Raw genomic sequence first — 131,811 nt, forward strand, 5'->3', positions numbered from 1 at the left:
ATCTACCACGGGTGGGGGAAACAGCTTATACTTTAAAAAAAAAGGAACGTGAATATTGTTGAGAGATTTGGTTATTTATTTCCATAACATTCACCAGTAAACTGACTTCTAGATGTTGATGCCCTAGACTCCTAGAGGAAAGCCTCAGTAGTTCTGCCCTCGTTAAGGCCCTGTTCCTTCATTTAATGAATCATATCAGCAGACAGGAAGCAAATGAGGAGAGCATCTTCTCGGGAAAACCTTTAATTGCTGTCACTAGTGGTTTCTATGACATTTAATTGAGACACGTTGACTTAATCTGCAATTAGAAAAGCGAGCCAAAGGTGAGTTTTGTCCACTTAGAATAAAAGCGGGGGCGCTCAAAACCCCAAACAGCTTCCGCAATCGGATAGACGCTCCTTACCTGTCCAGTGGAGAACAGATTGTGAAGGAAGGGTAGATATTTTAGCCACCATGAGGCTATACGAGTGGCTGCTCTAACATGGGAAAAGGGCACAGAGGAAGTGGGAGATCCTCTTTAATAATACAACTCCTGTGAAAACCGGAGCTTTCTACTAATGGAAAGCAAGCCCTTAGGTTGAAAGAGAGATCCAAAGTTAAGAGGGAGAGCTTGGGACCTTAAGCCCCCGTTGTGTCTCCTTGGCTTGATAATCCACCGGTTCCCTTCCAGTTCTGCAGTTCTAAAACCTCATGTGGCATGTGCGTACACACACATACAGTGGACCCTCGGCTTACAGACGGCTTGATTTACAGACTTTTCGAGTTACAGACTTCTCTGGCCGCAAAATTTAGGTTCGACTTGCAGCCGGAGAATCAACCGACAGACCAGAAAAAAACCGAAATGGAACAAAAATGGCTGTTTACGGAATTAATTGGTTTTCAATGCATTGTAGGTCAATGGAGACTCGACCTACAGACTTTCGACCCGCAGCCACCGTTCCAATACGGATTAATTCCGTAAGCAGAGGGTCCACTGTACACAGATCATCAAAAAGGTAGATGCAAAGAGTCCTGGATCGGGTATTTGGGAGTGGGCGCAAATTTGCTATCATTGTTGCTGCTGCTGTCGTTATTGTATTTATTCAGAGCTTCTTCGGCTACAAACACACGCCTTCCTGATAATGCGGAAAAAGATAAAATTATTCCTTAAGCCATGAGAACTTTCGCACTTTTAAAAGATGGGTGCGCCACTCTAAAAAAACCAGGTGTAAAAGAACTTTTGACGTAACACAGCCATACAAAATGATATCAGCTGGGCTGCCGGCCAGAATCTTCTTAGGGGATGAGCCAACTTGACAGCTCTTAGGAAGGAGCTGCAGAACGGAGGCGCTGCCACAGAGCCAGCCCTGCCACCTGGATTGACCCACCTCACCTGACACGGCAGTGGGACAAGCCGTAGGACGTCTGTTGCTGACCAGGTGCATAGGATGGGAAGTAGCTGGTGAGGCACTTCAGCGTAACTAGGGCTGGGTGACAGGGGCTTTAACCAGGGTGTTGAAATTTAGAGGACTGAAAAATTGCAACTGGAAGGATGCAAGTATCCAAACAGGTACACCACCCTCCACTTTCTCCTCCCTGGGCCGAAAGACACACAAAACAGGTGAGCTCAGCCTGGAATAAATGTAGCCATTGCACCGCTAAATCCAGGAAGTCCTCCATTCTTCCCCTTGTAATGAGTGACAGCTCTGGGCTTCACGGACCCAAACCAGCCCCTTGAATTGAGAGCAGAAGCAAATGGAAAGTTACTGCAACAGACTCCAGATAGGCACAATGGGAATGGTACCGTCAATATGGGTAGATTCTTCCTTCCTTCCTTCCTTCCTTCCTTCCTTCCTTCCTTCCTTCCTTCCTTCCTTCCTTCCTTCCTTCCTTCCTTCCTTCCTTCCTTCCTTCCTTCCTTCCTTCCATCCATCCATCCATCCATCCATCCATCCAGAGCAGAAGACAGCAATGATAAAAATTGGTATTTTATACCTTCTGAGAAGCACACACCAGACAATGGAGGCAAAGAAGGTTTTATTTGAAGGGGACTACTAAGTGGGAAAAGGGGACGTGGGTGGCGCTGCGGGTTAAACCACAGAAGCCTCTGGGCTGCAAGGTCAGAAGACCAGCCGTCGTAAGATCAAATCCATGCGACGGAGGGAGCTCCCGTCGCTTGTCCCAGCTCCTGCCAACCTAGCAGTTCAAAAGAATGGAAAAATGCAAGGAGATAAATAGGTACCACCTCAGTGGGAAGGTCATGGCGTTCCGTGTCTAGTCGCGCTGGCCATGTGACCACGGAAACTGTCTACGGACAAACACTGGCTCTACGGCTTGGAGACAGGGATGAGCACAGCGCCCTAGAGTCGGACACGACTGGACTAAATGTCAAGGGGAACCTTTACCTTACTAAGTGGGAAAATATAGTTTCCAGTTCTGTTCAGTAAATTTTGAGCAAATCTGTGTTTATAGTATTAATAATTATCCATCCATCCATCTTCAATCTAAAGCAATGTTTCCCAACCTGGGAGTTGTGACCAATCTTTACAGGAACGTATCATGGCTGAACCAGTTCAAACCAGTCTTTATGTCATGGGATCGGTCAAACATGCTTTGAATTCACTCATTTTATAAGCAGGCAAACCTCATCGCCTCTGACACAGAGTCAGAGTCCAGCCCCTCCAGATGGGCATCAACTGCTGGTTCGGCAGGGTTTGCTTCCTGGTCAGAGACACAGCTGATCTGCGGTTCCTCATCCCTCCCTGCTCCATCAGGTACCCGCTAAGCGGGCAACACCTGGAGGAGGCGGGGCAGGGCACTACCGCCAAGCGGGTACCTCCTGAGCTGGGCGACGATGGTCAAGAGATTCTTGACCATCTCTACCCGTCGCCCACTTTTTAGTCTGAATCTGCCTTATCCTTGACGCTGGATCACTGCCCCGCAGACAGAGGAGATGCTGGGCTCTTGGATCGCTCCGGCCCTTTCACCAGCTCCGAAAAGGGCATTCTGGGATAAAAACAGGGCCTTCTGGGAAGCAAGGCTCTTGCGGGGTGGGTGTTCTATTCTGGAGAGACTTGGCGTCCCTCTGGAAGGCTATAATAAGGCGTCTTTGGGAAGCGCAGCAGTTGCTATATAAGGCCCGGAGTCGGCCCGGGAAGGTCAGGCTGCCGGGGAGCGCGCCCTCCCTTCGCCTTTTGTTCTGGGCCAAGGGCTATTGTGTACGTCAGTGGCAGATCGGGTGACCGAAGCGGGGCGGATGGCGGGCGACGTGGAGAGGCTGGGAGCTGACCTTTGGGGGCCCGGGGAATGCCACAGGGGAACCGACGTGGGCTAGGGAAGGAAGGAGGAGTGGGGACTGCAAAAATAAAATAAAATAAAAATGAGAGAGAGAGAGAGAATTGGATAAGCCAAGTCTGCATGAGGAAGACTACGGTTTGGGAAGAAAGCATGCCTCGACAAGAGAGAAAGAGGCAGAGAGAGAAACTGAGGAAGACAAAGGCCGTTGCTGGAAGTCTGGTCTGGATGGGTTAACAGCCCTGAAAGTGCCAGCCCCTGGCACAGTGCCCTGCCTTGGATTATGGGCCTGGTTTAGCATCCCCTGACACCTGCTCCATGCCTCTTTGTCTCTCTCTCTCTCTCTCTCTCTCTTCCCCCCCCCCGCCATCCCGCTCACCCCCTCCCCGCATGTGGCCATTGTCTATCCAAATGCCATGAGCAAATATAGCTCTTTGTACCAAGAAAAGAAACCCCCACCACAAGCCCCCCCCGGACTCCCTCCTTCCCCATTCGGGCATTCGGACACACACATGCGGCTTCCCTTCTAGGATCAGAAAGATGATTCTGGGGAGGGTTGGTAAAAAAAAAACTCTCAAAAACACCCCCTCGCCCTTTTCGCCCGAGTGTCCCAAAAGGAAGCGTCTTTCCAAGCCCTTTAGGGTGGGGAGAGGGGAAAAAAAGATTTGAGAGGAAGAATTACATCTGGAGGAGGATGGAAGGAACGAAGTAAGATGGAAGGAAAAAAAAAACACCCACAGGAGTCTGTTTTATGTATTTCGTTTCCTGAGGAAGAAGTGTAATAAGAATGGAGGAGGGCTGCTTTTTCTTGCTGTATCTACTCATCCACACTGCCCGGTCGTTTTTGCCTCTTCGGCTTTATGCCTAACAGACTATCTTTGCTCTTGAAAGACCCACTTGATCTCTCGGTGGTTTGTGCCTCTGGCTGCGGAGTCCAATTCCCGCCACTGTGCCTCCTTGACAAAGGGCTGGATTTGATCATCTATCAGATCCCTTCCAGCTCTCGTGCTAAGATTATTATTATTAACCGATCGCTCTCCGAAACCTGGGCCACAATGCAGAATCCCGCAATCACTGCCAACTTTGCCTTGCTCTAACCATTAGGCCTGCTGCCCAATCTCTTCTCATGAACTCATTGGCCTTTGGCCCTGCTAGGAAGCTCGGGATCCTCCGGCTCGTCTGACCAGCATCCTCGCTTCTAGAATCCAGGCGTTCTGGGTTTTGATATTCCCTCCACTAGGCATCGCATCCTCTGCAAATCTGAATGTCGAACTCGGTGCCGCCTGGCAGCCTCCCTCCCTCCCTGGAGCCAATTATCTGGCATCCCCAAACCAGCCGTTTCCTGGTGGGCGCTGATGACTTTACAGTGCCAGAATTCCAGCTGTGAGGATAATAGGAAGGTAGTCCAGGAAATCCAGCTGGGAATGTAATTGGCACAGAAACCATAAAAGAGGAGAAAGAAGGAGAGAGAGAGAGAGAGCGCTCAAGGGAGTCCCCCAGCCTAAGCGAGGGGGGTTAAATTCTGGCTGCCCCCCCCTTTCAAAACAATAGGCAGGTGGGAAGGGAAGGCTTCAGAACGGAAGCTGGACTGCTGGGCTGGAGATCATGGGATGCCACACGGTCCTTGGCTTCCCCCATCAGTATGTGCCTGGCTATTGTTCCAGAATCATAGCAGGTGGAGATCGGAGGCTGGCCATGGAGGGCCCTTTCCAACCCAACACGGCCATCAAGCCAGGTGGACCGCTGGCCTTATAACAGGGGCAATCGAAAGGCATCCCGTCCCGGGCTTATTGTTTCGCTCCGAAACCCCAGGACTGACACACCCATGGAAGCTCCCCTCGATCGCAAAACGAGAAGGGGGGTGTGGGCTTCTTGAGAGTTCCAGGACCAGCGGGTTTTGCATTGAAGGGTATAACTGTCCTAGTCCGAAACCAAAAGGGATTTCTAGTCCCTTCTGGTTTTGTCCGTCCCTTAATTTTGGGGTTTCCTGAGGGTGGTAGTAGAGCGGATAGTGATGGACTAAGATTCAGAAAGGTAAAAAGTTTCCTCTTGATATTTAGTCCAGTCGTGTCCGACCCTAGGGCGCGGTGCTCATCCCCATCTCCAAGTCGTAGAGCCAGTGTTTGTCTGAAGACAGTTTCCGTGGTCACGTGGCCAGCGCGACTAGACACGGAACGCCGTGACCTTCCCTCTAAGGTAGTATCTATTTATCTACTCGCATTTTTACATGCTTTCGAACTGCTAGGTTGGCAGGAACTGGGACAGGCGATGGGAGCTCCCTCCGTCATGTGGATTCAATCTTACGACGGCTGGTCTTCTGACCTTGCAGCCCAGAGGCTTCTGCGGTTTAACCCACAGCGCCACCACATCAAGATTCCGGAAGCCTGTGTTGAAATCTCTGCTCGGCCACGGAAACTCTGTACCCGGGTTGGAGCTGGTCAAACGATTCCTTCAATATCTCACTTACCTTGAAAGCCCCATTAAGGTCGCTGTAAGTCAGGTCTGGTTCAATGGCACAAAACATACACCTACCATTTGCGGTGGAATTTCTGCCTCTCCCATGGAGTTAAAATCCCAGTCACTGAGAAGCACCCGTTCCCCCCCACCCCCTGCAAACAGATCATGGGACCAAGCCAAGCCAGGAGCAAAGCAACATGGAGTTTGTGCCAAATCCCGGCACAGAGTACAGTACTTGCCACAAATAAAAGCCACAGGATGGCCCTCAAATCTGAATTAGGGCAACCCCACGAATGAGTGACCTAGCAACATTCATTAACGTTGTTTTCACAGATGAGTCGCTCACAGTGGATCAAAGATTCCCATGATATATCAAAAGGACAAAACAGTTGCAAATTAATCCTTGCTATAAAACCCGATTCTCTGTGCATTTTCCCTCCCTAAGGGTTGTGTGGTTGTTCGTGTTACATAACCTATTAAAATTTCACCCCTCCGCAGGGATGTTGGCAGGTCTTTGGGCCTGAGTCCCGAGTTCAAGTCTGAAAGCAAGGGATAAATAAATAAATAAATAAATAAATAAATAAATAAATAAATAAATAAATAAATAAATAAATAAATAAATAAATAAATAAATAAATACCCCTTGATTTGTATTCCTGCCTTGAGCGGGGGGGGGTTGGACTTGATGGCTATTATAGGCCCCTTCCAACTTTATGATTCTATGATTCCATGACTTAACACGTGGAAACTGCAGAAGGGTGAAGAGTGAACAAATGGAGCCACAGACCCGTTTGAACCTCGGGGAGAGGAACTGGGAAAGCGAGTGGGGCCACTGGCACAGAGTGGGTGGGAAGTTCAGCTAGCAAGGTTGGGAGGCTAGAAATACAGGGCGCGCCTGGAACAATGGCCCTATCCAGATTCCTGGGAAAGGGGAGGTAAGAGGGAAGGCATGGCTGGAATCCCATTCTCTCTCACTCTCCCTTGCCTTTTTACGAGGTTCCATTCTGGAAGGTGACCTCACTTGTCCATTGTTTCAAAGCAGATGGTGCCAGATCCTGGGGACTCCCCCACCCCACCCAAAAGGGAATCCCGGCCCGGCATACATTCCCAGCTGGGCTCTTGGGTTCTTACCTGCTCATTGTTCTCCCTGCTGGACTCCCTACCCAGAGATTTGGCCTTGCTCTGCTTAACGCAACGGGTTTAAAAATAACATTCTTTTCCTGCTTTTTTCAAGGCAGCCTAAAGGAAGTCCTTCTGTTTTCCTCTGGTCCTCACCCAGACTGAAACAGGAGAGAAGAAAAAGTGGCAAGAGGGTGAAATACAGGAGGAGCTGACAAGCAAATACAAGAGGAAGAAAATTTCTCCATAAGTTAAGACTAGGGTCTTGGCCACACAAAAGTTTGTCCTGGGTTGATGCTAACTTCCTTTATATTGCTCCCTTGTATTCAAACTGCTGTTGCAGTGCATCCAGAAATAATTATTCCAGGAAGGCCCTTTTCATGGTTCCAGTGCTTTGAACATCTCCTGCTTGCTTTACTTTTCCTTTGCCATTAACACCACCTTCTTACTAACGGGCATTCAAATCCCTTCACTTAAAAAAAAAAAAAGTTGAGCAAGTGAAATAGCGCTGCATTGACAAGGCATGGAATTCATATTGTTTTGGTTTAGCGCTATAATGCTAAACGGGGAGAAGATATATTTTTAAATTTACAAATTGCATTTCAGTGGATAGCCTTTGCCAGCAAGCGCAGTAAGCAGGCAAAAAGGGGGTCAGATTCACTCCCACACCATGCTCTACTCTGTGCATCCTCCATGATGAAATCTGGACATGCTTATCAGCTGCCCTAAACAGGACCGATATTTGTGATTGCACAGGAGAAAAGCATGGCAAACGAATGCATGTAAAAATAAATAAACAAAAATCCCTGCCAGACGAACAAAATATACTCCATACTCATGCTAAAAGATCAGGTCTACTCATGATGTATGCTAACATCTCACAGTGGACGGAATAAAGATCAAGAGGAACAGTGAGAAACACAGCACAGATAACAGGAAAAATACCCCTCTAGTGGCTTGAAAGGGTAAACCTTAGACGTCAGCAGAAACAGGGTAAAAGAGGGCAGGGATTTACAGAAAATTCTACACATCGTTTTATATGTACCAATGCAAAACTGGAAATTAATTACAGTACAACCGGGTGGGAGAAACTGCCACCCAAAAATTTTACCCGCATGCATCTTGTTGTATCTGCAGCCCAAGAGCTGCTAATTCTGGGCTTTGAGGTCCCTGATATTATGATTCTTTAGCTTTCAATCAGAACTGAATCGGACCGTCCTTCAAACAGTGGACACCTTTGGAAAGAGGGGTGTCCTCTGTTGGTTCTCCAAGCGATGGACGGTCCTCTATAGAGGAGGATAATGTGGCCACCCAAAGCAAGTCCTTTGGCTTAGAAGAGAGGAAATGCCAGTGTGGGAACAGGAGCTGAAATGGACAGAGTGAAGAGAGGTGGAAGGAAGAGAGAGAGGAAAGAAGAAATCCTTTTGGGAGTGGCCTGCCAGCAGACTTGTGGCTCCATTCATCCTCTCTGCTGGTATGCGGCCCCACAGATTACCGTATTTTCCGTGTATAAGAAATCCCCATATATAAGACACCCCCCTTTTCTAATCCAAAATTAAGAAATATAAGTGGGCCTTAGGAAGTGTAGGGGGAAATGGATCAAAGTGCTGCAGGATCGCTTTGATCCCTGCTTTTCCCTCCACTTGTTTTTATTCTCTCCTCAGCTCACTTCCGTGTATAAGACGACCCTCAATTTTAAGTCTAAAGATTTTAGACAAAAGTATAGTCTTATACACAGAAAAATGCAGTACCTGCAAGGGAATGTAACCAACCTAAAGGTGGGACCCACCACCCCTGTTCAAGATGATCAAGCCTAATAAGTCAAAGAGGAGCCTGACCAGATGCTATTTTGAAAGCCTTCCAAATTGTCACTCAAGCCAGAAATAGACATTAGAAATAGCTGGTAACTGGAAGAGAGAAATCCTTAACTAACATGAGCCTCTGGGTGTCACATCACCAGGTTCTCTCACTTCCGGGATTGGTAATATTTGCTTTTTTGGTTTAGCGATTCGTCTTTCCACTTAAGCACGTGACTCCTTTGACATCTAATTTTTGCAGGCAATCATGACCCCAGTTTCTCTCTGCAGTTTTAATGCGGCTTCAGGTCCGTTCACGACCTACCTCTCACACCAATTTCTGCCCTCAAAACGAAACTTGATGTTGTTGGATCTGTAAGCCTACCTCCCAGAGGGATTGTGAAGACAACCGGACTGTGTTTTCTGCCTTGAGTGATTCAAAAAGAGGTGCGGGATTAAAAGCGTGATCAGTCATTTGCCCCACCTGTATGTGCACAAGCTTACAGCCGCAGATTGATAAATCTACAGATTAAAAAAAAGCTTTAAAAGAGTTCATCATTCATATATAAACTAGAAACTAGAGAGTGGTCCCTCGGGAATATTCAAACAATGCACCAGGAAAGAGCCACTGCTGCTTTGCATATGAAAAGACTAGCAGTACTGTAGCTGGATTAAACCCCTGTAACAGCCACAAAGCACCTGCCATCATCAATGCATCTTATCTTTAAGATGCCAAAGATTCTTCTCTTGGGCTCAATGCACAGACTTGTTCAGTGCTCCACTGGGATTTATCCTCATGTTATCATCGAGAGAATCTTTTTTCTTAAAAAAAAACAAATAACAAATAACCGTACTCAGATGGAAGAGTGGCATGATAATCTTTGCAGCCCCCATGATCGATTCAGTGGCATCTGCTGATAAAAGAAAGGATCAAACTACTTCTTTTAAGTGACACATAGAAAGTCAAGTGCAACATTATTGATCACTCGTTTGTCAACAGTAAATTCAAAGGCCGACTAGCTCCAATCAAGCCTGGCTATTCCAAAGTGGTCTACAGTAGCTCGCGCCTGGCTGCTCATGTAGCTGCACTTTCAGCTCTCTTGAGTTAAAGGGCATGGGGCAGGATTGACCCCATAGAAGAGGGCATAGCTGGCTTAAATGAATAGGAACACCAAATGCCTGCCATGGGCAGACACTAAACTGATTCTCATAGTGGCTCCTTCTCTATATGAACCCCAAACAGAATCATCGGTGTCTAAAAGGGGGTAGGATGAGGTTTGAAGAAACCCTGAGGTCTGTAGAAGGACCAACAGGGAAAAACAGTTTTAAACTTTTCAAAAAAGGCATTTAAAAACATACACACAGCGCCCTCAAATGCCTTAAAAGAAAAGTGTTTGCCTGCTGGCGGAACAAGAAAGTTAGCCTGGCCTCCAGTGGGAGGGAGTTCCAAAGTCTGGGAGTGGCCACAGAGAAGGCCCTTTCCCATGTTTCCCCCAAATTTGTGAGAGTAAGGGGGACGGAGAGGAAGCCCTCCTGATGCTTTTCAAACCCAGGCATGCTCATGTAGAGAAATGCAGGTTTTGTGATTGTTTACACTCGTATAGGGCTTTATGAATTGTGCCCAGAAATAGCTCAGCGGCCAGAGGAGCTTTTTTAACAGGGAAGTTCCCAGATCATTGTAGCCAGCTGCCATTAACCATCTGGAAGCAGCATTTTGGACCTGCTGAAGTTTCCCAGCACTTTCCAAAGGCAGCCCCACACAAAGTGTGTAACAATCATTCAAGCAGGATCTAACTAAGGCAAGTGCCCTTGTCGCCAGGTCAGACCTCACCAGGAACAAGCACAGCCGGTGTACTAGTTTCAACCGTGCAAATGCACTACAGGGCCAGTGCAAAAGATCTGGACATCCAGGCTGGGCCTTGTTATCCTCCAGAGGAACGGCCGCTCATTCCTCTCTAACTCCCCGGCTGGTTTTTTTACCTAAAATTTTGAATCACAGCCGCTTCCTAAGATTTCCCCACCCTTTGCGCTGAACCAGATACTCCATAGGAGTTACACATACAGGAGGACTGCAGGAGCTGTGGGGGATTCAGTTCTAACCTCCACTCAAAAATGCATAATTATGGAACAGGATCCATATAAAGCAGGCTTGTCCAACTTTGGCCCTCCAGATGTTCTTAGACTACAGCTCCCAGAAGCCTTCAGCACCACCTCTGCTGGCCAGGATTTCTGGGAGTTGAAGTCCAAGAACATCTGGAGGGCCAAGGTTGGACGCCAGAGACTATGCAATGTACAGCTTTCCATAGTCTCTGGTTCCCTCTAGTCACCAGTTCTGGTAAAAAATAGTCTGGAAACACACATAAATCCATATTTCTGGGTTTTTACTGTATTTAGTATTTTCAGGCAGTGGATAATTCAAACAGTGTATACAGATCCCGCTGATAGAGCCATCCTACTGTTTATTAGTACAGTATATGTATTTGAAAATCATGATTAAATAATAATAGTAATAAAAATCTACAATCAGAAGGTCTCCCATGCAGATTAAGCATGTTGTCCACTGTAATGTTTAAATGGAGGCAACCCACTTTCCATCTCATTAAACTGGGTGTCCTACAGATCCATTCAACTACAATTCCCATCCTCCCCAACCAGCCAGATGCCAGGTGCGGGAAGGCTAACAAGCTCAGCACAGAGACTCAGTAACGCTCCAGAGGAAGGATGCAACGTCTTATATACGGCATAGGAAAGTTGCTTTCTCTGATTTTTGTTTTGGAACCAAAACCCCCAGAATTTCACAGGGGAGGCCAACTGCAGCCAGAAAAAAGCAACTTTTCTAAGCCATGTGGCTTCTTATCCATACAGCTGACCAGCTAAAGCTTCCACCCTATATAGGCCCTTCCTAATCAGGTTGAAACGAGGACCAAATCTTTCTCTCTAGCAAAGTTTTCCAAAGACTTCCAAGTGGGTGCTGATTCGGCCAAACCTTTCCCACACGTGGCCAGTATTGAGCTCCCATTGAATGGCAGGGAGGGGAGGAGCATTCCTTTTCTCACACCTGTGAGGTGTCAGGGTTATACAGTATCTGGGAGCGATCCTAATGAAGGTCAGTAAAGTTTATTTATTTTATTTATTTATTTAATATATATGCCGTCCACTCTACCCAGAGGTCTCTGGGCGGCTTACAATAATTAAAATTCAATACAATAAAAATAAAATGATTAAAATACAATTAAAATACACCCCCTAATTTCCACGGCCGAGACTAGGATTCGAACCCAGGGCTCCTAAATCCAAGCCCTTCAGCCTATCCCCTGCCACACTGGGTAGCCACACGACCCCCCCCCGAAGCCTTTTCCTCTTTCTGATTGGCCAACGTTCGGACTAGGCGACCTTCTCATTGGCCAAACGTGCTCTGCAGGAGGCGGGCTCTTAGGCTCTATTGGTTAAGGCTCTTGGGCTTTTAAAGAGGCGGAAGCCGACTTAGCACCTCCTCCCCCTCTTCCTCTTTTAGCCCCGGCTTAAAAACAGTTCCCGGCCACGCCGTCGCGTGATTGGCTGAAGCGCTTCCGCCAAGCGGAAGTCTTTCAACCATTGGCCCGAAGCTGGCGCCAGCGTGGCGGAAGTTTGACGTTGATTGGCCAAATCTCTTCAGGAAGGCGGGCTCTCGCTCTGTCCGGTGGCCCAAGGCAAGGTTCCTCCCCACGTGGGGAAAAAAGGAGCGATGGCCGTGGCGGAAGGTCAATCCCAGCCAGCCGGAGCGCTGGCGTTGGAGGTGAGCCAAAGGCAGGCTGGGGGAGCATGTGCAGAGTGTTTTAAAAAAAAATCCCTGCAAGCAGCACCAGAAATTGGGCTGGGGGGGTATTATTAGTTTAATCATTGATTTTTTTAAAAAAAACATTGATTTTTATCTACTCTGTTTGGAATCCCTTTTTTCCTTGAGATTTGAATGATGCTTCGATGCATCCCAGAGTTTATTCAGCGCCTCGAAGCATCACTCCCTAGCCAGGGTTGTCTGATCTGCTCGCTCAGAATTTTTATTTAGATTTTGCAGGATTGCCCTTTTTCGTTTTCGTTTTGCATTGGTGAAGGATTTGGAACTGAAAGGACCAGGTTGAAAGCAGGAGATCCTAAATAGGGGTGAAGATCATGCTTGAAGCTGACTTGGTTGGTGGGTGACTAAATAATGCCATTCCAAAGTCATAAAATATAAAACTTTCAAGAATTAAGCTGCGTTCGTCTTAGATTGGTATAGATTTTTGTTAAAAGCCTCAAATTTATTGGGGCTTACTTTCAGGGAGGTATGTAGGATTTCACAGCCTGAGGTTGGAACAGCGTCAGGAGAAGGAGAGAGAAATCTGGGTTTGTATTGGAGGTGGAGGTAGAATCGGAAAGGAGTAGGAGAATTTATAGGAAGGGCAAGTGATGAAGAAAGAAGAAGTGTAGAGGGGAATAGAGAGGGGTAATGGGTAGGGGATGATTGGATAGTAGGGCAGTCCTAGCTGATAGAGGTCTGCAGATTCATGCTTTTGGACAAAATACACATCTGGATATGTCTATAATACCTATCCAATGGTGGGCTATTGTGGGAACTTCAGTTGTAATAACATCCAGAGCACGATATGTTTCCTACACCTACTTTAAGAGCTTGAGCGATTTAATCCCAAGAAAGTGAGGAGGAATTAAAGAACCTCTTAATGAGGGTGAAAGAGATGGTCTGAAGCTCAACATCAAAAAAACTAAGATCGTGGCCACTGGTCCCATCACCTCCTGGCAAAGAGAACAGGAAGATATGGAGGCAGTGACAGATTTTACATTCTTGGGCTCCATGATCACTGCAGATGGTGACAGCAGCCACGAAGTTAAAAGATGCCTGCTTCTTGGGAGGAAAGCGATGAGAAACCTAGACAGCATCTTAAAAAGCAGAGACATCACCTTGCCGACAAAAGTCCACTTAGTCAAAGCTATGGTTTTTCCAGTAGCAATGTGTGGGAGTTAGAGCTGGACCATAAAGAAGGCTGACCGCCGAAGAATTGATGCTTTTGAATTGTGGTGCTGGAGGAGGCTCTTGAGAGTCCCCTGGGCTGCAAGGAGAACAAACCTATCCGTTTTGAAGGAAATCAACCCTGAGTGCTCACTGGAAGGACAGATCCTGAAGCTGAGGCTCCAATCCTTTGGCCATCTCATGAGAAGACGCCCTGGAAAAGACCCTGATGTTGGGACAGTGTGGAGGCAGGAGGAGAAGGGGACGACAGAGGATGAGATGGTTGGACAGTGTCATCCAAGCGACCAACATGAATCTGACCCAACTCCGGGAGGCCGTGGAAGGCAGGAGGGCGTGGCATGCTCTGGTCCATGAGGTCACAAAAAGTCAGACATGACTTAACGACTAAACAACAAGAGAAGTCTGACTCTCTTCCCCTGTTTTTCTCCCCTGCTCCAGGAGAGGGTGGAAGCAGACCTGCCGGCTGCATTAAGCCTGTTGAAATCACTCCAAGAGCAGGTGAGAGAGATGCTCGTTGCTCCTATGTTACTGTTGTTGTTTTGTTTCTTTACTGTCATCTTGTCTGCATGATGGCAGCCTCCTTCTCCATTCCCTATTTAAGCAGGAACGTTCTCCTTTTCTCTCCTTGCTGGCATGCAGGCTGTTGCCGTGACCCGACATGTCCAGGGCTTGGCACAGAAAGTGCGGGCAGGCGTCTACCCCACAGAAAAGGTAAGGGGTTCCTGAATGAACAATAGAGGTGAGGGACAGGGGGAGAGAAGACAAAGAGGTTTAATTTGAATCAAGTTTTAATCAAGCCTCACAGTGATATCACAAAATAATGAAAAGATATGTGTCCTTCTGGGCATGTACAGAGTGCCCTGACTGTGGGGCTCGGCTTCAGTTTGTCCTCAGGCCTCAACTTGAGAAGCATCCTATTCATAGAATCATAGAATAATTGAGTTGGACGGGGCCACTAAGATCATTGATTTGATTGACGGCCTGCTTTTCTTCTGAAAATAGGACTCATTATGGCTTAGAATTAAGCAGATAAATGCTACCCAGTTCTTGCCCTTTCTTGTCTCTTTCTACCTGTTTTCTGCATCATCCCTTTGCTGGAGAGCTGTATGAGCTTCCAGATGTGGTTGATTGGCATCTCCCATCATCCTTCGCATTGCCTGTGCTGGCTGAGGCTGCTGGGAATTGGAGTCCGTCCACTTTGGGATAGCGACGTGGTGCCTTAAGCTGCTTTATAGCTTTGCAGATTTTCATCTTTTTAGAACTCAGACTCTCCCTTAGCTCCAACTCTGCGATGTGGATCTTAAAACCTGGCTTAACCTGTTGCCTGCTCTTAACCTGGGAAAAAGTGGGAGATGTTGATTTAAATGCCAGAATCCTTCCCTCTTTCTGATATAGTACTCAGTTTTCCACTGATTTGAACTTTCTGCTGAGTTTGTTCTGCCTCTTATGAGGAGCTCTCAAACATGCTCTTTTTTCTCTTTCCCTGTCTTCCTGTGTTCTACTTGTGAGTAGGCTTTTATTGCTGGTTCCTGGAGTAGTTGGTTTTCCTTTGGGCCACCCTGCCACGATTGTCTTGTCCTTCTCCTGGGTCATCTGTCAGAAAGAGAGAGCCGCCTCCTTTCTCGATGGCCAATCTGGTTATAGAATCATAAAACTGTAGATTTCGAAGCAATCTAACATGGTCCCAGCGTGAGAAATCCCAGGCTTGAGAATACCCGATAGTCATCCTAATGTTTACTCAGAACCTCCTTTCCTGTAATTTCAGCTGAACATTAAGATGGATTTTCTTATAGCTTTTCCTTTGGCAGCTGATCCGAATCAGCCTCCTTCCCCTCTGATCTCTTGGCTAGATGTGGGTTTAGTTCTTGTTCCCGCCCTGTTGCAGGTCTGAGATTCAGCCACCCCAGAGCCTGGATAAGTTACTTTTTCAGAGTACAGTGCCACAAATCAGCAGGCTATGGGATTCTGGGAATTCTCATCCATAGAAATAACATCAGGTTTACTGTTTCTGGGTATAAATTGCATCTCCTAGTCCAGTGGTTCTAAGCCTTGCATCTCCAGATGTTCTTGGACTGCAACTCCCAGAAACCTTCACCACTAGCTGTGCTGGCCAGGATTTCTGGCAGTTGTAGTCCAAGAACATCTTGGGGACCCAAGGTTGGGAACCTCTGGCCTAGTCCATTTTTTTCTGTCTGTCTCTTGGCTTTCACTGCTGGTGTCTCTTCACCCATCTTTATTTTCCTATCCTCAGGGCCTCAGTTTCCTGGAAGTGAAGGACCACCTTCTGCTTCTCTACCTCCAAGACCTCTCGCACCTGATTCTGGAGAAGATCTCCGGCCACTCCATGGCCAACCACCCTGCATTGCTGCGCTTGGTGGAAACTCGAACGGTATGAGGTTGGGTGGGAGGACTCACCGGCAGGACTTTGACCGTGGGAGGGCAAGGACAGGCAGGGCCACAAAGGCCAGCTCCGTAGGTCCATCTCAGAGCCTGCGGTTTGTGTGTACAAGGAACAGAAGATCAACCGCTGGCATCTCCAGGGGAAAGATTTTGAGTAACAGAGCCGGACGTAGGATGTTGGGTTTGGGTTTGAGGATGTTACTTCTGTAAGACGAGTCCTAGACTTCCCCAGCAAGCATGGCCGGGTTGGCTAAGACATTCTGAGACCGTGGTCCAAAAGGAGGAGGAGAATCTACAGTAATTGTCTGCCCTCTGCATCTTCACAGGTGTTGGAAAAGATGCGCCCCATCGACCAGAAGCTGAAGTACCAGGTGGACAAATTGGTGAAGGCTGCTGTGACCGGAGCCCTGAGTGAGTCATGCCACGGAACAGATTCTGGGTGGCGGGCAGCAGGGAGCAGTTTGGAAGGTGCCACCTAACCAGACTTTGTGGGTCGGTGCTCTGTTCCTAGGTGAAAACGACCCGCTGAGGTTCAAGCCGAATCCTAACAACCTGATGAGCAAGGTATGTACGTATGCGTGCATTTTTGTGCCATCCCTTCCACACTGAAAGCAAATACAAACTGTCCTCTGTCCAGTTCCCTGATTTTGCTGGTTTTGTGACTGCCTCTTTGCCTCAACCTGCTGGACAAGGGTCTCTTCAAATTGGGAGAGGCCATGATGCACCGCCTGCCTCCAGGCTGAACGCTCAGATGTCAGGGTTTCCCATCTGTTGAGATCCATTCCTAAGGCCTTCAGATCCCGCTTGCAGATCTCCTTGCATCGCAGCTGTGGTCTCCCTCTGGGGCAATTTCCCTGCACTCATTCTCCATACAGGAGATCTTTTGGAATCCGACCGTCAGCCATTCTCACGACATGCCCAAGCCAACGTAGACGTCGCTGTTTCAGTAATGTATACATGCTAAAAGTTTGGAGCTTTGTCCTGCCAGGTGATACCAAGAATGTGTCGGAGGCAATGCATAAGGAATGTGTTCAGCTTTCTGTCCTGCCGTGCATGAAGGGTCCAGGACTCACTGCAGGACAGGAGTGTGCTCAGGACACAGGCTCTATAGACCAGGATCTTGGTCTATGCCGTCAGCTTCTTATTGAGCCATACTCTCTTTGTGAGTCTAGAGAACATGGTAGCTACTTTGCCAATGCGTTTATGCAGCTCGACATCTAGGGAGAGAGTGTCAGAGATCGTTGAGCCAAGGTACACAAAGTCATGAACAACCTCCGATTCTTGCATGGAGATGATAATAGAGGAAGATGAGTCCAAGCCCTGGTCCATGACGTGTTTTCTTCTTTCAAGCAAACAGTGAATTACAGCACAAATACCATGTTTCCCCAAATATAAGACCCAACCTGAAAATAAGCCCTAGTATTTTTCAGGATGCTTGTAACATAGGCCCCACCCCCAAAATAAGCCCCAGTGAAGTGAAACCCCACACCTTAGAAGGGATTTTGAATGGCACTCACGTTTTCCCAGTAAAGCAGAGCGGATGCAAGATATTCAACCAAGATGGGAGTGAAAGACCTCCCTGAGAAAGAAATATTTGCAATTGCCTTCTGAATGAGTGTAGGGAGGGAACCAGCTCCTCCGGAAGCTGGTTCCAGAGCATTGGGGCCACCACCGAGAAGGCCATGTGTCTACTTGAAAAAAAGTGTGGCTCTGGTACTGGAGCAAGAGTACTTAGATCTCACCAAACTGGGGCAGGCGGGGAAGAAGTCTGTGAAACCAGCCTTCCCCAGTAGTTGCTGAGCATCATGGGACTTGTAGTCCAAGGCCTTGAGAGAGGCGGGATATAAATCTGAGGAAAGCAGATCTGTTTTGGGTTTAACCACAGTGCCATTTTCAAATCTCAACCTATGCTTTTGTACCATTGTCGTCCCATTAATGCGGAGTTAACGAGGAAAGTTATAAATCCAATTTCCTGATCAATCCCAAAAACCCATTTATTTATTGGCACACTTCCTGGCAGGTCCTTAACAAGTTCTAAAAGAAAGTCGGGGAGAATGAAGGAGCCATCTTTTATCGTGAAACCTTCATCTCTCGGTGGGTCAGGTCAGGATGCAGAATAATTCTCTTGGATTTGACGGTTTCAGCCAAAGTAGCCTCACCGCAGTTTTTTGAGGCTTTTCAAGAAGAGAGACACCTAGTCTTGAGGCAGGATAGATAAAAATCGATTGTTTTTTTAAAAAATCAGTTTGATTTAAATCACAATTTAAATTAGGACTTTATTTTTTTTTAAAAAAATTATTTTTATATTTAATGCATCAAAAAAAATCTGATTTTTAAAAATTCAAATAATGATTTAAATCAATTTGATTTAAATCAAATCCACCCTGCCTTGAGAACGGGCCCATTGGTAAGGCTCAAAGAGCATTTTGAAGGACAAATTTGTGTGTGCAAAGCAGCCTGTATATTTGAAAACGTGAACATGGCTAAATGTGAAAATGTATGCAATTGTAAAAAAACAACACTCTCGTCAGCGCGGAAATATACATATATTAAGAACAATGCATTAAAATGCATATATTTGCACAGTAGTAACAAAATGAGGGCAGAAATTGTAAGTGGAATTTCGGGAAATGAATTAAAGCTGACATTGGGTTGTTCATATGCTTAGATTGTGACCGTACACCTATTGTTACCATTGCGTGTCAGCAGTTTCTTTTGTTGAAATCTTCACCTAATGGCAGTAGTTCCCAACCATCTGCCCCCAGATGTTCTAGACTACAACTTCCAGAAATCCTGGCCAGCACAGCTAGTGGTGAAGGCTTCTGGGAGTTGTAGTCCAAGAACATCTGGAGACCCAAGATTGGGAACCATTGCTATACAGTGAAGATTTCAACAGAAGTGCAAACAGCACAAGTTTGCCGTGGAATGTCTGTTGGTGTGATCCTGACTCAAGAAAGCTTGGTTACTGTTGTTTCTTCCCTTCTCCAGCTTAGTGACTCGGAGGAAGAAGATGGAGAAGTTGATGTCGTGAAGAATTCTGGGAAAGGAACATCAAAAGGAGGAAGCAAGAAATACATCCCGCCTCGTCTGGTGCCTGTACATTACAGTACGCGAGATCCTTGATGGCTGAGTGGGAAGGGAAAGCACAGGCTGGCTGTATTGTTCGGAGTTAGAACAGCCAGCTGTCTAAAAAGCATTCCTGCAATCACCTGGATTATTGTTCTCAGTATTGTCTGCCAAATCGTCTTGGGCAGGGACTCCAGAAATACAGTAGGGCCCCCTTATGCGTGGTACCAATATCCGCAGTTTCACTTATCTACAGTCTAAAAATATTAAAAGAAAAAACTAGAAATACAGTGGTGCCCCGCATAGCGATGTTAATCCGTTCCAGGATTAACGTCGCTATCCGGATTCGTCGCTATGCGGGGGGGGGACCCCATAGGAACGCATTCAACTCCGTTTAATGTGTTCCTATTGGGGAAAAACTCACCGCTATGCAGGGAATCATCCATCCGGCCGCCATTTTCACCTCCTGGTAAGCGAGGGCAGGGTGCGAAAACGCTGTGGGCAGCCATTTTGTTGACCCGGTGGCCATTTTGGAACCGATCAGCTGTTCCCAAAACATCGCAATGCGAAGATTGGTAAGTGAAACGCTTACTGATCATCGCAATGCAATGTTTTGCCTATTAAAACATCATAATGCGATCGCATTAGCAAGGCGTCGCTATGCGGATTCGTTGTTAAACGGTGCGCTTGTTAAGCGAGGCACCACTGTACATATTTTTACGATGTATTTACCAGAACAGGTCACTAGAGGGAAGAATACATAGCGTGGTCTTTGACTCTCTGTTGGCCAATTCTGGTAATATATGGAGAAACTTCTGTGTATAGTGTTCACTATTATCTGCTGTTTTCAGCATCTGCGGGGGGGGGGTTGGAACCAATCCTCTGTGGCTATGGGGGCCTTACTGTATTTCTGGAGTCCTTGCCTAACACGGCCTTTCTGTTGCTTCTCTGTCCCAGACGAAACGGAGACCGAGAGGGACAAGAAGATGCTGGAGCAGGCCAAGAAGCGTGCTCTGAGCAGCTCTATCATCCGTGAGCTGAAAGAGCAGTACTCCGAGGCCCCGGAGGAGGTGCGCGAAGGACGCTACGTGCACGCCACCAGACAAAGCCAAGAAGATGAACACAGGTTTGTGTTTGTGTGTATGTATGAGAGCAGAGGTGTGAAGACTGAAAAGTATTTCTGGTAAGCAGAGGGATGCTGGAGGGGATAGGACCCCCGCATCCACTGATTCACTTATCCACTAGCTAAAAATAATTTTTTAAAACCCTAGAAATACCTATTTATATGTATTTCCAGCATCTATGCGCCAGGACTAGCCAGTGTAGGGAACCTGAAACCATGTAATATATAGCGTTCCACACTTCCACCTTTTCAGCATCTGCAAAAGTTCTTGGAACCACTACTCCCGCAGTCGTACTGTATATGGAGCAGAAAATTCTGGGAGATTAATGTGGGAAGGTGGGGGTTTTCGAGCTGGTTTCGAGACTCTGAACTAGAAAATGGCTGAATGCGGGGGTCGGGGGATGCGCAGCACGGCAGATGGTTATGCGCCCCATCCCCTAATGCAGCTAAGCAGTTGCATTGCAGATAAACGTAACTGCTTTACATTTTATTGTGTTTTGATATCACAATTTGCTGGCGTTTTTACCTGTACCTTTTACACATTCATGTGAGCTGCCCCAAGTACCCCGTTTACGATCTAGCTCGGAGGAGAGACACGTGTCGTTCGCATGTCAACAAGCTGCTTCCGCCCCCACCCTGATTTCCTTCTCTAGGACCAACTATGAGGAAAGCATGATGGTCCGTCTCAACCTGACCCGGAAGGAGAAGGCGCGCCGGAGGAGAGAGGGCGTCCTGAGTTCCCAGCTGAATTCGCTCACCCACTTTGGGGACATCAGTGCGTTGACGGGAGCTCCAGCCGCGTTGGGAGAGGTGAGTCTTATGCAGAGGCAGTTAATTCGGTCCGTAGCCAAGATGAGTTGCTAGGTCTAACCACAGAGAGTTAAACAGGAAACTGGAGACGGGATGTAAGCAGGTAGTTTTCACAACAAAGGAAAGTTGGTCATATTGAGCCCACAACTGTTTTTCTCATCATTTTCTTTAAAAAACAACAACACCAAATCTGAGCCAGACTCCTGTTCTCAGTTCCAGCTGCTGACAAAACTCAGATTGGATAGGATAGCACTTTTCAGATACTTGAAAGGTAGTCCTATAGAGGAGGAGCAGGATCTGTTCTCCATCATCCCAGAATGCAGGACACTTCATCATGGGCTCAAGCTGCAGGAAGCCAGATATATCATGCTGTATATCTGGAAAAACTTCTTAACTGTTAGAGCAGTACGGCAATGGAACCAGTGGCTTTAAGGGGAGGTGGTGAGCACTCCCAACACTGGAGGCATTCCAGAGAAAATTGGAGAACCGTCCGTCGGATCTGCTTTGATGTACATTCTTGCCTTCAGCAGGACGTTGGACTTGATGCCCTTACAGAAACCCTTCCAACTCCATTGTTCTATGACCTTGTAAATCCTCACAGCCATTTGTAACATGCCAGCGGAGACGTTTGCCCTTTGCACAGGGTGGTGTGGATTGGCTATTTCCTTTCCAGCTGTTTGTCACCAAGATTTGTGCCAATCACCTTACACTGGAGCAAACGTCATAGAACTCTGCCTGGAAATGTGTTGAAAACAAGGTGGGGAAAAACTGTGGGAGATGACAGGTTATGGGGTGATGGCGCCAGTCTTGAAACAGCAGAACAGGTCACGAAGCCAGATTTGTCAAGTGAACCCCAAGTGCTCTGGGCTGACGAAAACATGTCGCCCAACGAGTTCATTGAGTAGGGTGGCGGAATCCCCACGATGAGAGCTGTAGCATGTGGTAGTTACCTTTTGGAGAGACTGTGCTTCGGCTCTACTCCATGGAGAGTTGTGGGCTCAGACTTGTTTAATTCAGAGTTGAGCTGCCGGAGGGATTTTCCCAGAAGATGCTGAGGCGGCCGTTCAAGGAAACGGGAGAAGTGGCTGGCCTGATCCGACCAGATGCTGGGGAGGTGTTGTTGTTGTTTTTTGTCATTTTGAACTGAGGGCTGGCAGGAACCCCAAGGTTTTCTGCAAGTCAACCGGGACAAGAGGAGCTTTCTGTATCCCACATCACCTTAAGCACCACATGTCTTGGGGGGGAGGGGGGAGTCCTGTAATGTGTGTCGTGAAGTGACACCTAAGTGTGCGTCCATGGGTCTGACCCTTTGTGAAGGAGGCCCAACTCTGAGGTTGTGGGAGGGATGCTTTGATTCAACAGGGGACCAGTGGGTCTTCCTTCTTGGTTGCTTGATGTATTCGATTGGAGTTGTGTAGAACCCATTTCTATGCTGTTTCATGCCTCCAGCTTTAGTGGGAGCCACACACATAGAAGGAAATCACCGGTACCATATTCCTAAATTGACAAACCTGTTCTGAGAGTAGCTTATAGGGTGATAAGTGGCTTAACCTAACCGGAGAGTATGCCTGTGTTTGGTCTTCCATTCCTTCCTGCCAGTTTCAACACAGGGAAGACATAAAAACCCTCTGGGTTACTCAAGTTGTGGTACTTCCTCTACCTAGGGAGGGAAAGCCAGCTGTCTGGGGGCACTGAGCCTCAAACATCCATGCCTGCATGGACTCAGTAGGGCTCCATCGCATCTGAGGGCATCCCCAGGTTTCCTTTTGCTGCATTATATCCCTGTGCGTCCCTGTCACCCATCTGTACAATAAAAGCAAAGCGTGCTGCTTCTATACCACCACATAACACTTAAAGCACTCATTGGGCATTTTACAAATTAATTATGTAGGCCACATGTCCCCCCCCCAGTGTGCTGGGTACTTAATTTACCGACCTTAGAAGGATGGAAGGCTGAGTGAACCTTGAGCTGGCTATCTGGGGTTGAACCCGGGTTGTGAGCAGAGTTTGGGCTGCAGTACTGCAGTTTAACCTCTGCTTCATGAGGCTGACCTTCTAAATAAACCTTCTAAGGCACCACTTGTGGTGCTGGAGGAGGCTCTTGAGAGTCCACTGGACTGCGAGGAGATCAAACCTATCCATTCTGAAGGAAATCAACCCTGAGTGCTCACTGGAAGGACAGATCCTGAAGCTGAGGCTCCAATACTTTGGCCTTCTCATGAGAAGAGAAGACTCCCTGGAAAAGAGCCTGATGTTGGGAAAGAGTGAAGGCAGGAGGAGAAGGGGACGACAGAGGACGAGATGGCTGGACAGGGTCACTGAAGCCACCAACAAGACTTTGACCCAACTCTGGGAGACAGGAAGGCCTGGCGTGCTCTGGTCCATGGGGGTCACGAAGAGTCGGACACTCTGGTCCATGGGGGTCACGAAGAGTTGGACTAAACAACAACAACAATAAAGCACCAGTGGCTTCATCAGGACTTGAAGAATGGAAGTTCATTAGTGCGCCCAGCTGCCGTTTTATGGATTGTCTGCCACAGGAGGAAGGAGATCAACACACATGCAAAAATCTAGGGTTCACTTTTTGTCTGCTTTGGATATGCAAGGTGATTGCAACAATCAATTTAAAGGCCCGCCGCTCATTTGGAAAGCTAGCCAACAGCCTTCAGACAATCTGTTTCTAGAACGCATGTCCTGTGTAGGCCAGACGCTTTGTAGTTTTGTTGAGGAGCTCTGTGTTAGTCGACCAAGGAGCCAGCTGTTCCTGATCTGGGAAGGAATGAATAAAATATCTGAGCGTCTATGTTCTTCTGATGCAAGGCGTTCCTAAGGAGAGGTAGTGTCCCCATAACCAAGGATCCTGTGGCCCAGGCAGCTGCCCCATGGAATCATATGCTTGTGCTAGGCCATCGTCCCACATGGCCTTATAAGTGCTGGATAGCTCAGTGATTTAGGCATCTGGCTGCAGAGCCAGAGGTTGGGAGTTTGATTCCCCCCCCATGGTGCCTCCCTGATGGGGTCAGACTGGATGATCCTTAAGAGTCCCTTCCAGCTCTGCAGCTCTAAAATGATTGTACTTGTTGCAAAATCCCTCATCCGTTGCAAAGCTTCTGGGTCACAGTCCGGAATCTGTATATATATAAAAAAATCACACAGAGCACCAGACCGGTGTCAGCTTTGCCCGATAAACTCAATGTTACTGCCGTTGTGTGGAGACGTCGGGAGGGAGAACAAGCCGGCTTTTGGGAAAGGGGGCTTCTGTTTATAGTGTTTTCACCCAGTTCACTCTGATGTCCCTGAATATCAGTCTCCTACTGGATCCAAGAGGCTCCCATTTTGATTTTGTGATGTTCCACCGTATGAAAACATCTTGTTCCATTGGGCTGTAGATTTATTTATTTATTTTGTATAGCGCCTATGTGGTCTTACGACCACTCTAGGCGGCTTCCAAGCACAGACATAAAATGACATATAAAAATTATTAGCACTAGGAATTCATTACATCAGATAAAAGATTTTTCAAGAAGGGAAAAAGAAAAGAGAAGAAAAAAAGAAATAAAAATCAAATATTAGCTGGAGGGAAGGCCTGCGTGAACATCCATGTTTTTAATTGGTTTTTAAAGATACCCAGCGAAGGGGCCACACGAATCTCCGGAGGGAGATTGTTCCAGAGGTGAGGAGCCACCGCCGAGAAGGCCCGGTTTCTTGTTTTCTCCTTCTGGGCCTCCCTCGGCGTCAAGCTCCTCAGCTTCACCTCCTGACTCACTCGGGTGAGATCTGTCGATTGTTATTTCCCGTTTCCAAAGGAAGGCCAGTTTAGCCTGGCTTTCTTCCCAGTCCGTTGAGATCCTTTTCGAAAGGTCTTGGGTTAAAAAAATAATATAAGTTAAGAAAATGCTTAATTTAGTTCTGTGTCCTACCTTGAATTCTTGACACGCCTCTCTTATGCTCTTCCCACATTCAGGACGCAAATCCCCAAAATAAGAAGAGAAAGAAGATTGGCCCAAAGCGAGGAAAGAAGAAAAAAGGTAAGAACTGTTTGTTTGTTTTTAAAGTGTCTATATTCTTGACAAGTCTTAACACCTCGGCTCATCCTAGGCCCTACAAAATGCCAGTGGAATAGTAAAAATGGTTCTGAGACATGCCACAAAAGTTTATATATAGGAAAAGCCATTGTGATTTCTTCTTGTGCTTCAAAATCTCATAGTTGAGTACTTAGAAGGGGCGGGGGGCTCCCTAGGCATTCAAAACAAATACAGTGGTGCCTTGCTTAACGAGCGCCTCGCTGAGCGATGAAATCGCTTAACGAGGCGCTCTGGGCCATTGCTGGAGCATTCGCTCAGCGATGGCCCCTATGGCAATTTTTCGCTTTGTGATATTCGCTAAGCGATTCGCTTAGCGAATATCGCATAATGAAGCGGGGGAGAACAGCTGATCGGCGGTTCCAAAATGGCCGCCGGAAGGTCCGCGCCGCATTTTCGCGCCCTGCCCTCACTTACCGAGGGCACGAAAATGGCGGCGCTATGGCAGAACCTCGCTTAACGGTGAGTTTTCAAGCCATAGGAACGCATTGAACAAAGTTCAATGCGTTTCTATGGCTTTTTTCTATTCCGTTTAGCGATGTTTCGCTATAGCGAAGGTTAATCCGGAACGGATTAACCTCGCTATGCGAGGCACCACTGTATGGGTGGGTAACATCTCGGGTAGAATTGTTCTTCCTGAGCCTATTTTGAGTCACCTCCTATCCTTCTAATGTGAGCAGGGCTTCACTGTAATGACCCTGTCCACCCATTTGAAAGAAATGTTCACAGGATCCCCTCCTATTGCACCTGACAGCACTTCTCTACCCTTGGTTAGTGACACTTCCTCCAAGAGGTCTAGCAGCTTGAGAAAAAAAATGAATAATGTACTTCTTCTAATCCTATCCTGTCTTCCTCATTCATTCATTCATTCTCTTTTTCTCTCCTTCCTCCCTCTCTCCTCCATCTTTCTAGGTTTCCACAAGAGGTGATAAACTCCCTTACACTCGTTGGGGACTGATCTATACCTCGGATTTGTTTTGTTTTTTAACATGCCCTGTATGAGGGGAAGGGAGAAAGAGTGTTGTGGACAATAAAACGTGGTTTGCCTCTTTTCCTGTCAAGAGTGTATCAAGTTTCTTTTTCTTGCTTCCTGGTCAGTTTTGAAGGGGGGGGGGACCTTTGATGCTTTTTAAAAATCCCCTTGGATGGCAGTAAAGGGCACAGCCGTAACCAGGGTGGGGTGAGAGGGGTTTTCACAGGTACAAAAAAATTGCGGTTCGGAGAAGTACAAACACACTGTTGATATTTGCTGCTTGGAAGGGTGCAAATCCAGCCTTCCTAAGAAGCTCAAAACAGACCGGTGCATGGTGGAAACCCTACGGCGTCATCCATTTAAACCCAGTCTGTCTTCCCAGTTTCTGCCTTCTTCTCCCTGATTCTGCCTGTCCCACATCACCCAACCCTAACCCACAGTGGGCACCAAAATTACTAGCTCCAGTTCTGATCAAGAGAAGACGCAGAGATCCTGTCTTCTTCGAAGTCAACCTAATCATATATTTTATTTATTTATTTATTTATTTAATTCGATTTTTACCCCGCCCCTCTAGACAACGTCTACTCGCGGCGGCTTACATCAGTTAAAACAAGTTAAAAAACATACAAAATGCATTTATACTAATTAGTTCTAAACAAAAGGTTTCCAAGATGGTGGTATACAAAAGAAAGAAAGAAAGAAAGAAAGAAAGAAAGAAAGAAAGAAAAGGAAAATTACTTAATTGACTGGGGGGTAGGCCTGTTTAAACAACCAAGTTTTTAATTGGCTTTTAATTGGCTGTGGATATCTCGGTCAGGTATCTGAACCTGGGAGTTCAGTTCTCCAGGGTACCTCCTGGGAGTACAGCCAGCCTGTGTTGCCCTGGGCAAGCTGCCCGGTCCCAGGGCGCTCCCAGAAGAAGTGGGAAACACTCCTGAATAGTCTTCACCCAAATGACCTGGAAAACGGTCACTGAAAGTCAGTTTAGACTTGAGGGCACATTATTATTATTATTATTATTATTATTATTATTATTATTATTATTATTATTATTATTATTATTATTATTATTATTATTATTATTATTTTTATTTTTATTTTTATTTTTATTTTTATTTTTATTTTTATTTTTATTTTTATTTTTATTTTTATTTTTAATTTTTTTATTATTATTTTTATTATTATTTTTATTTTTATTTTTATTATTTTTATTTTTATTTTTATTTTTATTTTTATTTTTATTTTTATTTATTTATTTATTTATTAAACTGACTGGAAAGGTCAGGGGTTTAGGTTGGGAGTCCAATTCCCCCCACGGGGTCCCCTGGGAGAAAGACCCAGCCCGTGTAACCTTGGGCAAGCTGCACCGTCGTCCCAGGGCGCCCCTAGAGGAAGGGAAAGATAAAGCACTTCTAAATCTTCTCTGCTGGGAAAACCCTGAAAAAGGGTTGCCGGTTAAGTCAGAGTTGACGGCCCATGATGATGATTAAGGTTCTTCAAGTACCAGGTTGATAAGATGGGGTTCAGTCTCTCCCTTCGTATATATTTCCAGCGTCCTCCTTCCCTCCGTCATGACTCTTAATCCCCTTTGGGCTTTCTCCGAAAGAGGCTTTTAAAGTTTGCATTCACTTGTTTTTCTTTCTTTCTCTTTTTTTTTTTTCCGAGCAAGGGAACCTCTTTCAATATGGGAATCCCCACGCTTCTCTCTCTTGCGCTCCCTCCCCCCCCCCGCGCGCTCTCTCTCTCTCAGCCTCCCTTCACCTTGTCTGTTTGAGAGCTACTGGCAGAATCAATGCCATCGACCTGGTTTTCGGGGGGCCGGGAGCAGAGAAGGGAATCCTCGGCTGCGTTCAACCCTGATCGGGCTAAGTGGAATCCGATAAACATGAGGAGGAAATCAATTGCCCGACACGCTTGAGAAGTGGGGAGGGGGGGGAGAGAGGAAGAAGGGAGGGCCGGTCTTGCCATTGAACCGGAGGGGGATTCCACCGAATTAAGAGAGCAGCTGTGGTTTCCAGAGGTGTGGGGGGGGCACAGAGGGACAGGTCTATCCCCTGCCCTGTATTGCTTTGGGCGAAATGGCCCCCTCCTCTTAAGCTTACAGCCCAGCTCACCATATCTGGAATATCCCCCCCACACACACACATATATATATACACACACACATCTTCACCAGCCCCCTCGGGGGACTATGGTTCCCTGAGTCAGCAGTCCCTGCTCCGACCTTTAACAGAGTGCAAAGGAGAAATAGATTAATTCATTAGCACGTTTAGATTGAGGGGGATGAAGGTTCAGAGACAAACGGCGGGGGGGGGGAGGAAAAGGTAGTGTATGTTGGGGAGGTGACAGGAATGGTGGGTTTTTTTGCACCAAAAGCAGCTTCAGGAATGAACACGAAGGCATCGGAGGGGGGGGAGCGGTTTGGCAGCCAGCTTGAGACCTCAAAGGAACGGGGTTTAAATCTTGGCCGCTCGTGGGTAGAATGGGGGGGTTGGACGGACTGGATCGGGGTGACCCCCGGATGGGGCGGGCAGGGTGGGTTGGGTTGGAGGCCGGCGGAGAAGAGCAGGCCTTTGGGAGACATGGGTCAGAGAGGACCCCCTTGCAGGATGGATCTTTCATTTGGGGGGGGGGAGACAAGAATCAGAGACTTGGCAGTTCCTTGCCCGTCGCATGAGATGAAGCCAGGGGTTCCCATCCGATGAACTTGGTAGTGCTTTTTCTGCAACATGCACACATGAGTAGACCTATGTCTAGAAGGACGGGATAAAAATCAAATCAATCAATAAATTAAATGGTCACCCTTCTTTGGAGTGGCTGCTTTTCCTTCCCCAGGGTATCCATCCTCTGTCCTTCCTCTCCCCCCCACTCCAAATTTCTGCCTTATGTTGGGCTTTGCCTCCAGGTGGCGCTGTGGCAGGGCTCCCCCCCCCCCCCGGCCCACCTCCCCTGCCAGCTCATTCTCATTCCTTCCACGCAGCCGCCCGCTCCCGTCCTCAAATTAATTTGGTGCCGCGTATTCTTGCGGTGTCTTTTTTTTTTATTCCCGCCTCCCCCTCCCCGCCTTCTTCTTGCGATGCCTTTCTGCCTGCCTGCTTCTTTCTTTCCCTTTTTCCCCGTGCAAACATCTCCCTTCCCTAGATTTCGTCCCCCTATTGAAGGTTTTGCCCCCCCTGGATTCTCTGGGCTTCGGGGTCTGTGCTTAAAAATCCTCCCCCCCCAAAGGGAAGATGCCTTTACAAAACAGGGAGCATTGGCGGGGTGGGGTGGGGAGAGGAGAGGGTGGATGTCAAAGCGGTTGGGGGGAGGATAGTCAAAAGCCAACGTGACAAAGCCATTTTATAATTTATCAACAGGGCCGCTGTGAGGCGACGCGTGGTACATTAAATACATAAGGAGTTTCTGTTTAAAACACAACGGTCTTTACATCCTCCCAGCCCCCCCAAAAAATAAATCAGTTTTCACCCCCTTCGAATGCTCCCCATTGTTCTTCGGGAATTTAACCTGATTTTTGCACAGATGTGTTTTTATTTCTTTAAAGAAAACGATACTGCACATTTCACTTGGTAGCAATTCCTTTTCAACTCGACGGGGCAGGCTTTTGGAACGGAGGTGTCGGATGGCGCTATAAGATCATCATCCGATAACTGCAGAGCTGGAAGAGACCCTACAAATCATCAAGTCCAGCCCCGTCAAGGAGGCACAGGAGGGGAATTGAACTCTCAACCTCTGGCAACACTACTGGGTACCTAAACCATTGAGCTATGCTGTTCTTTAAAATCCTGCCCTGCTGGCAGAGTTATCTGCCCTTCCCTCTCTTTTCATCCTCTTTTCATCTCTCACAATGACCCTGTAAGGTAGTTCTAAGACAGACAGACAGACACACACACACACACACACGTGTGTGTGCATAGTGCAACTTACCAAGTGAACCTCATGACTGTGGATTTTTGAAACAGGATTTCCCAAAAATTAGTGTGGCTCTTAAGTTAGGGGCCGAAAACTTCATGGCTCTCCAGAACCGGTGATGGCAACTATGGCCTCAAGGAGATGTTTTCTTCCTAACGAGCATGCCACTCCGTGGTGAGCAATAATGGAGGCCTACAATATCAAAAAGACCACCGTGACTCGTCCTTGTTGTAAGACGACGTTAAGACTCCAGCTCCTATCATCCTTGATCCTTAGCTAATGGCCGTTTTGGGAATCGTGACATAGGGCAGACCACAGACCAAGCCAGCTCTAGATTCACTAGAGAAGGCGGGATGGAAAGATTTTAAATACACTTATATTTGAGGCTGTAGTTACAGGCCAAATGTGAATTTTGCAGCTTCACAGCAGAGAAAGTGGTTTGCAACAGAACAGATTTCTCTTAGGCCTGTGTAAACGTGGATTTAGTGTCCTGAAGCGCTTGGCTTGTCCTGTTGACCTTTCTCAGGAATGGCCTTATATTAGACTAAGCTGGAAGAGGCTTCAAGTCAAGGACTGTCCTCCTTAGAAGAGGGTACAAAGACACCCTATTCCAGACCTATCTTCCGGGGTGGAATGGGAGTGGGGGGGTAGCCAGAAAACCTGTGTGGGATGGATAAAGTGAACTGGCAAACATCACTGCTTTCAGCAACGTACGTCAACAGACTAAAGAGAGGGGAAAGAGACACAGAGGAGAGAGGCGGGTCTCTCTTTGGTTCAGAGGTGGGGAAGGAATGATTGGTTAGTTTTGGACAGATGGATAGTCAGCCCAGCCCAGAAAGGGCCCTCCCAGCCAAACCTACTAAAGGCAGCATGCAAGGTTGCAAAGACTCCTGACATAAATAGTGTTGGAAATTGCTTTGCGGCCGTCCTCAGAGAGCGCAGCTTGGGGAGAATATATCGGCCCCGTGGTCCCTCAGTTGTGGGGTTCCGCAGGGTTCGATCATCTCCCCAATGCTGTTTTATCATTTATATGAGGCTGTGGGGTGGTCATCCGGGGATGTGGAGCTTCGTGTCACCAATACGCTGATGACACCCAGCTCGACATCTCCTTTTTCCTGTCTGCGGTGGATGTCGTTCTGTTTCTTGGGTGCTGCCTGGAGGCCGTTCTGCAAAGGATGCAGTCGAATGGAGTAAAGTTGAACCCAGACAAGACGGAGGTCCTGTGGGTGGGGCCCCCCAATGTCAGTGGTTTGGGGAACTCTCTTTTGGGGGGGATGACTCTCACCACAAAGAATTCAGTTCACAATCTAGGGGTCCATCTTGACCCGGTGCTCACCATGGAGACCCAGGTAGTGTCTGTGATTCTGTCTGCCCACTTACATCTTTAGTGGATCGCCCAGTGGCGTCCCTATCTCGACATGAGGGCACTCACCATGCTGGTCCATGCGCTTGTAGTCTCAAGAATAGACTACTGTAATGCCCTCTGCGTGGGGCCTCCTTTGAGACGGATGCAGAAGCTTCAGAGGGTCCAGAACACGGCAGCCAGGCTCTTAACAGGGGTGAAAAGATTTCACCCTATTTCCTCCACCTTGGCCGCCTTACACTGGCTACCTATCCACTTCTGCATTGATTTCAAGGTGCTAATCATTACATATAAAGCCCTTAATTGTTTAGGACCTCGATACCTGGCAGAGCGCCGCCTTCCGCCCAATTCTACCTGTATTACCTGCTCCAGGCAGGCTGGGCAACTGAGGTGCCCAACACCAAGAAAGGTCTAAAGGGAAAAAACTAGGAGCCGGGCCTTCTCGGCAGTGGCCCCTCGCCTCTGGAACAACTTCCCTGTAGAGAGCCGCCTGGCCCCCTCGCTGAGAGCCTTCAAGACCCAATTGAAGATATGGCTATATAGGCAGGCCTTCCCTACAGCCATCAGCCTGTCTCCCCTTTTTCTTTTTCTTTTCTCTCCTTCTTCCTCTTCTTCCCCCCCCCCTTTTTTCCTTTCCCATCTTGGATTAATCTGGATTTTAGTTTATTTTTTGATATGATATGTAAACCGCCCAGAGTAGACCCATTCTAGATGGGCGGTATATAAGCCGAATAAAATAAATAAATAGGTTCATCCCATCCGCTGTTAAGAAGAGCAAAAGTCCCCAGTGGAAAAGGAAGGTTTTTGTCATTTCGGCTGCCTGCCATCGGTTTAACTGGAGTCGGCGGTGGCGAAGCCGGACCTTGCCCATCCAAGACATGAGCTCCCGTCTTTGCCAGGGGCTTCTGAACCATCCCTTCTAACGCTGGGGTTCACGGGCAGCCAAGCTTGGCAAGCTGGCTCTCGTGGGCTGCGATGCGCGGGAGCAGGATGTGCCCTTAGGTGTAAACTAATCACACCATAAGCCCACCCGGAGGCCATACCCATTAGCTCACCCGCCCGTATTAACTCAGCCGCAGGCGCTCGGCCATGATCTGCGCTCTCCCTGACTGTCAGCAGAAGTGTTACGATTTTTCCCCCCTCCCCGTTCTTCTGCCTCATCACACCAGGCTGTGTGTTGTTGTATTTTCCGTGGGCTCAAAATCAAACAGAAGTTGAAATTTGGAGTGATGTGACCTCTGGGGAATTCGGGGTGGGAGGAAAGCCTAGCTTTCCCGTAGTTGCATGTGATTTTTTTTTTTTTAACGGCTATTGTGTCGCACGGCGAGTCCTGCTAATTAGAAAAGGTGGAGTCCGGAGCCCCAGTGGCTGGGCATCTGACCTAGTTCAGCAGCTGCTCTGGGTTGGACCGGCCTGAGGATTACAGGGACCCTCGGGCAAAAACGACCATGGTGAGCCAGATCAGGCAAATTGTACTAAGATCTGGATAGGTTTGCGCATTGGGCTGAAAACAACAGGATGAAATTTAACAGGGATAACTGCACCTGGGGGGGGGAGCGAATGCACAGTTAGAAGACGCCGGATACTTGGCTCAGTAATATTATAAGTGAGAAGGATCTTGAAAATGTTATAGATCCGAAGCTAAATATGAGCCAACCGTGCGATGGGGCTGCAAAAAAGGCAAATACTATTTTAGGATGCATTAACAGACAGTGTCTATATCCCATGAGCTACTAGTCCCCCACCATTCAGCACTGGTTAGGCTTCGTCTAGCACTGTATCCAGTTCTGGACACTGCACATCAAGAAGGATGCTGACCATTCTAGAGCAAGTCCAGAGGAGGGCAACAAGGATGATCAGGGGGCTGGAAACCAAGCCGTAGGAGGAAAGACGGAAAGAACTGGGCAGGTATAGCCAGGAGAAAAGAAGGTTGAGGAGAGAAAGGATAGTACAGTACCTTCCAAAAACTGGAAAGGTAGTCCTACAGAGGCGGATCTGTGGAGCACACAAAAATGGGCTCAAGTGACAATAAACCAGATTTAGTCCGAATATCGCGAAAAACTTCCTAACTATTAGAGTAGTATGACAATGGGACCCATGATTCTGGGAGGTGGTGAGCACCGCTCCAGTGCTGGAGGCCTTCAAGAGAAAAATTTGGTCAACCCTCTTTCCGATCCACTTTGATCTGGATCCTTGCATTGTGCACGAGGTTTGGACTCCATGGCCTTGTAGGCCCCCTTCCGACTCAATAATTCTATGATTTTAAGCACTATTCCCTTTGCCCTCTTCGTGTTCCTCCATGGCCAGGTATAACCAGAGCTTATTTTTAAAAAATGACATTTGGAGGTTCTCCTCCCCTGGCCAACATATGGATCCTGAGATTTGGTAGTCCAAAAAAAAATGTCTTTTTTTCCCAGCTCGGCAGTGTTGTGAACTGCAGCAGAAGAATTTTTCCTAGTGCCTGCCCTTCCTGCTATTTTGGACTACACTTCCCTTTATCCTCAACCAGCACATCTTAGGAGAAGTATTAAACTTTACCATATGTACAAGCATGGCAGCAACACAAATATTGACTCCAAAGAGTATATAAACGATAGTCCTGGTGTACCCAATTTTCTAACTGGAACTGCGCTCCGTGTCCCTCATAGTTTACTGTTTCTCCTACTCGGAAGTAAAACTAGGGAAATCCGTGCTTCCCGTCTGTATGATATTTTCTGAGGCTGCTAGCTTTTTGGAGGAAATCGTTTTTGGATCAAGCCAAAGCGACATCCGATCGGAAGCTTGGAAAAATGACTTAGGGTTAGCTAGGGAATCGTGGGAATTGTACGTACTGTGGGGGGAAAAGTAGTTTTAGTCGTTACAGCCGCTAACTAATGACTTAGTATGTTGGGAGGACCGATGACTTAGTATGTGGAAGAATTAAAAATTAAATAGGAGGAGGCTGGTTTAAAATTAAATAAAAATAATATCTAAGTGGACGCGCGCCAGAGGAGGTGGAGCTTTGAAGCACCGGAAAACCTGTTCCGCCAATAAATGAACCAACACGAACGGCCGACCTGGGAGTTTATGCCCATCTCTGGCGGGGAAGGAGCACTTCACACTGCAACATTTTGTTGCTTTACCTGCTATGCTGGATATCAAGATGGCAACATGGACTCCTCCAACCTCATGGTTTTAGAACCAAAACATAACGCCATCACCTCCTCACCTTTATACGTAAAACTTTTTTTGAAAAAGATAGTGTGGGCAGCATATAAATTAAATAAATAATAATAATAATAATATCAACTGGGGGGGGTATGTGATCAGGCACCACGTACACAGATGCCAACAGGATCCTGCCCAAATATGTTAGTCATATGTATGTGTGTGTGTGTGTGTGTGAGAGAGAGAGAGAGCGAGAGAGAGAGAGAGAGAAAGGGGTCTTTTTCAGTTTAAAAAGCAATTTTGCATGAAAAATATTTTAGGGTGGCCTTTGCTTGAGTGGACACCGCCCTCTTTAACATCCAGGGGCAGGTTTGTGGGACTCCTGGACTTCTTGAAGTTATTCCCCTGTTATATATGAAAATATGCTTTAAAACGCGTGCGCGCCACACACACACACCCTTCAGCCCGTTAAAGATTATATTATAACGTGAGACAAAAGTTAAATGTTGGTTGGGGAATTAAAACAGTGGAAGAAGACCAGGTATTAAGAAAGCTCCCCGTTTTCCCAGATTGTGCGATCTTGTTTTGTTGATCTGAGCAAAGTTAAATTTTTTTGTGAGCTGCCAAAATGCAGGAACAGGTCCTCCTTTCTTTTTTTTTTTTTTTTTTTTTTTTGCCTTTCTTTGGAAACGAGTCTGATTCCTTGTGTTGCCTCAGGGTGACGGGTTTCAGGGTGAAGACATAATAAGTGAGACGTTCACTCGTTGTTTTAGGGTTGTTTTTATTCTTAGGCTTGGATCAATCACAGGAAAGCTTTCATTCCCAAATTGGAGTTCATGAGACTGCAAGGGGAAAAAAAATATTTTTTTTGGTTTCAATCCACTTCAACAAGTTCCTGTAACAGGTATCATTGTTAGAACGTAGAGTTGCTTAAGACACCCTGTTTGTGCTCATTTAAAAATAATAATTTCAATGACATTTTTTGCATTTGTTTCGAATCCTAAATTATGCAGTGCTACAGGGGGGGGTTGGTACGTGAGTTGCATAATGGTGCAGAAGAGATGGGAGACGTGAAGGTTTTTCAGAAAACAAGGAAGGGTACGATGGAGAAAAGTGCTAAGGGATGGAGTAAGCCTGCACGAGTTTTTATTGCTGCAAAGTACAGTAATTATTTATTTCTCCTAGCCAATATGTACTGGTTTTCTGTCTGAAGGTGCACCGAGGGATTAGGACTGTCAAATGCAAAACAAGCAAACAATGGAGTACATCAATATGGCTAAGCAGTGGAATCGTAAGACCAGCCCCCCCCCCCCCCCAAATGAGTTCAAACAGAAGGAACCCAACAAAATATGCCACCCTTGAGTAAGGAAGTTTTCAAAAGGCACTGAAAAAAATCAGCCACCAAGATTTTCTCAGGTTTCCTGGGATTCCATAACTCAGACACAGGTGGAGAGCTTATAAAAGTGACTCTTTCGAACTCCTCCGTCTCCACATCCCTCAAGAAGCATGACTAGTGACTATACTGGCTGGGGGATTTTGAGATCTCTTGTCTAGGAAAGCAGCTAGTCAACGCTGTGGCGCAGTGCTTCTCCACCAAGGGTCACCAGATGTTCTTGGACTGCAACTCCCAGAAACCCTGGCTGGCACAGCTGGGGGTGAAGGCTTCTGGGAGTTTTAGTCCAAGAGCATCGGAGGAGTCAAGGTTGGGAATCACGTCCTGACATATATACATCAAAAAGGTTTTTCTGTTTACAAACAAGCCCCTGAGAGGATCTGGGTAGGATAGAGAGTCGGCTTCAGAAATTTAGAAATATAGACTATACCAAGCTGCAGCTTTTTTAATCTCTCTCCCACAAATTTGGGACAAGCATCTTTGAGCTTTTTTTGTTGTTGTTTAGTCATTTAGTTGTGTCCGACTCTTCGTGACCCCATGGACCAGAGCACACCTGGCCCTCCTGTCTTCCACTACCTCCCAGAGTTGGGTAAATTTCATGTTGGTTGCTTCGATGACCCTGTCCAACCATTTCGTCCTCTGTCGTCCCCTTTTCCTCTTGCCTTCACTCTTTCTCAACATCAGGGGCTTTTCCAGGGAGTCTTCCAGGGAGTCTTCTCTTCTCATGAGATGGCCAAAGTATTGGAGCCTCAGCTTCAGGATCTGTCCTTCCAGTGAGCACTCAAGGTTCATTTCCTTCAGAACGGATAGGTTTGTTCTCCTTGCAGTCCGGGGGACTCTCAAGAGCCTCCTCCAGCACCACAATCCAAAAGCATCCATTCTTCGGCAGTCAGCCTTCTTTATGGTCCAGCTCTCACTTCCATACATCGCTACTGGAAAAACCATAGCTTTGACTATGCCAACTTTTGTCGGCAAGATGATGTCTCTGCTAAAAGAATGCAAAGAATGGATACAGGTTTCTAGTCCTTCTTAAAGTTGAGCTTCTCACCACAACCAAACCCTAAATAGCAAAGGTACTATAGTCTTCCCGCTTCCGCTGTGTGGCATTAGTTTTCCTGTAGAATTTAATTTTAGAATAAAACTTTAGAATTTTAGAACTTCAGAATTTTATTTCTGTTTTTCAATTAGACCTTAAGTGGTTGATTCCAGAAGGTAGCCAGAGAAGTTAGATCCCATCTACCCGCTTTTTTAAATTTTTGTTTTACGTTGAGTCCCACCTGCCCTTCAAAAAGTGTTATATGAAACAGGTGTTTTTTCATTCCATCTCAGAGCACCTCCCAAAAACGCATGCCTCTCCATCGTCCAAGATAGGAAGGCTGGCTAAGTGGAGACACCCCGACACCCAAAATCCACCCCCCAAAAATTTAAGCTTTGTAAAAGGTTGCAAGCAGACTTACAGTTTGTTCTTGTTGTCTCTGGCTTAGGACTGGGCATCCTTGTGAGATGTTGTGTTCCTGCAACTTTGAAGCCCAAAGATTTTGCTCCCCTGTCAGGGCTGGGGATAAAACCAGATCTGCCCGCCTGCCACCCGCCATCCAAACACAGACGCTTCCTGTGCCCACTTTTTCTCTCTTTCTCTCAATGCCCAGTGGAGACCCTCTATGCTTTGCCTCTCTTTCCCCCCCTCGCCTTAGCATTGCACAGACAGAATGTTAATTAGCATCCACGATTTAATTAATTCAGCTGCCAATTAGTGCTATAGAGAGGGGGAGGGGCCCGAGCTACCGACGGGGGGGGGGCACAGATGGTTCTTTATGGGCTGGCACCGTGCCACTTTCAACAGCGGATTGTAGGGTGGCGAGAGGAGAAGCGAAGGACTCCAGTTTTTGTGTGTGTGTATGTGCGTGCGTGCGTGCTTCTATACGGATTGAGGTGGGCGGGTGGGTGTTTCTTTGCCGGTAGGGACACCAAGCTTGCCCCCCCCCATGCACTCATCACCCACCCTGGGTTTTCCCCCATGGCCACGCCACCGCGCAGCTGTAGTTGGCATAAAAGAAGTGGGCACCTGCTATAAAGGAGATAGATGGACTGGGTGCTAGAAGGAGGTTGGCGCAAGAAACCGAGAGATAGAGGAAGAGAGAAGAGGGAAAGGATAGGATGATAGGAAAAGACCAAAAAAAAGAGAGGAGAGAGTAGAAGGATAACATTGCCCAGAGGTATGAGAAGAGCAAGAGAGCAGGAACGGGGGGACGGGGGGGGGGGAGAGAGAAAGTCAGAGGATGGATAGAAGGGGAAAGCCAGTGCTAAAAAGAAAGAATGGAGGGAAAGGTTTGGGGAGAGGGGAGAGAAAATAAAGGAGGTGGCATATGCCAGTCCGATACCCGGAGCGATTCTGCACAGGGGGAGGGGCGATGACAGCTGGCACGGAGCAGCAGCCCGCCCTACCACCCTCCCTTCCCTCTGCGGCATTCGCTTCGCTCGCCAGCTCTAATGCCAACTGGGGAGGGGGGGGGTGAGAGGCAGAGTGTGCGATGCCAGGTTGGTGCATGAGAACAGCCAAGTGGTGGTGGGGGTGAGTGGGGAGACCAGGAAGGGGGAACGAAGGCAGCAGCTGGCAGAGCTGTGCCCGCAGGGAGGCGAAAGCACGCGGAGGGCCAGGGCCACTGATTGGCACCAGGGTGGAGGCTGGTGCGGCATTGATTCGCGGCTGTGCTTTCGAGGGCTGGCACGGTGCCCCATGGCCCAGCCACGTTGTTTGGCACGCCAGCCGGCATCGGGAGGCAGGGAGGGAGAGACGAAAGGAGCCAAAAACGGAAGGCGAGAGGCGTCGGTGTGCTTTGATGGCAACGGGCACCCAAGACTGGAGCCAGGCACAGCGTTATGGGCACTTCGGATGAGAGACGGAGGATGGCGCCAGGATGGGATTCGCCAGAGACGATGGGCAGAAAGATGGGTGCCCAGAAAGATGGGTTTGAAGGACATGGGTAGAGCACCGCTAAAATCTGCTGGTTAGGTGCCTCTTGGGTTTTCTTGGGGGGGGGGACAGCTGCATAACTGAGCCACCCAGACGCAGAGATCGGCACCCCAACCCGCTCTGCATTAAATAGCTCTTTCTCTTCTTCCCCCATCCCTCCGCCATTGCTTTTTGTCCCCCTGGCACACCTGTGCCCATCTGACGTTGGCACCGTGTCAAAGCCAGTTGGGGCTGGCATCACCTACGCGGGCACGTGAACAGAGTTGCTGATCTTGGCGCTGCGGCAAACGGTGAGAAAGAAGAAGGAGAGGGAAATGATAAGTCGTTGCCACGAATGCCATCCGGGCACACACAGCCTTGTAGTAACAGCGGATGTCCCAGCGGGCATGGGAGAATGGTCAATCCGGGATGGGGTGGACCTCTTTCTCCTCTCTCTGTCTGTCTGTCTTCTTCCTCCTTTTCAGTAGCATCTGCCTGCCCCATTTTAAAACACCGGATCCTTCTCCTCCTCTGCGGGTCAAGACACTGGAAAGGTCTGGGAATCATCTGCCAAGATCCTCCATGAACCTCAGAGGTGAGACTTCAAAAAAAAATATATTTTCCCCCCTAGACTTCTAAGAATAGGAACTCTGGATTCTTGGACAGCAGTTTGGCTGGGGGCATCATCGAGGGGGGAGAAGATTTGTGGCCGCATGAAAAATGTATATATGTTGGGAATATCATGGGATGGGTGTGGTGGATGCTTCGGGCTATGACAATGCTTTGTGCTGATTGGTGGAATGGCAGCCAGAGGAAAAGTCACTGATGATAACTACTCCATGTTGGGTTTTGTTATATTTGTGGTCGTTGGGCGGCTACAGGTGTCCCTTTTAGTTCACTAGAAACAATGGGAAAATATTATTATACAGAATTAGAATTCCATGGTCAGAATATGAGGACAGTAGTTAGCTTCCACCTCCAGTTTTCTCTCTCACACACTCGCTCTTCTTTCTAAGATTTCTGGATTTTTCAGGGTGCTTCAGCTTAGTTTTCCTCTCCTTTACTAGTAAATAATTGGAAAAAGCAAGTTTTCACTTAACCTTCCTTCTCCCTTCCTATTTGTTCAAAAAAAAAAAAAGATTCCAGATTTTTCAGGATCCTTCAGTTTAAATCTTCCCTCCTTTTACTAGTGAGGAATTTCCAGTTTTCACTTTATAAATTACTGCGTATAGGACTGCAGCCACACTGTCTAAAGCGGGGGGGGGGGGGGGGAAGTGTGTAGTGAAAACTACATTTTTTTGATGAAAATGATGGTTCATGACATATGGAATAACTATTTCAAAGGCATGATTCGGCATTCAGTTCAATAATTCCTTCTTTATTCAGCCAGAATCTTCAAGCAGAGAATTGGCTTGTTAATTCAAATTAAAATATAAAATTCACCTCAGCAACCTCCTGGTTCTTTTATGTTTCCATTCTTATTTTCTAATCTTAAACGTTTCTTCACCTTCCAAGATTGCTGCCTATTTCATATCTTCGCATTATCCAACAGGTTCTGTTCCCTTGAATGTTTTCATAATCCTCAGATTGTCTTAATATTTATGTGAGGTTAAAATTCCAGCCAAATTCAACCATCTCCTCTTCCTTCACGAAGAGCCAAGCTTTGCTCCTTAAGAACTTGGAATACTTGTGAGCATTCCGTGTTGTCACAGAAAGCTTAGCCAATCCGTCTTTGCTGCTTCACCATTACATGCACAATGCAATATAGCTAAGTTTTAAGGCGAGGAAGTGCATAAATCGCATTCCCCGAGATACACGTAGGTGGGTTAATCCGTGCTGCAAACACAGCACGGATTAAAATCTGATTAATTCCCCGCATTTTAATCTGTGATTAATAAATCACTTGATTAATCATATCGAGTCTTCAGCCTAATAAACTCTAATAGACGATTTTCATCAAAAGGAATTATTTTCCATTTCCAAAAGCTTTAAAGTAAAATGTTGGTGTCATCAGCAAGCAGAATTTTGGAGTCTGAACATGGATTCTTCGATGGACTGTTTCTGAGAAATTTTACGCTCTTGCCAATTTTACTTCCTCGACATCGTTATTACACCGTTTGCCAGAGAATCTGTTTGACACATGGAAAATGCCTCTCCTCACCTCAATTATTCCTAGAGAGAGTTTGGAAATCCATCCTCTGACACATTTTCCCACCTCAAAAAGAAGCCCTCAGCCTGCCATACTTGAATGTATACTTGAAGAATAGACTTCGGTCTAGATGGGCAGGGTATAAATCGAAGAAATAAATAAATATATTTTTCTTCCATGAGAACAATATGCTATTCTGATTCATAGAAAAGATTTATCGGGCAATAATAACGACTACATTTATTATTGAATTCTTCCTTGTGTTTCCACAGGGTCTTACAGAACTTGTTGTCTTTTGACTTATAAGGACCTTAATTATTTATCCCAAGGCAAAGTTTGAGAAAGGCGTTTGGACTAACAAGTTCCCGAATTCCTTAGTCATTCGTGTTAGTGGCTATATTTACCAAGCAATTTACCAAGTTATGGGGTAGAGGAGACGTAACCTACCCAAGCTCACCTTCTTCTCTCCAATATTCAATCCAATCCTTTGAGATTGGAGTAAATTCTTTTTCAGCTTGAGGGCCGTATTCCAATTGGGGAAAATTCTTTAGATTCTTGCATTCCTGTGCATGCCAAATAAATGGAGTCCATCAAGGTGCATGGACTAGCTATAATTCTTAACAATCTGGACATTTTTCAAACAATGCATACAAAAAAAATTAAATAAAATTTTAGCTCTGTGTATGTCTACTCAGGTGTAAGCCCCAGTGCAAATAGCTTACGGGGATAAAGAGCGTAGCTCAGTGCTCCTCCAAAAGAAAACACTCAGCTCTTTAAATACACTTCAAGAGCAAGGTACATAATTTTCCAAAGCTTTTAGATCACCGCTCTTATGTCCTGCCCCTGATTAGAGATAAGAGCCGTAAGTTGCTACATCATGCTGGAGACAGGCTGTCTTCCTTCAAAGCTCTGCATGGACACCCTTGCACTTTGCATCCATGATTTGCTTTAAGATCAATCCATTAATTCCCTCTTGAATGTAGTATTTCCATATCTTGTGTCAACCATCACGCACATACAGTATAGCTTATATGAGCCTGCTCAAGTGCTAAGGTCATCTGAGGAGGCTTTTCTCTGGGTCTCAGCACCTTCACAGACGTGTTTGATGGGGACACAGGAGAGGGCCTTTTCTTTCGCTGCTCCAAGACTCTGGAACTCCCTCCCACTGGAGGCCAGCCTGGCCCCATCTTTGCTGTCCTCCCCCAAACAGGCAAAGACCTTTCTCTTAATGACTGGCTGCCTGAGTGGGTTTTTTTAAAACGGGGTTGTTATGCCTTATTGCTGTGAACGTGTGTTGGCGTTGTTTATGTTTTCTAGTCTGGATTTGATCCTTTTGAGTATTTGCATTCTCACTGTCGTTAGCTTTCAATATTGTGTTTTAATGATGTAAGCCGCCTTGCATGAGGTAAAATCAATACTTTAAGGAGAACGGTGAGGTTAAAAAAAATGACTTTAAATAAAAATAAATATCTACGAAGATGAGATAGCACCCTGACATTGGAATACCCTTCCCAAAGAAGTACATCTGGTACAGACAGTACAATATTTTCAGTGTCAAGTTATGATTGTTTTTAATTTGACAGTACATTGGGAATTTAAGTAATGTTCAGGTAATGTTGCCTGTTGTTATTTTTTAGGCAAGTTTTTCCTGTTTTCCCCCTCTTTACGGTATTGTATTTAAATTGGTATTATCGTGGTTTTTTGCATTCTTTTGTATACCATCCTGGAATCCATTTGGATTCAGGTGGTTTGGAAGTATTTTAAATAATTAAAAGTAACATAGAATGATTTTTTTTTTCTGATTGAGTCACAAAGAGGCGATGGAAGTTCAGTGGCGTTTACCGTCCGACACATCTGCTGAGTATCTCAGCTTTATAAATCCCTTAAAATCTGGCCACGGATGTCTTTCAGAAGTGCCTTTAAGTCGACATTGGCTCCGGCGAACACCATGCTTAGCTATGGTTTCTTCCTCTTAACTATGGTTAGGATTTCCTGAGATAGAGAAGGTGAAGCCCATGCTTCTCTGTCCCAGAATGCAAGATGTAATCTGATTCCTGGAACATTTACCAATTTATTCTGTTCAGCGCAAACCTCCATTTTGAGACTAAGTCCAAACTGCAGACGATACTGACTTAATTTCTGGATTCTTCAGTTTCATTTTTCCATCACCTCCTTTTTGTATCATTTAGTTTGGTGAAGAGTTCTATAGAACTTAGAAGCTTTCACATTTCTGTGGTATTTTGGTTGGTCCTTATAAAGGCATCATTTGACTGTGAGTTTGGGGTGTTTGCCCTTGTATGGAACAGCACAGTTATTTTTGATGTTTTGTTATACAAACCATATTCAAGATTACTTCTCTTTGTGCACTGAAACAATCACCTATATTTTGCCTCTATATTTGAAATCATAACCAGGGGTAAAGGAGACAAACCATGATTAGCACTGATCATAGTTAAGTGTTGTGTTTTTTTCTCAGCCTTATGTATGGGGGGGGCTTTAGTTCAGTTGCCAGGGTGAAATATTGTGTTGTGTTTAAAGAAGGCACTGTTGGTGGGTTCACACATAATGTGTATATGAATTCATCACCATACAAGGACGTACAGAGTTTCCTGGGTGTCTGTGGAGATGTAGAGAACATGTGAATGTAAATTAGCCTCTTGTTTTCATGGGATTTTTTTTGTTTCTTTAGCTGTAATTAGCCTTCCAAAATATTTGGGAGGGGAGGGGTAGAAGTAAATCTGCCCCACTGAACCAATTATAGTCTCGGCCAATGATTATATTCTGCTTCTTATTCAGCTTTTGGAATGAATGTGGGTCCCAGTATGTTGTCAGAACCATAACTCTTATCTTCCGGCACTGTTGATCATCTTGGCAAAAGGCTGATGGGAGCTGTAGGCCGGAAAGCCACCCCTTAACTCTCCTTATTTCTTCTCTTCCTTTAGAAAATCATAAATACATTGCAGCAATTTTTAACGTAAATTATTTGCAAATCATAGGAACAGCCATGCTTTAGGGAAGCAAGGTTGCGTAGACCTAATTACAGTCTATTGCGTGCCCTCCCTAGAGCATAATTGGAGGGCAGATATCACTTTACTTCTACAATTCTTCCCGCACCTGTTGGAACGAAATCAATGTTTTATTGCTTTTGCTGTTGAATAAATGACACACTGGCTGCTAAGACTACAGGACGTTATAAATAAACAGTGGTTCAGGCAACGTGGCAGGCTAATAGCTTAGCATGAATAATTTTAAGAGTGCTGTAGCCATGAGTGTCTACGTTACAGATGTTGGACCTCTTTCAAACCTCCGTAATGGTTGTAGGTAGCAATGAAAAGTTCACGAGAGGAGTTAGAAAATAATGCTCTGCACCTTTCATGAGTCTTGTCTCTCCAGACTCCTTTGAATAAATGCTGCCAGGTGGGTGGATTTTGAAATGATCTGGATCTGCAGAGCAGATATACACAGAACGTATGCGCGGAAAAGAGTGCTAATAAGCTGGTTGATTTGGCGGTAGCGAACGGGGGAGGTTTTAATCAGTCCAAAGTCAGCGGCAAAATATTGTGCTAATCATGGCTGATAATGATTTTGCAATATCCACATGACGATAATGAAATGCTTGTAGGAAAGGAGATTTTGTGAGGACCCTGTCAGAAGTTCATTGTACCTCCTGGCATTCGCCTGCATTAAGGGTCTTGTCCACAGAGAGAAGGCATAGCTTTTTTTCCTCCTTCGTCTTCGGATAGCATTGGAGGAATTAAAAATAACTACATCATTGCTGTGGAGCACGACTTGGTTTGAGCCAGAGTTTACGACTGCTTAGCCCCAGAACTTGTTTTCTGAGGCAGGGGGCTAATCCATCAGGAATATGTAGAAACCAACAGCAATGCCAACGCCACCAGACAAAAGGATTAGAAACATATATTTTTTAAAAAAGAAGAGACCCAGATTGGTCTTCACTCTAAATCAGCAATCATCTTTCCTTAACTGGCCATCCTCCACAATTTTTATTTTTATGTCAGCCTTTGCTTTGGTACGTGCAGATTTCTGTTAATCTCGGTTAGAACGGAATACATGATTTGTGTGCGAGAAGAAATGGGAAGCATTGTGCGAGGGTTTGTGGACGTTGGGAGCATAGATCAAACTGAGCAAACCCTCTAAGTCCTATCCTGTCCCCCTCACCCACAGAAATTATACGCTGCTGGAACGTTGGATAGATATGGTCTGGGACTTTCATATATGGAGGCTGTAAGACTGATAGGTTGTAGGCTCCTTCATGGATTGCTGCCTTGTCGTGGCGAAGGAGCTTGAGTCATTCAGAGAAGCTATGGGCTATGCTGTGCAGGGATACCCAAGACGGACAGGCCATAGTGGAGAGTTCAGACTAAACACGATCCACCAGGAGTAGGGACGGGCAAGTCACTCCAGTATCTTTGCCAAGAGAACTCCATGAACAGAAACAAAAGGCTAAAAGATATGATGCTGGAAGATGAGCCCCTCAGGTCAGAAGGTGTCCAACATGCTACTGAGGAAGAGCGGAGGACAAGTACAAGTGGCTCCAGAGCTAATGAAGTGGTTGGGCCAAAGCCGAAAGGACGTTCAGCTGTGGACGTGCCTGGGAGTGAAAGGAAAGTCCGATGCGGCAAAGAAAAATACTGCATAGGAACCTGGAATATAAGATCTATGAACCTCGTTAAGCTGGATGTGGTTAAACAAGAGATGGCAAGAATAAACACTGACATCCTGGGTGTCAGTGAACTACAATGGATGGGAATGGGCAAATTCAATTCAGACGATTACCATATCTACTATTGTGGGCAAGAATCCCGTAGAAGGAATGGAATAGCCCTCATAGTCAACAAAAGAGTTGGAAAGGGTGTACTGGGATACAATCTCAAAAATGATAGAATGCTTTCAGTACAAATCCAAGACAGACCTTTCATCACAGTAATTCAGGTTTATGCACCAACCACCAATGCTGAAGAGGCTGAAATTGACCAAGTCTATGAAGACTTACAACACCTTCTAGAACTGACACCAAATAAAGATGTTTTTCTCATTATAGGGGACTAGAATGCTAAAGTAGGGAGTCAAGAGATAAAAGGAACAACAGGTAAGATTGGCCTTGGAGTTCAAAACAAAGCAGGGCAAGGACTAATAGAGTTTTGTCAAGAGAACAAGCTGGTCATCACAAACACTCTTTTCCAACAACACAAGAGGTGACTCTACACATGGAAATCACCAAATGGGCAAGACCAAAATCAGATTGGTTATATTCTCTGCAGCCAAAGATGGAGAAGCTCTATACAGTCAGCAAAAACAAGACCTGGAGCTGATTGTGGCTCTGATCATGAGCTTCTCATAGCAAAACTCAAGATTAAACTGAAGAAAGTAGGAAAACCCACTGGGCTAGTCAGGTAGAATCTAAACCAAATCCCTTATGAATACACAGTGGAAGTGAAGAAGAGACTTAAGAAACTAGATTTGGTGGACTGAGTGCCTGAAGAACTTTGGATAGAGGCTCGTAACATTGTACAGGAAGCAGCAACACACACCATGACAAAGAAAAGGAAATGCAAGAAAGCAAAGTGGCTGTCCAACGAGGCCTTACAAATAGCAGAGAAGAGAAGGGAAACCAAATGCAAGGGAGATAGGGAAAGTTACAGAAAACTGAATGCAGACTTCCAAAGAACAGCAAGGAGAGACAAGAGGGTGTTCTTAAATGAACAGTGCAAAGAAATAGAGGAAAAGAATAGAAAGGGAAAACCAGAGTTCTGTTCAAGAAAATTGGAACTATTAAAGGAACATTTTGTGCAAAGATGGACATGATAAAGGACAAAAATGGTAGGGACCTAATAAAAGCAGAAGACATCAAGAAGAGGTGGCAGGAATACACAGAGGAATTATACCAGAAAGATCTGGATGTCCCGGACAACCCAGATAGTGTGGTTGCTGACCTTGAGCCAGACATCCTGGAGAGTGAAGTCAAGTGGGCCTTAGAAAGCCTGGCTAACAACAAGGCCAGTGGAGGTGATGGCATTCCAGTTTAACTATTTAAAATCTTAAAAAATGATGCTATTAAGGTGCTACACTCAATATGCCTTTACGTTTGGAAAACTCAGCAGTGGCCAGAGGACAAGGCTGTATATTGTCTCCCTGCTTATTTAACTTATATGCAGAATACATTATGCAAAAGACTGGAGTGGATGAATCCGAAGCTGGCATCAAGATTGCCGGAAGAAATATCAAGAACCTCGGATATGCAGATGATACGACTCTGATGGCAGAAAGTGAGGAGGAATTAAAGAACCTCTTAATGGGGATGAAAGAGGAGAGCACAAAAATGGTCTGAAGCTCAACATCAAAAAAAAACTAAGATCATGGCCACTGGTCCCATCACCTCCTGGCAAATAAAAGGGGAAGATATGGAGGCAGTGACAGATTTTATTTTCTTGGGCTCCATGATCACTGCAGATGGTGACAGCAGTCACGAAATTAAAAGACACCTGCTTCTTGGGAGGAAAGCTATGACAAACCTAGATAGCATCTTAAAAAGCAGAGACATCACCTTGCCAACAAGTCTGCATAATCAAAGCTATGGTTTTTCCAGTAGCGACATATAGAAGTGAGAGCTGGACCATAAGGAAGGCTGACCACCGAAGAATTGATACTTTTGAATTGTGGTGCTGGAGGAGGCTCTTGAGAGTCCCCTGGACAGCAAGGAGAACAAACCTATCCATTCTGAAGGAAATCAACCCTGAGTGCTCCCTGGAAGGACAGATCCTGAGGCTGAGGCTCCAATACTTTGGCCATCTTATGAGAAGATAAGACTCCATGGAAAAGCCCCGATGTTGGGAAAATGTGAGGGCAAGAGGAGAAGGAGACCACAGAGGATGAGATGATTCGACCGTATCACCGAACCAACCAACACGAATTTGACGAAACTCCGGGAGGCAGTGGAAGGGCCTGGCGTGCTCTGGTCCATGGGGTCACGAAGCGTCGGACATGACTAAACGACTAAGCAAGAACAGGACTGATAGGAGCTGGTCTGATCAGCTCCTATCGGGAAAGCAGAAAAGGTGTAGACCAGCGATATGTTTTCTAGGCTACAGCTGTGGAGGTCAAGAAAGGCCAAGGGTGGGCCAGATTTCACAAGCTCATTGGGTACCAAAGTAAAAGCCGGTTCCTGCTCAGAGGCTGGAAAAAGTTGCTATGTTAGCTCGAGAATTCTAGGAGTTTTACTGCAAAAGGAGAAAAAAATATCCTAACTTCCATTCTTTGTCCTTGCAGAATTATAGCCAAAGCCAAGGAGTGCCTTCAGATTCCTCAGTATCAATGCTAATGTTAACTCAGGGTAGTGTTACCTGAGGATATATGCCTGTAGCAGCTGACTAGTTTGCCAGAATTTATGTTGAGTGCTGTATGTAATTTAACTGCCAGGATCTCTGTCCCTCCTTCTTTAAAAAAAAAACAAAAAAAAACTCCAGTGATATTTTTCCTCCTGGTTTTATATTTCCAGCAACCCTGTCAGATAGGCTAGCGTGCAAGAATATGAATTGTCCATGGTCACCAAATGCCAAATGACCTTGCTGGCTAAGGAGGAATTAATCGAAGCCTCCTCTCTTGGGCCATTATACTGTTTTGGCTCTGCATGGCTCCAAAGGGGCTCTGGGTCCTATGGATGACGGAGCCTGAGGTAGTAGACCCGATTCTGCAAAGCCTAGAGAAATGCTAGGTGGCATGACGTGAATAGCAGCTCCGTGTTTCATATCAATATGTCCCAGGGCTCCCCAAACGGCGCCTGTTTCCATAGCAACAAAAGGAGTCAGGCCCAAGATTCCCCAGCTGGAGATGTACCATCATAGAGCAAAGAATATTCCCAAAGATTAATCATTTTATGGCTCCCTGCCAGAGGATGGTGATGGCTTCAACACAGTGGGGTGGACCATCTCTAGAAACATGGCTACGTGGAGGAAAGTCCTTCTAGGGGGCCAACTCTCCTCCCTATATATTAGTGCTCCCCCACACAATTCTTTTATTATGATATTTTTTCCTTTTACAGAGGAACTTGTGCAGGCCTCAGTCCCCTCTCTGAGCTCTGAAACAAGGCCTTTAAGACTGCCGTGTTGTCTGCCCTTGCTTCGTAATTAGCGGTGTTCACATTCACAGGAAGAACCTCGTTAAGTTGCACCATGCGTAAACCATGCCAGAGAGTAATAAACAGGATGCGTAATAGATGTAAATAAAAGCAAAAACATCTAGGGATAGTGCGTCTAAACGCCAAAGGCCTCTGGATCTTGAGGGGCATGGTGAGATGAGGGGGGGTCTGAATTTGACCCAACTCCTGTTTGACCTCATCCATCAGGTGTCATGTTGGTTCTTGTTTGTATATTTTCCTTCTAATTTTTCATGCTCCGGCATGTCAGAATATAGCACTCAAAAGCTAGGATTTTTTTTTTCTGATGGATGAGACCTCAAGCCCATTTTAATGTATATTATTTTGGAAGTGTTCTTTCAAATTCACTTTCCTGTCAAGAACTCAAAATGGAACCCCAACCACTAACGACACGGAAATGTAATACGTACACAGAATACGACATAAGCCAAGAATGGCATGCCTCATTTAAGCCAGTAGCCATTTGGGATTATCTTATTGCTGGCTTTTCTTTCCACATCAGTCTTGCGAGTCCGAAAATATTTGGATTGTTCGCCTTGAAACTGATGCTAATAGAAAAACAATATTGTATTTTTGTTTCCATGACAGTCATTTCCGGGTACGCTAAGCAAAAGTTTTCTATAATGTCACAGGATTTGAGAAAACACAGAAGTCTGGATTGGTTTGTTTTGATGGAAATTGGCAATAGAAGGTTCTGTTTATCTCCGAATTTTGCCTTGGGTTTTATAGCAACAGGGTGTAAAATCTTTGGGACTATGGCTTCCTGTCTATTGGGAACAGCACCTGATTCTTGCTAGGTTAGATATGTGAGCAGAATGATGCCCAGAAGACAGGATTATGGGCACACAGAGAAATGTAGAGCTAAACTAATGCAGGATGAATAGTTAAAATGGGTGCATTTAAAATCACGTACAGCAGCAAACAGAAAAGGAGCCAGATATAAGATCAGTATTTGTTTAGTTCTTCAAGCCCCCTCCCACAAAATATTTGAAACCCACCCACCAGGTTTCTCCAAAATCACATTTGGATATTTTTTTTCATCATCTCTTTAATATAATTTTTATTTCTTTTTCTTTTATTTTTTTTTAACGTTCCCCATCCCCCCCTTTAAATACACAACAGAAAGACATTCCCCCCGCTGCCCCATTCTGGGGTGTAGAGTTTGGGGAGAAGGGGGCTTTGAGGAAAACAGGGTGGCTTGGAGGGTGGGCTGCTGTATAGACCCATCCCTCCTTAACACTCCATATGTCGTTTGGTTATTTGTGCGGGGCTGCGTTTATTTTTTTTTAAATATCCCCTTCTCTACCGCACAGGTTTCTTCTTAAAAGTCACATCCATCTTTGTGGCTTAGGAGGGTGTTAAAAACATTTAGCAGGAGGGAATGAAAAAAACAAACAAACCAGGAAAAGAACAAACCCCCCTAAAAAATAAACCAGACACAAAGAGGAAGGGGGAAATGTGAGGGGGTTAACTTTTTCTTCTTCTTCACCTTATGTCTCTTTTTTTAAAAAAAAAAATTATTTCCAGTTTGCTTTTTATTATTTCTTTTTGTTGGTGGGTTTTCTCTCTCTCGCTGTTGGTTTTCTCTTTTTTCTTTTTGGTTATTGTATAGAAGTTTTTAAGAGCTTTGGATTCATAAAGAGGGTTTTTGTGTTCTTTTTTTTTCTTTTCTTTTTTCTCTTTTTTTTTCGTTTTGCAAGGACGTCGGCACACGGCACGTGGCGAGTAGCTGCGCGTAGGATGTGAGGGTCCTTCTGGGTTTTCACCTTTTCTTTAAAGCCATTGGAGTAGGTTTGGTGTCGTTTCCCGCACAGAGACGGAAGTCACGTCTATCCGGAGGAAAAAGACAGTGAGGTTGTTGGTTTTATTTGGTTCCCCCGACGCAGGGTAGAGACCCAAGCTGGGGAGGAGGAGGAGGAGAAGAGAGAGAGAAAGAGAGAGAGAGAAGGAAAAAAATTGGTGGGAAAGAAGAGAAAAGCTCTCTTCTTTCCCCGTTTGGTTGCTGTTCAAGTCGTTCAAATCCATCAACAGTTCGGGCGTCTGTCCATTCATTCTTGACGGCAATTATTATACACAATGGGCTGAGCATGCTCTGGGGTGGAGGGCGGGAGAACTCAGTTTCTCATCTTTACCCCCCTCCCCCCGTAAGTTTTGTCTCCTTGGGATAATAATTTTCTTTTCCTTTTTCTGTCCATTCTTTTTGTTTGTTTTGCTTTCTTTTCTCTCTTTTTTTTTGGCCTTTTTTCAGTCTGTTAGCACAGTAAAAGGATGGCAGGTGAGTGTGAGAGAGGGTTCTCTGACAGGGTTGTGTGTGTGTGTGTGTAAGTAAGTGTGTGAGAGAAGAGAGAGAGAGAGAGAGGAGGCTCAGGTACAGGATGGGTATCAAAAGTGTGCCAGCATCTGTCACAAGTGGGGTGAGGGTGGTATGGGGAGGTTCCTAACCACACACGGGGCAAGGTGAGGGCTTTGGGCTCCGTGTATGGCAAATATTCGAAAGAGACAAGGGCGTGAGGAGAGACGATGCAGCTTTTACATACAAAGAGAGCAGGGTGAGGAAACCTGACCTCTAAGGAATGTCCCAAGCCAATAATGGCAGCAATCGTCTTGAGATCTTATGAAGAGATTTCTGGAAATGCACGGTGGGGAGAGAACCATGAGGGAGTCCTGCAAGTAGACACTGGGGGAGAACAAGAACCTTCTCCTGCCTCTTTGACATATGAGGTACACGGGTATGTCACAGGAGATGGAAGACTCTGGAATACACGAGTGGAAGGGAACGGGCATCCCTTAACAACTAAAGCTGTCTAGATGGGATCTAATTATGGACCATGGAGAGGAAAGGAGGGAATCGGGATCAAATGATAACACAGGGTAGTGAATGAGAGCGTTGAGCAGTTTGGTTGATAGTTGATGGGGCAAAAGGAAGGTCAACACGATTGGCTTGGTAAGACCCGACAAGGGTGTGCATTTCCTTCCCCCAAGCCAGCCCTAGGGGCTGCGGTTGTAAAAATGAACTTTGTCGAGGCCAGGGGATCAAGTGGATGGGCTGCCTTCCTGAATCCCACCTCAACGGAAGCAGTCTTCCTTCAAGATACAATTCCACAGGATGGGTAAAAACGGGGTCACAACGACCGAGTGGGTGGCCGGGATCAACCTGGGCGGATGGCGCCCTCTTGTATTCAACCCTTGCTGGCAATAAGAAAAGGTAGAGGCTGGATCGGGCGGGGCGCTGAACGATGGTTATTCGTTACAGGTAAGAGGTGGCACCCAAGCAGGTGACCCCCCTCCCTCCTGGGGCTAGTTCATTAGTCATTCTCTCTCACTGGTGGCAGTGTAGCATCCATCTCTATAAAGCTAGTAGTGTCGTAGAGGTAGCGTTATTTTTTGGGTTGGAGTCCGAGTGAGGTAATTTGGATTCCTCTTTGGCAAACACCGATGCGGTTGCTGCGTTGGAGCCGGCCTTGCGCCGGTGAGCGCTGGAGCGCAGGTGGGCCCCCAGGGCCTCGCGCCCGCTCACAAGCACCTCGCAGGCCAGGCAGTGGTAGGTGCACACGGGCACGCGGAGCGGGGCTGGGGCTGCCGGGGGCTGGCGCCCAAAGTAGCAGAAAGCGGCTTGGTGAGCGGCGGCCGCCCCCTCGCTCTCGAAGGCGGCCTTGCACTGGCGGCAAAGGTACTGGTGAGTCACGTCAACCGTAGAGATGCCAGGGGCGTCGGACACCTCCACCGACGGCTCGGGCGCGGGCGTCGGGAGCAGGGGGCTGGGCAGCAGCCCCATAAGTGTCTGAGGTATGACAGGGTTCATGGGAAACAGCCCCTTCTTCATGCCATACAGCTGCTGGAAGTAAGCTCCGGGCAGCTGGGCTCCAAAGAGCGAAGGGGCAGCCGCGGTGGCCGTTGGCAATGGGAAGGGCAGGAACTGGCCACCCAGCAGGGCGGGCACGGTGGCCTTCAACGTCTTGAGGTTCTTCAGTGTGGCAGTGGAGGACAAGGAGGGTTCCTGGGCTGAGTTTGAAGCCGGTTCTGCCTGGCTGTCGCACGGGGAGGTCTCCGGAGCGGGAGCTGGAGTGGGCTCTGCGGAAGGACCAAGCTGAGCCGGTTCCGGAGTGAGGTGAGGAGGTAAAGGGGGACCGGGCTGGGTGGAGGCCAAAGGGGAGCTCAGGGTCCCAGAGGAAGAAGAGGAAGGGCCTGTTGGGAGAGGAGGAAAAAAAGAGGGGTGAGTCGGTTGTCCTGCCTCGCGTCAGTTCCACCAACCTTCTCGAGGGCGGTCTGTCTTCCCCTCCCACCCCACTTCCATCCGTTTGTTCTTGCATAGTCTCTAAGGCCAGCTCCGTCACAAGTTGGCCACTCTCCATCAACAAGCATGTGCTTCCGCCCGTTGGGTAAACAAAGGTTTTCTTTACAGCAGTGGATTCTATCCACAGCCCCTGGCAAGCCGCTGCACGTCTGGAAGGAAGAGCATGAGATTCCGGCATTATTCCCACCCTAACGGCCTCCCTCTTCTCGCTGCATGCAACAGAAACCGTAAGGATGGGGAAAGACAGAAGAAAGGACACTCCAGTCGGACGGCGAAGGTTCGGCCAGGACCAATTTGCTGAAGAGGAACTATGACTGAGTACAAAAAGGGAGCGACCAAGTTGCCTCTGCAGCCATTTCAGAAGCTTCAGTCAGACCAATGAGACGAAGAGATGCTACATGGGAAAATGGTGGTATCTCTGTTGCACTCCTATGCTGGCAAGACCAGAGGTGGGAAGCCGCCACACAGCTTTATCTTGAAGACCCCCGTCTCGGATAGAACATACCTTACCTTTTTTTACCGCTCACTCACCTGACACAAATGGGGCGATGCTCCCAAGGGCAGATGGCATGGTAGTGGGAGGCAACGAAGCTCCCAGCCGGGTTGGTGAGGGTGTCCCTTTGTCCGGCACAAGCTCATAGCACCTGCTTTCACTCTTGAGCTGGGCCTTGATGGCCTCCTTGAGTCGGGCTAGGTGGCCCCGAGAGAAGAGGTGGCCGCGGCAGGAAACATAGAAATCGTACTTGACTTCACAGTAGGGGCACTCGGACTGCGTGGGAGCACTGGGGGGACCCTCGTCGGCGCCACTGTTCCCACCGGTGGCCGACTTGGCTTTCTTCTCCTTGGCCCTGGCATTCTGGAACCACACCTGAATCACCCTCTTGGGCAGCCCAATCTCCTCGCCCAGCACCTCGCACTCCTGCATGGTGGGCGTTCGGTAGGCTTCGTAGCAAGCCTTCATGATCTTCAGCTGGAGGCTGGACATCTGCGTGCGATACCGGCGTTGGCCCAAAGAGTCGTGCGCCCCTCCAAGCCCACCCTCCGTCGCTCGACTCCGCCGGCCACTGGAAAAATCGATATCGGCCAGCGAAGAGGACGAGGACGACGAGTCGCTCAGCTCCCCTCCCGACAGGCTCCGGTCTTCGTTCTCCTTGGGCAGTTCTTCTTCCACAGTTTCCTCCTGTGTTTGCACTTCGGCAAGAACTTCTGGCTTAACGGGTGGTGGCTGTAAGTTAACTGCAGGGAGGCTTGGGGTGAAGGAAACGGCGTAATGGACAGGTGGGTCTCGAGGTGGAGGGTTGAACTTTGGGAATGCGGTAGGGAGGGCTTGTGAAGGCTTGCTGGTTGGGTTGGCGGTGCTGGTGTTGCACCGAAACTGGCCTTTTCTCTCGCGGGCTCTTGTGTTCTGGAACCACACTTGGACCACCCTCTTTTTGAGTCCGACTTCTTCCGAGATACAATCGAGCATCTTCCGGGTGGGATTAGAATCCTGCATGTACCAGCGGTACAGGATCTCCAGCTGCTCCGGCAGAATCGTGGTGCGCAGGCGTTTGTCTCGAGGGGGCTCACTGTCCCCGCCTGCGACGCTGGCGCACTCACTCCCAGTGGGCGATAAGCTCCCATCCTCATGTTTCCGTTTCTGGGCACGGGACGAATCCGAGTGAGGGATGCGTTCGCCAAATACCAAAGGGGTCAAGTCTACAGATGTTTGGGAGCCAGTGGTGGGTAAGGGGGGAGCTGTTGCTGACACATGATTAACACGATGGATACTCAAGAGGTCAGAACTTGAGAACCTGGCGGTGCACTGATCACAGGGGTGGCTGGCGCAGTCGTCTGGTTGGGCCGCTGGTGCTGGCGGCTCCTCTTCCAAGGGTTTGTCTCCAGCATCATCTGTCTTAACGTCACCTTCTGTCCTTGATGGCTCCTGCTGTTCCTCTTCCTCCTCCTCCTCTTGTTCCTCCTCGTCAGCACCTTCGTTCTCCTCCTCTGCACCTTCTCCATCCCCTTCCTCCGGCTGATCATTGTAACACTTTTTGAGGTGGCGCACCAGCTCGAAAATGCAACGGAAGGATGACCGGCACTTCTTGCAGGACGGCTGCGCCACGGCGTGCCCACCTCCCACCCCAGCCTCGCTCCCGCCACTCTTGCGGGCCTTCTGGCGCGCATTTTGGAACCAGACGACGATGACCCGGTTCGGCAGGCTTAAGAGGGAGGACAGGCGCTCCACTTCGCCGTCTTTGGGGTAAGCACTGGACTCAAAGAAAGACTGCAGAGCCTGAGATTGGAACTCGGTGAATTTGGTCCGGGAGAAGCGCCGGGTGGTGGGGAAGGCCCCCCGGGAAGCATCGAGGGCTCCAGAGGCGCCGCTGCCTTCCTCATCCTCCGCCCGAAACCAGAGAGATTTCAAGTGCTCGGGAGACAAGCGGGGAGCCTCACCTTCGACCGGAGGCAGAATGGGCATCGGTTGCATTAAAAAAGGTGGGCAGAGGGAGGGGATTTCCAAGGGGATGGAAGCAGGTGCAATGGTGACGGCAGTGGTTTCCATTGTGGCTGCCACGGTCGTGGTGGTGGTGGCGGCAGCAGCAATGGCCGTAACTGCCGTGGTGGCAGGAGTCTCCGTGGGGAGCGGTGGGGGCGGGGGCGGATACATGCTGTCGTAGCTCTTCCGGAACTGTGCCGCGTAGCGGTTGAGCGCCTCGAATGGCAGGAACCGCCGGTGCACGTGCTCCTCGTGGGTTTTCAAGATCAGCATGTTGGAGAACTGCTTCCCGCAGGTGCCGCACTGCAGCTTGCCCGCTGGGGGGCGAGGAGGGATCGCCGGCGCTGGCGCCACCGGCTGCTTGCCCTCATTGTACTGGATGACGAGCTCAAAGCCGAAGTTCTCCAGGAGGGCCTTGGCCGCAGTGCGGGAGGCCTCGCTGCCGGGCTGGCTCCCCTCGGCCTCCTCCGCTTCGGCCTCTTCCGCCGGCTCGGATTTAGGGTTGCTGGGGGCCGCGGGGGCTTGCTCTTCCTTGTTTGGCAGAGGCGGGAGCAGCACGGGTGGTGTGGCGGAGAGGGTCAGTGCCGGGGCGGCTAAAGCCAACTTGGGGGCCACCTTCAGGTCGTGCAAGTAGAAAGGAAGCAGCAGTTGCTGCTGCTGCTGCTGTTGCAGTTTCAGGAGGGACTCGGGTACCAGCGGGAAGGGGGGCAGCAAAGGGGGTGTAAACAGGGGTGTAGGGAAGCGCTGTAACTCCGTTGCGGAGGGTGCCAGAAAAGGGAGCGCCGGCACCTGCACACAGCTCGGAGCCTCTGTTTCCAACGGCGCCTCGTTCGAGTGCTCCGGCTCGACCGCCGGCACCTCTGCTTTGCCGGCCGCTTCCATCTTGGCGACGCGGGAACGAGTCTGGTGCAGGACGGAGCGCATGTGGATCTCCAAGGTGGAGCTCTGGTTGTAGGAAACCCGGCAGGTGGTGCACTTGTAGGGCTTGTCGGATGAGGGCTGGAGACCCCCCGGGGTGCCCGCCTCGCCCCGGGAGGGCGCCGAAGGGTCAGCGGAGGCCTTCTTCATCTTGTGCAGGTGAGAGACCGAGTTGTAGTGGACCAGGAGGATGTTCTTCTGAGTGAAGGATTCCTTGCAGACGGTGCATTTGTACGGACGGGCCGGATCGAGGAATTTGTCCAAGGCGAAATTGGTTGCCTTGCGGTAGGACAGGGGATGCCGCGGATCTTGGTTGGGCGCGGCAAGGAGGGAGACCTCAGGCGGTTCAGCTGGGACGTGGGATGGCAGCAGCTGCTCCTCTGCTGATGCATTTGGGCGAGGAGGATCTTCCTCTTCAGACTCAGGTAGAGCAACAGGAGGAAGAGGAGGAGCAGGAGGTGGTGGCAGCGGCGGGATTGTTGGTGGCGGTGCTGGTGGCGGTGGCGGTGGCGAAGAAGCAGAAGGCGGCTTTTCTGGAGGGTCAGCCGGTAAAGCTGGGGAGGCAGGAGGAGGAGGGGGAGGAGGCGATCCTGGACAAAGCTTAGGGGCTGGAGGGTTTTTTTCCCCTGTCGTCGGTGCTGATGAAGGCAGAGGTCAGAGAAATAGTGGGAGAGAGAGAGAGAGAGAGCAGGATTGTCATGTACACTGAAAAACGTGTGTAGAGATAGCAAGGGTAATCTGTTAAAGCACAAGTAACAACTTTGAGTCTGTCTATACCAGTGGTTCCCAACCTTGGTTTAATCCAGGTGTCCTTGGACTGCAACCCCCAGAGAGCCCCCAGCCAGCACAGCTAGTGGTTGAAGGCTTCTGGGAATTGCTGTCCAGGAACACCTGGGTTACCCAAGCATGGGAACCACCAGTCTATACAAAACCATTAAAGCAGTCAGAAGCCATTTTAGTTCTCATGGCTCCATGCTATGTAATTCTTGGCTCTGTGGCTTGACGTGGTAAACTAGAGCTCTCTAGCTGAAAATACTACGTTATCTCACCAGATCCCAGGATTCCATGGGATCAGCCCATGGTAGTTAATATGGTATCAAACGGTTTCAACTGCAGACAAAGCTGAGGAATGTGGTGGCCCCTGAAAAGCGAGTGGGGTTTCATTTGACCCAAGCTTCTGCGGTGTGGGCTGCAGTCCAGAAAAATCTTATGCCAAATAAAACTTGCTAGTCTTAAATGTGTCCTCATACTCCGTGTTATATTTACATACATTCTGTTTTCTCCCCACCCCACCCACCCCTTAGCCTAAGGTGAAATTTGTCATTCTTGAACATGGAAGGACTGTATAGCAATACACGTATGTGGATGGAGGAGCTAATTTTCAGCCGTGTAGAAGCTTAGGTAAGAGTGCTATTTTAAAAAAAAACACCTTGCAAATGTAGACTCATGTAATTTAGCTGGTGTAGGAGGCTGGGGTTCAGGATAAATAGATCTGTAATGTTTATTTGTTTATTTCTTAACTCCATTCACAGCTTACGACTTCCACAAGGGCTAAACATTTATTTTAAAAATAGTAAACAAAGTGCTCATTCTCAGGACTCCAGACAGAAAAATTTAGGACTGTGAAGGAATTCCCAAAACAAGGTGTTCCTCAGTTGGTTGACAGCTGCTTTCCCTACTTAGATTCCTAGAATCATGGAGTTGGAAGGGGCCTCTGAGGCCATCCTGCTCAAGGAAGGTGTCCAAATCAAAGCAGATCTGACAGAAGGTGGTCTAATTTTCTCTTGAACTTCCTTTCCTCAATGATGTTGGGAGACAGCCCAGAGCTGAAATATCCTGAATGTAAATGTGAGCCTGTGGGGCAGAAATTTACATCCTTCCAACACTTTCCTTCACAGAACAGAACATGGCTTACCAACGAGGGGGCTCTGGGGTTCATTTCCAGCCCCTTGCTCTGAGTTGGGTGTCCCGCCTGGCTTGGGTGGGTCAGGAGGAAGGCTGGGGTCATGGACAACTTTGGTGGCAAAGGTCATTTCTACAGTGGTAGCCTAGATAGGAATGAGAAGGAAAGCGACACGGAGCGGCATTAGAGAGGCACTCCCTCCCTCGCAAATGATGAGCGACCATTCAGAATGTTCTCAGCTCTACAAAATGCTGCTGCGACTGTTTCATGGATGACAGAATCCCGGCTGAAAAGGCTATCAATCCGTTGAGCCGCAAGAATCTCCCTGGCAAAGTCCCACCAACAATAACCACCTCCATGATTCTCCAGGTGTCCAGCTGGCTTCAGCACTAGGTGCTCAGGGCTCCCCCCGCCTCCCTCCGCAATACCTGTATTTGTTTGTCAGGATTAGGGTCAGCAGGACAGACACAGTTGCAACAGGTCATCCCCCTTCTTCCACCGGGGATTTTTTTAAAAAAGCTTATCTTGTTGAATGACTTTGCTAGGCAATCTGCTGAAGCAGGGGATGGGGAGTTTGTGTCCTACCAGGTGTGTCATTGTACTGCAACTCTCTCCATCCCTGATCCCTGGGGATGAACTGGGATTGTAGTCCAACCAAATCTGGAGGGCCACATTCACTCCTCACATTAACTCTCTGTGTTAAGAGACGCAGACGCTCAGTCTGCACATTATTTCATTCCGTTCCAACCATCTATATTTTGCTCTCCTATTAAAAGCCAGAGGGGTTGGGTTTGGGGGAATGGGATAAAGACACTTCCTGCGCTGACACTCACCACAAGCAGCAACTTCTCCACACATTCGGGCACCACGTTGTGAACGTGGCTGAGGTGGAAGTGGAGGTTGGTCCGGCCCACCAGCTGTTCCTGGCACAGTGGGCAACGGTACTTGGGCTGCACCGCATGCTGGGAGACGGTGTGCGCCCGGACGGCTTCAACGGAGGGGTCGACATAATTGCAGAATGGACAGCAGAACACCTGGATTGTAGGAGCGGATGAAAGGGAGAGAGCAAAGAAAGGGTGATTTCTCTGGAGAAACCGGTGCCTTGCTTCCTAGCCTGGGTACCATACATTGCTTCATGATCCAGGCCATTTCTCCTTGCAAGCATCGTGAGGCGGGCAGGGTAAGACCAGGGGAGAGAGAGAGAGAGAGTACTCCTTGGAGCATTAAAATGAGAAAAGGTAAGTCGTTGTTGTAAAAAAATAATCCTACGTTACTTCTTAGTCATTGCTTAACAAGGGGAAATCAGTAACGTGTGTCCTTTTTGTGATTTTTAATTACAGTGGTGCCTCGCTTAACGAGCGCACCGTTTAATGAAGAATCCGCATAGCGACCCATTTTTGGGGGTCACTAATGCGATCGCATTGTGATGTTTAGATAGGCTAAACATCGCATTGCTATCATTTCTGCACCCGGCGGCCATTTTGGGAACAGCTGATCGGCGGTTCCAAAATTGCCGCCGGGTGCAGAAAATGGCTGCCCGCACCATTTTCGCGCCCTGCCCTCGCTTAACGAGGGCACGAAAATGGCGGCGCTATGGAGAAACCTCGCAGAATGGTGAGTTTAAGAGCCATAGGAACTCATTAAACTAAGTTTAATGCGTTTCTATGGCATTTTCCGTTCCATATAGCGATGTTTCCCCATAGCTACGGTTAATCCGGAATGGATTAACCTCGTTATGCGGGGCACCACTGTAATTTACAATGCTCAAGAGCAGGCAAAGCAATCCCTCTAGCAACGTTTTAGAAGTAATAAGTAAATATTTGTTACCTTTTTTTAAAAGGGGCTACTATGAGTCATACCTTCATTACTCCCTTGTAATCTATTACAGGTAGTGCCACTACATCAGGGGTGGGGAATTAATTTCTATAGGGGGGGGCACATGAAAAATCTGTACTGTGTTCAGAGGCCGAACCAACTTTACTTAAAAATAAAAGATAAGCAACTGATCAACTTTTAGACAAAAAGCTATAAACGGTTTTGATGTTTAACTTGTTCAGTGAGAGTAATCCAATCTGTCTTGGGCTTGAACAAGTGTTTGAACTGCAGCGACGACCGGCAGACCGGACAGGAGCGGCTCGCGGGCCGTATGTGGCCCTTGGGCCACACTTTGCCCAGGCCTGCACTGCATTCAAGGTACTTCTGCCAACCTTGGAGAGGGGAGAACAGAAAACATTTTGGAAGGAAGCAAACTGGCTAAGAGGATAAAAGCCGCAGCCTGGCAGCTGGATGATTAGGGAGTAGAGGAAAGCAAGACTTCTCTAAATCTCAAAGTTTGGCTTCTGTAATTTACTTTTCTGCCCCGTGATGTTCAAAATGTAGGGTTGAATTTAGTAAATAAGTTGCAGTTCTGGTGTATTTTCTAACTCTAGATCAGAAGTCGTCAACCCCCAGTCTGTGGCCCGGTGCTTGTCCATGGCATGAGCCGGACTGGGCCGCGGAGACAGACCTCCTGCTCCACCCTCGCACGCACTCCCCTCTCAACAGCTGCTTTGCGCACACATGCACATGGCAGTGTCGGCGTGACCGCTCCCCCACCCCTTCACACATGTGCCTGAGCGACTGCCGATGGGGTGGGCATGCAGGGGCTATTGTGCATGCGTGAAGGGGCGGGGGAGCACTCATGCAGGCGCTGGTGGGCATGCACATGCTCCCCCACTGCTTCGCACATGCACCCAAGAGAGAGAGCGCATGCGCCCAAATGCAGGGGGGTGCCCCACCTTCCTCAGAGGCTCAGACGGTCCACAGTCCCAAAAACTTTTGAGGATCACTGCTCTAGATCACTAGCTTTGAACCAGGCTTACTGTTTTACTCGGCAAGTTCATCAAACAAACAGTTGTACCAACTACTCTAAAAGCGATATTCTATATGCATAGCCCCGCTGAAGGGGTTTTATCATGATTTTCAAGGCAATAATACTGGAAAATATGAAGCGCCAGTTGCATTTATTCTCCAGTGGCAGAAAAGGAGTGCTCCAGAATCCTGAACAGAATTTTCATTGGAGTACCATCATCCTTTCGCTTCCATGCGATTCCTGCACCGCCACCCCACCCCGCCATCCCGGTGAAAAGCCCCACTCACCGTAGTGTCGCTCACACCACCAGCTTTCGTTTCGGCCTCGTCAGAAGCTGCAAAAAGACAGGAAAAAAGAAAGAAAGATATCCTGCATCTTCTTTGGGTCTATTTCAAAAGGTAGCTGAGGAAGTTTAATATTAGAAGGGAGGTCTGTTGGTGTAAAGTGGGGATGTTGGAAGAAACGAAACCATTATCCAGGCATCTGCCCTGGATCTTGGCCACAGTGCCACAGCACTCTGGAAAGGAACAGCACCACCACGGACGAAGAGCAACCGGAAATTCACGGAAATGAAGGGGGGAAAGTCCCTGGGACCAGCCCACTCGAGTCGAGCCTCTTTTTGGCAATCTTGCAGGCATCCTCGGAAATGAGTCCGAACCACATTTCTGGGCAACACTGGCTGGCACCAGAAGTTGGGATCCTGACTTCTCTTGATTAGGGGAGCTAAATAGGGTTGCCTCTGGTTGGTGTTTGGGTGGGCCACCCTCCAGAAATACCGGATCTCCACCTAGGGCTAGGAAAGAATCTCTCCCAAAATCTACAAGACCCATCTCTTGCTCACAGTTTGGCAGCAATTGGGCCAGGTGGACGGAGGATCTCTGGCAGCAGGAGGAAGTTCCCTTTGCTCTTAAGAAGACCCAGGCCAGAGTGGGCGCCGGCTCTCTTCCCCAAGAGCTGTGTTTTCATGAGGGTCTTTTGGATGGCACAGGAGAGAGAGGACAGGCGGGGGGGGGCAACCCTGTGGCCAGGCAGGAGTCCCTGAGCTGTGCCAAAGATACAGGGCAGGAGCCGAGAGCGTGGCCAACAGTGGAATGGTACCCCTGGAGATGTGTGTGGCTCATGCGAGAGAGAAAGAATTACTCACTGGGCGTCCGGGCTTTATTCTGCGTTTCCTTTTCAGGGGAAGAGACCTCTGGTACAGTTTCCTTCCCTGGAAGCGGGCAGGGAACCAAAGGAGAGAGGAAAAGGGGAAGAGGTAAAACAGTTGCAAGCACTCCCGTTTCTAGAGACAATTTGCTTTTTTTTAAAAAATACATATCAATATATTTTTTTCCTCAGCTGCATTTCATCTCTTGCCCCCCCCTTTCCTTCAGGGGGTTGGGAACGCCGAACACCCGAGAAGCCCAAAGGTTGGAAGAAGAAGAAAAAAACTAGATGGAAAGGGGGAGAAAACGGAGGGAATTCCACCGCTGACGTTGCAAGAGCCGGAATGACGCATGATCCAGGACTTTATCCTCGTCAGAGACTAATTAAACTCTCAACCCAAGTGGGATCGTTAATATCGAACGGGCTTGCCTCCCCGCCCGGTAGGAGCAACCTCACTGCCATTGGCAACTCAATTAACACTCTTCAATACACCCGCCAAGATGCTAAGACCTCCATTTCTCACTATACCGAGTGTTTTTCTCCCCTCACCAACCCGCTCTTCCTCCGGCACGCTCTCGCGCGCGCACCCACATCTTTTCCACGGTGGTTCCCGATCCTTCCAAACTTTGCCACGCACTCCAGTGGCACCCCTTTCCTCACAAAAACTTCCCACGGCCTCCATTTTTCACTGTTCCACCACGCTCTCCTCTCAACCCTGCCTGGACCCCCGCTTTGGGGTGGCGGTGAGTTCCCACGAGCCCACCTCCCAAGATCTCATTCCTCCATCGCTGCCTCTTGAGGGCCCGCAATCCTGACCCACAGCTTTCCTCGGCACCCCCCCCACGCCGGGCGCACTCCTTCCCTCCCCCTCTTTGCCTCGTTAAAAATATGGGGAGCCTTGTTGACGTTTGCACACAGGTAGGGACGGAGGGTGGATGATGTTTTTGAAACATAACCTGAAGCTGGTATCAGGGCCAATTGGCCTCGCTTGAATTGAATAGGGTCCCTCCCCCCCCCCATACCCCCAAGAATGAAAGACATGGGGTGGGGAGGCAGCTACGGATTGAGGGAAGAGAAAGCAAGACGGAGAAAAATGTTTCTTTTTTCTCCCCTTACTTCTCTTTCCTCCACCAGCCCCCAACGGCCTGTGGTCCCTCCATCCCTCTTTCTCATTTCTCTTCTCCTTCATCCTTCCTCCATGTTGCTAGGCAACCACCCCAGTATCTGTCATAATCCATTATGAAGCGGGGAGGGGGGGAGGGAGAGGTTGACGGTGGCTGTGGAGGAGGAGGAGGAGGGAACAAACCTTCAGCTGCGCTTCACTATCCACAGACACAGGGGTGTGTGAAACACAGCACAAGGGGAGACCGGGGCGGGCGGTGAGATGGGAGCAATGGCAGGGCATTTGCTTCCCTCTTGTCAACTGGCTTTTCTTGTCCCCTGATGCCCAAATCTACGTTTTTGCAGGTCTAAGATAATTAGCAAGGCTATTGCACATGCATACACAAACACAAACACACCCATGGGCCTCGAGGGCTGAGCGAAGGGACCATTACCAGCGGGGTTAGCAGGAGCAAAGCAGATGTATCTCTCAAGACCTGGAGTGCCCTCCCCATTCTGGAGCAGTTGGAGCCGCCACTGGCCGTGAGCATCGCGGTGCTGGGGGGACCGGAGGTGCTGGACCATCACCAGGCGGTTTGGGGTGTCCGTGTGGCACAGGAGGCAACGGAACTGGGCAGGTTCGGGACCCACGGTTGGCAGGGCTGATGTTGCTTCCATTTCCAGGAGGAACTAAGGAGAGAGAGAAAGAGAACTGCAGCCCACCAAAAGGAAAGAAGAAAACAGCGTTTACTCCATGGCCACCCTTTCCTTGCTCATGGTTTCATCCAGCCTCTTATCTAATGTCTCACACTTCTCCAAAGGCACCTCCATTCCCGGGCTCCACCCGTCCTCTGGTTTAACTTCACCCACCTGGATCCATTTCTGTAGCAAGCACCTTCTCAGTCAGGTGACTGGCTCTGGTCACCTTAAGCCCCACCCACTTCCCTGGGCCCACCCCTAAGGGTGGTACCTTGTAACCCTGCAGCGCCTCCTGATGGCCAGCGCCTGCCACATGCAGCCGCATCTTCTCCTTGCTGTTGGTCTCGTATTCGCAGAGGTTGCAGTGCAGGTGAAGGGGCGGGCCAAGTGGAAGCTCTGCCCCCACATGGGCTCCGAGGCTGCCCCCTTCGCGCAGGTGGGCCGCCAGCTGGTACTTCAAGGCATGCTTGTCGGTCTTGAGGTGCAGCTGGAAGTTGGCCTTCAGCTGGGTGCCGTAGGCGCAGAGCCTACACCGGTGCAAGTCCCCGGACACCTCCTTCCACTCGGCCTCAGGCAGCGAGCGTGGTGCCGAGGCGTGCCTGAGGAGGGCCTCCAGGCTATCCGTGCCAAACACCTGGCATACCAGGCAGCCAAACAACCTCTGTGGTGCTGCTGGGTCGGATCCGGAATGGGGTGGCAACGGAGAAGGTGGAGCAGGCTCCGGAGAGAGCGATGCAGGGGCTACGGAAGGCAGAGGAGGAAGGAGAAACGGAGTCAACAAAGAATATAAAATCACGTGCAGATAAATAACAGAGAGACAAAATGGGTAAATGAAAGAACGGAGCAAAGCAACGGAGAGATGTAGGTTCTGCAGCTGTCTGGAGGTCTGAGGATTTATTTTAATTCCTTTGCTTTCCCCTGAATACCACTTGAAATTTCTTCCCCTCATTTCATATTAGACTGCAAGACAACAAGGAAGATCAGGGGACTGGAAGCCAAGCCCTAGGAGGAAATACTGAAAGCTCTGGGCATCTTTAGCTTTGAGGGAAACATCTGAGGAGAGAGATGATAGCACTCTTTATATACTTGAAAGCTCGTTGTACAGAAGAGGAGCAAGATCTGTTCTCAATCATTCCAGAGTGCAAGACACGTAAAAATGGGCTCAAGTTACAGGAAGCCAGATTTCTGCTGAATATCAGGAAAAAGTTCTTAACTGTTAGAGCAGTAAGACGATGGAGCCCACGACCTTGGGAAGCAGTGAGTGTTCCAACTCTGGAGGCATTCAAGAGAAAATTGGTCAACCTTTTGTCAGATCTGCTTTGATTTGGATTCCTACATTCAGCAGGAGGGTTGACTCCATGGCCTTGCAAGCCCTTTCCAACACCGTTATTCTATGATTTGTGGGTTTTGTGTATTTTTTTTCCACATGGAAGGTTCTGCAAGCTTTACATGACTCGTTGGTACATAGTCATTTGTGCATTTTAAGCACTTCGCTCTGTGCCCACTTTATAGGCCCCCTAAGTCTTGGAAATGTGCAGCTTCTCAAGGAGGAAAGGCATTTCCTCTCTCCATGAAGCACAGAGAGTTACTTTCAACCGAGCTGTGAAAACTAACCCATTTCTCAGTCATCCCAGTTTTTACACTGAGGGGGGAAAATAAGAGAAATGAAGGCAGGGCTTGTTTGCCGTGTTTCAACAAAAAGAAAAGAAAGGAACAAAGGAATGAGAGAACTGAGGAGGAAAATAAAGAAGTTATTTTTTTTGTTGTTGTGGGTTTTTCGGGCTCTTTGGCCATGTTCTGAAGGTTGTTCTTCCTACTCAGCTCTCCAACAAACAGCAACAGAGCATGGGCAGAGTTCCGACTCCAGTCCTCTGAAGATGCCGGCCACAGAGACTGGCGAAACGGCAGGAAGAACAACCTTCAGAACACGGCCAAAGAGCCCGAAAAACCCACAACAGCCATCAGATCCTGGCCGTGAAAGCCTTCGAGAATACAAGTGTATTTTTTATTTGGATAAGCCCCTTGGAGATAAAAAAAACCAAAGAGGAAATGGAGGCCATGGGGGGAAAGGATGTTTAGTCACCAGAGGTGGAATTATCTGCTTAGTATCAATAGACAAGTGTGGTGTGTGTTCAATCCTTACGTCTCGTCTATGCTGGAGCAGCAGAGTTATGGAAGGGACTAAAGGAGTGGATAAAAGCAGTTCTCCTCTTACCTGACCCCAAGGTACACATCTTTCTGCCTGTGGCACCGAGGTGTGGGAAGCCTCCGTTGAGTAAGAGTTGAGTTTGCTCCAAAGCCTTCTCTCCCCGCAGGGCTGGGCTTCCCCCGGAATGAGGGTGGTGGGGATGCGGGTGGTGGGAATGGCCGAGGGTTTGAGCCCCATAGAACTGGAAGAGTTCTGGCTGCATTTTGCCTCCCGGGGGGGCTTGAGATTGCCCCAGCAGTCCCGGTAACGCCAAGGGCAACCCTTGATGGAGCAAAAGGATGTTCTGCATGTGCTTCTCGGACGTCATGTGGATCCGCAGGTTGCGGGAGATGTTGGTCTCGTAACTGCACACCTTGCACTGCCAGGAGGATTTGCCTTTCGGCTCCTTCTCTTCGGGAGAGGACGGGGAGGGGGCCACGGGAGGGGCCACCACCGAAGAGGCCCCGCCTGCCCCCGTGGCCTGATAGCCTTGGAGGTTCGCCAAGTGCTTGTCGGACTGCATGTGGATGCTGAGGTTACCTTTGGTGGTGGTGGAGTAGTTGCAGGCCTCGCAGCGGTAGGGTTTGTAGCCGCAGTTGTAACTCTCGCCCCTGGCCAGGCGCGGATGGGGGCCGCCTGTGCTGCAATACGCACAGTGGCTGTTGTTTTCCGGATGCTTCTCCTTCATGTGCACATCGAGGGTTTGCTGATACTTGTAATGCCAGTTGCACTTTGGGCATTTAAGAGTCTTGCAGGAGTTCCGAGAATGGAGCAGCGACATGTGACCAGATAGGGTTAACCCAGAGTAAGCCATGGCGGTGTAATCTTCCCCGAAAGCAAGCGCAGACCCTCCGTTGTGATTACTGTTGCTTATTCCATTGTTGACTTCGAACCCCACATTAGTCATGTCGTTCGCCATCCCGACGTTCCCGAGGGGGTGGGCCAGGTCGGTGGCGCCAATGTCATGGGACAACCCAACGCTTGGGGCTTCGGTGTCGTTGGCTAGGCTGTCGTTATTAACTTTGGTGGCTAACCCGATGATTTCGGTGGGTAGTTCTGTAGGAGCGATCTCATGAGCCGGTCCTGCGTGGCTGGCTCTGTTGGCCAACCCAACCGCGCCGTTGGCCGACTCCAGGTGGACGTCTTCCTTGGGCAGCCCAACGTTAACTATGGTGTCAGTGCTGTTGGCCTTCCTCAGCGGTGTCTCTGAGAGGGGGGTGTTAGCACCCATGGGTGGGCTTTGGCCATCTGAGCTTTGGTCTGGAAGAAGCCTTCCCTCCTCTTTCTTGTTTTCAACCACTACTTCCTCCTCCTCCTCCTCCTTTCCTTCTTCTGGTTTGTCCTCCATGCCCCCCTTTGCCCAGTGCGTGCCTCCGACCCTTGAATCTTTGGCATTGGGTGGCTCGCGTTGTCCTTCTGGGCTCCCGTTTTCCTCCTCCTCCTCCTCCTCTTTCTTTTCTCCTGTTACATTCACCCATCTGCTACACATTCTGGCATTGAGGTCTGCCTTGGTGGTGGGAATATTTGGTTCTAGGAAGCCAAGTGTGGTACCCTGGAACACGGCAGAAGCCCCTCTGGACAGGGTCTGGCATTCGTTGGTGTTCAGCTGCACCCCGTGAGCTGCGCGGGTGTGCGTGGCCAAGGAGCGGCCCCGGCCGAAAGAGAGGCGACAGACCAGGCAAAGCCAGATGGGCGCCTCCGGGAGCTCCTCTTCTTGGCCAACGTTGGCTTCCCCTTTGAGGGTTTCCTCATCCTCCACATGGGTGGTGGGAGCATCTTTGGGTTCGGTGGGAGCGTTTTTGGCAGATGTGGTTCGAGCAGGGAGCCCGGCCAGTCGGTAACTGTAGAAGGCGCCGTGAGGGGTCCACTCGCCTGGCGCTGAGGTATTCTGGGACATTTGGTCAGTAGACATAAAGCCTTGGTTAGGGCCTCCACTGCGCTGGACGTGGAGGATGGAGACTGGGGGAACTGTGGTGCTAGGGGAGCCCTTTGGTAAGAGAACATGGCCGCCACCGAGGAGATAGGTTGAGCCGTCGGCAGAGAAGAACAGCTGGGCTTCGCGCCCACCGTCCTCTTCCTCTTCTCCGCCTTCTTCTGCTGCTCGCTTACTCCCATCTTCGGCAGGGGACGTTGCTTGAGGGAAGGGTGATGGGTTTGGCGTTGCTCGGCCGCAGTCTGCTTGGAGTTGCGGCGCGGAGCAGGGCCTCATGGTTTCATCAAGAGCGGGCGAGGCATCCGAGGAGGAAGGGTCCGAGAGGGGGGTTTCTTTGGTGGCTGGAGAGGCAGGGGAGCCCTGAGCGGGCCGAACCACGGCCTTGTCATCCTGCCCGTTGGCCGAGGGGAGAGAGACGGAGGAGTTGGAGGAGGCAGAGTTAGAGGGGCTTTCCATGGCGGTGCAGGCGCGAGGGGTGCGGGGGGGTCATCTCAGCACAGGAGCCGAGACTCTGGAGGAGAAAACAGAGAATGCAAAGGCGGGTGAATCTTTGTCTTGTCGTGTTCCTGTTTACGAGACAAGAAAAGAAACTCTCACTTTATTTACGGTGCCCTTCGGATTCTGGGCGGCCTCGTTAGAAGGCGCCGTGATCAGGGAACTATCTGAAAATTGGGGTTTCAGTTCAGATTTTTTTTTAAAGTCCCTACAAAACTTTGCACACATTTTTGTGTGGGGGGGAAATCCTCTAATGTAAACATTTCGACACACCCTAACAGACGTATTTTTACAAGCCGCTTCCTTTAGTCAAATAGGTTTCTCCTATCTTATTTTTTTTTACCGATAGACATATATTTGTATGTGCTGTTCCCTGACACAGTACTTTTTCCACACTGTATTTCATGAGGGAAGTGCCTCGCGAGGTTTTGAAAAATACAGCTAGTGCCTCTTGTTCTGCTGCCTCTGAAGAAATGTGAATTAGGTAAAGTTTGCATTAAAAATATGAATCAGATGATGTCCTTGGTCCCTATTCCAAATTCCTGCCTCACTTCATCCTAGAAAATTCTCCAGAGAAGTGTCCTAGACATGATTCACCACACAACGCTGTGTCTCACAACTGTGAAGAAGCCATTGCAGGTAGAATGCAATGGGAAAGATGATGGTTCGGTGGCAGGGCACCTGTTTGGCATAGGATACTGGTTCCCAACCTTGGGTCCCTCAGGTGTTTTTGCTTGGACTACAACTTCCATAAGTCTTCATCATTAGCTGTGCTGGTCAGGATTACTGGGAGTTGTACATAGTCCACAAACATCTGGGGACCCAACGTTGGCGTAGAAGGAGGCCTGAGGTTCCATCTTTAGCATCCCCATTCAACAGGACCATGGAATAGTGTGAGGAACACCACCATATTTTGTGGAACTTACATGTAGCACACATCCACATTTGAAAATCCAGCTAGACCAAACCAAAAACCCATCTTATCCATGGTTGCCCACAGGAAGCCCATCAGAAGGACATGACAGCAGGCTTCAACCTCCATCTTATGTTCTCTGGCAACATCTGGATCTGGCAGATGTAATGACAACTCTGGTGAATGTACCTAATCCCCTTTCAGCTCTGTCCAGATGGACCGCCGTCACTGCATCCTGTGGCAGTGAATTCCACAGTTTAACCACGGGCTGTGTGAATAAGCCCTCCTTCCTTATCCCTCCCAAATTCCCTGCCGTTCACTTCCACAGGTAATCCTAATTTCTCTCATTATGACCATGTCAATGAATCCCAGCCGTGGGGAAAGGTGAGCAGCGAAAGAGCTGTGGGGTGTAACCCCCTTGATGGCAAAAGAGAAGCAATGTGTGTGTGAGAGAGAGATCTCAGCGATAGAGCATCTCCAGGAACTGACCCTAGGAATGAATCCTGCCTCATAGGATGGACAGCCAGTCAGGGTGGACAACTCTGTGCTACACAGACCAAGGAGTCTATTTAGAATAGCTGCCGGCGTTCCTAATACCGCCTGCCTCTCTCCAGGCCTGCGCTTCTGAACACAGCAAAAGCCACCACCTCATCTCCATCCCAGGTCCGGGAAAAGATTTGCAATGCAAACGAGTTGCATGATCCATAATCCACCTGTCCTGTGATCCAGGAACGCACTGCACAGTACATCGATCTGGTCTGTCCCTCCTACAGGTACACCTGTAGCCATACCCTTCTAGGTACCCCTTTCCCAACTTCTTCCGCTCTTCTGTCCACTTCTCTGCTCGTGTTCTCAAACGATCGCTTCATCCTTTCAACTTCGTGTGTCAGCCCATAGTCACAGGGGTGTCTCTGAGCGCATGGCGAATGCTTTTTCTTCATTGCTAAGAAGCCAGAATTAATTCCCCTACGGGTCTGAAGATAGGTCTTTCAAGAGCAGCCGATCAATTAAAAACAACAACAACCCTTGAGCCTCCAAAACACTGTGCATACCCCACTGCAGAACCCAACGTGGACTGCAGTTTGCCACTATAGATCTAAACCGTTTTTATGAATTTCCTGTCCTTTTCTCTTTCATGCACAGCTTCCTAGGCGTCTTCTCCCCCATGGGTCCATCTCTCTGCCTGTCCTACCTTCTCCCCTTTTCCAAGCATTTCCTCCCCTATCAGCCAAGGTGTAAGGCATCTTGACCCTGGCCATTCTATCTGAAGCAGATGGGAATGGTAATTTTGTAAAAAATGCTAGAAGACACCAGGTCCTGTATCATTTTATCCCACAGTAATGCAGAACTCGTGGGGATTCTGGGAGTTGTTCTCCAAAAACAGTAGCTTTTCTGAACTCTGTTAACAAGAATTGCTATACTGGGGTATGACTCACAGTCCACCTCATTCAATGGTCTGCCTCTTCTTTCTAACAATGGGTCAGCCGGTAGGTAAATGGGTGGACCAGCTCACTCAACACCGTATCCATCTTCTACGGAGCCATCATCCTTTTGAGAGAGTGAAGGGTAATTAATGTTAACAGCCAACACAGCATCCCGTAGCAGTCAGTTCCACAGGATATCAATACATTCATGGTGCTTTTTGTGGGGAACGTATTGGTATCCTGCGGAACGTACTGCTACAGGATGTTGGCCAACAATATTACCCTCCCCTCTATCAAACGAAGGCTGGTTCTCTAGAGGATGGATACGGTGTTTTGTGACCTGGCACACCCACTCGCTCTGACCCATTTACCCTCTGGCTTAATAAAGACTTCTGCTTGTATCAGTTTGAGTAAAAAAACAACAACCCCTATCTCTACTACTCAACAATGCTGGTGCCACATTGTGTTACTCTCCATCAACAAACAATACCTACTCTTTCATATCTCCAAAAACCGGGTGACCCATCAGTCGACGGAGCCTCAAATTATTTTCGCAAGATCAGGGGCCACCACACATGTGGCGTGCGTCCCAGGGAGTCCTCAAGCAAGCAAAATCTAGATTTGGCCTCTCCTTTTTGACCCAACATGGACTCTTCCCTTCCCCACCCCCCACCCCCGATGAGTCTACAATGGCCAAGCGTTGTGCTTGAATTCTGCCTGCAAACGAACGTTGTCGGGGCCTACATGGTCATGGCCTCCCCCTCCCAGAGGATGCTGGGAAGGGCAAGACTTCCCTTAGCCCCCTTTCCCAGAATCATCATCCTCAAAATGTCTTGGTGGGAGCCACAGCAGTTCCAAGAGCCTTCAGACTGATTTCAGGGGTGGGTGGCGTGGGAAGGGGTGGAGACCACCTGAGGGAGAGCAACGAGGGCATCTCTGTGGCGGCCATGTCAACAGCATCATCACGTCAAAGCCCTCCCCCCCACACAACCTGGCTCATCTCTCCAGACTGTCCGTCCGTCCATCTCTGTATCTAAACAGTGTCTCTCTCCCTTCCCTTTTTTTTGCCACAATTCTCGCCAACCCTATAACAATATTATCCTTGTATCCCAGGAGAAAAGACACCCTGTTAACATTTATTATTTTTGGGGGGGGGTTTCATTTCTCCACTTGGTGGAAGGAGAAGAAACAGGAGGTGGGGGGGGCCGAGGACATGGCCTCTCTTTTGCCTTTCCTCCCCCCTCCCCTTGCTCTTCCCCTCCCCCTTTCAGAGAGTGGTTAGTCAATGCAAATTGTCTCATTAAGGAGAAAAGGAGGCGGGAGACATAATTAGGCGGCTGCTGCATATTTACTATGAGGAAGCCAGAGACACAAAGGCTTGGGTGGGGGAGAGTGTAAAGGGAAGCATGAGAGAGAGAGAGAGAAAGAGAGAGAGAGAGAATGGATAAATAGAAGGAAAGAAAGAAAAGGGAAGGAGGGAGGGAAGAGTGAAAAATGAGATATGAAAGCAAGCAAAGAGGGAGACATGATGAAGGGGGGAAAAGAGAAGTGTGGAGGAGAGTCAGAATATGGGGAGGAGAAACAGAGCAGACACAATTGTAGGGGTGAAAGAGAAATGATATGTATCTCAGCCCTTGATACATTGACTTAAGGGGTAGCCCCATTGATTTCTTGGGGAGGGCTACTTCCAGGGAAACGAGAGCCTGCATCAGGCCTCATGCAAAGGGGAGAGGGGGGAACATGATGGAAGGAGTCAATATGGGGAGAAAGAGAGAAGAGGGGGGCAAAACCCAACATGATGGAGTGGAGGAAATGGGAAGGACAAAGCGTGACAGAGGAGGCAGAGAAAGCAAGAGGGAAGGCGGCCGAGAAAGGAAGGAAGGGAGAGGTGGTGGCGGAGGAGGTGGAAAGGACTGAGAGAGGGGGAAAGGAGAAAAGCAGGGAGGGAGGGAGGGAGGGAGGAAGGAAGGAAGGAAGGAAGGAAGGAAGGAAGGAAGGAAGGAAGGAAGGAAGGAAGGAAGGAAGGAAGGAAGGAAGGAAGGAAGGAAGGAAGGAAGGAAGGAATGAATGAACAAACTGGTGATGGATGGATGGATGGAAGGGAGGGAGGGAGGGCTGAGTGAGATCCAGAGAGAGAGAATAGAGAAAAGCAGGGAGGGATGGGACAGAGGATGTGGGAATGAAAGCAAGGAAGGAAAAGAGAAAAATGGGGGAGGATGGGAACATGGAGAGGATGATGGGGAAAGGGAGAGAAGAGGAAGCAGGAGGATGGAGCTCAGTGAAAAAGGACGGAGGGGGAATGAAAAGGGAGACATTGAGGGCCAGTTTGAGGGAGTCCATGGGAGAGGAAGGCAAGCGAAAGGCAAGGCAGGACCAGGATGGAAGAAAGGAGGGGATCGGATGGGGGGGGGCGGTGGAGGAGGTGAAGGGGCTGCAGGCGCAGGGGGGGGGAAGGAGGGGCTCCTCCGCGCAGGGCGATTAACGGGGAGATTAATGTCGAGGGGTGACGGGGGAGGCAGCGAGAGTCAATAAAACGCGAAGCAGAGTGACAGGCAAGCGCTTTAAATTACCCTGCGCAGCGGAGAGGGAGGGAGGGAGGGGAGGGGGAGAGGAGGCACACTCGGATCTCCTCCCGCCCCCCTTTAACCATCATCATCACCACCACCACCACCACCACGCTTGGGTGAATGCCCTTCAGGTCCCCATGGGGAGCCCTCCCTGCCCCCCCGAAATCAGATCCCCACCCCTCCCCACCCTCCTCTACCAAATCCCCCCCACCGTACCAGCATCACAGAAAGCGCTAAAGGGGGGGGGGGAGGTTGTCACAGAAATGTTCACTACCACTCCAGGAAGGGGAAATAAAAGGTGTTGGGGGGGGGAGGCTTTAGAAACAAGAAAGGTCGATCTGGAAAGAAAGTCTCAATATTCTGGAGAAAGATGAAAGCACCTTGCAAATTTTTTTTGGGGGGGGAATAAGCCTCTGTGTTCCCCAGATGTTGTCGGGGGGGGGAGGTTGAGGGGCTTTCTGGACCAGGCGAGCAGAAGAGGGGCTGTGCCAAAGAGAGAGACTCCTGGGCCTCTCCCTCCTCTTCCCCCCCCCTCCGGCTTTTGTTTAATCCCACAATGCATTTAGGATTTCATTTGTATGTGATTTGCATACAATATTGAGCAGAAGCGCTTCTGGGGGGGGGGTTGGCACCCTCCGATCTGCTGCCTTGAAGGGGAAAGTGGAGGAAGGGGGGGGCACAGAATACAGACCTTCCTCTCCCTCCCTCCGCCCCATGCCCAGGGTCGGTGCAAATATGCTTTGCACCCTCAGAAACGCCTGGGGAGGTGTGGAAGTTTTAAAAAGCAGAATAAAGGACTGCCCTCCCCGAGGACATCCATCCGTGCCTGGTTAACGCATGCTGGAATTTGGGGATACAGCCGAGGCCTCGGGGTGGAAGGTTCTGCAAACCCCACCATTAAATGCTCTTGTTTGGGGTTAGATTCTCCTCCCCTCCCCAAACTCAAGTTAGTTATGGGTGCAGCTGGGGGTTGGGGGAGAACAAAGTTGAAGGAAAGCAAATTATTGCATTTTTCATAAGCAGACAGCTTTAGAAGGATGGCTTTAAGCGCGGAGCAATAAGGCAGCTGGGGCTTGGGGTGGTTTGTTCTGCAGCTCTCGAACCTGTCCGCCCTAATCTGATCTTCCTGTTCGTGGTTTTTTTTTTTTAAAGGTGAATTTGAGTTATATCTTGCAGCATCTTGAAGCTGCACAGAATTCCATTTCAGTCTGTGCATGTAAGCCAGTGTGAAAGGCCAAAAAAATAGCGATTATGTTATAATCGTATAACCATGTGTGTGTGTGTGTCCAAACGGAGTAGAAATCAGACGGTGTCTCCTCCAAGGGCACCAATGCCTTAAGGGCAGAAGGACGACCCACCTTATGCGCCCCTCCAGATGGGCCGAACCACGACTGCCATTATCCCCAGCCAGCCCGAGCACTGCCAGGGCATAATGAGAATCGTAGTCCGAGCACGTTTGGGTGGGTGGGCAAGGGGGCTGGAAGGAAACAAAGGCAGGCAAAGGGTCGGGGCGTCAGTCCCAGTTTTGAAAGCAAAGCAACAAATAAATCAAAAGGGAGGAAAAATTGAAATAAAGAAGGCAGAGCGCAGGGGAGGACAGCCAATGAGGGAAGGGGCTAATTCGGTCTCTCTCCCACTCACTGGGAACAAGCCTCTGGATTCTGCCTGCCCTGCAGAACAATTTTGAAGGATGCACATTGTGTTTGTGTGTGTTTAGTCGTTTAGTCGTGTCCGACTCTTCGTGACCCCATGGACCAGAGCACGCCAGGCCCTCCTGTCTTCTACTGCCTCCCGGAGTTGTGTCAGGTTCATGTTGGTTGCTTCGCAGACACTGTCCAGCCATCTCATCCTCGGTCGTCCCCTTCTCCTCTTGCCATCACACCTTCCTAACATCAAGGTTTTTTCCAAGGACTCTTTTCTTCTCATGAGATGGCCAAAGTACTGGAGCCTCAGCTTCAGGATCTGTCCTTCAAGTGAGCATTCAGGGTTGATTTCCTTTAGAACTGATAGGTTTGTCCTCCTTGCAGTCCAGGGGATTCTCAAGAGCCTCCTCCAGCACCACAATTCAAAGGCATCAATTCTTCGGCGGTCTGCTTTCTTTATGGTCCAGCTCTCACTTCCATACATCACGACAGGAAAAACCATAGCTTTGACTATTCGGACTTTTGTTGGCAAGGTGATGTCTCTGCTTTTCAAGATGCTGTCAAGATTTGTCATCGCTTTCCTCCCAAGAAGAAGGCGCCTTTTAATTTCTGGGCTGCTGTCTCCATCTGCAGTGATCATGGAGCCCAGGAAGATAAAATTTGACACTGCCTCCATATCTTCCCCCTCTATTTCCCAGGAGGTGATGGGACCAGTGGCCATGATCTTAGTTTTTTTGATGTTGAGTTTCAGACCGTTTTTTGCACTCTCCTCTTTCACCCTCATTACAAGGTTCTTTAATTCCTCCTCACTTTCTGCCATCAGAGTGGTATCATCTGCATATCGGAGGTTGTTGATATTTCTTCCGGCAATCTTAATTCCGGCTTGGGTTTCTTCCAGTCCAGCCTTCCGCATGATGTATTCTGCATATAAGTTAAATAAGCTGGGGGACAATATACAGCCTTGCCGTACTCCTTTCCCAATTTTGAACCACTCAGTTGTTCCATGACCAGTTCTAACTGTTGCTTCCTGTCCCACATATAGGTTTCTCAGGAGACAGATAAAGTGGTCAGGCACTCCCATTTCTTTAAGAACTTGCCATAGTTTGCTGTGGTCCACACAGTCAAAGGCTTTCGCATAGTCAATGAAGCAGAAGTAGATATTTTTCTGGAACTCTCTGGCTTTCTCCATAATCCAGCGCAAGTTAGCAATTTGGTCTCGAGTTCCTCTGCCTCTTCGGAATCCAGCTTGTACTTCTGGGAGTTCTCGGTCCACATACTGCTGAAGCCTACCTTGCAGGATTTTGAGCATAACCTTGCTAGCGTGCGAAATGAGTGCAATTGTACGGTAGTTGGAGCATTCTTTGGCACTGCCTTTCTTTGGGATTGGGATGTAGACTGATCTTTTCCAATCCTCTGGCCACTGTTGAGTTTTCCAAACTTGCTGGCATATTGAACGTAGCACCTTAACAGCATCATCTTTCAAGATTTTAAATAGTTCAACTGGAATGCCATCACCTCCACTGGTCTTGTTGTTAGCCAGGCTTTCTAAGGCCCACTTGACTTCGCTCTCCAGGATGTCTGGCTCAAGGTCAGCAACTACATTGTCTGGGTTGTCCGGGATATCCAAATCTTTCTGATATAATTCCTCTGTGTATTCTTGCCACCTCTTCTTGACATCTTCTGCTTCTGTTAGGTCCCTCCCATTTTTGTCTTTTATCATGTTCATCTTTGCGCAAAATGTTCCTCTAATATGTCCAATTTTCCTGAACAGATCTCTGGTCTTTCCTTTTCTGTTATCTTCCTCTATTTCTTTGCATTGTTCATTTAAGAAGGCCCTCTTGTCTCTCCTTGCTATTCTTTGGAAGTCTGAATTCAAGTTTCTGTAACTTTCCCTATCTCCCTTGCATTTTGCTTCCCTTCTCCTCTCTGCTATTTCTAAGGCCTCGTTGGACAGCCACTTTGCTTTCTTGCATTTCCTTTTCTTTGGGATGGTTTTCGTTGCTGCCTCCTGGACAATGTTACGAGCCTCTATCCAAAGTTCTTCAGGCACTCTGTCCACCAAATCTAGTTCCTTAAATCTGTTCTTTACTTCCACCGTGTATTCATAAGGGATTTGGTTTAGATTATACCTGAGTGGCCCAGTGGTTTTTCCTAATCTCTTCAGTCTAAGCTTGAATTTTGCTATGAGAAGCTGATGATCAGAACCGCAGTCAGCTCCAGGTCTTGTTTTTGCTGACTGTATAGAGCTTCTCCATCTTTGGCTGCAGAGAATATAATCAATCTGATTTCGATATTGCCCATCTGGTGATTTCCATGTGTAGAGTCGCCTCTTGTGTTGTTGGAAAAGAGTGTTTGTGATGACCAGCTTATTCTCTTGACAAAACTCTATTAGCCTTTGTCCTGCTTCGTTCTGAACTCCAAGGCCAAACTTCCCTGTTGTTCCTTTTATCTCTTGGCTCCCTACTTTAGCATTCCAGTCCCCTAGAATGAGAAGAACATCTTTCTTTGGTGTCAGTTCTAGAAGGTGTTGTAAATCTTCATAGAATTGTTCAGTTTCAGTCTCCTCAGCAATGCTGGTTGGTGCGTAAACTTGGATTATTGTGATGTTGAATGGTCTGCCTTGGATTCGTATTGACATCATTCTATCATTTTTGAGATTGTATCCCATTACAGCTTTTCCCACTCTTTTGTTGACTATGAAGGCTACTCCATTCCTTCTACGGGATTCTTGCCCACAATAGTAGATATGATAATCATCTGAGCTGAATTCGCCCATTCCTGTCCATTTTAGTTCACTGATGCCCAGGATGTCGATGTTTATTCTTGCCATCTCCTGTTTGACCACCTCCAGCTTCCCAATGTTCATAGATCTTACATTCCAGGTTCCTATGCAGTATTTTTCTTTGCAGCATTGGATTTTCCTTTCACTTCCAGGCACGTCCACAGCTGAGCGTCCTTTCGGCTTTGGCCCAACCACTTCATTAGCTCTGGAGCTACTTGTACTTGTCCTCCGCTCTTCCTCAGTAGCATGTTGGACGCCTTCCGACCTGAGGGGCCCATCTTCCAGCGTCATATCTTTTAGCCTTTTGTTTCTGATCATGGATGCACATTGGTCTCCTTTAAATGCCTGAGGTCAAGGGACAAAATTGGTCCATTTGTTATTTATATGATTTCACAAACCTATAGTTTAAAAGCGCTGTGCAAAGGAGTTCCAGAAATCGGAAGAGTTAAATGGAAACTTCTAAGTCAAGAGTTTATGAGAGCACAGCTGCATTAGGGGACCCTGGGTCTTTCAGGTCTGCCCTTCTGTTAATAGCCCCCCCCCCCAGACACACACAACACCGTAAGGAAGCCCACAAGAAGGACTTGAGCATCACAGCAACGTGGAAAAGGTACACAGTGTCTTTGACACTGGAAATAACCCATAGCCATCATGGCCAGACAAGGAAAAATTACCTCGGTTTGGACTACAGTTCCCAGAATCCCCCATTCAGCAACAGCAACTAAGAACCACTGATAGGCTTATCCTCTTTGGCTCTCCATGTCTTTTTTTGGGGGGGGCCAAAACACTCCAGGGCCACAGCCGAGCGCTCGGCTGTGACTCAGACAGATCATGTTCTTTTCCTGTTCTCTTTCTAGCACAAACACTCCTTTCGGACTGCATTAAACTCGGGGGCTCTAGTTTCATCATCTGTCGTGGGCAGAAGCTAAAAGGGGCCAAATTTCCATGCCATTTTTTTAGATAGCAGGCAGAGGCAGGAGGAAATCAGCCACCCAGGGGGACGAAGTGCAGACGCCTAGACAGAGGTGCCAGTTTTAAGGCAACTTCCACTAGGAGTGGACAGCTCCTTGCAAAAAAAAACAAAAAAAAAAAACACCGCACACACACACACACACACACACACACACACACACACACACACACACACACACACACACACACACACACACACACACACACACACACACACACACACAAACCACAAAGGAGTAAATCTCCCCAGAGGGTTTCTGTGGCACATGGTTTGTTCTGGATGAGTGCCATTCCCACCCCCAATATCTTGCCTACAACTCCAAAACAAGTCGGTGAAGTTTAAATGCAGGTGACAAAGTAACAGGGACATATTCTGATCTTCAGTCATCCTTCCTGGCACTTAAGCAGCACAAAAAAGATTCCTCTTAACCACGAAAAGGACAAAGCAGAGTCAACCTGCCGATACCAGGTGTGTCACAACGATGGCCTTACATTCTGCAACCCAAAAAGTTCTGAACTCCAGCAAAATCACAAATATTTTGAATAGATCCACATACTTTACTCTGAAGCCAATCAGCTCTGAAGGAAGCATCAAACTGTTGAAAGCCACTTCAGTCGTTCCCTTTGAACGTCTTAAATATTTTACTTAGCAGTACCCATATTCCTGCAAGCCTGTCTTTGCATCAATAGGGACTAGGAACTTGACTTTCTCTTTTAGGATCGAAAACCGCATTGGTTCCCAGCCTTGAGAATGATCGCCGCCTCTGGGTGGAACATGAGCCTTCACTACTAGCTGTGCTGGCCAGGATTTCTGGGAGCTGTAGTCCAAGAACATCTGGACATCCCAAAGAACCACAACCCACAATGTCAGGTTGCAACTCTCAATGCAGAAGATAGTGAGAGCTGTAATCCCACATCTGGAGGGTAACTCTCTCTCTCTCTCTCCCCTCCCAGATCTAGCCTGACCTTATAACACTAACCAACTAGGTCCCTGTCGGCGCTTAAGAGCGATGGCAAGAGCCCTCTGCTGAACCTGGTATTTAAAGATAGAATACTCCTGCATAAGAAGGTTCGATGTAGTAGCTAAGGCTCACAGCCGGTTGACAAGATTTCCCCATGTGTTGGTCTAATCCTGCTTTTAAAGCCCTCTAAGTCCATGATTCAGGGATCGTGAGCTCTTCGATTCCGTAAGTTAATTATGTGCTGTGTGAAAAAGTAGAGCGTGGTGGTTGTTTTGTGCGTGCGGTCGGTTTGGGATTGTGCCTCATTGATTTATTGACAAGCGTGGGATTTTTTACATTCCACTTTAACTCAGCCTCAGAACAAATGTTCCTTTACAGAGCTAAAGTCCTGGAACACATAATCATTTTATATATATGTATAGATATAAAAGAAGGCCTCTGATTACATGGAAAACACTTTTTTTTCTTTGTCTGAAAATTTTTTTAAGGCTACCCTTCTGTAAAAAGAGAAGGATGTCCAGTGAGACAATAAGAGGCTGGGTGGAGAGCTTTCAGGAAGCCCCTCTCCCGTTTGGATCGAAGTTCAAACTGGCCAAGGATGTATTGCATGGCCTAGAGAAAGTCACTCATGTCCCCCCCCACCTCGAAATGCACATTAGGAAAAAAACAGGGGCTGCCTTGCAGGGTTGTTAGGAACACGAAGGTAGCCTCTCCTGAGCTGCAGTTTTGAGTGGGCATAGCGGGATATGTGTATGTGTCACTTTATCAATTTATTTACTTCTCTGCATGTCGCTGCGCCATGTGCACCTTTTTTTACCCATCTGGGGCCACCCTCGCCTTACAGCTGTATTCTGGAACTTATGCAAATTGCATGTCGTTAGGAACTCAGCGGGAGTTACTTCAGCCTGCATTTCTAGACAACACAGAAAGATCAAGCACAACCCGCCAGGTTTCAAACGCAACACACAACCCAAAGAGCAAGATAGATGATTACAAAGCTTCACGCTGTGTGGTATATATTAATATCATTCCAACCCCGGCCTGACCCTCCAGGTGTGTTGGGAGTTTAAAAAAAACCTGGCTGGGGAAGATGGGGTTTGTAGTCTACACACCGGGAATCGATTCAGCCTGGGAAGGCCACCCTGACACCTTTAACATGACCCTAACCATCTTATGCCTTCTTTTGACATAGGAGAAGTGAAAATTCCTTAATCCGTTTCCAGAAATCAGGAGCATCAAACTACATCACCCAGGGGTGGGGAGACATCATGGATCAAGAACGAAAATGAAATTTCACAGCATTTTGAAAAACCCAGTAAGCACCTCTGGATATTTTTGAAACTTGCATCAAAAATCAAAATTCTTTTTTTTTTAAAGGCAAGCCTGCAAAACCCCCACGGATTAATTGCACATTCAATATTGGTTCAGAACTCTGACTCAGGCAGGACTCTGAGTAATTTATTATTATTATTAAATATACCCTTACCCCACACCAAAAGCTAAATTCAAACTAAATGTGTTCGGTCGAGGCAGGCTCATTTAAGCTGAACATGAATCTCAGACAAGTAAGGACCAGATTGATTTTGCCACGGCATCGCTGTATCCCTCCAACCACATCACTTCTCCTCTGGCCTCAGTCTCCCCACCTACAATATGGGAACAACAGTGGCGTCTTGCTCACAACATCATAAGCCGAAGACAAACCCAGAATCACGACAGCACTTTGGCAAGTTTTGAAAATGCCGAACAACAACTGCTAGAAATCCTGGCCATTTAAAAATTTTCCTGAAATGCCAAACGTCAATTCCAACATGAACAGTCCAGAGACATAAAAATGGATTCAAGCCCATCTCCCCATATGAGTTAATACTGCTGCAAGAAAAGACCACAGTGCCCCTGAGCATGTAAGAAGTGCATTTCACTCACTACTGAGGAACCACGGAGCTTGATCAGATGTATTTTGGAGGGGCGAGGGTCTAAGATATTAAAGCACACAGTCTTTTGCTCAGAATGAACCCCAATGTACTCAGAACAAAAAGCATATATGAATGACAGACACCCATCAGGAGAGACATCCAGGTGGGTCAGAAGCTTTCCTTAATCCCTTATTAGAACATAATCTAGAGGACTAAAATTAAATTTTAAAAAGCCATTTCTCAACGCTCTTTATTCTGGGGAACCTTAGAGCCCTAAATCAGTTCCGCAAAAATAATAATAAAAAATTAGTTTTCTGCTTTCCCGATCAAGCCAAACTAAGGGATAGGAGAGAGAGAGAATAAGGGAGAAATAAGCAAGTGAGACAGAGCGAGAGCAAAAGCAGGCGGGCGAGCGAGGGAGGAGGGAAGGGAAGAAAGATTGTAAAATCAATTAAATGAGTTGCTAACGGAGCGTGGTGTCGACAATCTGTCGCTGAGTGGAAAATATGAGCTGCCCAAATACACTCCTGCTTTCCACACCTCTAACGGGCGGCCTAGCGAAGGTCCTTCCATCATTTCCGTCTCCCTCCTGTCAGAGGTCTACCAGAGGGGGATCGAGGCCAAGGGGTCAGAAGGCTGGCCAAGCAGGAGGAGGAGGAAGAGGAGGAAGGAGGAGGAAGGAGGAGGAAGGAGATCCAGAGGAAAAAGAAGGGAGCCAGATAGAAGGGGACTTCCCTGGGAGTGGGGTGCGGTGGAGGGGGCCAAAAGACTGAACAGGTAGATGGGAACCCCAGAATCCAGAGAAGGTGGGGGAGCTGCCGACTGCCCTAGAGAGAGATCATGGGATGGGGAGGGAGAGAAGGATGGATGGAGAGGTTAATTAAAAAAGGGGGAAAAAAGACAGATGTGATGTGTGGAGGGTGCAATGATGTATGTTTGCAAGCAAAGGAAGAGGAGAGGAAGGAAGCAGAAGAGGCACTGAATCCATGGGGAATAGATTGGGGGGGGTCAAAAAGAAGGGGAGGAGAAGGGGGTGCAAGCCTGTTCTGGGGGGGGAAGGGAAGGGACTGGGTGGGGAGGTGGGGAAGAATATAGCCTGCAAGACCAAAGGCGCGGGGGGGGGGGAAGGGGGGCGCGGGCTTGGGAAGAAAGGGAAGGAGGCGGGTTGGGTGCACTGGATTGACCTGGGTTGATGATGGTGGTACCTGGGAGGGAGCGCGCTTCCCTCCCCCCCCTCCCCACACACATCAATGATGAACTCGGGATGAGAGAATGATGATGGGCGGCTCGTTTTTCCCGGTGGGGTGTCCCAGGGAATGGAGAGCAAGGAGAAAGGAGGTAAAGACGGTTGTGAAGATCTGGAAAAGGGGGGGGGGGAGAGAAGAAGAAGGATGTGGGTGTCCAACGAGATCCCTCCCATTATCATCATCCTCTTGCCCCCATCCCCCACCCCCGTTCCGCTGACACTTGGGGGGCACCTGTCATCGCGGGCAGCCCCCCTTCTCCCTCCCTCCCGCTCGCGCCCCCCCCCCGCGCCGCCGCCTCCCTTTCTTCTTCTCCATCACTTTCCCTTGGAACGCCCCCCCTCACATTCCCCTCTCCCACCCCCACCCCTTCTACCCCCCCCCCCACACACCGATCTCCCCAGCCGAGGGGCGCATCCTTCCCCTGACCTCTTCGGCGCCCCCGCTCCTCCAAAACACGCCCCTCCTGTGCCTGTCTGCCGGGCCCCGATCCCCGATTCTTCCCCCCCCTCCAGACCATCCCCGTTCCCCCCCCCCCGCCCTCCATCCTCGGGGCTCCTGGCTGCCTGGGCGCCCGTCCCGGAGCCAAGCGCCCTCCCCGGCCGGCCATCCAGCCCTTCCTCCCTTCCTGCCCGGCCTCTCCATCCTTCTCCGGCGGGGCTGCCGGGCTGCTCCTCCTCCTCCGACCGGCCGGCCGGGCGGGCGGGGCGACCGGCGCGTCTTCCGGCTCCTGCGGGCCAGCGCGGCTCTCCTCTCCCTTCCCTCCTTCCCTCCTTCCCTCCTGCCTCCCTCCCAGCTTCCCGACGCGCTCGGAGCGAATGGAGAGGAAATCGATGCCACTTACACCTCCGCGGGAAGAGACGGCCGGCGGGCGGGCGGGCGAGGAGGGCGAGGAGGGGGGGGACCGCCGGGGGATCGGGCCGGTGGGGTGGGGTGGGGTGGGGGGGGCCGTCCGGCTGGCTCCCTCCGTCTGTCCGGTCGGTCCGCCTGCTGGCTGGGCTGGCTGGCGTCCTCTCCGCTCCCCGGCGCCTGCCTTGCCTTGCCTTGCCTTGCCTGGCTTCCTTCCTTGCTTGCTTGCCTTGCCTTGCCTTGCCTTCCCTTTCCTGGGCTCGCTCGGCTCAGGCAGGCAAAAATCGATGGGGTTCGCCTTCGCCGCCGCCGCGCCGGGGCTTCCCCATTGATTTCCCCTCGTCCGCCTCGCAAGCCTGCCTGGCTCTCCCTCGCCTCGCCTCGCGCGCCGCCGCCGCCGCGGACCTGGCGGCCGCCTGCCTGCCTGCCTGCCTGCCTGCCTTCCCACACAATGGAATAATCAATTCAGGCCGCCGCCGCCGCCGCCTCTCTTCGCCTTCACCCCCCCCCCACACTCCCTCCCTCCCTCTCTCGGCACACTCACAATCACACACACTCACACACACAAACACCAGCACCAGCCAGGAAGGAGGAGCGCCAAGCTGGGCAGGTGCAGCCAGGCAGGCTGGGAAATGTAGTCCCGGGTGAGGCCGGCCGGCGACAGAGCTAGCAAGGGCATCATCCTACCTCTCCCACCCCCCCATCACTATTAGAATCGCCCTTCCTCTTCCTCCTGGGTGCTGCCTATGCAGGGGGGGCAGAACCCGCAAGCTCAGATCTTTTAAAAAAAAGAGGAGTCAGCTCCTAAAAATCTGTGCATAAGGTGGCGTGTTTGCAAAAATACAGATGTTTGCGGTGCAGGGAACAAGGGAGCAGTTGTGGGCAATTGTTTTCCGTATTTTCAAAAATAACAGGCACAATCAACATGATAAACACGTGGATGGGTGCAAAGTTAACAGTAACAAGTTTTCACCAAAAACCTAAGTATCTGTTAAGTACAGACATAGTATCGAGTCTGTTCCTGATACTTTTTTTGTAGCTCCTATGTTGTTTCTGACATTTATTATTATATTGTTTCTCACCATATTGAGAAAACCATGCCAACTGAGCTTGTGGAACTGCTGGCCATAAAATCTAGTAGCTTTTAGAAGAGCTTATGGCAAGAGGAAGGAGGGCTACTTTGTTTGCATTCCACTTAAAAATATTGTGAATGCATATTTTGGAACAAGAACGAACTGCTGGATAGCCCAGTGGTTTGGGCATCTCCAGAGGTTGACAAAGGTTGATGACGAGAGCAATGATGATGTTTCCAGCACAGAGAAAAGCTGTTTTGGAAAGATGTTCCAGAGTCCCTTTGATTCTTAAACCACATCCCATGCTTACGGCTGGAAAAAAAATCAGATCAGATGCACGGAGTCGAGTCCTAGTATAAGAGGTTCTGCATTCGTACCACGGAAATGAACAAGAGCGGTGGAATCGGACTGCCATGGGAGCTCAGCGCCTTTTCTTACTGGACAAGACTGAGTCCATGACCAGGCATGTGACGCAGAAGCACCCAAGCACCTTGTCAATTAGGCGCAATTAACCACAACGACTTAAACAGATGTCAGGTGACTCTCAGAAGGATTCTGGCCAACAGAGCAGAATCAACGTGATTCATGTTATCACAGTCTGTGGGGTGCTTCTCAGCCCATCCGCGGATCATGGCCTGCCGAGGCTGGACACCTGGAGAATTCTCTGTGCGACAGATGAAAAGACAACTTTTTCAGACTTTGGGTGGATGGCATCAGAGCCACTCACAAGACGCCAAGATATCCTGAATATACAAATGAAAAGTGACCTGTGAATTACTAAAATTCTGAACTTTTAACCCCAAAACACACAGCCAGTGAATGTCCCTATTCTCCATGGAAAAAACGGTTGAGAAACTTCACTGTGCCAGACGTCCGCTATGAGCCCAAGAGCAGATTCAAGAAAGAGGCTTTGCAACCCTTCTCTTACCTTCTCCTTTCCGTGTATCTTGTTATTTTATCCTGGCAATTCCGGCTCCTTCCCTGCGCTCCTAAGAAGATTCAAGTAGTTGGCACTATACCTTCCCGTGACCAGTTTTCTTGTTACTGTTGTTTACTTCCTCCGAACGGCAATATAATTAACATCATCAACACAATTATTTAGGGCTGCAACTCAATTAAAGACATTTTAGTGGATACATCAGGTGAGTTTTAGTCGATGCAGCAAATAATTTATTGATTAAATTAGCACAGGTTTTCACAGAGGTAAACAATTGGGTTGAATTCAGATTTAACCGCCTTTGGAACAGACCCACTGAAATGGGTACCAGTTTGAAACTATTTATTATTCATTTATTTGTTCTATTTATATCCCGCTCATCTACCACCAAATTGACATGTAAGTCTGCCTTAGTACCTTGGCAAAAATGATGGAAAGCAAAAATAAAAAATAAAAAAAAATCGTGCTTTAAATACAAACAAAATTATTTTATCCACTTTTTCAGACACAGGTGTGGAAGTACACGCCCACTGTATTTACTCCATCATGATGAGACTGATGTCCAGGTGACCATAAAAATGATACACAAAGTGTTAACGCAAGACTCGGGCTACCAAGCTGTTCTTTAGCACGTCCTAGTCAGGCTGATAAGCTGGCTATTGTAGAATGAAAGGGAGGGGGGAGAAAGAGGAAAAATGCAGAAATAGGATACATAAGCAAGTTCTAGCACACCTCTAAGGGCCTAAATAGAGATCAAGGCTTTTTAACACACTGCATATACTGTATAAACAGTGCAGCTTTCCACAATATCTTATGGGTATAAAATAGCAGTCTCCCCTGACCTCCATCCCATAAACGACTCTTACAATTCCTGTGACATACAAGTCCACTGGAGGCAACCCTTATGACCCTGGCTAGGATCTGCTAATTAAGAGCTTGATATTCCCATTGCTGTGTTAATGAACTAATGTCACTCTTTGTATCCTCACAAGAACAGGAGTCTCGCCACCGTTTAGGGGATAAATATCGAAGACATGTATTTGCACTGCTTGTGTCTCAAGACGTGGATTTTGATCCACTAAAGGTCACGTTGAAATGAATCTTCGAAGGGTCAGAATATTTTCACTTTTATTTTCTTCTTCCTTTGACTGAAATTTATGAACACGGCCATAACTGCAACTAACTTAAAAATACCTCCTGCCCCCTTTTGACTTCAGTGGGTCCATCCTAAATTTGAAGTGTCAACTGCAACCTGGTATCCCTGAAGCAAGAAATCACATCCTCGTTTTCGGATCCAGAAGAGAGCTGCGTCTTCTCAGAAGAGGCATTCCCAGCCTTTGCAAAAGAAGAAGAGAGGAATGCTTCTCTCAAGAAAGAGGGTGTTGAATATTTCCAGTGCATGTAAGATACAAAACATTACGGTTTAGGGTTGCATTACAAAATCCTGGCCAGTTGAATTCGGGACTCCTTGTTCTAAACATGTCGCTCTGAATTGGACCCATCGACCAATTAAACGTTGCATCTTCTCCCACATCAGTGCTGTTAGCTGCAGTAATAATACATAAGATTTCCAATGAACAATCTAGATTTCAAGTTTGACTTTTGGGGGTGTGGTGGGGCAGCCATTTAATAGGAACATGAAGTTGGAAGGGGGGGCTCTAAGACCATCACGTTCAAACCCCCCCCCCCGGGTTCAAGGCAGGAATCCAAACGAGGGTCCCCCAATTTCCTCTTGGAGGCCTTGGATCGCTCACCACTTCTCGAGGTCATAGGTCAGGGGTCCCGTTCTCGTACTGCTCTAACGGTGGGAAAATTCCCCCCCCCAACATTAATTCTCAGAGGTACCATATACAACTTAAAACCAATATGGAACAATAATAAAATCCACCGCCATTTTTTAAAAAAATGAAATAAAATCCCAGAAATTGTTTTAGTATCCAAAGGAATCCCATGTATCCTAGACTCATTCCAGTGTGTGTGTGCCCCCCCCAAGGGGTAATAAATGCACACACACACACACACACAAACACACACAGATATCCTCCTCCTAGTCCTTTCCAGAGAACCCAGGCGTCCTGGCTCCTGGCTTGGAAGGGGTTAAGCCTGCATTTTCTCCCCCCCCCCATCCCCCTGCTGTTCTTAATTGCAGCTTTCCGGTTGCTGTGGCAACCGTGAGCGAGGGAGCGAGACAGTCGCAGGGGGAGAGGAATAAAAAATAGAACATGGCGGGGAGGGAATATAAAAAAAAGGGGGGGGGAAGCAAGAAAGCCTGCCCGGGGGGGGCGAGGAAGAAGAAGAGGAAGGGGGGGGGAAATGGGAAAGGCACCTGCTGGGAAAGGGCGAACTACAACTCCCAGGTGCCTTTGCGCCCCCTCCCGGCCAAAGGCCTCCATGACCATGGCGCGGGGGGGGGACGGAATTAAAACAAAGGGAGGAAGAGCCTGCTTTGAGGGGGGGAGGCTGGAATGAGAAGGAAAGGCCTCGGACGAAGGCCGCGTTCGTCCTCGTTCGGCCGCTGGCCCGCTCGCCAAGGATTCTGGGAGTCGTAGTTCCAAGCCGACATTCTCCGAATGTCCAAGATGGAGATGGGAGGAGCGCCCGCCACTTCCGGCTCCCGAGCGGGGAAAGGTCAGTGAGGGGGCGGCTGGCGGGCAGGGGCCGGGCCCAGGCACGAGGGGGCGCTGTGGGGCTGCTGGGGGGGCAGAAGGAGAGGGAGGGGCGCCAGGAGAGGGGGGGGCGAGGTTTGCAGCTCCCCCCACATTTTGCAACTCCCCCCCTTCCACGACAGTCCTTTTTTCCCCCTTGGACTACAACTCCCAGAATCCCCCCAGTCGCTGGCTGGGGGATTCTGGGAGTTGTAGTCCAAGAAAAGAGGACAGGCCTCAGCCTCTGATCAAAACCGTGGAGGTGGGAGGGGGGCCTTTTTCCAACAAGGCAGCTTAGTAGGGTTGGCAGTGACCCCCCCACAACCCCATTTTGGGGGGAACAAGCCCGCACCCCCTCATTAGCCCTACAGAGAATGGCAGGGGATGGGGTCCCCAGGATGTGCCCTCTAGACCGCTGCCGCTGTTGATGGTGGTTCCCCACCCCACCCCAAAAAAAGATGATCCTTGCCGTCTCCTGATGCCGAGGTGTCCCAAAATCTTTGGGGGATACCACCTACCCACCCCCCTTTTTCTCCCCCATTCTGAGAAATCTGTTCCTTCCCACCCCCTCTGTTTTAAAACCATCTTTAAGCTCCTTTCTTTAAAAAGGAATGAAAAAATAAAAAAATAAATTCGAATTTGCAATGGCAAATTAAAAGCAAACCCATCCATTTGGATGTGGAAATCTTACCAATGGGTACAAGGACAAGAAAAAATAACGGGGTGGAGGCCCAAATGCGATGTCAGAACACGGCAAACATTAAAAAGAAAGAGCCGTCCCGCCAGCGGTTTTGGCCCTTTGCTGAGGATGCGCAGCCGTGTTTTACACCCGAGGAGGCCAGGGTGCACAGGAGACCAATGGCAAAATCACACACACACCCAGTTGCTGGTAAAAGTCACATAAGCAGCAGGAGTCCAGCCAAATAGTTGTGAGGTGTTTTGGGGAGATGCTAAATTCTGACGACGCAACCGATCACCAAAATGGGCCTGACGCAGATAAAACCCTTTTCTTGCTTAATGAAAGTTTCTCAGTCTCATACTTTCCCCTTCAGAGCTTAGAAATGTGGTTTTTTAAAAACACCTCCCAAATCTCCATCGCCAGCGTAGCGAGCGAAATGCTGACGTCGGGATTCTTGTCATCGAATCGCCTCTGCCACCTTGTGAATTCTTATGCATGCAAAGAGGAGTGGGTCCCCCACAGATCAGAAATTAAAATTGTAATGTAGATGGATACTATAATAATAATAATAATAATAATAATAATAATAATAATAATAATAATAATAATAATAATAATAATAATAATAATAATAATAATAATGCATCAAGTAGATTCCAAATAATGGCGACACGTTCCAGATTTTCTAGGTAGAGAGTACTCAGAAGTGGTTTTCCATTCCCTTCTTCTGGGGAAATCCTGGGATGACGGTGCAGCTGGCCCAAGGCCCCCCAGGCTGGCTCTTCTCCTAGTTGGGCCAGTGGGGGAATCGAACTCCCCACCGCTGGCTCCACAGCCAGATCCCTAAACCACACAGCTATCCCACCAGCTTATAGACTGGGATATCAGCAAGCCTTTGGTTCGGAGGATGCACATTTTATTATTTTTACTTTTAACAATTTATACCACAAAATGGTGCTTATTTCCAAGTTAAGCTTCAGGGCAGCGGAAGCAAATTTCTGACATTCCCGAGGTCAAGATGAGGCGATGATGTGAAAATGCAAAAGCAATCAAAGGATCAAAGTCTTTTCGTTCTTTTCTTTCAAATCCAGCTCAGCAAACAAATTTTGCAGCGTTTTTTTTTTACTGTTGCCGTTATTGCAAAAAAGGGCTGGACAAAGTACGTACCTTGAGATGCAGCTGGACTTTGCCACCACCCCCAGCATCCCTCACCCTCAGCACAGCGTGCTAGGACTCATGGGAGTTGTAGTTCAAGAACAACCAGAAAGCCATGCTTTGCCCACACCAGGTTTCGTCTGTGGCAAGTTTCTTACAACGAGATCTAAGTGCATATTAATAACACACAACGAAACTCTGGCCTGGATGGGTCCCTGAGCAATGTGAGAAGAAGGGGCTTCGTAAGCTCACCTTCGTAAACTGTATTTAGCCAAGATACCCTGGAAAGTCAGAATTGATTTAATGGCAGATGATGATGATGATGATGCATTAAAGAGGATGCCTCCAAGTAGCGAGGAACCCTAGCAGAGCTGAGGAAAGTTATCTTTTTGATTTTTCCACTCCCAAAATCCATGGCCATTGAGATTATGTGAGGTTCAAAGTTGGGGAATTAAGTTGAAAGATATTTATAGCCCGGACGATTTGTACCTCCATCTGTCTCTCTTATATTTTAGAGATATTGTTCAAAGGCAAGCACTAAAACTAACAAGGAGTTGAGCTGTATTTATTTATTTATTTATTTATTTTTGGACTTATATACCGCCCCATAGTGCTACAAGCACTCTCCGGGCGGTTTACAATTTCATTATACAGGCTACACATTGTATGATAACACAAGAGAGAGGTACAGAAAAAACAGACTCTTTTAATATATATTAAATGTTTATAGGCTGTTTTTCTGTACTCTCTCTTGTTTTATGTATCTATCATCAGCACGAATCCTCTTTTTCCTCAGGCCCCGGGTCAGGATTCATTGAAGTGGAACAGAAGTTCTTTTTCGGGCCTGGTACTGCAGAGAAGCTGGCGGCATTAGGGGCAACTTTGGAAGGTAATATTTCCTTCCGCGATCAGTACTACGATGTACCGGATTTCCGGCTCACCCTAGCTGACCACTGGCTCCGGCAACGGGAGGGGACCGGCTGGGAACTGAAGTGCCCCCCGCAGCCACAAGAGGGCGCCAGAGTTCCAGGCTCTGCCACTGACTCGGCCACCAAAAATGAGAAGCCACCCGTTGGAGACCACGGTGACCTTCGCCAACCACTTCCACCACTGCAGCCACTCGAGAGAGCCGGCCGGAGAGAACCTGCCACCAAGTACCTGGAAGTGACCTGTCCCCGTGAGATCGTGGCCCGTGTCTGCGAGCTGATGGGCGTGGACCCAGAGCCGAGTTGGTGGGAAAACGTGGCCGTCGCAACAAAAGAACTCGGCCTGCAGGAGTTTGCCAGTTTTGTGACCCGGCGACGCCAATACCGCCTGGACAACCTGAACGTGGTCCTCGACGAGGCTGATTTTGGCTACGCCGTAGGAGAAGTGGAGGCCATTGTCAGGAAGTGGGAGGAAGTGTCGGAAGCTTTGGAGAACATACAGAAACTGGGATACCAACTGGGTGAGGAGGCAATCAGCTTTGGCCCTTTTTTAAAAAGTTAGTTTTGGTTTTTTTTCAGATATTTAGTGGGAATCACCTGGTTTTGAAGGTTTTTATTTTAAGGCCAATCCACAGAATTCCCCATCTCACAATGTGTCTTGAGAAAACATTTTTAAAAAAAAAGTAACATAGAACAGTTCGAAGTTCAAAATTTTGCTCTGGCATGAATGTTTGCATTTGGTTAACGTTGTGTTTTGGTAGCTGTAAAATTATAACCCATTTCTTTCTCGGCTCCCCTGCCAGGCATTGACATGAGAACACGGTTTCCCGGGAAGATGTCTGCTTACCTGTATAAATTCAGACCAGCACACTACAATCTCCTGATGCAAGCGGGAAGATTAAGGAGTGCGGGGGACGAAACGGATGGACAGGGGGGAAAGGACTCAGCCTAGGGGCTGTGCTTGGGTTCATGGTGGTGGTAAAAAGATCCTGCCTTTAGACTACCTCAATGGTGGCCAATATATGGCCCTCTAGTAGCAAACACACCACCACAGCTGGTTATTTGACCTTCTTCTCCAATCTCCAATCTATTAGCAACACAGAAAAAGGTGAACGGCGTCTCCTGGAAGACTCCAGATTATGTGGTTCATCTTTCAGCTCCCTGCACTGCTGGAACTCCCCAAAATAGCAATTTTTCAAAATTTTAAGTGGACTTTCAGCCACTTCCAGTTTAATTTCTTCCTGGGTTTCTTTACTTCCTGAAGCGGGGCCATTTTGCTTGGTCTTTCTGACCTCCAGCAGGTCCCGAGATTAGAACATTGTCCAATATTGTCCGCCGCCACCCTTGACTGCTTGCTTTCTGCGTCTGTACTGTCGTTAGATGGCAGAAAAGGAATTAAAGTGAATAAAAGAGTAAGAAGAAAGACCACCCTTTCTCTTTATAAGACCTGTTTTTCTCTTCTCGTCTGCTGATCTGGTTTATCAAATCCACCCAGGCCATTTTACTGCCTCCCAGTGTTTCAGAATGGACTCTTTCCCCCCTTTGTAGTTAGACCCCCATGGTGAGCATGGTGTGACATCACAGCAGGTTAGCCAATAGCATGGAAGAACAGAGAGTGGAGCTTGCTGGCAGCAAAACACCCCATTTGCTATGTGACAGGAGAAAATCAAGGGATCAGTGGAAGACGTTTATGCACACTCGTCAGGGTTATACGCGAAGAGCCACAAGGAGGAAATCTGAGAGATGTTGGAGAGAATGGCCAAAAGGACTCACAGATTCCATTGCGGATCTTTGGAACTCATTGCCACCATGTGATGGAACTGCGGCTGCTCGGCTGAAGCACCTTTTGAAGACGAGGTCATAGGAATATAAAGAGATCTGAGCTTATCCGTGGCTCATAAGCAGGAGTGCAACAAGGATAGAACATGGAGCAGCCGAAATTGGAGGTGGAAAGTTCAGAACAAGCTTGTGGAGACTCTTTGCAAGAACTGAGCGAACCCTGTATTTCAGACTGCAAGCTGGCTGGAGAAGCAGAAAAGCTGTCGTCCCAAAGGAGGAACGTTCCCCAACTTGGTCCCCTTTAGCGCTGTAGCTCCCAGAATCAAAGTGGCCATCGCTGGCTCTGTTCTCGGCAGGGTGGATGCAGAGAAGTGTGTAAACTGCGGGATGCTGAGCAGGTCTATTTCAGGCAGCAGGGAGGAGAGAGGTGAGCATCTTGTCCCCTGCCAAAGACCGTCAGAAGCAGCAAAACCCGAATCCGCCAATGAAGAGGGATAGGTTGTGCTTTGGTTGTTTTTTTATTGGAGATTTCTGTCTAACAACCCCCCCCCCTTCAACTCTTTATCTTCATTGATTTCCATTTAGTCCCGCTCAGTTGTTGTGGCATTTCCCCGTCTTAGCTGATCAATTGAATTGATTTCCCAGCAGCTGGCAGTGAGAAGGGAGGGAAACCGGCTGACGAAACACGGGATTCCCCCTGTTCTCTTCCGCTCTTCTACCCCTCCCGGCTCCATTTCTCTGGAAATGCTCTGCCTTCTCTACCTGTTCTTTCTGATGGCTGCTTTGAACAAGCTTCTCCTTCCCAAGATCCACCCACTGATGCATACAGCCTTCTTTCCTTTGCAGAGGTGCTAATTAAGAGGGACGTCCCGAGGAGAGAAAGGCACAGCCTGGCGGAGAGCTGCAAGCATCAGTGGTTTAGGTCTCTGGCTGAGGGGCCAGAGGTTGGGAGTTCGATTCCCCCACGGTGCCTCCTGGACTGGGGCTGGACTGGATGATCGCACAGGGTCCCTTCCAGCCCTGCCGTTCTGAAAGTATAATTTTTTTGCCCTTAAGAATGTGGAGATGATGGGGCAGAGCACATCACAGAGGTGGGGAAGGGCTGGGAGAACACCGTAAGCTACTCCCTTGCTGTTCATTTCCAGGCAGCCTCCGGGAAAGAGTTGATTTCCTCGATCTGCTGTACCGAAACCCCGGAAGGTAGAGTGTAGGTGAGCCGTAATCTCATCCGAAGCGGGAGCTGAGATCGAAAAGGAAAAATAAATCGTGCGCTGCCATGTCTTTGCCACACTTACAAACAGGATGTGTCACAAGCCTGAAATGGCGGATTTTACTCGGAAGGCAAGATTCGATATTCTGTTTTTACAAAAGCCAAGGCGCTAGTCCTTAAGGCAGTTATGGGAGTGGGGAACGATGGGTGTGTTACTTTGCATCACCCAGAGGGAGGAATGGACTGGATTTAGCCAGCCAGGAGCAAGGCTGCTGGAAGGAACAGGCTCTTCACGGTTTGACACCGCGTTGGAAGCGAAGAGATTTCCATTTTTGGTCAAGCGCTGAGTTCGAGTCCAAAACCACCCCCCTGCATCCCTCTGTAACCTATCACGCCCTTCCCCCACTTTTGCAGTTCTTACCTTTTTGGGGTTCAACACTCGGATGAGCTGCGTCACCGGAGGGCCACCTTGGCCGAGGACGATGGAGCTGCTGGGGGGCGAGAGGTCCGCCTGGAAGGACTGGGGCAAGAACAACAGAGAAGAGTTTGTTTTACTTTTTTCTATGACCCCTTAAAAATCCAGGGCTGTTTCCCTCCTCCCTTGCCCCAAAAGGGCCTGGGTTTCCTCAAACACTCATCCAATCAGGCTAAAAATAAAAATCGTATTATTTCACACCTCAACGTAAATATATTAAGGGCTGCTGATGAAGTTAGAATCAGGATCAGGTGAGAACCTGAATTAAGTTGGGTACATTAGGACTGCCATATCCACAGTTTCTCTTATCTACTGCCTGCAAATATTAAATACTTTTTTTAAAAACATAGGAATACGTATTTCCAAGTTATATGACTAGAACTGGCCACTAAAGGGAGCCAGAGACTATGATGATAGATAGATAGATAGATAGATAGATAGATAGATAGATAGATAGATAGATAGATAGATAGATAGATAGATAGATAGATAGATAGATAGATAGATAGATAGATAGATAGATAGATAGATAGATAGATAGATAGTGTTTCAATATCCGTGATTTTCAGCATCCATATGAGGGGTTTGGAGCCAGATAATTGCGGTCCTACCATATTATTCATTCCTCTGAATGAAGCTGAGTCACTAACGGCCAGAATATTTCACTTCTGGCTCACCCAATGGCATGTAATACTTTTTGAAACACTATGTTGTTGGGATAATTCTTGTATTAGCTCTATACTCTTCAGACACATAAATTTCCATGTATGGAAGCTGGACAGTAAAGAAAACTGACAGGAAAAATGTTGACTTTTGTTTGAAATGTGGTGCCGAAGGAAAGCTTTGTGGCTGCTCTGAACTGCCAGAAAGACAAATACGAGCAGGCCCTTACATCAAATTGAGCCAGAACTAGGTCTGGAGATTAAAAAAATGTTGAAACCAATGCTGTCCTGCTTCGGGCACTTCGTGAGAAGGCAGGATTCTCTGGAAAAGATAATAATGCAGGGAAAGGTGGAAGGCAGCAGGAAAAGAGGATGACCCAATACAAGATGGAGGGACTCCCTCAAGGAAGCCACAAGGTGGAATTTTCAAGAGTTGACCGGGGCTGTTGAGGACAAGACAATCTGGAGATCACTCCTTCATAAGGTTGCCATGAGTCGGAGGCGACTTGCTGACACATAACAGCATTTTTTTCCTTTAAAAGAACCCCAAAACTGTACCAAGCAAGTGGCTGAAATCTGGTGGTGGTGGTGGACACTATTTGCAACAATCTGGTTAAACTGTGACAGGGTGTCTACCTCACAGGCCTAATTGGTGGGAATTCGGCCACAATACAGTGGTGCCTTGCTAGACGATGATAATCCGTTCCACTAAAATCACTGTTTAGCGAAATCATTGTCTAGGGAAAAGCATTTCCCCACTGGAATGCATTGAAACCTGTTAAATGTGTTCCAATGGGGAAGAATCATCGTCTAGCGAAGATTGGCCATAGGAAAGCCGCTTTGCGAGCCGCTGATCAGCTGTTTAAATCCCTGTCTTGCGAAGTTTAGGTCCCGAAAACACCCGTTTTGCGAGCGCGGAGGGAGCTGTCAAAATCGTTGTCTAGTGAAAATCGGTTTGCGAAGCAGGGACCAAACATTGTCCAGCGAAATTCCCCCATAGGAATCACTGTTTTGCGAATCGCTATAGCGATCACAAAAAGTCAATGTCATGCGGGGTAACTGTCTAGCGAGGCACCACTGTATGTGTCTCCGGGAGACTCAATCCTTGGTGAGGATGAGGATTGATGTACAGAGCATGAGGACATAGTATTCTGGGAAGGCTGTAGGCCACTGGTGTCATCACCCAGACCTCACCTTGGGAACGGCCACTTGCAGAGAAAACCCAGGAACATCCTGGGGGGTTCGGTTGGATACCGTGGCCCTGATCAACAGCAAGGTGGGTTCCAGCGGGGGGCGTTCCATCGAGAATTCAACAAGCAGCCCATCCCGTTCATAGACGGTCATGCAGGACGAAGCCGTTTCTGTTCAGATGGGAAACAAAGGGGACAAGTGAGCGATTAACTCTATCCAACATATGCAACTGTGCTAAGGCATGTAATTTCTTCAGTTCATTTACTGCTTAAGTGAAACAGTAAAAGGGTGCATCTGAGCATGTGCCAAGTGCCTTGACCACATTATTCAGTAATCTCCAGCAGCCAGCCGGTCCATACACACCAGTCCACACATGGACTGTTTGAGCTTCCAGATCTGAGGTTTCTCCTTTAGAGTAAGCAAACCCTATGAAGCTTAGAGTCTGTCCACGCTGGCACATAGTTATGATGTACAGTGGTGCCTCGCTTTACGATTGCCCCGTTTAACTATGAAACAGCATTACAATGAACTTTTTGCAATCGCTTTTGCGATCGCAAAACAATGTTTCCTATGGGGGAATTTCGCTTTGCGATGATTAGTTCCCTGCTTTGGGAAACGATTCTTCGCAAAACGACAATTTTCCAACAACTGATCGGCAGTTTCAAAATGGCCACCGGGTAAACAAAATGCCCCCCCGCTGTTTTCTGGGACGGATTCCTCGCTGCACAGGCAGCGAAAATGGCCGCCCTATGGAGGATCTTCGCTGGACGGTGAGTTTACAGCCCTTTGGAATGCATTAAACAGATTTTAATGCGTTTCAATGGGTTTTTTTCTTTTCGCATTATGACGTCGATCTACAGCGATTTCGCTGGAACGAATTAACATCGAAATGCGAGGCACCACTGTACATTTCCTTGATTGCACTATTTGGCACAGAAAAAGACCTTGTTTGCTTGTGTTTCCACTTAAAATGATCCGTCCTTCCCCTTTAAGAGCTGTCCCGTATCTTTCTGGCATAGGTCCCGTATGGCATGCAATCTTTTTGGCATGATTCATTAAGATGCCAGATACGTAGCTCTTTGCTCTGCCTTCACAGACAGGTATCAAGAAATAAAATAGATGGCACAGAAGATAAGGGCCACTCAGGCACCGGCTGGATTGCACCAAATTTCACCGTGCTGACAAAACCATAGCTTCCTGAAAGAAAGGCAGCCGCCTTTCCTCTGCAGGCTAATTGATGACCTATGAAACTAACAAAGGGCCAGTGATGATTTTCTGCTAAGGGAGCGGGTGCTTCCTACCAGGAAAGAACATTTCCCCTCAATTCTGCAAATGTCAGTAGAAACGTTTTATTAGATTTCGCCATTTCTGCTTTGTTGTGCAACAAAGCTTCCTGGTCCTCCGCTGCCAAATAAAAATCCTAACTCACAAGACATTCAGACAAGGGGAAAAGCTTTGATTTCGCTCAAAGATGTTGCTGAACTAGAATGCCCATCATTAGGCAGGCTCACTGGGGCAGATGGGAACTGGAGCCCAACCACGGCTGCAGGTTGCCGACCTCTTAATCCAGAAAATCAAAATAAAACTTGGCAAAACTTTAGAAGAGCCCCCCTCCTATCACAAAAAAAGGAAGCCTTGAGGGAAACAAAGAGAAGGAAGAAGAAATGGGTATATTTTCGGAGACAATCAGTGGGCAGAACGGAAGGACTGCAGATCATCCTTTCAGTGGCTGAAATCCTATTGCTGGGCCTAATAAGTCACCACTCGAGTCAGTCCCCTTGAATCATGGCCACTTACAGAGGAGCAGACTCCCCAGATTCAATGGGCCTACTCTTGGTTTGACTTACTCCGCTTAAGCAACAGGATTTCAGCCAAAGTGTCTCGGGAGGTACCCATACGATTGGAATAACAACTTGGACAGAGGCCGGACAAGTGGCTTGGTTGAACAACAACTCCCAGAATCCCCTGCTCAAGGATTCTGGGATTTGTAGGCCGTCAAAGTAATTTATCCCGGTTAAATTTTGAGATTATAGAAGGAGAAGCTCTCCCGGCCTTTTCTCACTCTATCAGACTCGCCGGCATCTCTTGCCTCCCACGTACCTGGCGGTGTTAGGTTGCCAAGCAAATCAAGGAAGGATCCCCCAGCGTTCGGAGCACTGTTGCTGGGCTGGACTGGGGAGGATTCCGTGGGTCCCCCAAGGAGGTCTAAGAGATCAAAGACCTAGGGAGAAACAAGACAGGATTGAAGAAAGCGAAATATCAGACTGCCAAGGAGGCCCAGTGAGGAATCGAATTCCCAAACCACTGAGCTATGCAAATCCCTTTTTGGAAACTAAGAAGAAACTAAAACTCTTCTCTCCAGTTCCTCTTCTCTTTCAAGCAGTGGGATCCCAAGGAGGAGAATGGCTACATATAAATACTGTAGGACCCCCGTATCTGCTGAAGATCGGTTCCAAGCCCTCCTCCCAGCAGATGGAGAAAAACATGGATAATAGCGAACGCTTTTTGGATAGCCAATACTATTCATAGCATGGTCTCTGGCTCCCTGTAGTGGCCAATTCTGGTAAGTTTGTCTTTAAAACATATATATTTTAGGATTTTTCTTTTAATATTTTTAATATTTTCAGACCGCGGATAAGCGAATCAGGGGATATTGACGCCAGTCCTTTAGAGGCGTGGACCCCCCCACCTGGTTGGAAGATTCCGGTGGTTTTTTGGTGTCCCCGGACGGTGCCACCTCCAGGGTAACCCCCTCTCTTCCATTCTGTTCTTTTTCACTCCCTTCCTCGCTGTTACCCGATTTGTCTGCCAAGGGCATCTTTTCCAGAAGAGACGCTCTATCGGAGGAAAACGGGGAACAATGAGTTTCTCCAGGTCTAGCGGAGCTTTTTTAAACCATCGTTTTCGGTATTTTAAAGATTAAAAATCATAACCCACAAAAGATGTCATGCTATAGAAAATCAAATAAGATCACTTTAAAGAATCACATTGCTCGCTTCCTACCTTTTCTTTCCTGCCTTCATGTAACATATATAATAGACCTTGTCTGCCTCAAAATGAAGGAAAGAATAAATACAGTGGGGTCTCTACTTAAGAACTTAATCCGTATTGGAAGGCGGTTCTCAAGTTGAAAAGTTCTTATGTTGAATCTACATTTCCCATAGGAACGCATTGAAAACCATTTAATCCGTATCTGCTCTTTTCCGTCCATAGAAACTACAGTGGAACCTCTACTTAAGAACTTAATCTGTTTTGGAATGGTGTTCTTAAGTTGAAACGTTCTTAAGTTGAAGCAAAATTTCCCATAGGAATGGGCTGAAAACCAATTAATCCGTTCTGGCTGTTTTTTTGTTATGTAGAGGTGCGTTTGTACATTGAAGCATTAGTTCCCATAGGAACTAATGCAAATCTGGTTAATACGTACTCTACCACTAGGGGGAGAATTTTTTTTAACCTAAGATGACCTAAGGTTAAAAAAAGAGCAGGAAAGATTTTTTTTCCCTGTTCTTATCTTGGATTTCTGTTCTCAAGCAGAAGCATAATTTAGCAAATGGAACTGTTCTTAAGTTGGATTGTTCTTAAGTAGAGACGTTCTTAAGTAGAGACCCCACTGTATGTAAGAAATAATTAATAAAATAAAATCAATTTATTGGGGGGAGAGCTAAGAAAACTGGTTTAGCGATAAGTGAGATATTCAAGTGGTTTCACCCGTTCCATTCCCCTAGTGGATTTCCATGCCCAAGAGGGGGATTTGAACCCTGGGCGTCCAAGCCCTAGTTTGTCCTTCGGTCCATTATTATACCACACAGACGCCACAAAACCAAGCCATAAATAAATAAATAAATAAATAAATAAATAAATAAATAAATAAATAAATAAATAAATAAATAAATAAATAACTATGAGCCGCCAAGTTTGTTCCTCTGGGCTAACTTCTGTTGGTGAAGAGTAGATCCATTTAATCAATGAGATTTACCTGGGTGTTGACCTCACATTTGGCAGTTGATCTAATACTTAATCCCATATTAAGTCACAGTTACAGTAGGCCCATAGAATCAATGGCATTTACAAAACCGTTGACTCACCCAATCTCTACTGATTCAATGGGCCTACTCTGCTTACATTTTATTACTGGATTCCAGCCAATGGGTCTACTCTAGTAGGTATTAATTCAGGTATGGCCTTTGATCTGCAAAAAGGTCATACAAGTGTTTGAGTAAATGCTGAGCTTGTAACATTACAGTGAAAAAGAACTTTGTGGTATTCATTCCTTTTAGGCAAAGAGGCCGCCATCATCCTCATCCTCATTCTTGTTATTCCTGTCTCACAAGTGATTCCCTGCATGGTGCATTATTAGCATGTTGCATTCAATCACAACAACTAGGAAAATAATGGGAAAGTATCTGTTTCCCTCTAGTGGCCAATTCTGATATTACACCTTGGAAATATAAAAATATAAAACACAAAACCAAATACAGTAGTACTTCTCTCGCCGCTTAGGATTTATAAGAGAGTGGCAGAAAACCCGGAAAAAATCCTGTCAAAATGCTTAAAATGCTATTTAAAAGTTCCTTTTGAAGCTAACTATCTGTTACTTGTTATGTCCAAGTAGCTTAAGTATTGTTTTTCACATCTAGGTAACTTTGAAACTGCTATTTTATTCATTTCTCAAAAACAACTAGCTACTTCTAATTAATTCTAAGCTCAGAGTAAATACATTTACAAACAACCTGGGGTCAGATGTTTGTACACGGACGCTGAAGCCTGGAAAACGTCATTTTTCGGATCCACTGCCGACAGGAGCAGGTTTTCCATAAAGTCTTTAACCCAGGCGTCGAAGCGCCCAAATCCTGCTCCACCTGCTGCCTCACGACACGGAACACATTTCCCATTTCGCACCAGTTTCATGAGGGCCTCTACCGCCCACCTGGAGAAACAGAGCAACTGGCTTTTCCTGAATACCTGAGGTGGTCATATTTCCGGAAGAGCGCGTTGTACTCCACGGCCCGCTGCTGAAGCTCAATGTCGTGACAGCTACAGTAAATGGAAACCAAACTCCGGATGCGGCTGGCAGGGGCCACAAGGATGAAAGAAAGAAATCGAGAGGAAGAGATGCTGATTTATTCATTGTTTCATTCGTTTTCTCTCTCTCTCTCACACACACACACACACAGAGCACAACATCCACCTCAAGCAACTCTATTTCATCCAGCTCTCTGCTGTCCATTTCTGGTAACATGAAGTGGCTAAATAAACTAGCCACTTCAGGATGTTGGCAAATTGAATACTTCCTCTGCTTCTCTGCAGAGGGGCAGAGGAAGTGAAATTCTTATCATGATTTTACCTCTGCTAGACTATTACTGATGCATTGAATTACACAGATTAAATTTTTAACCATCTTTTTTTTTGCCTCATGCCGATCCTAAAACAGCCCGCAGTCATGGCTTTCAAACAGCACTTCATGAAAACCTGAAGAATTATTTTTAATCTAAGCGATTCAGCACATCAGCGATAGGCCAGTACAGGCAAAAAATAATAAGACCTGTGTTTAAGCCACTATATTGCCCCGAAGCTGACTGGATAAATACTGAGCCAGTCACATTCTCTCTCTTTCTGAGCTTGTCCTACCTCACACGCTTGTTGTGAGAATAAATTAGAAGCAGGGGAAAGCCGCCTGCATCACCTTGGGCAACCAGTATGCCTGGAGGAAAAGCGTAAAAGCAACCGATAAACAATTAGAAGCAGAACATCTGAGGTAAAAACTACAGAAGGAAATGTAGGTTATGAAGTGCTCTAGTTTCTAGCACAGAAGTGGGGCACAACGCAGGAGGAAAACGACTCTGATTCAAGATGGACAAAGGGCTGGGATTTAGGGAAACACATTTAAAGAATGTGAGAGGGTGAGAGATAGCATCTCCTGGAGGGGGGGAATCCACCCAACTGATTTGAGTTTCAGCAAACATTTCCACCTTCTGGCTGACAAAAAACGGATGCATCCGTTTATCCCGAGTTCAAACAATTTCCTACTCTATAAATGCAGTCTAAAGCATCCCTCAGAACATTTTTGGAAGTTTGACCTCCAATAATTCTTCTTCTCTGCTCTCAGGAATACAGTATTTGGGAAGGGCAAGCTGATGCTCCGTTCTTGCAACACAGGAAGCCGGGACTTTGTGAGATTTGATGTTGGCCTCCACAATTTATAGTTTTGAGACCGATGGCCAATGTCCGGCCATCTCACAGGCGAGGAGATGTAGGCATGAGAGACGGAGGGGCTGGAAGGCCGAGGGGTGTGGGAGATGGCGGACATGGGCTCACTTGATGGAGTTGCCCCCAAGGTGGGTCCCAAGCTTCATGAGGGCGGTGAGCGCATAAGCCCTGGTTCCCGGCAGGGAGAAATGAGACTGAAGCACCCGCTCCAAGAGGCTCAGAAGGTCTTCGGGGTCCACCTGCAGGAGAAAAGCCTAAAATGGACCACGCTGTAGGATCATTCTTCTCGGTCCTCCCAGAGTGCAGGAGATGCAACCATGGGCTCAAGGGACAGGAAGCCAGATTTCGGTTGAATGTCAGGAAAAACTTCCTAACTGTTAGAGCAGTATGACAACAGAACCCATGACCTCGAGAGGGGGGGGTTGGACTTGATGGCCTTACAAGCCCCCTTCCAACTTCACGATTCTATAATCCTCTGGGCAAACTTTCTCTTCTTCCTGTTGGCCCCCATAACGGCTGGCCAACCTTAAATTGCTGGCTCCATACCTGTTGAGCTTCGGCCTCTTTGCGGCTGCCATCCAACAGGAAGTGGCCGTATTCACCGATGCACCAGGTGGCCACCTGAACCAAAGCGTGCTGAGAAAGGGAAAGGAAAAAAAAATAAGATGGAAGGGGAATATTTAAACCCTCCACTCCTCTTTTTATTTTTCTAATTACCAAGGAGTCCAGAGTGGGGAGATTTAGGAGTAATTTCATTTTATTTTCCCAACACATCAATGGGGGAGAAGAAGGTATACCCACGAGTAAGCGGAAAAACAGAGTTGGCCGGCTTGCTCTTTTCTGGGCCTTGGTCGCCATCCGCTGGCCAAAGGAAGCCTTGCAGCTTCTGATTTTCATGGGATAGAAATATGGGTAAGTGAACTGCTGGCTAAGACATCCGGCTAAGGAGCCAGAGGCTGGGAGTTCGATTCCCCCGAGGTGCCTCCTAAACAGGGGCTGGATTCCATGAAGTGTGCCTGGGATTACAGCTTCACTCTTCCTCTTCTCCTGATTCTTCACCAGTTGGCAAACATGTCTTGTCTCCCAGCCATCTGAAAATCAAGCCCTGCGCTCCCTACCTGAGAGATGTCTCGGCTCAGAGCGTTGTACAGCTGCTCCACTGCATAGCTATGAAGGTCCTTGGCACCTCCGATGAGGTGGATGAGGTTGGGCACGCAGTCGTCACGCACGTAGGCGCCAGCCTGTCAAGGGGAATTAAAATGCAACACCTTGGGACCCTAGTATCCACAGGGAATCGGTTCCGAGCCCACTCGCGGATGCTGAAAAACACGGATAATAGAGAACGCTATACACAGCAGAGTCTCTGTCTCCCTCTAATGGCCAGTTCGGGTAACTTCGTCTTGAGAAATATACAGTGGTGCCCCGCATAGCGACGTTAATCCGTTCCGGATTAAGACATAAGAAATTTATTTGTCATTGCACTCACAAATGGGTGCAATGAAATGAGGTGCTCTTCCCCAAGGTAAAACTGGACAACACCACTACAAAAAAAGTTAAAATATACACAACACTCACCATACAAATATAGATACCCCGTTTCTCCCAGCAATTATGCAGAAACATCGCTAAACGGGACGGAAAAAGCCATAGGAATGCATTAAACTTGGTTTGATGCATTCCTATGGCTCCCAAACTCACCGTTCAGTGGAGTTCCTCCATAGGAATTTATGCGGATTCGTCATTAAATGGTGTGCTCGTCAAGCGAGGCACCACTGTATATTTCTAGGATTTTCCTTTTAATATTTTTTAATATTGAAGATAAGTGAATCAGCAGATACTCATCCCGTAGATAAGAGGGTCCTACTGTATTTCACTCTCCTCACAGCAAAGACGTTTCTCTACGGAGTCCCTTTCTACTCCAGTGAGGATTAAATAGGTGTCTTATCGTCCTCTACCATCCTGTAAACTGCCACAGGATTGACTCTTCCCTACAGGAAAGCATTTGGAACAGAGTGGGTGCCGTTGAACCAGGAAACTCAAAACACTTTCCCACACACACACAGGCCGAGGATTGGGGTTCCCATTTGATGCTAGAAACAGAACTTGGGGGCAAAAACATTAGAGTATTGAAAGGAAAGCAGGATTGACAGAGACTTCAAAAGCAGGGCAGGTCACATTTTGGAAAGAACATGGTTTCTTGACCTTTTCTCCAACGTTAAAAAAAAAAAGGTTTCTCGCTCCCATCGTCTTGGGGAAACAGGAGCTGAATAAAAGCCACTGACAGAGAGCCACTGGCTAGACCTTGGACTACCACTCCCATAAATCCTGGCCGGCACAGCGCGAGTGGTGAAGGCTTCTGGGACTTCTCGTCCAGGAACGTCTGGGGAACCAAGGTTGGTTGGGAACCCCTGGGCCACAGCTCTGTGACCCTCTGCTCTCGGTGGATCCTAGAGGGAAGCTTCCGGCCATTGCCCTCCATCTTACCATGGTGAGAACTCGAAGGGTGGTATCGATGTGCCAGCACTTGTTGGGCGCAAATCTGGAGAAGAAACGAGAACGTCTCAAGACCATTCCCCTGATGGATTCGTCTCTTGAGGCCAACCGTTCTCCTCTATAGCACCCCCTGCTGGCAAGGACCGGATCTCACTCACTTCTCGGCGGCCAGGAATATTCCGGAAACGCAGTCCGACTTCAGCTCTGGGGCGCAGTCCTCGAGGAAGGCCAGAAGTTCCTTAATGGTCGTTTTGACATTGTTAGGGTTGACCAGAGCTAGGCTAAGCTGCAGGGCACGCCTGAGGAGAAGAGAGACCCGAGTTATTCTTCTCTGTCTCCAACCCAGCACCCTCCCTTCATGTTGGGCTACAACTCTCCTAATCCAACATGGCAGGAAGGCAATGAGTTAGGGAAGCTTGCTCTTGATGGTGGAACTTATTTGAGATTTTTCTTCTTCCTTTTCCACCTCTTTCTCTCACCTCTTCACGGTTGTGTCAGGATCACTCAGGCAGGCTAGAACTGTGTCTCGGTGTCTCTGGACTGCACTGTTCTCCGTTTGCAACAATTTCTGGAGAGACGTTAGAGCCACATACCTACAAGAATGATGACCAGCCCCCCGAAAAAACAGCTTTATTTGGATTTCTGGTGGAAAAAATAGATGACAGCAATATTTAAAGACGTCAGTACGGTAGGACCCTGATACCCATGAAGGATTGGTTCCAAGCACCCTGTGGATACTGAAAATCACAGATAATATTGAATGCTATATATATATAGCATGGTAAAAGGGGGAAAAAATATTTCCACATCACTACCAGAACTGGCCACTAGAGGGTACCAGAGACCATGCTATGCATTCTTCACCAACAAGAATTCATAGCACACGTCTCTGGCTCCCTCTAATGACCAGTTCTGGTAATACATTTGAAAACATTTTAATTGATTTTTTTTTCTTTTAATACTTTTCGACCATGGATAAGTGAAACTGTGGGTCCTGATTCCATGGATACTGTGGTCCCACTGTTTACATTCTGTAAGAGCCCAGCCAGCTTTTAGCAGATCAAAAGGCTGAAATTTATCAGGCCTTTCCGCCTCATTTTCAATTTTGGATTTTATTTTTCTTACCTGATATTCCGATCCTTGTTAAGGAGAAATCGCCCGAGGATATTTATGGCGAGAACCTGTGTATTAAAAAGGAAAGTGGCCTTACTTCCTCAGAAGGTATAATCTACAGCAACGAGAAAGCAAAGGATGATCCGCAGAGCAACAGACCGTGCTAAGAGTAATCAGTGGAACTCCAAGACTCTTGATTTTTACTAGACCCAAAAGGGTTTTAGGGAATGGTGGTTGTAGGTTTTTCTGGTTGTTGGCCGTGTTCTGTGTTATTTAGGGCACTCAAACGATCCTGACAGCAGCCTTTGAGAAGGGGAGAGATAGCCTGAAACTGGACAGCGTGGTAACTGTGTTGGGCAGCTTCCCGAATGATGTATCCCTAGAATCGAGTTGTCCGAAAAACAAGACTGAAAAGAGAGAGGAAGAGGCTGGTTTCAAACAGACAAATATTGGCTTCTTTATGCCACAAAATCCTGCCATACCCGCAATCCACTGGTTGACCGTATACTCATGATCGTCAGAACCGCTTCATACAAGATGGCATTGCCCACATTCCGTGCCGTCTCCGTGTTGGTGGCTACCTGGGAGCAGACAAACGAAGCACCAGTGCACTCATTATGGGATGCCCCTTTCCTCCCCCCCTCCAACAACATGTTCATCATGGCATCTTTCCACCCTCTTCTGTTGCTGCTGAGCCAGAGACCAATACAGGCTGCTTTCAAAGAATAAATCTTGCCTGCCACAGTTGTTTTTTTTTTCAGAAGGTGTGTTTTTATTTTCACCTGCCAGTCAAAAACCTGCAGACACCCTGAGGTTTGTATGACAGTAATGATGTTTAAACCAAACGACAAATTAGAGGCTTAGGACTCCAAATGATGATTGCTAGGGTAATCACCAGGTCAAACTGTCAGCTGCTAAAATGGATCTCGGGCCACAAAAAGCTCATGCCAAATAAAACCAGCTAAGCTTTAAGCCATCATAAAGCTATTTCTCAGTTTTGCTGCAACAGACTTTATATTATATTATATTATATTATATTATATTATATTATATTATATTATATTATATTATATTATATTATATTATATTATATTATATTATATTATATTATATTAAACATTATAAGCCGTCTTCAGCCCTTTTTAGAAGAAAGGAGAATAAATATGTTAAATCAATAAATAATACAAGTAAATTAAAAAAGAAAACTGATTGCCAATGCCAGTCAAAACAATCTACGTGATAAATCTAAAGAGTATCTAGTGATCTGTTCCATAAGATCCAGAACACGCCTCCAAAAGATTAATCAGAACATGGGCGCCATTTTGTTCGGTGGTCCTCCAAAGTCCTCCAAAACGTTCTCACCCTCTCTGCCGCCTACAACACTCTCTCTACCCAACGCCCATCTTCACCTGAGCCAAAGAGTCATTCATGGCTTCACTGGTGTCTTCATTGTCTTGCCCCAGAATCCTTAGCAGCCGCAGGATCTTCACCTGTGAGGGAGAGATGGGGAAGGTGATAAGGTATGGGAGCAGGGATGGCTCAGAGAGGAGAGCAGTGGTACCTGACCTCGGGTGCCCAAATGTTCTTGGCCTATAACTCCCAGAAGTCTCCACAACTAGCTGGTGCTGGCCAAAATTTCAGGGAGTTGTAGCCCAAGAGCATCTGGGGAACCTACGTTGGGTTTAGAGGGAGGAGGAGGAGGCAGAAAAGTGGCTTGGGAAGTTGACATGAAAGAGAAGCAAACCTTAGCGCACTTGTCAACGCAATGGTTGAGTAGCCACCGTGTCCCTGGTGGGTGCCTGCTCCCGTTCTGTCCATCGCTGATTACCAAGGCCACCCACGTACAGGTGAATTCATGACCTGGTCATGAAGCTGTGTCACACCGTGAGATAATCTGGTCCATGGATGTGGTTCTGAGGGGTAGATGTTCTCCAGGTTCTGAAGAACCTGACAGATCCTGGGAGCTGCCGGCCAAAAAAATGTAACTTCCCCAAATTCTGTTTCCTGCCAGTTGGCCAGTAGAGTAGGCTACTGAAAGACCCCTGGTATGAATTAGGTGGTGCTTATTATTTTCTTAGAAGACCCATCTCCAGCTTCTCCCAGAGAACCACAAGACGGAGTTTTCAAATTCTCTGTTAATTTATTATTTGTTTTCTAAATTTTATTGGGGGTGGGTTTTTTTTTTGTTCCACATGGGATTTCCTCTTTGAGGGAGCCTAAAAATAATTTGAAATGAGGAGAAACATTTAAATTCCCTTGGACTGAGGAAAGAAAGAGAGAATCCAGGAGTTCATGAGAAGAAAGGCGAGTGAAAGGACAAGATCCGTTTACCTGCAGAAAAGGATTGCTGATTCCCGAGATGCTGTGATCGGGGGAGTATCCAGCCACCACCAGATTACGTAGCATGCCTACCAGATGGGGCACACACTGTGGGGGGGGGGAACAAAACAGAAGTGTGAGTTTCTGGATTTCCTGATCATAACATCCCATTTCCTGAGTCCTAGGAGCAGATCTTTGTGGTGTCACAGGGAGAAGGCAGGCACCAGATGGGAAGACAGCAATCACTACATGGGGATTTGGGCAGTTTCTTGGACTACAGAGCCCAAATTTCCCAATTCTGGGAGTTTTCCCCGATTGAGAGGCTCTAAATGTGGCTCACCTGGGAGAACGGCCTTGAGATTTAGCTCGGCCTAGCTCTGCCCAGGCTTCCTCTTCCTGCCCCAGTGTTAGGTGGGAAATTTCTTTCTGGATAGGAAGCTAGGTAGAGCTAGGCCTAGTTACGCCTCACAGTCTTCCAGTTAGGCCTTTCTCTCAGATAAGCCGTATCTAGGGTGTCTGCCGAGGAGAACCCTCAGAAGAGAGAAGTATAGAATTTGTCATCCAAGAAATAAAAAGAATTCCACCCCTAGCGGGTGCAACACAGGAGCCAATATCCTTACGCTGAACAAATGTGTTTCACAGGTCTACTCGGAAGAAAAGGCTCTCAGACATCAGTGGACCTTCCTCATGGACAGCGGTGTACAGAATTGCAGCCAACACTGGTATATCGACATCCTGTTTGATGTCAATGTGATATAACAACAGAAAAAAATTCTGGCAAAAACAAAAGAATTTTTTTTTCAAAAAGGGCAAAAGCATTGTGGCATGTTAAAGACTGCAGTGGTGCCTCGCTAGACGATGATAATCCATTCCACTGAAATCGCTGTTTAACGAAATCATTGTCTAGCGAAAAGCATTTCGCTACAGTGGGGTCTCTACTTAAGAACGTCCCTACTTAAGAACAATCCAACTTAAGAACAGCTCCATTTGCTAATTTTTGCTTCTACTTGAGAACAGAAATCCAAGATAAGAACAGGAAAAAAAACCTTTCCTGCTCTTTTTTTAACCTTAGGTCATCTTAGGTTAAAAAAATTCTCCCCCTAGTGGTAGAGTACGTATTAACCAGCTTTGCATTAGTTCCTATGGGAACTAATGCTTCAATGTACGAACGCACCTCTACATAACAAAAAAACAGCCAGAACGGATTAATTGGTTTTCAGTCCATTCCTATGGGAAATTTTGCTTCAACTTAAGAACGTTTCAACTTAAGAACACCATTCCAAAACGGATTAAGTTCTTAAGTAGAGGTTCCACTGTAGTTTCTATGGACGGAAAACAGCAGATACGGATTAAATGGTTTTCAATGCATTCCTATGGGAAATGCAGATTCAACATAAGAACTTTTCAACTTGAGAACCACCTTCCAATACGGATTAAGTTCTTAAGTAGAGACCCCACTGTATTTGAATGCATTGAAACCTGTTTAATGCGTTCCAATGGGGAAGAATTGTCGTTTTCTAGCGAAGATTGGCCATAGGAAAGCTGCTTTGCGAACCGCCGATCAGCTGATTAAATCGCTGTCTTGCGAAGCTTAGGTCCCGAAAACACCCGTTTTGCGAGCACGGAGAGAGCTGTCAAAATCGTTGTCTAGTGAAAATTGGTTTGCGAAGCAGGGACCAAACATTGTCCAGCGAAATTCCCCCATAGGAAGCACTGTTTTGCGAATCGCTATCGCGATCGCAAAAAGTCAATGTCCAGCGAAAAAACTGTCATGTGGGATAACTGTCTAGCGAGGCACCACTGTATTATATTTTAATACTGTATAAGCTTTCATGGACCTGATTAGCCCATCTCTGCAGACATGTGAACTGGAAACCAAATTAAAATTTCTGTAAATTTGCTGTAATTGTTTCTGTTTATGATTTGTGCAGTAAGGGGGCCAGTTTTCCTCCCACCCACACATCTGTCTGGTGGTCATGCCTGCCATGGGTGGGGTCTGCCGACGACTTCCTTGTGAGTTGCTTTGCTTTTAATCTGTACTTTATTAGGGTTTATCTTTGCTAATCACTCTGAATGTCTTTAGACAGGAGGGAAATGGCTCCCCCACCTTTGCCAATATCCTACTTGTCTTCACAGGATGAGGTTTTCAAAATATTTAAGAGTTGTTTGTACCAACTCCACTGCTTTCCACCTGGTAAATTTCCATAGATGAGCAGGGATTCGAACCCAGCTCTCTTGAGTCCTAATCCATCGCTCTATCTGCCACGCCACGCCAGACATCCACGCTCAGTTTTAGTCTTTTAAAACTGTTTTTAATTGTTGGTCTTTTAATAGGATTGTGTGTTTAATTGCATTTTTAACATGACATTTTACCTATCAAAGTTCTTGAGCCTTGTTTAGCAAGCTGACTTGTAAATCTTTGAATGGAAAGAGAGGCAGGGTTAAAATGAATTAAAAGGAGTAAAGTTTGGGCCTTAAATAGTTTGGTTCTTCCGAAGTAGAAGTGAACTTCCAGGCATTTCCAGCTCTGAAAAAAAGGGAACGGTGAAGCTCATGAAGGTCAGGAATCAGATGAGAAGGTGTCTCTTGAAACTGTCAGATGTGTAGACTACAACTCCCAGCTGGTGGGCATTTTGGGAGTTGGAGTTTTTTTTAAAAAATACCCTTTGTCTCAATTCTGCTTAAACCCAGAGGTTGATCCACGTGAATCCAGATCCTACCTTGCAGAAGCGTTCCAGGGCCTGAGGGTTTTGTTCACACATCTCTGCAATTAACATTATACAGCCGTGTAAAATGCCTGAAGACAGACAGACAGACAGTAATTGTCTCTTGTCCCCATGAGTTCCAAAGCTTAAAAAGTACTAATTTAATTTCTGAGCTGCTGCCATCCACATTATTTAGTTACGAGCCAAAAGAAGCTCAGTTAGGTCCTCTGGCATAACGCAATCACTGTAAATCTCAAGAGGCGCACGGCTGCAAATTAAGTTAGCACAGACATTTGCTGCATCTATGTCGCAATAAAAACACAAGACAATTTTGGCCAAAGTAATTTACAGCACCTCCAAAGGCAACTCCTAATTTCCCCCTTTCTGAAACGGGAAATAAGAAAAACTGCAGCTGTGGTTTTGATTGGCTCTTCACACGAAAGCAAAGAAAATGTTTTGTTTTTATTTAATCTAAGTGATTCAGCACATCAGCACAGTAGTGATCTAGCAGAGGCAAAATAATAATAATTTCACTTCCCCTGCCCCTCTACAGAGGAGCAGGGGAAGTGTTTAATTTGCCGATATCCTGAAGTAGCTTGTTTCTTAAGCCACTTCAGGATACCATAAATTGACAGCAGAAGGAGCCTTGGTAGTTTTGACAGCTGCAACGGTCTATTTTGGTCTATTTTCAGCGATGCCGTGTGCTGGAAATGGACCAACCTAGAGTGCACGTACCCACATTTTTAAAAAAGTGGAAGCCAGCGTTGGAGTGCTCACCACCTCCCGAGGTCATGACTTCCACTGTCATACTGCTCTAACAGTTAGGAAGTTTTTCCTGATATTCAACCGAAATCTGGCTTCCTGTCATTTGAGGTTGTGTGTCCTCCACACTGGGAGGATTGAGAAGACTGATCCTGCAGCGTGGTCCATTTTAGGCTTTTCTCCGGCAGGTTGACCCTGAAGACCTTCTGAGCCTCTTAGAGCGGATGCTTTAGTCTCATTTCTCCCTGTCGGGAACCAGGGTTTATGCGCTCACCACCCTCATGAAGCTTGGGACCCACCTCCAGGGCCGCTCCATCAACTGAGCCCATGTCCACCATTTCCCTTGACCCTTGGCCTTTTTAGTCCCTCCTTCTCTCATACCTGCAGTGTTTTTCTCCTCTCCTCTCCTTTCTAATGATACGTTCAAAGTAGAATAGCCTCGGTTTCATCATTTCAGCTTCTACTGACAATTGAGGCTCGATTTGATCTAGAATCCAGAACGCTGACCATTCCAGCTGCTTTTCAGCAAAGGGAGGTGGTTCTCAGACTGAGTCAAGAAGTATTTCAGTAACCAAATATTAGCCTACAATTTTTTCTAGATGTCCATGTTTGGCATCAGACTAAAAAGCCAGAGGTGCTTACCATGACTCGAGTCAGTCAATAGCTTCTCCCCAAGTGGAATAAACACATCTGTGAGTTCCGGCACCTTCCGGATAATATGCACAGCACAGACCACAGCCTAGTAGGAGAGCAAAAAAAGCAAAGGAGATTTATAAAGAGGAGAGGGGTTGGAGCAGGCACGGATTTGAATAAGAATCTCTGATGCTGAAGTTCTGGTAAAAGATCAGTGCCTTTGAGCATGTGCAGAGTGCATTTTCTGCAGAACAGCTGCACCCTTCTGGAATGAATGGCAAGACCTCCCAGGCTTAATTTATAGCCTGCCTTCAAACAACTAAAACAAGACATGATTCTGAGCATGTGCAGAGCACTCCTCTCCTAACAGAGTCTACAGACCTGCACTTTTTAATCTAGTGGCAAATTTGGAAGGGCGGACATACCCAGAAGGCGACAACGGGAATTGGAGAAACCGTGACATAAGTTTGCAGAGGGTGGGGTTTGTACTTAGGAGTCCTGGGTTCAAACCTCTGCTCAAAGGGGGAAACTCACTGGGCGTGTGCAGCGACGGTAATCCGCTCCCGGAACCCGTCTTGAAAAGACTAGGAAGGCCGCCAGGCGTGGGAAGAGACCGGATGGCCTCCGAACAACCGAGAAAGGACCTGGGGAGGAGGGAGTCGACGGGCAGGATTCTCAGGCTCCCCGCTTAACACTTCTCACCTTCCTCCGTACGGAGGTCTGTCCCCCTTTGGCCAGCTGGGCCACTTCCCCGGCCAAATCCCGAAGCATGGCTGCTGAGCCCAGGGACCCGAGGGTGGTGAGGGCCAAGCCCTGAACCCAGGAGCTTGAGTTCAAGAGATCGCTGGGTGGGAGAGAGATTAAAAAACAGGGATGAGGACGGAAAATAAGACAATTCTCAAAAGCGCCACTCCTGCCCTGCTTCCTTCTTTAAGGCACCCAAATCTCCTCTGTCTCTCTGATCTTCTATTCCCACCCCCTTTTTCCCTTCATGCACCCCATTTCCCCACCCTCCCACCTAATTTCCGTATTTCTTTTACCAATACAGGTATTGGACGTCGGCACTTTTCCACCGAGGTTGGAAAAGTCTTTTAGGCAACCCTAATCAAGTCAAAAGTCAAAGGCCCAACGTTCAGTTCCCTTGAGGGGAAGCTTCCCCTGATTTTTCACAACTCAAACTTATTGTGTACAAGACGTTCCACCTTATCCGCGGGATCTGTATCTGCTCAGGGACTTATCCACAGTCTGAAAATATTTGCAAGATTAAAAGAAAAATCCTAGCCATAGATATATTTCTAAATATGAAGTTACCAGAACTGGTCACTAGAGGGAGACAGAGACCATGCTATGTATAGCATTGGCTATTATAATAGGGTTTGCTATTATCCGCGTTTCTCAGCATCTGCCAGGAGGGAGCTGGGAACTGATACCCTGATAATATGGACCAAGACAAGAAAATAATTATAAGCAAACCCATGTAACACAATTTTTGACAAGCATGAATTAAATGTAGAAATAGTGAAAACTAATAAAATGTTATATATTAAAAAAAGAATATGGAGGTCCATCTGTAGATCTTTTTGCGGCCCCTGCACAACCCATCCCTCCTCCAAAATTAAAAACAAATGCTCAGTAACCCCATCCCTCAAGGGATGTAAATGAAATTCTATGATGTTTTCAGGGTGCCCAACACTGTGTCCCCCCCATTTTAATTAAAGTAAAAACTGGCCACTAGAGGGCATCAGTGAGCTTTCTTATTTATAAAACACCTTTTTATAAGAAAAAAACATAGGGGGTGCCTATCTCCTCACTTCTTGATGCTATTGGTCAGTAGAAGGTGAGTGTCCTGCTTCTCGTCCAATAGGAGGGCGGCTCCGAGATAGCCAATCCTTTTCTCGTGGAATCGGTGGGAGGCAATGAGCTTCAGGCACTCCATCTTGGGGGGGGGGAACATGGCGGCAGGAATAACAAAACAAGGATTAAAGTATTCCATTTAAAGATGAATCAGGGCAAGGCTGTAACGTTTAATCAATTAAATGGGTTAAAGAGGCAATCCTGTATTATCCGTACAATACATTTTTAAACAAAAAATTTTAATTATTCTAAATCTAGACACTTAAAATGGCTTCCCTCCCCTGCTTCAGGAATGACACACACACCCATGTCCCTGGGGGAACTCAGCTGGAATTTCTACTGAGATGTTGTACTGAAATCACTCTTTCTCTCTCTCTTTTTTTCCCAGAAGCAGATAGGTTTGGGATTCTATATTTGGGGTTTCCATATAAATTTTCCACTGGAAGAATGCAAAGTCTGGGATATGGTGAGCGTTTTAAAGTGGCCGCTCACCGATTCCTGCTACCTCCTGCTGTTGCCAAGGTGGCTAAGAGTCCACCGCCAAAAAAGCACCCCATTAATTAGTGACTTCCAAATGTTCCTGTCCGTAACAGCTCTTTCTAGACTAAAAGCTGTGGCTTCCTTTTATTGAGTCAATCTCTTTCCCATAGGTCATCATCCTCTTTTCCTACTGCTTTCCCCTTTTCTGAGTCTTGCACGCAAGCTAAATCTGCTGAAATGTCTTCCTTTTATTTACAGAAAGTCCATCTTCCATTTCACGGAGACCCATCAGTCCAGACTTCTAATAAATGGGTTCTTTGCATAAAAACCAGAAGTGGATCAACATGTTTAGAAAGAAGCCTAAGAAGGGGTCCCAGAACCTGCTGGCGGCTTGGGTTGGCTCAAGGATTCAGGCTAAGGCCACGCTGGTCAGTGGCGGCTGGCCTTTAGGGGTATCTTGTATGGTCCAGAGGTGAGCACTGCATATGTTGTGGTCAAGGGGTTAGAGCGCCCAACTCAGATTGGCGAGACCCGAGTTCAAATCCCCACTTAGCCATGAATCTCACTTGAGCTGATCAAATCCCATCTCTAAGCTTCCTCCCCGATCTTGTGAGGAGAACGCGTCATGAAAAAAAAATACATGCTGGTGGAGAACGACAGCGAGGTGCCTCATGGCGGAGAAGTACCTGGCCAAAATGGGCAGGATAGCCCAACATGTAGATATAGAGTAATTTAGCTAAATTGGAAGCTCGGGTTTCAGATTCATCGCTTCTAAAAGCGCCACGAATCTTGGCACTTTCTCTTTGGATCAGTTCACGCTCCTCCGCCTGGGTCCGTGCACTTCGTATGGTCCGGATCAGGGCCGATAGCATGAGCGGCGCCTCTGGCATCCTGGAGAGAGGAAGGGGGAGAAATAAAAGGGTGTGGTGGGGTTGGATTCGGCCCACAGAGAGTATCTTCGAGTCAAAACTCTTTACAAACACCAATATTTTAGTTTAGGAGAAAATAAGACACAAAACTGCCTCGCAGACCTCACAGAGGGCTTGCTCTCCCTCCGTCCGCCCCCCACAATGAGGATTCGAACTCGAAGCTTCCTCAACCTAGAATGTAATGGCTTTGAATGCCAGCAATTTCCGGCTTAAGCACGGGAGGGTTGGACTACTTCTCCTATCTAGGCCATCGCCAAGATGGCCCCAGTCGATGGCTGAGGGCTTCCGGCAGGAAAGCTCTGTTCTTTTAATTGAAATTGCTTCATGCACCTTAATTAATACCCTGGGCTCTTCTCACAATTCAGCCGGCGGGAGAATGGTGCAGGATCGTATTTCCGTTTGTAATTTGGGTTCATAGTTACAGGCTGGTTTTCAAAGCACCCAGCCGATGTTGGCTCCGGTTCGCCAAACCGGAGCAGATTCGTAATGATCTAAATTCTCATTACAAGTACCATGATGATTTTTAAAAATATATATAAAATAAAATCCTTTAGGAGTCTCTCGTGAGATTCTCTACCTCAAGTTCCAAATAACTTGAAATGGGGAGGGGGCAAACAGCCTCCCTTCAGGTTGCAAAATCTGTTGAGCAGTTCGGCAAACCCACATAAAATCGGGTAAGTAAAATCCCGCACGCAAGGCACCAGAAACGGACGGCTTTTTGTGAAGATCTTAACCATGGTTCACAGCAACGACCTGATTTCTCCTGCCCCATATGTCACCGTTTTGGATCGAAAGAGGCCGTTCACGCTGTTTTTTTTTACCCCCAGCCTTCTCCTGCTCCCCCCATAGAAACCCTCCCTTCAAGGTAGGCCCGTACACGTCTGACTTCACGTTGTCCTTAGGCATAAAGGATTTTAAAGAATGCCAACCCAGGTTTCCTTTCTTCCCTCTTCGAGCAGATCCATGCTGAGCTCAGAAACGTGCACGGTTTGAATGAATTTGGCTCTTATCCGTAGAGAAGAGGGCAAGAGGTGTACAGGTAAAAACAAAATAGAAGTAAAACGAAAATAAAATAAGGAGACAAAAATATGGTGGCACCCTAAAGACCAGCTTTATACGCTTTTTTAATGTGAGCTTGTAAAGTTCGTCTTTAAGGTCCCATACAGTTTTCGTCTTTTTATTTGCTGTTTTATTTTTTACTTTTATTTTGTTTATACCTCTAATGCTTGCACAGACTAACACGGCTACCTTCTTCTACAACTAATTTTTTAAAAAAATTCTCCTTTCCATCCTTACCTGTCTAGAAGTCTCCTTTGTACGCTTTTCTCCGATCCCACAGCCCCAGCTAGTCTTCAGAAGCGGAAAGGAGAGGGGAGATCGGGCACGCTCCCTTTTTCACCCCTCTTTGGCTGAGTCAACTTCTTGTATTTCCGGACAAAGGCCGGCCAGCTATCCAGCCAGGTAAACTCACCTGAGCTTCTGCAACTCCCTGAGCCCAAGGGAGCCCTCTGCTGGACTGATGTTGGAAAAACACATTTCTGTTCTCATACAAGAAGGAGTGGGGCGAACAGAGGAGTTGTCAGGATCTGTAGGAAGAACAAGGGGCACCTCTTTTTAAAAGATCTAAAACAAATCTTTTAAGTTAAAGAAACCCACTTCCTTGCTAGAACTGTTCTTTTCCTCAAGGCAGGAATCCAAGTCAAAGCAGCTGATTACAATAACCAGGTTCAAAGAAACAGGAACGACAAAAGGGGAGAACCTGAAGTTCTAGAAGGTATAGTGAAAGCTGCTCTGAAAACACGAGGAAGAAACAAATCACCAGAAGTAGACAGAATACCGAAGGAGCTATTTCGAGGCATAGAGATTCAGTCTGTCAAAATTCTAGCAGGAATAGATCAACAAATATGGAAAACAGAACAATGGCCCAGAGACTGGAAATGTTCAAGAAATTCTGTACCTTGTAATCCGCAAGAAAGACAATGCCAAGATCTGCAGTAACTATAGAACCATTGCTTTGATTTTCCAAGTACAGTAAGTTGATAAAGCTTAAGGTGTTGCAACAAAAGTGTTTACCTTATATGGAGCAAGATACTGTATGCCTGATGTTCGAGCTGGATTTCGAAAAGGAAGAGGCACGTGAGATCATATTGCAAATACCCACTGCCTGATGGACCACACCAAAGAATTTCAGAAGAAGATCAGAATGGTCTGTGGCCATTCTGAAAAGAGGTCACACCCAAAGGGCCCGTTTCTCTTGACGCAGAGACCCGCAGAAAGGCCCGGCGGGGCGATGAATCCGAGATGGAAGGCGGAGAGTAGCCAAAAAACCCCCCAACTTTTCCCAGTTCCGAAAGAAGGTTCTTCCTCCGTTTCGCCTCCGTCTAGAGTTCGAACCAGGGAGGTTGACATGTTTTTGGCCCCCCTGAGTCCTGAGTTCAAGTCTTTCGCCCCAAGTCTGAGTCCCTATTAGAAACAAGTGTTTAGCCCCAGAAGAAAAAGGGAGGGGTGGGTGAGTACCAAGTCATGAGTTGCGCCCGACTCAAGTGGGGGGGGGAATGAGTTGTGGGGGAAAAAACAAACCAAGTCCAAGTTGAGTCGCCAGTGCGATTTCAGTCCAATTTGACAGAGCGTCCCATGACTCGAGTCCCCCACTTGTTTTTGCCCTCAGTGGAGAACAGAAATTATCCTTCCTTACACTGGTACGCCGTGCACTACAGGCCTCATCCTTCTTCCATTGGTCCTGCTGGCTGGGGATGATAGACTCTGTAGTCCTGTCTTGCCAGCAGGACGCCAGGGCGGGGATGATTCAAGGAAATAATTGCCCCCTCCCTGCCCTTCACAGGGTGTGAATTCATCCTGACAACATACTTTTTTGTCATTCGTGACTTGCAGGTCGTTGGTATGGCCGAGGCATTGGTTTTCCAGAGATGGCAGGAAGCATCATCCCAAGGGCAGGCTCACACAAACAGGTAGCACACCAAGTGATGTTATTCAGCAGGGTCTTCCCTTATGGGGAAGGTCCTCCTCCTTTATTTACCCCAAAAGGCCCCCTTTGCTCAGCAAAGATTCCCATTGCAAAATTAATTAAAACATTCCTTCTCATTGGTCCAGCTTCTGCTTTAGTCCTCCACTGGGCAGGAAAAATGTGCCCTGGGAATTTGTTCCAGTAATGTCACTATCCGTCTCCTCTTGATGAAGCACAGAGGCTTTATTTAAGAAAAGTGATTCATAGGTCTCGTCTTAATATTCCTTGATTCACACTCCACCGAAAGAAATACAAGGGTCAAACAAAACAACCACCACAAGAAGTGTTTAATTAAAGGTACAGAAACTCCACGATGCATCTACAGAATTTTCTGCAACCTACACCAGACAGGCAGAGGCTGCAACTGCTACGGATGGGATTTCTTGTACTACAAATCCTATAATTCTCCATGCTGGGTGTCCTACCTGACAGAAGACACCTAAATGTGATTTACCTGGGAGGAAAGCTTCACCTACACAGCTCTGAGGCTCAGCCTAGCTCCCCGTCTTCCTGTTCTGAAAGAAGCAGGAAGGGGAAACTTGAGGGAAGCTAGGCCTAGCTACGCCTCAGTTCCTTCCATTTTAGGCCTTTTTCTCCCAAGTCAGCCACATTTAGGTGTCTGCAAGGTGTGTGTAAGTCAGGCAGAACTCCCAAAATCAGGGACTAGGGGATTTCTAGTCCAGCATCCCTAGCAACTACATTTTATGCTACCCACAGCTCTTGAAATGCCAGAAAGACATATGGACGACCCAGTGTTTACATCTCTCAGATGCACTAACGTTTTTAAAAGGGGTGTGTGTGGACGAAGAGAGGAAGAGAACGATGGTGAAGAATTTATGAGGAAGCAAGTTCTCTCTGCTAAACCCCATCTTTCAGTCTATATGGTACTGGAATCTACAGCCGAGCTCTGCGGAGACTCTAGGAAAATGCAGTCCTCTGGATACACCATTTGGCTGCCGTTCCCTTCAGATCTGGCTAGCAGGACCGGTAGCGATGGATGATGGGAGCTGCAGTCTGACTGCCGGTTCAGAGAGACGTGGCCTTGGTTAGAACCGGAGAAAGGCCAGGGAGGGAAGTTCAGACCGAGGGAGAGCCCTGGGAGAGCCGGCGCAAGAATAGCAGCTGGCGTTTTGGGGAGTAAAAAAAGGAGCCTAATGGGTGGAGCAGAGTGAAGTGGAGACACCTGGTCTCTTGGCTCCACCAGAGATCTGAGAGGTCGCTGCCGCTGTAGATATGCAGGGTTGTGAGTCACCAATGTGAGCCAATAATGTGGAGAGATGCTTCTGGTCCAGGATCATCATCATCACCACATTTCCCGGCTTCTCAATGCCATCTGGTGGCAAAGCGGAGTATTTTGTGATGCCGCTGCCAGTAAAAATGACCTCTTGAGACGAAATACGCGTGTCAACCCAGATCGCTTTATTAAAAATATATATATTTATTTGCAAACAGGCTCCAGAGCCATTTGGACACAGACCCTCCTGGCAGCGAAAGGCAGCTTGGCTATACGTCGTGAGGTATTTTACAGCTTTCGATACAGACTTTGTGGTTTCCGTGGTCTCCGGACGAAGCTGAAACTTCCCTGCGGCGGCCATCATCTTCCACAGTATCACATCTCTTTTCAGCTTTTTTTTTTTCATTTTTTGGCCTCTGTAAGGCCGAGGGGTGCCCGACCCAAAGTTTTACAGAGTTTTAGGCCTTCCGAGTTGCTATTTAGAATATTATATTTTCTCACCGCGAGTCAGCGTTCCCTAACCCATCCTTCCTCCGACTGGACACTTTTGGGCTTTGTGGGACCACAGCTCCCATTGTCCCCCCGCAAAAAAAAAAATAAGGAAGAGATGGCAGAGTGACTATAGGGGTTAGAGTTCGAATCTGGTCGCAGGAGACCCTGGTTCAACAAGTCCAGGCCCCTGGGTCTTGGCCTGGCCAACCTGATCAGACTGTTCTGAGAATAAAGGAGAGTCATTTCCCTCCCACCAGCTCATGGGAGGAAAATCAGAATTGAAATGGAACAACTCTTTAAATACGTCTTGAATGAAAACACACACTGGGTGAGGCGGACTCAAGTCGGCTCTCTCCCGTCCTGAGCGACCTCACAGGGTTGTTGTGAGGATAAAATAGGAGCAGAGGAGAGTGACGTCCATGTAAGAAAAGTGGGCTAGAAAAGTGACCAAAACCAAACAAAAAAATCCCAGATACTCAGCCGGTCGCTCTCACTCTGAGAGATCTGCTTTGCTGGACTGATTTGAGGGTGAAATGGGGATTCATGCACATTCAAGGGAAACCGGGAGATCAATGTAATGAATAAATTAAAGATACTTGGAAGAGTTGCCCCAATTGTGGGTCAATTAATTATAAGTGAAGGAAGGAAGGATTAAAGGTAGACGGGGGTGGGGGGAGAAGGAAGGAAGGAAGGAACTGGTTATGGATGGATGGATGGATGGATGGATGGAAGGAAGGAAGGAAGGAAGGAAGGAAGGAAGGAAGGGAGGGAGGGAGGGAGGGAGGGAGGGAGGGAGGGAGGAAGGAAGGAAGGAAGGAAGGAAAATGGAAGGAAGGAAGGAAGGAAGGGAGGGAGGGAGGGAGGGAGGAAGGAAGGAAGGAAGGAAGGAAGGAAGGGAGGGAGGGAGGGAGGGAGGAAGGAAGGAAGGAAGGAAGGAAGGAAGGAAGGAAAATGGAAGGAAGGAAGGAAGGGAGGGAGGGAGGGAGGGAGGAAGGAAGGAAGGAAGGAAGGAAGGAAGGAAGGAAGGAAGGAAGGAAGGAAGGAAGGAAGGAAGGAAGGAAGGACAGAGAAATGGGCACCATTCCTGGCAAGGCATTTCTCAGTCTTCCTTTCTTGCTCTCTGGTGCCCAGACAGATGCAACCCCCCTCCCTCTTTCTCGCCCCCCCCCCCAAATCCTTAGCTAGGTCACAATCCCCTCCATGTTCCCTCTCTCTGCAGGCTGCCTGCCTCCTTGCATCACAATCCCTCCCACCCCTCCCCACCACTGCCCCCAGCTGCTGCCCCAGCCCCCCAGTCAGTAGCTCCCCCACCACCAGCCACCAGGAGGGCTGTGGAGTGTGGATGTCAGCCCGGCCAGCCGGCCAGCCGCTGGCCCCACCGCCTCTCCCATGGGGGAGACCACCTTCCCCTACTGGGCCGCCGAGGGCTGCTGCCTCGAGGTTGTAGAAACAATCCTCTTCCTGGTTACCTTGATCATCATCCTGCAGCTGGCCGTCAGCCTGGCCCCGGCGGTGAGGAGCGCCGAGGGGCGTTGGGGTGGGGAGGGGGGAATGTGGTGCGGTTCGGGTTCAAGGCAGGACTTGTTGAGCACCTACGCACTGCACAACTGGACTGGGGTGGTGCCTTCAGGGTAGCATCCTGCGAAATCCTTAACTTGTCGTTCGGCGCGCAGAACGGGGGAATTAGCCTTCCCTGCCCGAGCAAAGAGTCTTCCCCAAAGGCTGCCCTGGGAGTTGTAGCCCAAGAAACACCGTTCTGGGAGTTGTAGTCCCTCAAACGGCCCCTACTTTGGAATACCTCGTGGAGCTACAAATCCTGGATTCCAGAGGATGGACCTCTGAAGACGACAGAGGGGGTGTTGATCTGAAGTGGACTTAGACGGCTGTCGTGGAAGTGGGTTGCCGGATCAGGGCCCTGGCTGGGCTCTATAGGAATGGTGGTGCTTCTCCAGGCCCTGGAACTGCTCTCAGGGCAAATAAAGAAGAAAGGGGGTGGGGGGTTAAAAAAAGGATTCATTTTATTATGTCCAGGAGCCCACCTCTTCCTCACTTCAAGACCAGGATTGCCATGGGGTTTGCCCACATATTCTTTTAATGCAGTGCTCATGCACTGGATCTGTTCTCTTTTTCCTCCCCCTTGCATATCTGGGGCCCTTTCACTTAAGACTCTGTCTCTCGTCCCCGTCCTCTTAGAACTGCAGAGCTGGAAGGGCCCCGATGGCTGGTCAAGTCCGGCCCCTGTCCAGGAGGCCCAAGGAGGGATTCCCGCTCTGAAGGAGACCAACCACTGAGCTATCCAGCCGTTCGCGTCCTGCTTGTTGCCACAACCTGCCGTCTTCGAAGCCCTTCTGGCCTCCTCTCTCGAACCTGGCTTGTCTGGTCTCCGTGATTCAGGAACCGTGGGCCGGATTCTGCCCCAGACTCAGAGGGAGGCTCAAGGCAGCTTTCAGGTCTTGGTTCCCTGCCTTGAAACCCCGAAAGGCGTCACAAGAGTTCCCAAGCTATGGGTCAGCCTGGGTTTTTTTTTTAATGACTGACTTTCTCCTTCTCTCTCTTTCTCCAGATCTGCTGTTATGTCTGCTGCATCATTAGATCTTTGTACAGAAGCATTATGGCCACAGGTGAGGAAGGGGGCCGGTGGTGGTGATGATGGTAGTCAAGAATACCTATGAACCACTGGTGGAAGCCACACTGCATAATGAAGTGCCTAGCAACTCTTTCTTTCTTTCTTTCTTTCTTTCTTTCTTTCTTTCTTTCTTTCTTTCTTTCTTTCTTTCTTTCTTTCTTTCTTTCTTTCCTTCTTTCTTCCTTCCTTCCTTCCTTCATTCATTCATTCATTCCTTTCTTCTTTTCCTTCTTTCCTTCTTTCCTTCCTTCCTTCCTTCTTTCTTTCTTTCTTTCTTTCTTTCTTTCTTTCTTTCTTTCTTTCTTTCTTTCTTTCTTTCTTTCTTTCTTTCTTTCTTTCTTTCTTTCTTTCTTTCTATGTTTCTTTCCTTCTTCCTTCCTTCCTTCCTTCCTTCCTTCCTTCCTTCCTTCCTTCCTTCCTAATGCTCAGCAAAGTTCCTGTGCCTTTAACATGGCAGGCAGAAGTTTCACTGGTGAAGCTAACATCATAATCATCTCCTTTATGAGTCCCACATTTTCTCCATGGGGCACCAAGAAAGCCTGATCAAAAAAAAATTGGTTTTGAAACCGCTTGGTTCTCAGCCATTGCCCTTAGGATACGAAACGTTTAGCAAGCTTCCCAACCGGGATGGGGCTTGTGAGCTTTCCAAATACTGTACAGCAGAACTACACCTCCCATTGCACAGTGATGGGAGTTGTAGTCAAACACAGCTGCAAAGGAAATGATGAGTACTGACAAACAAAGGTGTCCAATGAAAACTTTGTTAAATATGTTTGGAAATATACAGTTAGAATAGGGGCAAAAGGAAGGAAGGAATTATTGTTATTATCGTAGCAGTTGCAAGATTGATATTTGCAAGGAATAACCAGTTTAATGTGGAGGATCGGGATAAAGAAATGTGGAACAGGGCTATCAACAATAAATTAACGTGTGAATTGAACGTTGGGAAAAGAATATTGAAAGCAAACTATTTGAAAGCTATATGAAATTTGTTCTAGTACATCTGTTTGGGAAAGATTCTGGACAAGAATCCTTACAATTTTTGGAGAGAAATGAGGCATGTACATTAAAAAGGGGTGGGTGGGCGGGAAAATCCCAAGGGTCGTGGGGAACACTGGATGTCTTATGTATTATGAGTTTTGATTTGGAATTGAGTTTATGTTTTTGCTGTTGATAAGTTTTCTTTCTCTTCTCAGTCTTGTCAGGGCAGTGTTCCCATCAGGACCTCGCTCACCGGCGGCGCCGGGAAAGGAGCCATTCCCCAACCTGCCACTGCCTCCTGTGCATTCCTGAACCCATCCATCTTACCATGAATGTCCAGAATGAGGAGCATCATCGGGTGGGGAGGCGCCCCTATCCCAACTACCTGCCATGCCACCCGCCCCGCTATTACCATCCTTGTGACTGCGAAAACCGGTCCCGTCCGCGTACCGCCTTGGCCCCTGCTGGTTATGCCCCCATCGTTCGCTGCCGGGACGTGGCCGTCGGCACCTCCGAGCCCATGTTATATCCGGGCAGCCAGGAACACCGGAATGACATGGCCGTGGGCACCGAATTCTACCCCCGGACACAGGTGGGGGAGACCCACTACCGCCTATTAGGGCCCAGCCATGATGCTGAATACACAGGAGGACCCCCGCCACGCTCCCATCGGCCCACCAAAGTTTACATCTACCCGGTGCACCCCCAGACGCCCCCCGGGAGCAGATCGGCTAGCCCGGAGAGGCTCCTCCGGCGTCGGGGAGCCACGACCGGCAGCCAGGAAGATCAGCAGCAGGAATTTGAGACCCAAGAGCCGCGTCGCAAGGCCCGGGAGCCGGAGCAGCACGCCAGAGGGGCCCCGCCGCGCTTCCACACTGTTGCCACCAGCGTCCTCCAAAGGGCCGCCCAAACCGAGGCCTCGGGCCCCAAGCAGCAGCATCCTTGGTCCGAGGCACCGGCCGACTCGGATTGGGTCTATCGGCCCCTGTAGATTGCCACCCTGTCACCCTGGCAGGCCAAAAAATAAAAAAATAAAAAAGAGGAGCCGGCGGCCAAAGAGCGAGAGGAGGAAACAATAAACGAGGAGGGGAGCAGAACACTCCCAAAACCCCATAAGAGATTTCTCATTGTTGTTATCTTTTAATAATAAATTTTGGCTGACTTCTCTTGCTCGGCGGGCGGTCTCAGATATCCACTGCGGACCGCCCATATGGTCCCCGCGACACGGGTGGCGGGACCATTCCCCCTCCGGCGGTTTCTCTTCCACTGTGGCTGGATCCATGTGGTGCACATGACGCTCCGGACCCCTGCCCTTGGGGTAGACTAATACCGTCCATTCCTCCGGATTTCGTCTTGGCATTATGGGTCTTGCTCTTTCTTTAGTCAGTATCTTTTCTCCTTCTTCATCTGCGTTTGAGGACAGTCTCTTTCTAGGCACAGAGAATACCCGAATTTCCTTATCTTGTTTCTCTGTTACGTTTTCATTAATAACGGTCACTTTCTCAGTCTCTTTAGACAAACTGCCTTCTTCAGTCATCAAAAAGACAGCTATCTTTTCCCTCACACCTCCTAGCTCCTTCTTCTCTCCTCCCTTGGTCATTTCTAACTGATTTAACTGCCTTTCCCTCTCATGACTGTCTCGTATCATCCCTGTCTCCTCCGCGCAATCATCTTCCTTCTCTCCGGCACATGTCTCTGTCTCTTGCTCTTTCCCTTGTTCACTCCCTATTTCCCATTCTGATCCTACTATTTCCCTTGCTTGTTCTTTCCCTTCTGTTTGCTTTACAGTAGAGTCGACGCTTGAGGGGACGGCTCACTCTTTGACTCCTCGATTGCCACTATCTCATAGCGGCCCTGACTGGTAGCGGCCCTGACTGGACTCACCTTTGCCTTCGTCGTCTAGTCGTTTAGTTGTGTCCGACTCTTCGTGACCCCATGGACCAGAGCACGCCAGGCCCTCCTGTCTTCCACTGCCTCCCGAAGTTGGGTCAAATTCATGTTGGTCGCTTTGGTGACCCTGTCCAGCCATCTCGTCCTCTGCCGTCCCCTTCTCATCTTTCCTTCACACTTTCCCAACATCAGGGCCTTTCCCAGGGAGTCTTCTCTTCTCATGAGATGGCCAAAGTATTGGAACCTCAGCTTCTGGATCTGTCCTTCCAGGGAGCACTCAGGGTTGATTTCCTTCAGACTGGATAGGTTTGTTCTCCTTGCAGTTCAGGGGACTCTCAAGAGCCTCCTCCAGCATCACAATTCAAAGGCATCAATTCTTCGGCGGTCTGCTTTCCTTATGGTCCAGCTCAAGGTTTGTCATCGCTTTCCTCCCAAGAAGCAGGCGTCTTTTGCCTTAGGAAACAATAAATGAGGGACCCAACCTGAGTCTTTTCATCTGCCACACTCTGGTCCCCCCCCCCCCCACTGGCGGCTCTCTCCTGCATTTGCATGCCAGCCCTCGGTTGGACTACAGCTCCCATCGCTCCCGGCTGCGTGGGTGGCGAGCCGTGCTGGCTGGGAGAAATGGGGGTTGTCGTCCGAACCACCCCAAGGTTATCAGGACTGGGAAGGTTGGCCTGGCTCTGTAAGAGGGTCCCCAGGCCCAGAGGTTACCAACTTTCTGAATGAGGGCTGCTCCTGCGCCGTATTTGCTGCCGCCCTAGCCCAGGTCTGAGGGAGGCGACAACGTCTCCTGTCCAAAGTCTGGGGGAAATCGTCATTTCTGACCATCAGGCTCAGAATCCTCTGGCCGTTGAGTGGGTGGGCGAGGCGGAATAAAACCAGAAAACTTCCCCAGGGCATGAGGTCCCCGAATGAAGATTCAGAAGAGACCAGAGAAAGTGGGTTCACATCCAACGGATGATGGATTTACTAGAGGTTCAAAACACTCTGTATCTTTTTTGGATGGACTACGCCCAGAATCCTAAAGGGGCTGGGGATTCTGGGGGCTGTAGTCCTCAACAGCACGGATTCCCAATTCTGGGACTGATGGAGTCCGGTGCCGTAAGACAAGCCGGTGACAAGATGAGGAGATTTTTTTTCAGACTGTAATTTTCAGAATCTCCAAGACAGGCAGCCATAAGACCACACAAACAGGTCATGCCGTTCCATGTCCAGTCGCGCCAGCCACGTGACCACGGAAACGGTCTTCCGACAAACGCTGGCTCTACGGCTTGGAGACAGGGATGAGCACCGCGCCTTTATGTATATTATATAAACACAGCGCAAACTGAATTGTTCATAGATCGAACAGTACACTGTGGTAGGAAGGGGGGGGGGAACCATGAACATCACTATATGATGTAACCTAAAAGTAGGATTCAACCTGTGGAACTGATTGTTATGCGGGTAACGTAAGTCTTAGTTGCATCTTACATATTTCCTCTTTAAAAAGCCAACCTAGTTCAGACTCTTTGTTGCACGGTTACCATCTTCTAATTTCAAGCTACTTGTGCTCTGTCCTCATGCTCCACACATTTAGTTTGGATTTGTAACTGCCCTGCCTGGAGGTAGCTCACTTTTTACTGATTGCTATGAACTGGGCCTTCTCCAACATGCATTCGCAGACCATGTTATTCGTTATTCGTTTCACGAACGCTCCAGGAGTCACTTTTCCAGATCATCAAAACGAGAATGCCACTCGCCCATAGATGTAGCTTTGGACAGGTTGCCTGGTCCCAGGTTCTCCCCCCCCCCCAAAAAAAAGGGGAAGGGCAAACCACTTCTGAGGACTCTCTGCCCTTAAAACCCTGAAAAAGGTCAGAACCGACTTGATAGCATACAATTATTATTCATTGTCAACCATTTCTGGCTTTTCTTTGGGCTGCGATTCTCAGAGTCCTCCATGGAGGATTCTAGGAATTGTTGGCTGGAGAATTCTGGCTATTTTAACCCAGAAAAAAAAGAAAGAAAATTTCCAAGTTTGGCAGTCAATAAGAATTTCTTATCCGGATTTGGTGCTAGTAGCCAGAATTCCTCAGTTCCTTTGTCTACACACATAAAGTGTAGCAAGGTGTTTGCCCTAACTAGAGGTGTGCAAATGTATTTTTGGACTACAGCTCCCACAATGCCCTAGTAGGTCACCCAAAAAAATCTCGTGGGCACCCCTCTAAAATTTAAACATAAAGCAGAGGACAGCGTCACAGTCCTCAAGCCTCCACGGTGAAGTCAAAGCGATTGGAGCCGGACACCACAAGGGGGAGCTAAAGGCTATCGAGAAAGCAGCCAGTCAGTCACAGGGCAGGGAGGTGTACGCTCTCTCTTTCCGATTAGAATACGTCTCTTCTTCTCCAAGGCCCCGAAACCCTAGACTTAAAAATGAATAGAGGGAACTACACATCCGGTTTCGGCAGAAGTATGATTTTTTTAAAAAAGTTTTTTATTTCCAGGAGAGAAATGAGAGCTGATCAAAGGAATCAAGTGAGATGAGTTTGTAGTGGAGGATTTGGGGGTGGGATTTAAGCAGGTCTATGCCACCCCGGTCCTCATCTTTCTTAAGTCTAAGCATTATTAAGATGTTCAAAATCTTAAGTGTTCAAAAATGAAAATATGAAAATGTTCACCTTAATAATAAAATTATTACTATATACCTCTGTTCATATACAATACATATACATAGGGGGGAGAGTGCTAGGAATTCTTGGTCATTTAATCTTTTTGAAGCACAATGGAATGTGAATATGCAAAATAATAATAATAATAATAATAATAATAATAATAATAATAATAATAATAATAATAATAATAATAATAATAATAATAATAAGAATAAGAATAAGAATAAGAATAATAATAATAATAATAATAAGAAGAAGAAGAAGAAGAAGAAGAAGAAGAAGAAGAAGAAGATTTTTTTTAATTGACTGTGGGTGGTATTTTTGAGGTATCAACATCATCTTGGAACAGCAGCGGTGGAAGGCATCCTGTGGTTCAGTCAATCCAGCCCCTCTCGAGGAGGCCCAGTGGGGAATCGAACTCCCAACCTAACCTCTCACCTAAACCCCCGAGCTATCTATCTGGCAGTTCAAAGCAGCCCACTTCTCTAGTCACACAGGGTCAGGCTTGGGCGAGCCGACAGAAGTCCAACAGAATAGAAACGGGTGCACGTGTTTCATGCAAAACGTTATGCATTTATTTAAGTGGAGCGGTTTGGTCTTCACCCGTCAGATTCGGGGAATCTTTTTTCTTCCCTTTCATGGAGGGTTGCATTTCCCCTGGACAGAGTCACTGACGGGGCCCCATGTCTGCCTTTTGGTGGGGAGGGCCACTCCTTTTACTTTCTGTGACCCTTTTTCTCTTGCGCTTCTTGCATAGGCCTGCACAAGGTTCCTGCTAGAAACCTGAACCCATCGATCGCTTTCCATCGCTCCCATCTCTCCATTCATTTCCATTTCCCGCCCCCTCTCCTGTGCCCCTCTTACCTTCATCCTCCCGCCCACAGCATGAAACTGGACAAATAAAGATGCAAGTTAGGGAAAATAAATCTTATCTGTGCATAAAACAGTCTGGTCTATTTATAGATGCACGCATATATAGCATGTAGTAGGGCTTGATTATGTAGAAACCTCACTTAGCAGTATATGATTTAAAAAACACATCCCTGTGGTTTAGGACAAGAATTTCCCAACATCAAAGTTGGGAAAGTTTTTGTGTCTGCTTGTAGTTAGTTAGTATTAGTTAACTACCCCGGGCTGGCTGTAAGAAAGGATATATACTAGACAAATACAGTGATGCATCGCAAGACGAATGCCTCGCACAACGAAAAACTCGCAAGACAAAAGCATTTTGCGATTTTTTGGTAACTTGCAAGACACATTTTTCTATGGCTGTGCTTCGCAAGACAAAATGTTTGCATTTTTTTAAAAATTAAATTTCAATGCATCCCTATGGAAAACTGTGCTTCGCAAGACAAAATTTTCGCAATACGAAACAACTCGCGGAACAAATTATTTTCATCTTGCAAGGCATCACTGTAAACAGAATGCACTGGGACCTGAAGGAAAGAGAGGTTGCTTTCCGGAAATGGTGGTTCTTTGAGTGGCCACCTGTGAATTAATGCAATTGAGTCTTGCATCTGTGCTGGGCCTCTTTCAGAAACTTAAAAGAACTTTGTAGCTTTTAGCAAAATCTGCAATTTACCTCCGCTCTACTGTGCAGGCCTAGGTGAACCCAGACAGTTTCACAGCAGTTCATTTTGTCTATCAGCCAAACAATAGGCTCAACTACATGTAGGAATATTTCTGTTTTTGTGTCGGGTTTGAAATCTAATTAAGAATCTCCAACTACACGAAGTACAGCTAAGCACATATTTTTTTTCCACCCAGGAGGTAGGATTTTTAAAAAATACATACATGGGATTGTTTACTTTAAATCAATTCTAGGCACATTTTAAAATTTGTTTTGGCATGTGTGATTGCCTATGGCAGAGTAAATGCTGTCTGTAGGGGTCTATGTGGTTCATTGAGTTTTGGTGCCAAATACAACTGGATTGAACAGCAGGATACCCCGTAGTCCAAATTCTCCCCTTCCCCCATCTGTTTCTAGTTTGGTGCTGTGGCAGTCTAGTGCTATGTCACACATATATGTCTCCTGCCTCTAGAAAGGCACAACTCACAATAAAGGGATTCATTGAATCAGCACTGCTCTGGCAAATGTAATCGTGTTAATTTCACTTCCCCTGATCCTCCACAGATGATCAGGGGAAGCACTTAAATGACAGTGGATCAGGCTACAAAGAGTCATTTACTGTTCTGATGGGGGGAGCAT

General features: G+C 47.7%; 4 protein-coding genes and 4 long non-coding RNA genes across 13 annotated transcripts; 5 read left to right on the forward strand and 3 right to left on the reverse strand.

Moving 5' to 3' along the window:
• Positions 1-12,285: 12,285 nt before the first annotated feature.
• NGDN (neuroguidin) lies at positions 12,286-29,533 on the forward strand. 2 transcript variants are annotated; one of them, XM_078378335.1, is made up of 11 exons: positions 12,286-12,420; positions 14,089-14,148; positions 14,290-14,361; positions 15,902-16,039; positions 16,377-16,461; positions 16,562-16,614; positions 19,039-19,156; positions 20,074-20,242; positions 20,893-21,049; positions 25,014-25,077; positions 29,461-29,533. In XM_078378335.1, the coding sequence occupies exons 1-11, from the start codon at positions 12,370-12,372 to the stop codon at positions 29,469-29,471; spliced, it is 978 nt and encodes a 325-aa protein (XP_078234461.1). In that variant the 5' UTR covers positions 12,286-12,369; the 3' UTR covers positions 29,472-29,533. The 2 variants fall into 2 exon arrangements, with proteins under 2 accessions (XP_078234461.1, XP_020665425.3); XM_020809766.3 differs by lacking the exon at positions 29,461-29,533 and adding an exon at positions 26,044-26,192 and having other exon boundaries at positions 12,287-12,420.
• Positions 29,534-35,289: 5,756 nt separating this feature from the next.
• LOC140701383 (uncharacterized) lies at positions 35,290-37,566 on the reverse strand. The gene is made up of 2 exons (XR_013537675.1): positions 37,374-37,566; positions 35,290-36,904 (listed from the first exon to the last, which is right to left on the reverse strand). It is a non-coding gene; the product is annotated as an uncharacterized LOC140701383 (long non-coding RNA).
• A 1,106-nt stretch (positions 37,567-38,672) lies between these two features.
• Positions 38,673-82,848, forward strand: LOC140701381 (uncharacterized). The gene is made up of 2 exons (XR_012080313.2): positions 38,673-39,464; positions 81,654-82,848. It is a non-coding gene; the product is annotated as an uncharacterized LOC140701381 (long non-coding RNA).
• Positions 50,222-69,159, reverse strand: ZFHX2 (zinc finger homeobox 2). 2 transcript variants are annotated; one of them, XM_072977058.2, is made up of 9 exons: positions 66,798-69,159; positions 64,854-65,323; positions 64,339-64,573; positions 62,781-62,846; positions 61,924-61,970; positions 59,619-59,819; positions 58,798-58,930; positions 54,017-57,520; positions 50,222-53,376 (listed from the first exon to the last, which is right to left on the reverse strand). In XM_072977058.2, the coding sequence occupies exons 1-9, from the start codon at positions 69,157-69,159 to the stop codon at positions 52,538-52,540; spliced, it is 7,857 nt and encodes a 2,618-aa protein (XP_072833159.2). In that variant the 3' UTR covers positions 50,222-52,537. The 2 variants fall into 2 exon arrangements, with proteins under 2 accessions (XP_072833159.2, XP_078234462.1); XM_078378336.1 differs by having other exon boundaries at positions 64,303-64,573.
• Positions 55,603-63,182, forward strand: LOC140701382 (uncharacterized). Of its 2 annotated transcripts, XR_013537676.1 has the most exons (4): positions 55,603-55,727; positions 58,187-58,283; positions 62,817-62,891; positions 63,010-63,182. It is a non-coding gene; the product is annotated as an uncharacterized LOC140701382 (long non-coding RNA). The 2 variants fall into 2 exon arrangements; XR_012080314.2 differs by lacking the exons at positions 55,603-55,727; positions 58,187-58,283 and having other exon boundaries at positions 59,814-62,891.
• A 2,146-nt stretch (positions 82,849-84,994) lies between the features above and the next one.
• On the forward strand, positions 84,995-88,013 carry LOC144583754 (uncharacterized). Its single transcript, XR_013537677.1, has 2 exons — positions 84,995-87,590; positions 87,698-88,013. It is a non-coding gene; the product is annotated as an uncharacterized LOC144583754 (long non-coding RNA).
• Positions 88,014-88,802: 789 nt separating this feature from the next.
• On the forward strand, positions 88,803-93,313 carry THTPA (thiamine triphosphatase). 3 transcript variants are annotated; one of them, XM_020809746.3, is made up of 3 exons: positions 88,803-89,108; positions 91,756-92,442; positions 92,689-93,313. In XM_020809746.3, the coding sequence occupies exons 1-3, from the start codon at positions 89,051-89,053 to the stop codon at positions 92,835-92,837; spliced, it is 894 nt and encodes a 297-aa protein (XP_020665405.3). In that variant the 5' UTR covers positions 88,803-89,050; the 3' UTR covers positions 92,838-93,313. The 3 variants fall into 3 exon arrangements, with proteins under 3 accessions (XP_020665405.3, XP_078234463.1, XP_078234464.1); XM_078378337.1 differs by lacking the exon at positions 88,803-89,108 and having other exon boundaries at positions 91,665-92,442; XM_078378338.1 differs by lacking the exon at positions 88,803-89,108 and having other exon boundaries at positions 91,665-92,406.
• Positions 93,314-94,163: 850 nt separating this feature from the next.
• Positions 94,164-118,180, reverse strand: AP1G2 (adaptor related protein complex 1 subunit gamma 2). The gene is made up of 22 exons (XM_020809743.3): positions 117,994-118,180; positions 116,455-116,659; positions 115,246-115,370; positions 114,137-114,278; positions 113,444-113,540; positions 112,055-112,131; positions 109,347-109,442; positions 108,425-108,505; positions 107,498-107,596; positions 107,028-107,083; positions 106,382-106,495; positions 106,061-106,201; positions 105,894-105,948; positions 104,528-104,650; positions 103,956-104,045; positions 103,518-103,648; positions 102,165-102,269; positions 99,892-100,039; positions 99,303-99,423; positions 97,206-97,372; positions 95,296-95,394; positions 94,164-94,904 (listed from the first exon to the last, which is right to left on the reverse strand). Exons 2-22 carry the CDS (start codon positions 116,656-116,658, stop codon positions 94,800-94,802), a joined length of 2,376 nt encoding a protein of 791 aa, XP_020665402.3. The 5' UTR covers position 116,659; positions 117,994-118,180; the 3' UTR covers positions 94,164-94,799.
• Between the last annotated feature and the right edge of the window lie 13,631 nt (positions 118,181-131,811).

The sequence above is a fragment of the Pogona vitticeps genome, chromosome 6, assembly GCF_051106095.1.
Source record: "Pogona vitticeps strain Pit_001003342236 chromosome 6, PviZW2.1, whole genome shotgun sequence".
In the NCBI taxonomy this organism is placed as follows: Eukaryota; Metazoa; Chordata; class Lepidosauria; order Squamata; family Agamidae; genus Pogona; species Pogona vitticeps.

What these genes read in the sequence shown, in the direction of transcription:
- NGDN (XM_020809766.3), top strand. Translation starts at nt 12,370, where the DNA reads ATGGCCGTGGCGGAAGGTCAATCCCAGCCAGCCGGAGCGCTGGCGTTG. An exon ending in GCTTGGTGGAAACTCGAACG is followed by an intron (nt 16,040 to 16,376) that starts GTATGAGGTTGG and finishes GCATCTTCACAG; the next exon opens with GTGTTGGAAAAGATGCGCCC. An exon ending in CTAACAACCTGATGAGCAAG is followed by an intron (nt 16,615 to 19,038) that starts GTATGTACGTAT and finishes TCCCTTCTCCAG; the next exon opens with CTTAGTGACTCGGAGGAAGA.
- THTPA (XM_078378337.1), top strand. Translation starts at nt 91,680, where the DNA reads ATGTTTATAGGCTGTTTTTCTGTACTCTCTCTTGTTTTATGTATCTAT. An exon ending in CTTTGGCCCTTTTTTAAAAA is followed by an intron (nt 92,443 to 92,688) that starts GTTAGTTTTGGT and finishes CTCCCCTGCCAG; the next exon opens with GCATTGACATGAGAACACGG.
- ZFHX2 (XM_078378336.1), bottom strand. Translation starts at nt 69,159, where the DNA reads ATGGAAAGCCCCTCTAACTCTGCCTCCTCCAACTCCTCCGTCTCTCTC. An exon ending in AGGCGCTGCAGGGTTACAAG is followed by an intron (nt 64,574 to 64,853) that starts GTACCACCCTTA and finishes CTCTCTCCTTAG; the next exon opens with TTCCTCCTGGAAATGGAAGC. An exon ending in GAATAAAGCCCGGACGCCCA is followed by an intron (nt 61,971 to 62,780) that starts GTGAGTAATTCT and finishes GTCTTTTTGCAG; the next exon opens with CTTCTGACGAGGCCGAAACG.
- AP1G2 (XM_020809743.3), bottom strand. Translation starts at nt 116,658, where the DNA reads ATGCCAGAGGCGCCGCTCATGCTATCGGCCCTGATCCGGACCATACGA. An exon ending in TGAGCCGAGACATCTCTCAG is followed by an intron (nt 104,046 to 104,527) that starts GTAGGGAGCGCA and finishes TCCCTTTCTCAG; the next exon opens with CACGCTTTGGTTCAGGTGGC. An exon ending in AAGAGGCCGAAGCTCAACAG is followed by an intron (nt 103,649 to 103,955) that starts GTATGGAGCCAG and finishes TTTCTCCTGCAG; the next exon opens with GTGGACCCCGAAGACCTTCT.